The 140,525-nt window shown below is 34.1% G+C and overlaps 16 protein-coding genes, 2 long non-coding RNA genes and 1 pseudogene across 36 annotated transcripts in view; 9 read left to right on the forward strand and 10 right to left on the reverse strand.

Annotated features, from left to right (window-relative positions):
* The window catches only part of LOC110826287 (RING/FYVE/PHD zinc finger superfamily protein), a 3,622-nt gene extending 1,977 nt beyond the window's left edge, over window positions 1-1,645 (forward strand). The window contains exons 4-5 of the mRNA XM_022056899.2: window positions 1-501; window positions 600-1,645. The exon at window positions 1-501 is cut by the window's left edge and continues 105 nt beyond it. Coding sequence (XP_021912591.2) covers window positions 1-501; window positions 600-1,476 — 1,378 coding nt within the window. The 3' untranslated portion in view covers window positions 1,477-1,645. The remainder of the gene's footprint in view (window positions 502-599) is intronic.
* Window positions 1-7,702, reverse strand: part of LOC110826288 (vacuolar protein sorting-associated protein 9A-like) — an 8,183-nt gene extending 481 nt beyond the window's left edge. The window contains exons 1-8 of one of the 2 annotated variants that reach the window (XM_088221420.1): window positions 7,333-7,702; window positions 6,697-6,844; window positions 5,612-5,782; window positions 4,939-5,118; window positions 2,404-2,701; window positions 2,210-2,290; window positions 1,736-1,963; window positions 1,359-1,585 (exon numbers count right to left, since the gene is read on the reverse strand). In XM_088221420.1, the coding sequence (XP_088077546.1) occupies window positions 1,512-1,585; window positions 1,736-1,963; window positions 2,210-2,290; window positions 2,404-2,701; window positions 4,939-5,118; window positions 5,612-5,782; window positions 6,697-6,844; window positions 7,333-7,427 (1,275 nt within the window). In that variant the 5' untranslated portion in view covers window positions 7,428-7,702 and the 3' untranslated portion in view covers window positions 1,359-1,511. Of the gene's footprint in view, window positions 1-1,358; window positions 1,586-1,735; window positions 1,964-2,209; window positions 2,291-2,403; window positions 2,702-4,938; window positions 5,119-5,611; window positions 5,783-6,696; window positions 6,845-7,332 lie in introns of those variants that run through there. The other variant, XM_022056901.2, reaches the window with a different exon arrangement.
* Window positions 7,703-15,085: 7,383 nt separating this feature from the next.
* Window positions 15,086-17,869, forward strand: NAC070 (NAC domain containing protein 70). Its single transcript, XM_088221421.1, has 3 exons — window positions 15,086-15,252; window positions 16,570-16,847; window positions 16,982-17,869. Exons 1-3 carry the CDS (start codon window positions 15,090-15,092, stop codon window positions 17,672-17,674), a joined length of 1,134 nt encoding a protein of 377 aa, XP_088077547.1. The 5' UTR covers window positions 15,086-15,089; the 3' UTR covers window positions 17,675-17,869.
* A 14,522-nt stretch (window positions 17,870-32,391) lies between these two features.
* LOC110818845 (tetratricopeptide repeat (TPR)-containing protein) lies at window positions 32,392-67,000 on the forward strand. Of its 4 annotated transcripts, XR_015820068.1 has the most exons (20): window positions 32,392-32,889; window positions 33,850-34,184; window positions 34,619-34,724; window positions 35,991-36,098; window positions 41,778-41,959; window positions 43,862-44,057; window positions 44,601-44,858; window positions 47,413-47,559; window positions 53,254-53,332; window positions 53,705-53,818; window positions 53,902-54,068; window positions 54,447-54,565; window positions 60,583-60,706; window positions 60,811-60,882; window positions 61,105-61,231; window positions 61,441-61,555; window positions 65,231-65,421; window positions 65,519-65,631; window positions 65,977-66,317; window positions 66,905-67,000. XR_015820068.1 is itself a non-coding variant. In XM_088221422.1 (19 exons), the coding sequence occupies exons 2-19, from the start codon at window positions 33,871-33,873 to the stop codon at window positions 66,241-66,243; spliced, it is 2,799 nt and encodes a 932-aa protein (XP_088077548.1). In that variant the 5' UTR covers window positions 32,392-32,889; window positions 33,850-33,870; the 3' UTR covers window positions 66,244-66,625. The 4 variants fall into 4 exon arrangements, 3 of the variants coding, with proteins under 3 accessions (XP_088077548.1, XP_088077549.1, XP_088077550.1); XM_088221422.1 differs by lacking the exon at window positions 66,905-67,000 and having other exon boundaries at window positions 65,977-66,625; XM_088221423.1 differs by lacking the exon at window positions 66,905-67,000 and having other exon boundaries at window positions 34,622-34,724; window positions 65,977-66,625.
* A 17-nt stretch (window positions 67,001-67,017) lies between these two features.
* Window positions 67,018-69,566, reverse strand: LOC110818683 (monooxygenase 1-like). Its single transcript, XM_022047629.2, has 6 exons — window positions 69,388-69,566; window positions 69,111-69,257; window positions 68,960-69,022; window positions 68,690-68,861; window positions 68,168-68,396; window positions 67,018-67,665 (listed from the first exon to the last, which is right to left on the reverse strand). Exons 1-6 carry the CDS (start codon window positions 69,456-69,458, stop codon window positions 67,157-67,159), a joined length of 1,191 nt encoding a protein of 396 aa, XP_021903321.2. The 5' UTR covers window positions 69,459-69,566; the 3' UTR covers window positions 67,018-67,156.
* Window positions 69,567-70,157: 591 nt separating this feature from the next.
* LOC110818783 (monooxygenase 1-like) lies at window positions 70,158-72,223 on the reverse strand. The gene is made up of 6 exons (XM_022047773.2): window positions 72,052-72,223; window positions 71,793-71,939; window positions 71,525-71,584; window positions 71,244-71,412; window positions 70,902-71,130; window positions 70,158-70,810 (listed from the first exon to the last, which is right to left on the reverse strand). Exons 1-6 carry the CDS (start codon window positions 72,156-72,158, stop codon window positions 70,305-70,307), a joined length of 1,218 nt encoding a protein of 405 aa, XP_021903465.2. The 5' UTR covers window positions 72,159-72,223; the 3' UTR covers window positions 70,158-70,304.
* Window positions 72,224-77,702: 5,479 nt separating this feature from the next.
* On the reverse strand, window positions 77,703-92,026 carry LOC110818842 (monooxygenase 1-like). 13 transcript variants are annotated; one of them, XM_088221430.1, is made up of 9 exons: window positions 91,757-92,026; window positions 90,874-91,415; window positions 81,358-83,401; window positions 79,687-81,262; window positions 79,426-79,572; window positions 79,150-79,227; window positions 78,885-79,053; window positions 78,557-78,785; window positions 77,703-78,465 (listed from the first exon to the last, which is right to left on the reverse strand). In XM_088221430.1, the coding sequence occupies exons 4-9, from the start codon at window positions 79,926-79,928 to the stop codon at window positions 77,960-77,962; spliced, it is 1,371 nt and encodes a 456-aa protein (XP_088077556.1). In that variant the 5' UTR covers window positions 79,929-81,262; window positions 81,358-83,401; window positions 90,874-91,415; window positions 91,757-92,026; the 3' UTR covers window positions 77,703-77,959. The 13 variants fall into 13 exon arrangements, with proteins under 13 accessions (XP_088077556.1, XP_088077557.1, XP_088077554.1 ...); XM_088221431.1 differs by lacking the exon at window positions 90,874-91,415 and having other exon boundaries at window positions 81,358-83,107; window positions 83,292-83,393; window positions 91,673-91,856; XM_088221428.1 differs by lacking the exon at window positions 90,874-91,415 and having other exon boundaries at window positions 81,358-83,107; window positions 83,292-83,401; window positions 91,455-91,856.
* On the forward strand, window positions 91,735-93,537 carry LOC148270435 (uncharacterized). The gene is made up of 3 exons (XR_015820093.1): window positions 91,735-91,865; window positions 92,897-92,948; window positions 93,038-93,537. It is a non-coding gene; the product is annotated as an uncharacterized LOC148270435 (long non-coding RNA).
* Window positions 93,538-93,883: 346 nt separating this feature from the next.
* LOC110818792 (monooxygenase 1-like) lies at window positions 93,884-95,935 on the reverse strand. Its single transcript, XM_022047785.2, has 6 exons — window positions 95,772-95,935; window positions 95,519-95,665; window positions 95,251-95,310; window positions 94,970-95,138; window positions 94,628-94,856; window positions 93,884-94,536 (listed from the first exon to the last, which is right to left on the reverse strand). Exons 1-6 carry the CDS (start codon window positions 95,840-95,842, stop codon window positions 94,031-94,033), a joined length of 1,182 nt encoding a protein of 393 aa, XP_021903477.1. The 5' UTR covers window positions 95,843-95,935; the 3' UTR covers window positions 93,884-94,030.
* A 1,475-nt stretch (window positions 95,936-97,410) lies between these two features.
* LHCB5 (light harvesting complex of photosystem II 5) lies at window positions 97,411-99,307 on the reverse strand. The gene is made up of 6 exons (XM_022047697.2): window positions 98,960-99,307; window positions 98,798-98,882; window positions 98,643-98,693; window positions 98,367-98,487; window positions 97,882-98,016; window positions 97,411-97,764 (listed from the first exon to the last, which is right to left on the reverse strand). Exons 1-6 carry the CDS (start codon window positions 99,183-99,185, stop codon window positions 97,504-97,506), a joined length of 879 nt encoding a protein of 292 aa, XP_021903389.1. The 5' UTR covers window positions 99,186-99,307; the 3' UTR covers window positions 97,411-97,503.
* A 517-nt stretch (window positions 99,308-99,824) lies between these two features.
* Window positions 99,825-102,365, reverse strand: LOC110818734 (glycine-rich protein). The gene is made up of 3 exons (XM_088221439.1): window positions 102,108-102,365; window positions 100,281-100,455; window positions 99,825-100,125 (listed from the first exon to the last, which is right to left on the reverse strand). Exons 1-3 carry the CDS (start codon window positions 102,268-102,270, stop codon window positions 100,032-100,034), a joined length of 432 nt encoding a protein of 143 aa, XP_088077565.1. The 5' UTR covers window positions 102,271-102,365; the 3' UTR covers window positions 99,825-100,031.
* Window positions 102,366-106,122: 3,757 nt separating this feature from the next.
* Window positions 106,123-106,792, reverse strand: LOC148270436 (secreted RxLR effector protein 161 pseudogene; annotated as a pseudogene).
* Window positions 106,793-113,516: 6,724 nt separating this feature from the next.
* Window positions 113,517-116,487, reverse strand: HKT1 (high-affinity K+ transporter 1). 2 transcript variants are annotated; one of them, XM_022047693.2, is made up of 4 exons: window positions 116,389-116,487; window positions 115,035-116,110; window positions 113,946-114,176; window positions 113,517-113,831 (listed from the first exon to the last, which is right to left on the reverse strand). In XM_022047693.2, the coding sequence occupies exons 2-4, from the start codon at window positions 116,078-116,080 to the stop codon at window positions 113,633-113,635; spliced, it is 1,476 nt and encodes a 491-aa protein (XP_021903385.2). In that variant the 5' UTR covers window positions 116,081-116,110; window positions 116,389-116,487; the 3' UTR covers window positions 113,517-113,632. The 2 variants fall into 2 exon arrangements, with proteins under 2 accessions (XP_021903385.2, XP_021903384.2); XM_022047692.2 differs by lacking the exon at window positions 116,389-116,487 and having other exon boundaries at window positions 115,035-116,371.
* Window positions 116,488-119,580: 3,093 nt separating this feature from the next.
* LOC110818731 (large ribosomal subunit protein uL30y) lies at window positions 119,581-122,555 on the forward strand. The gene is made up of 7 exons (XM_022047698.2): window positions 119,581-119,722; window positions 121,000-121,175; window positions 121,271-121,368; window positions 121,455-121,512; window positions 121,752-121,831; window positions 121,956-122,058; window positions 122,144-122,555. Exons 2-7 carry the CDS (start codon window positions 121,002-121,004, stop codon window positions 122,357-122,359), a joined length of 729 nt encoding a protein of 242 aa, XP_021903390.1. The 5' UTR covers window positions 119,581-119,722; window positions 121,000-121,001; the 3' UTR covers window positions 122,360-122,555.
* A 2,074-nt stretch (window positions 122,556-124,629) lies between these two features.
* Window positions 124,630-126,810, forward strand: LOC110818844 (berberine bridge enzyme-like D-2). The gene has a single exon (XM_022047839.2). It carries the CDS (start codon window positions 124,992-124,994, stop codon window positions 126,711-126,713), a length of 1,722 nt encoding a protein of 573 aa, XP_021903531.1. The 5' UTR covers window positions 124,630-124,991; the 3' UTR covers window positions 126,714-126,810.
* A 629-nt stretch (window positions 126,811-127,439) lies between these two features.
* LOC110818733 (uncharacterized) lies at window positions 127,440-130,172 on the forward strand. Its single transcript, XM_022047701.2, has 2 exons — window positions 127,440-127,728; window positions 129,845-130,172. The coding sequence occupies exons 1-2, from the start codon at window positions 127,526-127,528 to the stop codon at window positions 130,047-130,049; spliced, it is 408 nt and encodes a 135-aa protein (XP_021903393.1). The 5' UTR covers window positions 127,440-127,525; the 3' UTR covers window positions 130,050-130,172.
* Window positions 130,173-131,329: 1,157 nt separating this feature from the next.
* Window positions 131,330-134,001, forward strand: LOC110818729 (putative fructokinase-5). The gene is made up of 5 exons (XM_022047696.2): window positions 131,330-131,643; window positions 132,163-132,573; window positions 132,731-132,865; window positions 133,427-133,543; window positions 133,726-134,001. Exons 1-5 carry the CDS (start codon window positions 131,467-131,469, stop codon window positions 133,858-133,860), a joined length of 975 nt encoding a protein of 324 aa, XP_021903388.1. The 5' UTR covers window positions 131,330-131,466; the 3' UTR covers window positions 133,861-134,001.
* A 228-nt stretch (window positions 134,002-134,229) lies between these two features.
* On the forward strand, window positions 134,230-136,613 carry LOC110818727 (putative fructokinase-5). Of its 2 annotated transcripts, none has more exons than XM_022047695.2 (4): window positions 134,230-134,495; window positions 135,269-135,679; window positions 136,057-136,173; window positions 136,308-136,613. In XM_022047695.2, exons 1-4 carry the CDS (start codon window positions 134,304-134,306, stop codon window positions 136,536-136,538), a joined length of 951 nt encoding a protein of 316 aa, XP_021903387.1. In that variant the 5' UTR covers window positions 134,230-134,303; the 3' UTR covers window positions 136,539-136,613. The 2 variants fall into 2 exon arrangements, with proteins under 2 accessions (XP_021903387.1, XP_021903386.1); XM_022047694.2 differs by having other exon boundaries at window positions 134,231-134,495; window positions 135,269-135,814.
* A 222-nt stretch (window positions 136,614-136,835) lies between these two features.
* LOC148270437 (uncharacterized) lies at window positions 136,836-139,157 on the reverse strand. Its single transcript, XR_015820124.1, has 2 exons — window positions 138,451-139,157; window positions 136,836-137,507 (listed from the first exon to the last, which is right to left on the reverse strand). It is a non-coding gene; the product is annotated as an uncharacterized LOC148270437 (long non-coding RNA).
* Window positions 139,158-140,525: the final 1,368 nt, after the last annotated feature.

Raw genomic sequence — 140,525 nt, forward strand, 5'->3', positions numbered from 1 at the left:
TAAATCAGGTAGCTATGCCCTCACTCATGATGCTTACCAGGATGCAGTAAATACCCTATCAAGCATGCCGATTTCACCTTTGCTGTTCCATGGAAGACAGCCTCGAACTAGGCTTCAGAACATTATATCATTTTACCAATCATTATCCAGTTCAGAGCTTCTGACAGTGAAGGATTTGTTCTCATTTTTATTAGAGCTTATCCATGAAACCAACAAATGTTCTTTGTCTAAAACAATTAAGAAGCTTCCATCTACTTCAAATGTACTATGCATGTGGACAAGGGATGATGTTGAGCATGTTCAACAAGCAATTATCAAGATATTAGCAGCAACAGTTGATGAGGCTAGATGGATAACTCGACGTTCTTTAAAGGGCGTCATGTGTAAGACAGCCTCTTCAGAGCTCATTGATTACTGCCTCAAACATCTACAAGGAATTGTAGTCAATGGGATGGTGGTACAAGCTCAATATAATCCAAAGTCTAGTGATTTTGAGTTCAGGTAAGGGAAGCAATGCTTGTACTGTTTTCTTACTCATTCCTTTTGCCATTTTCATGAGACTGACTATGGATAAATCTTTTCTCTATAACAAAATACAGGCTACAGACTTTTGTGAATTGTGGATCTGGCATGGGCTCAAGCTATCCATCGCAAGAGCAAATCAAACATGACCTAAAATATTTATTTGACTCCTTGCTCCATCCTGAAAGCAAGTTGAATCATCAACCTCAAGCAACAAGGGAAACAATGATTGACTCGGCTACTAGACTACTTGATTGCAAACAATTTGTGAAGGATTACAATTCAATCAAAGACAATCCCTTCGCCATCCACATCTGGTGTAAGCTGGAGCTTTCTGATCAACCAAAAGAGGACCCAGCCCCACCAGCAGAGCTAATAGTCCTCCCTCTGAATGCAACTGTGGCTGACCTCAAAACTGAAGTTACTAAAGCTTTTCAGGAAGTATATGCTATGTTCAAGAGGCTTGAAGTTGAGGGACTACCAGAATATGGATGCTTGGATGATTCCTTTACTCTGAAATTTCTGTTTGGTTTAAGTGGGTCAATCCAAATTAAAGGTAGATGTTCATCAAAACATGGGCTTCTTCGTTATAGGATGGAGAGAGGAACAGAGAACTGGACAGTTGATTGCATGTGTGGGGCTAAGGATGATGATGGTGAGAGAATGTTGGCATGTGATACATGTGGTGTTTGGCAGCACACCCGATGTGCCGGGATTGAGAAGTATGATGGCCTTCCTGAAACATTTGTTTGCAGTAGATGCATGAACACATATTGCAAGGAAAACATAATATACCGCAAGGTAAACAGATACCGCAAGAAATCTAAAGCTATTGATTTTGGGAATGGAGTTGACAGGGCTACTCTAACTGGCATTACTTGCAGAGATCAAACAGTGGCTACTGGTAGAGTGGGATCAGGAATTAGTTTGTCTGTAACATTTGATGTTAGCTGATTGTATATTTCCTAGCAAAATGTACATGCTTTTAATCAAGGTGCAGGAGAGGTATACCTTCCCCCTGCCTTTTTTGGGAGTAAATCCTTATTCCTCCAACAGTTATGGTCTGTATATAAAATTCAAGTAATTAAATGAAAAAGAAAAAGAAACATGACTTCCTTTCTTATTTTCTGTCTCATTTCCTGAGAATAGATAAGCATAAAGACACTGTTCTGATTCCAGAAACTCATGTAAAGATAAATGAACAATAGGTTACCTCTTTCTTTACTGACAGCACTACTGGAATATTTTTTGTCAGCAAGTATCGATGAATCCCTGGTCAATTCATGCAGTAGTGGACGTCTCCTTGAAATAGAAAAATATCCGACATTGTTGCACAGGCTACTGTACTTTGTGACAACTTCCTTGTACAGTGCGAGCAATCTTTCCACATCTCCAACTGTCAGTTCTCCAGCCTCGGCTTCCATGAATGGATAGTTTAACCCTGCTTATATTCAATGACATTTTCAGATATAGTTATGTTGGCTAATAATTCACTGAACTCAGTAACTTTATAAATTATCAGACAATAAACAGTGAGAAAAACAGATAGCCAACTGATTATGAAACTTAGGACCTAATAATTGTATGTCTTTAGTAATGGATTCAGGTGTTCTAATAATGTTAAGCAGCTTGAATCTAGGACAGAATACATGGCCACTATAATGAAAAAGAAATACATCTCAATTACCACTTCTATTGGTGTCTTCAGCATGTGTTGTTGTCGTGCAATGATCTGGCATTCCCTTGGTGTCTAAGACAGGAGAAGGCTCTGATTGAGTAAATTTGACGGTCAGTTTTGCTGCTCGTATGCTTTCCTCAAATTCAAGCTCCTCAATAATATTAAGAGATAATCATATTAAAAAAGAATCACATCTCACTTACCACTTCTATTGGTGTCTTCAAAGTGTGTTGTTGTTGTGCCATGATCTGGCATTCTCTTGGTGTCATCAAAGACAAGAGAGGGGTCTAAATGAGTGGATTTGTTGGTCAGTCTTGCTGCTTGCATCGTTTCCTCATATTCAACCTCCTCAATGGAAAGAGACTTTGCACTTAAGTCAACAACAAAAGTCTTGGCTGAGACAAGACTAGTGAGATAATAGGAAGCTTCAGAGACAAGTTTTGCATGCCTCCTGTATAACTGGATGAATTTGAGATTGGAATGCAACTGTGGAGGATTAGCCTGCCAATTACAAGGCAAATATATACTATTCACATACAGAGAACTAATTCAATCATCACATCATACAATCAACAAATAATAGATCCTTCCTCCTACAAGTTCTATCTAATGAAGATCTTTCCTCTTTAAATATCTAAGGTCAATCCAAAACTTCCTCAAGCAGAATTTTAATAAATGTAAACTAGCAACAATAATAATAAATATCAATAATGAGATTCTAGATTGTATAAATTAATAATGTCAAAGTCCAAAAACAAGTTTTGGAAGCTGAATGCAGTTCAAACTGGCCAGAGCACACAAAGATGTGGCCAATCTATAACAAAGAAAAACTTATGTCAATTCAAGGGAAAGCTGAATTAATAAATTATCATTTGTCATTGCTTCATGTAAATTCAAGATCACACGGTGAAGCGCAGAAGATCTTTCATTAAATGCGCTCAATCTCATATAGACCAGCCAGAAAAGGAAATTTATAATTTACAGTAATGTTTATCCAACTTTCATTCTTTAAAAGCTTCCATATATAACTCAGAGTGTAGTTTACTAATTATAACTTAATAGAGTTTCTCTCATTCTTTAAGAATTACTAAATATTATTTCTAATGCAAGTCAGTGCAGCAATTACAATTTTTTTACTATAAGAAACAATAAACACTAATCGTTTACAGATAACTAAGTTCATGAACATCATATGTTCATGTGTTACGAATTATGGAACAATTTGGTCTGGCAACTTCAAAGAATATGATCATTCTTGAAACCAAAGCTTGAATGAGTTCAGATGAAGTGCTAAAGTGGTTAAGAAAATATCTCCTTGCTGTTCACAAAAAATCTTGATCCTACAAAGCACATCTTGTTGTGTAAAAGTTTATAGACACAACTTGCTGATTGCCTCTCAAGAAACCAAGCAAAGAGATTTCCAATTACTACCGTCATCTACAGTCATCTAACAAGACAGATTATCAGCCGCTAATCTACGATAAAAGTGTAGATAATATGATTTATTACCCATTCATCAACGATTTGCTTAAACTAATTGAATTGCTAGGTTGACGTCATTGATGTCAATAAAGTACTTGCTGTTATAACTTTAAGATTCTTCACTATCTAACACTGGTCAGTGTTTAATTACCTATGATGGAAATAACCTATTTCATCATTAACTCTCAGCAGCAAACTTTGAGATAAACTTCAAAGTGAACATTAAGCTTAATCAATCTGTTTCATTTTATTACTCTTTAACAGTATATTTTCTAGGCTATCAGAGGACAGTTTTATCTTCCCTTACGAAACTAAGAACACCTTGACTCTTTTCTTCTATCTGCAAATATCTCTATTTCCTTATCAAACAACACCTTCAATCAATCAATGCTTTAGCTATTAACTTTATCTGACATCAAAACTAAGTTTTCCTTCCTCATCAAGCATCTGAATAAGCTCTTTTCAAGTCTTAAGTGCAATAAAGTGAACAGAAGAAAATTTTAAAGATTTCGTGAAAAAAATGGTACAGAAGGATCCTTCTATTGAAACACTCTGTAGGAGTTTAGTTACCAATTGAGGATTGATTGTCTATAAAAAGAAAATCTACAACAGCTGAAAATTTCAAAACGACCTTCAAAATAAACGATATAATTATTTTTTTCAAAACCAAAATGGGTTATCACAGTTAATAAAGAATTTAAAACTTGCTTAACAATTTACGACAGTAAACTAAATTAAGATTTTAAATTTGAAGGAGCCATTTCATAAGCAATTGAAAAACAAACTCCATAGTCCGTATCCTAATACTAATCTATATGTCAGAAAAATCCTCTATTTTATAAGTATTTAAAAAAAAAAATTGTTATCTCCCAGTTGGAGGAAATAAACCTGAAAGCAAACATAATTAACTCAAAAATAAAATGTAACTAATTTTATATGATAGTGAAGATTCATGTATATTAAGGTATCATTTATTTGGGCTCAATTTAGGCAATTTTTTACTAGTTCCAGCTGTAGTTATTTTTTAATGTTGAATGAATTATGGTAGCAAAACTTTTGGATAAGTTGAGCAAGGAAATTATAGCATTTGTTTGAGTTGGAGCATAAAGAGAAGTTAAGTAGATAGGTCCATTCAAATAGTGTTGTAAACAGTCGTAGGACAACTTACAGTCATAATCACACCGCAAACTACAGAAGACAAAATTAAAAAATTATGAAATGATAGGCAGAACGACTTATTACCAAGGAGAGCTTGCCTTGATCGTAACATATATAAGAACAGGAAGAAAATTGTCAGCCCCTGCCAGGACACAGTTTCCTGAGGCTGATGCATTTAGCAACAAATTGTTGATGACCTTGCAACAATTCATGATACAGAAGAGCTTCTCACGAGGAGCTTTGAATGCATTGATCTTCTTCAGTTCTTTCACTGCAAGCTGGGAAAAAAGGGGAGAGCCAAGTCTACTCCTTAAAACATTACCTTTGAACCAGAAAAATCGAACAATATATTTGAAATAGAACACAAGGGAAATGCTAGAAAGGAACTACACGAAGCAACATAACAATGAACACTAAATCATTTATAGAAAAATGAAAACTAGATAACAAAAAAATCCAGAACCTCACTTAAATCACTCAAGAACATAATGACATAGTTGTAGAAGTTTAGACCAAAATGAATTTTCGCTAAAGGATGCTTTATCCTCATTTAGTTAGCAACATAAGTTCTGTAACAACAATTTCTGAGATTTGTTTGAGCTTTACTGCATTACAACACAATACACTGTTAATTAGCAAACCAATTGGCATTTCTCACCTCAAACTCCTAAGCAAAATTCTGTTCATAACCAAGTTCAAAGTAAAAAGAATATCTCCTTGATGAAGATTAACAAGAGTCCCAACCACTCAACATAGGGTTAATGTGCATACCAGCCATGAAGCTTCATTCTGAAGCACGGTCGGTATATCCAGATGCTCTGGCCTTAAAAATGCTTGCAACATGCATATTTTGTCTGAGATCTCCTCATCAATCTTAACATCCTCAGGAGAGGATGCTAATGTCCGGGAAATTAATTTTGTCATGACATACTTCTCTAAACCCTGCAGTATATATCATCCATACTCTAATGTAAAAATACATGCCACATGAATTTCTCAAAGTAGACTCCATAACCTATACCTAGATACTCCATCATATACACATGGCATTAGATAACGCAATCATGAACTGTAAAGATATAAATTATTAAGTTCAAATCATCAAATGGCATGCTTCTACAAACTCTTAAGAACATAAACACCAAAGATCTCATAAGCTGGAATTCTTTCACATCCAGCAGCCTAGGAAGAATTGGGAATAAAGAGTTATTGTTGGAGCTGCAGTAACAAATTTTGTGAAGTAAGCTGCCATAACCAAATTTACCTTTCAATTCCTGTGTTATCCCTTAACAGCAAATAAAAAATATAACTTCATAATCTATTAGTCAAAGAACCCTCAGGAAAATAAAACTTTAATGCACTTTGGGCTAGATGGCTACTGAAGCATATTCCTCTCCCAACAAATACCATTCTTAAATTTTTTTTAAATAAAACAAATGCCATTCTTAATTAAACTCAGAAACAATGTAAATTTACTCTATGTATTTAATCCAGCAGTAAACAAACTTTTCGTAAGCAATATTTCATAGAAATCATTTGTTCCTTTCTCCAGACCCTGGGCTACCTAAGTGGAAAAAGTGATAGTTATGACGGATATACTTGTGTTTAAAATGAAATAATAAAAGGCTTACTTCACCATAAAAAAAATTTTTACTTTGAGCATCAGCAAAAGAAATCCGGAGACAAATTGGGATGTATTTTCAAAATAATAAAAGCCTCCATTAACAACAACACATAACTTTGGCAAAATTATGAAATTCTTAACACAGTTCACAAACCAAACTCCAAAACTTGATCAGCAAGACAGAAGTCAAAATGCAGAAACATAGGGCACTTGGGATATGAAAAAGAATCACCTCCAATGCACAGTCAATATCGTCTTCAGATGCGTTGGCCCATAATGGATGATCCCTAATAGCAGTCTCCATCCTCGAGAAGAATTCTTGTACCTTTTTGCTATCATTTTCAGCGTTGGAGGTGTAGAACGAAAATGATACCAGGAAGCTGAAATCCAACTTTATCTTTTAAGCTAGTGATACTTAAATATTTGTGATGCTTAAAAGTGCACAAAGAGTAAGTAATTCCAGAACAAAAACAATTCCATTGCTGAACAATTACAAGTGAACTCCTCGTGTTTCGCTATTAAAATTTCACAGCCACAATTTCGTAAAAACTTCAAAGTAAACATAAGCATAGAACTTCTTCCGTCGCATCTCAACAGTTTAGATATTTCTTTTTCTCTCAAGTTTTCCAAACTAATCAAGCTATAAATATAAATAGATTCCTAATATCTGATTTGACAGAAATTTGGAAATTAAGCAACCACGAATTTCGAGATCGAATAGTTTTTCTTCAATACTTTACCGGCAAACAAACAAATTCCAGAATCGAATGCACGAACTCACGAGTTAGGTTTTCATATGCCTAAATAAGAACACAGCCACACATATCGAAACATAAACATATAATCAACACGATAGAGGGAATTAAACCTCTTGATAGATCGAACGAGATCGAGCGAAGCAGGATGACGCATTCGGTCGAGAAAACTAAAGAATGTAACTGAATGATCCGAACGTGAGTCCATCTTTTGACAATTCAATCGAAATTACACCTCTGCCGCCACCATCCCCATATCTCTCTCTTACACAACAGTTCCGTTGGCAGACACTTCAAAAACCTCAAAGCACGGACAGCTTTTTCTTCTCCTACGATGAATTGGAAACTGGAAAGGGTGGAGAAGAGAAAAACAGTGAGTTAAAGCTTGGAGACGGAGAAGGGAATTGCAGACGAGAGAAGAAGCCATAGACAAGGAAAGCTAAAGGAAAAATTAGAGAGATATTTAAGACCGAAAAAAGAGAATTGAAGGATATGTAGTTGAATGTTAGGTTTTGCTGGTTTTGGCACGTGCCCGACGGAGTCGATCTCGTGTAGTAATTACTAGCCCAAGTGGGCCGGACACCAGATGTGTGTGATCCTCAGACGCGATCGGTTTGGAAATGGGAAACTGAGGCGTTTTAGGCCTTTTAAGCTGTGGGCTTTCTCGTTTTCATAACAAAATCAAAGACATAGCTCTTAATTTTAATTATTTTAATTAAAATTCTCATTTTTTATTTTTTAATTAATCAGTTAACTAATTTATCTCTTAATATAAATAAATTTAAATTTATCATTATCACTTAATAATTACGTCATTAAAAATTAAAGACATAGCTCTCACATGTATTAATATGTTTCATTTAAAATTATACTTGATTTTAAATGAACTGTATGATAATTTTTTTATTACTTAATATAGTTTCAATGCTTCATATTTGGAACTTTTTTAAACAAATTACAGTTTTAAATAAAACTTTAATATGAACATGGCAAATCTGCAATTAATTTTATTGAAAACAAAATTCATGTCATATAACTGAATTTAAATTATAGTTTATATATGAATCGAAATTCCTTTATGTGGCAATTTAGTTCTTTCCATCGAGGAAAAAGTCAAAGTTGAATTATATAGTTCTTTGCAAAAAACTAGATGCTTGAGGCACATATATACTAAAAATTGATATAACAACATCATTCATTGTTTACTATATTTCATTTAAATTATCACCTAAAATTTTAAATACCTTTTAATTTCAACTTTACATGTACATATATATATATATATTATTCAATTAACATTTATTATTACCTTGCTTGTACAATGCAGCTAAAAAAAATTGTTATCCTAAAAGTAAGAGTTTATAAATGACGAACTTTAATAATTTTAGTATAATATAGAGTACTTTAAACATAATTTATGACACATGAACTTAAAATTTTACAAATTATTAAAATTTAAACGTTCTTTTATTTATTATTCTGACTCATTTCAAGTATAATATATACTGTGATTATTGCGAATTCGAAATATACGTTGAAGTTTGTTAGAGACTTAATCAACTATGATCTAACAAATATATAAACATATATAAATTCAGGTAAATTAATTAACATGTGGCCTTCTATTTAAGTTTATAACTATATATAATATAAATAATATATATATCATAAGTTTATATATGTACATATAGACTTAAAATATCAGACTTTAATTATAATGAACAATTGAGTTATTGTACAAAGAACTTGATATGAATATTATGACATATAGATTTGAATTTTTATGGGTAGTTGAAATTTAAAAAAAGTTAATGCAAACACGTAATATGAGTTGGAGATTGTTTGTGTCTCAATCAAATGTAACCTAACAAACATGTAAACATATGTATATTTATGTAAATTGATTCTTATGTCGACTTCCATTTGAGATTATAGCTATATATATATATATATATAGCTAGCTTAAGCTCGTACTTAGCTTGATAACTTGGTTACTTTGACCAATTATTGCAGGACGTACAGTTGGCCAATTCCCATATGCACTAATTCCTCAAATGTATGTTAGATACTTTGACCTTAAGTTGGACAGTAATTTTCAACATTGTCATTGAAGAGTAATAATAGCTAGCAGTTTTATGTTAATAGTCATGTTTATAATTTTGATTAGCAGATGTATATATTAATTATTTAGATGATATAAATATATTAATAATAATAAAATAAATATATTCTTTAAAAATTATATATAGAAATAAAGTTCGACTCAAATTAACATTTTATAGATATTAATTTCAAATTATTTATAATATATATTTTTTACTTTTTTATTTTTATACTTAATAGATTTACTTAATTATTATCTTAATATTATACAAAATACTTATAACAAATTATTTTAATTATTTTTTGAATAATTGTTTATTTTTAAAATTTTAAAGTATTTTAAAGCACTAAACTAATTAAATTAAGCATATTTCTGTGGACTTCTAAAATTATGATGTTTCAGCTCCTCTTTTTTCACAACAAAGAAGTCATATGTACTTATATACATTATATATATACACACATTATATAATATGGATATAAAAAGTCAACCACTAATTAAAATGGCACTTGTTAACCAGCAACATACTGAGCTAGAAAACGTAGGGAAAACGGCTCAGTTGAGGTAACAATTACGAAACCCAGATGACAAAATGAAAACCTAGAAACGAGAAAGTAATTATTTTGGTATCATGAACTGGATGATATGTACATATACATATTGTTTATATGTATATGGACTTTCCTTGAAATAGCTAGCATAAGCGAATTCATACGAATAATAAATACATGCATGGGCATGCACATGCATGATACATGATACTGCTCCAAAGAATCGGCTAACTGACCACCTTGAGATCTTTTAAAATATTGCCTCAGTAGGGGGATAGAGTTTACCAAATGTCGGACATGATTAAGATGTAAATTAAAATTTACACTATTATAGTAAAATATTATAAAAGGCTTTTGGAAGGGGGTGACTTTTTTATTTTCTATTTTTTATAAATGAATTATTTTTTTAATTATGCGAATAAATTTTTCACTGTTTTAAATATATTTTATTAATTTTTTGTTGTTTTTTTAAAGATTATTAACTTTTTGTTTAGCAAGCATTTTGAGAGAAGTAATAATGTCTTCTTAATTATAAATTCACTTAGCCTACAGTGACATAGATATAGAAGTTTTTGTATACTAAAATTTTAAATAATTAATTAACTAATTATTTAAAAATTTAAGATGATCAAAGAATTGTAAATATATTCCATTAAATGTGCTATTGTTTATATCTAATTGATGAAGTCCCTCCTCAAATGAAATTTAATGAAACGTATAAATAATTGTTTCAATTTATATGATAAACTTTGTATCAATAAAAAAATAATTTATCATTATTTATTTATTTATTTTATAGTAAACGTTTAATTTGATGTAATATAAAATATATAAGAAATTAAATCCATTTTTTTAGAAAGAATATTTAAAAAAGAAAGCGTGCAACTTAGTCAAGCTCTGTATACCGGCCGCCCGCACCTGCATGTGCATGAAAAGCTCCAGCTATGGCTACTGCGTCTGCAACTGTGTGATAATTATATCTATATTACATACGACCCATGCATATCAACCCTAAATAATATATGTGCATTATTTATACGTCTTAATCAAAGAGATATCAGAAAATAATTAATAATATATAAACGAAATTAATATATTAATTTGTAATATAGTTATTAATTATATATAATTAAGTTTTCAACCGTCCAATTCATGATAATCCCAAGAAGGTTTAGTAGCTGTTTTTCCGATCCTTGCTTAGGTGACAATCAAATATCCAATAATTAAATTATTTTATCTTTTATCGGGATCATTTATTGTTTTAAATAATTCTATTAAATTGGCTAATAAGATAGTAATTCATGGGAGTCCTTGTGAACGTCTAGCGCGTGATCCTCATGCATTAGATGACATATATATATATATATATAAACGTAAATTAATTATATATTTTTTTAAAAAAAATTGTATTTTATATTTTATTTCAAAGTAGGACTTTTTATTTATAATTTTATCTTTTGAACCCTTGATGTACCAGAAAAGTTGTTCCCGAGCGCGAATACGTGGAGATTAAAAGATTTATTCTTCGGTTTTGTTTCTAAAATATAATTTTTGTCATTTTACATTAACTATATAAAAGTATTAAAAAAAAAAGACTTATACATATTAGAAACACCGTAGAACTTTAAAAATAATAGAAATTGTAACGGTCTCGGAAATTTAAATGAAATATATATATTAAAAATGTCAAATGCGGAAGCGTAATAAAAATTTTGATTAACATCCCTTACACAATAACCAAAACGTACTCAAAATATAAAATAACAAACTAACTAAAAGAAATACTCGAGATAAGAATTATAAATATAGCTATGGAGTCTTTAGGCGTCCCCTTCGCCGTCTTCTTGCTGAACGGGCTCGGGAACAATGTCTTCCTGATCTGAAATGGCTAAATAAGGAATGAGCTACACCAGCACAGTAAAGACATCACACTATCTCACCGCTACAGAAGTAAAGGTGGGTAGAAAACAAAAATGACCAATGAAACATAACTTATAACGAACTCGTTTATTAACATAAAAACTTTTACTGTCCACTTATCTCGGCGAGATCCATGAAAAAAATATATGAAAACAATAACTTTATAATATCATGAAATCATACACATTTTATAACATAACATATATCACACCTTTACATTTCAATCATCAGGAAACAGATTTCCTCTTTTACCAGCCTACTAGTATCCTTGGGGATCCATAGGGGGTTCTCTCTACACGTGAACCATTAACATTTACAACTTGATTCCAGGGCTACCCCGTCCGATATGGGCGCCAAAACCATGAATCTCAATACCCCGTCCGGTATGAGGGTGAAACGGGCCGTCCCCATACCCCGTCCGGTATAGGTGCCAAAACACATAAGATCTCCATACCCCGTCCGGTATGAGAGACTACGTTCCCGGTAGGGTTCCCTACAGACCCGGTCCGTCCACCATCTCCCAAGATATCTAGTCAGGCTGTCCACATTTTCTACTTATCAATTCACATAACCTTTTTGTCTTTTTCTTTAATCTCAATCATCCAATCATACAAAACATGTAAACTAGTAATTGACACCAAATAAGACAATATAGTACCGGGTTCACCATAATACAAATCATAATAAAAGAAACTATAGTTCATGCATACGAGACCATAACATAATTACATCAAACATCATGCTGCATTTAATACTGGAAATTAGATCAAACAATGACAGACCAACACTGTATCAGACTCGGGCTCCATTGGCAACCTAAATCAATTATACATCTATAAAGTCACACAATACAGTTTAATTATTTATTTAGCTTTAATACCGTGATAGGAAATAGGGTGACGGCCGAAAACGGCCAACCCGATGCGGATTGCCACCGCAGGCGGCGGCGCCATCGCCGGAGCACGGTGGAGCCGCCGTGTCGGAATTGCGATATTGGCCGAAAGGGGCCCTAGGTCTGATTTGGAATTTTTTGGGACACGTGCAGGTACCGGTAGTGCGTTTCAGTTTTCCGAAAAAAAATTTAAGGAAATTAGGGACAGCCTGTAGGCGCACTGTAGAGTCGAATTTAGACCCCGAAACAGGTAAGGACCCCTCACCCTATTTCCTATCACGGTATTAAAGCTTAATAAATAATTAAACGGTATTTTATGACTTTATAGATGTATAATTGATTAAGGTTGCCAATGGAGCCCGAGTCTGATACAATGTTGGTCTGTTATTGTTTGATCTAATTTTCAGTATTAAATGCAGCATGATGTTTGATGTAATTATGTTATAGTCTCGTATGCATGAACTATGTTTCTTTTATTATGGTTTGTATTATGGTGAACTCGGTACTGTGTTGTCTTATTTGGTGTCAATTACTGGTTTACATGTTTTGTATGATTTGATGATTGAGATTAAGGAAAAAGGCAAAAAGGTTATGTGAATTGATAAGTGGAAAATATGGACAGCCTGACTAGATATCCTGGGAGATGGTGGACGGACGGGGTCCGTAGGGAACCCTACTAGGAACGTGGTCTCTCATACCGGACGGGGTATGGAGACCTTATGTGTTTTGGCGCCCATACCGGACGGGTTATGGGGATGACCCGTTTTACCCTCATACCGGACGGGGTATTGAGGTTCATGGTTTTGGTACCCATACCGGACGGGGTATGGGGACAGCCCATTTCACCCTCATACCAGACGGGGTATTGAGGTTCATGGTTTTGGCGCCCATACCGGACGGGGTAGTCCTGGAATCAGGTTGTAAATGTTAATGGTTCACGTGTAGAGGGGATCCCTAATGGATCCCGAGGGATACTAGTAGGCTGGTAAAAGAGGAAATCTATTTCCTGATGATTGAAATGTAAATGTGTAATATATGTTATGTTATAAAGTGTGTATGATTTCATGATATTATAAGGTTATTATTTTCATATGTTGTTTTCATGGATCTCGCCGAGGTAAGTGGATAATAAATAATTTTATTACTGATAAATGAATTTGTTATAAATTATGCTTCATTGGTCATTTTTGTTTTCTACTCACCTTTACTTCCGTGGCGGTGAGATAGTGTGATGTTTTTACTGGGCTGGTGTAGCTCATTCCTTATTTAACCATTTCAGATCAGGAAGACATTGTTCCCGAGCCCGTTCCGCAGGAAGACGGCGAAGGGGACGCCTAAAGACTCCATAGCTATATTCATAGTTCTTATTTCGAGTATCTCTTTTAGTTAGTTTGTCCTTTCATGTTTTGAGTACGTTTTGGTTATTGTGTAAGGGATGTTAATCAAAATTTTTATTACGCTTCCGCATTTGATATTTTTAATACATATATTTCATTTAAATTGGGACCGTTACAGAAATATTCATAATTTTTTTTTAAATAAATATATTATTATATATATGTATAGGGACACTTTTCACTTCCTTGGTTAATTTCGTACATATATGTATAGCTAGATATTAATTTAAATTGTAAGTTTATACAATATTATGATGTGCACATTCTATTATCCAAAACTTCGTTTCTTATATTCCTTTTCTTTCCTTCTTTTATTTATTTCTTTTATACATTCGAAATTATGTTTTTTATATGATTTTGTACATGAAAATATAATAGATTCATAAAATTTAATATTATTATTTTTAATTAAATTTTAAAATTAAATATTTACAATGCCAGATGAATATTACAAAAAAAAAATTATGAAAAGTATATGAACGATTTTTATGTATATATATTAGTACAGTAATGATATTATTATTATTAGCCAATGGAATTAGTGTAGACATTAATGCACGCTCCAAAAAGCGTGTAGAGATGGCATATGAATGGCACCAAGTGCAAAAACTCTGTATCTCTTTTTTTTTTTAAAAAAAAAAACAAATCATAGAAATTAAATTCCATTCCTCAATTAAACTTGCTTTTTACGATACCTTTATCCATCCCCGCCGGCGTAGTCACCGGCCGTCAACTTTCTCACATCACAACATCACCCTTAACACCCCACCGTTGACACACAAATCCCTCATATTAGCTTCTTCATAAATATACATATATATATATATATTATACCCCTTTACCTATCCATACAATCTATATATATAGAACAAAGTAAACCCTATAATTTCTTCGTTCACAAATCTCTGCCTTCCTTTTGCTTCAACCACTTAAGATTCTGTTTCATTCATTACATACTGCATATACATACATAATTTCATATATATTTTTTTGATTATCAGTTGTTATGGCTTCTTCTGGTGGTGGTGTGCCTCCCGGATTCCGGTTTCATCCAACCGATGAGGAGCTGCTCCACTACTACTTGAAGAAGAAGGTTTCGTTTCAGAAGTTTGATATGGAGGTGATTAAAGAGGTGGATTTGAACAAGATGGAGCCATGGGAGTTGCAAGGTAACAAAAATTAAGTTTACTCGTAAATTATTTTGTCTCTCACATTCTTTTAGCTAACTTTTCAAGATGCTATTAATTAAGTTGAATAATAATTGTTGCTGAAATTAATAAGTTGCGTGATATATATATATATATATATATGTCTACAAATTAACACATACAATAATTGAATTGAATTTAATTTGGGGTTAATAAAATTTTCTAATAATCTATAAGCTTTTATAACTATCATTACGGGAGATGGCAAAACAAATATTTGGCTAACCTTCTGTATATATACACATATATATATGAAAGCTAATTAACTATGATGTTCAATGATGGTATAAGCTTTATATATATATATATATATAAGTTATTGAAGTGTTTTAGCAACATAAATTTATGAATTCTTTTAATTTTTTTTACATATTTAATTAACATCAAGCTAGCTTTATCCAATAAATTTTATGTATTCGACCACACTTACTTTGTTTAATATGGTCATTTTTAATTTTTTAAGTATATAGCTTTATAAGTTTAAATTATATTCAAATCATAAATAGAGAAATAGTGACACTCTTAAAAAGATGAATTGTGTATATGTTGCATATAAATAGGATAATTTTAAAATTGGTAAAATGTTATATTAGGCTTGTAGCGTTTTATTTGATGAATTCTTGCATTTTTTAATAACTTATTAAACCAAAAAAAACTACATGTCAACTGTTTTCAATAAATACTTTGGGTATTTTGTATTTCTTCAACTTATAATTTGTTTGTTATTTATTAAACACATAATAGAATTTAAAAATATTGTTAAAGATCTTATAGTTTCAGTGTCAATTCAAAAATAAATTGAAACAAATACAATCTAAAAGTAGTAAATAATACTATTATAATTAACATCGTGAAAGACTAATTGTGATTTTATTTTTATAGTTTAGTGTCGATTTAAAAATAAATTGAGACAAATGCAATTTAAAATATCGTAAATTTTTTTTCTAAATTTTTAAATTATTTACTTTCAACTCAATATTTAAACAAATGAAGGGATAATTGTGATTTTATTTTTATTCTTTTTACTAATCATGGTTGTATATAGAACCAAGTGAATAGAAAACAAATATATTATCTCTTATTTTCTTCTAATCCAATTTCTTCAATCTAAACATAGTATAACAATTTAAAAATTTATAGAGTTTTTGGATATTCATTACTTATATATTTATTCTAATTTAATATATATGAAATAAAATTATGTATTTTATTTTTTTAAATTAAATTAAATATTAACTGTATTATATATGTTTTGTTGGTCTACACTTGGATGGATAGAGAAATGTAGGATCGGATCTACACCACAAAATGAGTGGTATTTCTTCAGTCATAAAGACAGAAAATATCCAACAGGGTCAAGAACAAATAGAGCAACTAACGCTGGATTTTGGAAGGCAACTGGGAGGGATAAATGCATAAGAAACACTTACAAGAAAATTGGTATGAGAAAAACCTTAGTTTTCTACAGAGGTAGGGCTCCTCATGGCCAAAAAAGTGATTGGATCATGCATGAGTATCGACTTGAGGATAGTGATGATGCTCAGGGCACTATTAATGTAAGTGCTTGATTTTCTCATTTATTTGATCTCTTATATATGTTCTTAATAAAAAATTTACACATTAAGAATTTTGTTTTATTTGAAAACAACAAAATGTTGCTAAATATTATATGTTAACTTGAATTTTGTAGGAAGATGGATGGGTTGTTTGTAGAGTATTCAAGAAAAAAAATCTATTCAAGGTCAACGGAACAGAAGGAGGGACAAACACGAACTCTGGCTTAGACCATCATACTCAACAATTTACCAACTCATTAAACACAAACCAACAACGCACTAACTTTTTGCACAGATCAGATAATCACCACTATATGTTACGTCAACACCAAAATACTAATAATATAATCCAACCAAGTTTTGAACTTGATAAGCATGAATTAGCCCTTCATTATCCCCATAACATCTTAACACCTCATCAATACTCTATCTTTCAATCACAAACCCAAATACCAACTCACAATTACTTAGCTCCAAATATGCCTGCACCAGACTCTTCATCTATTATGCTCAAACAACTCATGACATCTAACCCCAGAGATTGTGAGAGTACCGGCAGTGAAAGCCTTAGGTATCCATCCACAACTTGCGAGCCTAGTCTAGAGGTTGGCACCTGTGGTGAACCAGTTACTCAAACTATACAAATGGTTAATACAGAAAGAGAACATGACCAAGGGCTGAGTGAATGGGCCATGCTTGATCGTCTAGTTACTTCTCATATTGGGACTCAAGACTCTGCTTCTAAAGATGGGAGGTTTGAGGAATCTACACCAATTAATCAACTTTCATTACGTGGAGAGATGGATTTATGGGGCTATGCCAAATAACATTGATTATGTGTTTATGCAATAATCAAATTATTTAATGGCTATCAGGACTATATTGAAAGAATTTCGATGGTTATAGATTAAGTTTAGACTAACTGAATCATTATTGTTTTAGATTTCAGTTAAAGTCAAATATTCAAAAATATATTGTATTTGAAATTCTCATTTTAATTTATAAGAAATTGTGATAATAAAAAATCAAGTCTTTATATAATTGAAATTGAAATAAGAATATATATATATATTTACTTCTTAATAAAATAAATATAATTACTAATAAATTTTAATTAATTATGAAATATATATCATCCTTTAAAAGTATTGCATTGAATTAATAAAAATATATAAACTAAACTTTAAAAAAAAATATTTTTTTGATATGATACAATTATATTCCTAATGTTATAATAATAACTTTTGATTCATTCTAAATAAAAGTATGATAAAGATATTTTATAGTAATAATGTTTGATAAAAAAAATTATGAAACATTAGTTACTTCTTATAACAAAAAAAAAAGAATGACAACAACTAATAAGGTCATAGCCAGTAGCCATAAAGTAGTTCTATTTAATAAAAAGCCACTTATACTATGTTTGGATGATTTTTGTGATAATTCATTAATGTAAGATAATGTATGGTAAGTGTGCAGGATGATAATTGATAGGTTATGACATGTTTAAGAAGATGATATATTAATGTATAGTAATGACAGCTATTTTATTTGGATTGATAGGTTGATATGTTAAATTATCAAATTGTTCATATCTTAATGTATGTAATATTGAAGGAAAAAAAAGAAAAAAATATTAATTTAAATTATAATTAAGTTATTTAACTTGAAAAATTATTTAAATTGTAATTCTTATTGATTTTTTTTTCTTAAAATATCAAAAAATAATTTTCTTATGAAGAATAAAAATTTATTTTTTATAGTTAGTATAAAAAATTAATTTAAAACTATAATTTTTAATTTATAATTATAAATTAAAAAAATCTAAAAAGAAATAGATTGAGAATAAGAGAATAAAAGAAAAAAAGAAGTAGGTTGGGCTGCTAAGAAGAGTTTTTTAAGCGTAAAATGGGAATTATAAAAATTTAATGAAGGTATAAATCGACTAAAAATGTTAACCCGTCAAAAACCATCAAATCGGTAGTTTAAAAAGTTCTCCAAAATTTACCTTTAGAATACCATAAAAAATTCTAAAGTAACCATACCATCAGCAAACAAACATGATTTTGTCATCCCACTCTTATACCTTACATTAATGAACTACATTTTACCATCATCTAAACAGAGAGTTAGGGAAAACTCATTTACTAATAAATGGGTAAAATAAAAAATATTTTTATTTGATAAAAGTCAAGCTAAAATATATGAATTTAAATACAAAAGTTACAATTTTTAGCTTTTTGAGAATAGTTTTTGTTCTTAATATAAATTTATATTTGAATTTAAAAATTATTTTCATAAAAAACATAACTTCTACTTTTTCTAATAATAACAATCTTTACAATTCTTTATATAAAACATTAAATAAATTATTAATTAAAAATATTTTATTATATAACTATGTTAACAATAATTTTAAAGTTCTTAAAAAGATTATGGTTGTCCCAAATGCTAACTTATTTATGAGACTATGAACATTAACCAAATGAAATTTTTTAAAAAAAAATTTTATGCCTCAATACATATTTTATTATCACGTCCCTTTCTCTTCTCTCTTAATCTTCTTCGACGGCCCTAATTTGTCATCTTTTTTCATGATAGTTATTCTCTGTACTAGTAAATTCTTATTGTTGTGTTATTGCTAACATAAAATTTAGTAGGTCGTATTATTTTTAAAAGTAAACATGAAAATTGACAAAAATCAAATAACCCAAAAATGGTAAAAATTTAAAATTGAAATGAAAATATCAAATGATTTTTGACAAAATAAACTATCAAAAATATTTACTTTGAGTTAGTTTTCAATTTATCTAATAAAATTTTGAACCTAATGTAACATCCCAAGATTAAAAAAAAAAAGAAAAATAGGAAACCCTAGGAGAGAAAGAGCTTACCGACGAGGAGAGAGGAAGACAGAGAGAGAAGGGCATGCGAAGGAAATAATAACCAGATCAACATCACAATTGTGAGCAAGAGAGAGATAAGAGAGTGCGTTAAGGAATAAGAGGGGGAGAAGGTCGATCGTGAGACAGTTGAAGAGGAAATTCAAAATTTAAGTGATACAGAGGGGAGGTTGGCATGTGTTTCCATAATAGTAGAGCTAATGAGGAAATCGTGCACAAAATGGGGAAGAAAAATGCCAACTGACTCAACGACGTCACCGTGAACAAAGGTAAGGAAGATTATGAACTTCAAACTCTATATGGCAATGCACTTTGGATTCTTACGTTTCTGGTTATAGAAGATTTAAAGAATTATAGAGTAAGGAGTGGAGAGGAGATTTTAGATAGATATATGTTTAGAGGGAGATAACATAAAGAGAAAAGAAGAAATACATGTTAAATCGTAGGGCTAAACAGTTAACCAAGTAGGCACGGGTGCAAAGTTATGTAGGAAAGAGTCTTAGCGGGAGGTAATGTTGCACTTATTAGATAAGAGTTAGAATATGTTAGGGAATGCATTTTATTTAGGAATGGTTAGAAGGATGGATGAACATAAGGAAATTTGGTTGTAACTGAGAGGTGAAGTCAAAATGGATAACTAATTATAAAACACGAAGAGTTGAGGGGAATAAACTAGATTATGAGGGAGAAGGGGAAACGATGATGGTGAAGAGAATATTGGTGTGTGTTCTGGTTTGTCAGTGTTGGTGAAATGGTGTGTGTGGCCATTCATTGGTCGGTACTTACATGCTTTGGTGTGTGTGTGTGTGGCCATTCATTGGCTGATGGTTACCTGTTATGGACTGATATTAGTGAAGTGGCGTGTGTGTGTGTGTGTGACCATTTAATAGCCGATATTTACATAGGTTATTGTATGTTCTGGTATATTGATATTGGTAATATGTGTTGAGGAAAAGTAATGTGAAAGAGACAAAACAAAGGGATAAGAAGAGAAACATAAAGTTATGATGCTTAGTTGTTATATAACTTAATGATTACAAATTAAATTAATAAAGACTACGTAGAGGTGCCTTTCATATAGGGTTACATCAGAACTTATCCAACATAAATCTCGGACTATTTATTATCTGCTTCTAGCTTGAATAGCGGAAACAAACTCTATTTTATCACTATACTTGGTCAAACAAATTTAAACAAAGACAATGTCAAATTTTGAATAATTCTTTAACACTCCCCTTGATTCAAAGCTGCGGATGCCAAACAATCTTCTAAAGTAGCATAATTTTTCTTTAGGTAATGCTCTTGTCAGCATATCAGCTAGTTGTTCTTCGGTATTGCAGTACTTTAATGATATCTCCTCTTTTTATACTAACTCACGAATAAAATGATAGCGAATATCAGTATGCTTCGTTATGCTGTAGAATGTTGGATTCTTTGTCATGGAGATAGTTTCCTTGTTATCATAACATATCTCTGTTGCCCCCTTCTACTTTTGTTGAAGATCTGTTAATACTTTCCTCAGCCAAATAGCTTGATAAGTTGCTGAAGTTGCTACAACATACTCAACTTATGAAGTTGACAATGCCATTGTAGTTTGTTTTTTTGAACTCCAAGTGATCACCCTTGATCCTAGAGTGAAAACATTAGTTGAAACACTCAGTCTATTATCCAATGAACTTGTCTAATCACTATCCGTATACCCACACAACCTAAAATTAGAAACTTTAGAATACCAAATGCCATATTCTAAGGTTCCAGTAATATATCGTAAGACCTTTTTTGCTACTCCATAATGAACCTTTGAAGGTTGTTACATATGGAAATAACACTAGTAGGAAATACAATATCGGGTTTAATGTGAGGTAGATAAATTAAACCATCAACCAAGCTTTTAAATCTCTTAGCATCTACTATCTCTTTCCCATCTTCTTGCTGCAATTTTTCATTGATATTCATAGGTGTAACTGCAGGCTTGCAATTAAGCACGCTAAATTTGTTAAGAAGACCCCTGACATATTTCCTTTGTGAAATAAAAATACCATCTTCAGCTTGATAAACTTTAAGACCAAGGAAATAATGTGATAAACCTATATTTAACATCTCAAACTCATTTATCATTTGAGATTTAAACTCATCCACAAGCAAGGTAGAAGAACTAGTATAAGAAAAAAATTGAGAGAAAATATTCTTCATTCTTTTGATGAATGATTTCCACACATATATATACAAGTCTACTACCCTAACAACCTAACAAATTCTGGAGAGAAACCTAACAAAATTATGTTTCTAAGGACAAATTTGTTGATGATTCCCTCCATTTATAGCACATAACAACTGTAAATGGTTCCTCCATTTACAGCACATAACAGTTGTAAATAACCATTTTTAATCCTAATTTATTCTTCTAATTATTATATTTTCTACACTCCCCCTCAATCTAGTTTACGTATATGTTGAGTAAACTTAGATTGGATATTATATCATCAAAGGTTCTCTTAGGAAGAGCTTTAGTTAGAATATCTGCGATCTGTTGATTGGTTGAAATATGCATCAGAGTTATAGTTCCATCTTCCAATTTTTCTCTAATGAAATGATGATGAATCTCCACATAGTTAGTTTTATCGTGATGTACTGAATTTTTGGCCATACTAATTGTTGATTGGTTGTCGCACCATACTTTCATAGGCATATTGTTGAGGACTTTTAATTCTTCAAGTATTCTCTTCAACAATACACCTTCACAAATACCATGAGCAAGCGCTCTAAATTCAGATTTTGCACTGCTGCGAGACACAACAGATTATTTCTTGCTTCTCCAGGTAACCAGGTTACCCCAAACATAGGTACAATATCCTAATGTAGATCTCTTGTCGTTTGTAGAACCTGTCCAATCCGCATCCGTGTAAATTTCAACACCCCTTATGTCTATTTTTTGAAAGAATAAACCTTGTCCTGGAGTTTTCTTGAGATACCTCAGAATCCGATACACAGCACTCATGTAATTTTCTGTTGGCTGATGCATGAACTAACTTACTGTATTTACTGCAAAACTGATGTCTGGTCTTTTGTGAGCCAAGTAAATAAGTTTCTCAATAAGTCTTTGGTATCTCCCTTTATCAACTATTTTATTACTAATTCTGAATTCAAGTTTGATGACTGGGTCCATAGGGGTGTTAGCAGGCTTGTTTCCTAGCATCCCAGTCTCTTTTAGGAGATCCATAATGTACTTTCGTTGAGAAACTGAGATCCTCTTTTTTGATCTAGCTACTTCCATATCGATGAAGTACTTTAGTGCTCCAAGATCTTTTATTTCAAATTCTTTGGACATGAATTCTTTAAGTTTCTGAATCTTCTCAAGGTAATCTTCTGTAAGAATGATATCATCAACATATACAATCAAAATAGCCTTTTTACCTAAAATGCAATGTTTGACGAACAATATATGGTCGGATTGACATTGTTCATATCCTTTATGTTTTACAGCTCTTGTGAATCTGTCAAACCATGCTCTTGGAGATTGTTTTAGGCCATAGAGTGATTTCTTCAATTTATACACTTTCTGAGAGTTGTCAATTAATTCAAACCCTGATGATATATTCATATACACTTCTTTTTCCAAATCGCCATTAAGGAATGCATTCTTTACATCTAATTGATACAGTGGCCAGTCAAGGTTAGATGCAAGTGAGAGGAGTACTCGAATAGTATTGTGCTTGGTAACTGGTGCAAACGTCTCCTGATAATCTATACCATATGATTGTGTATAGCCTTTGGCTACCAGGCGGGCCTTATGCCTGTTCACACTCCCATCTAGATTATATTTGGTTGTAAAAATCTATTTGCATCCCACTTGACGCTTTCCTGGAAGAAGATCAGTTAGTTCCCATGTCTTATTCTTTTCAAGTGCCCTGATCTCATCTAAGACAACTAACTTCCATTCTAGAATTTCCAAGGCCTCATGTATTGTTCTGGGTTAAGGTAAATTGCTGTCTATCCTGCTCACAAAAGCGTGATATTCCGAGGATAATTTGTCCAATGAAACATAGTCCTGTATAGGATGTTTGGTGCATGTTTGAGTGCCATTCCTCAAAGCAATAGGAATATCAGAATCAACGGAATCAAGAGTTAGTACAGAGATTACGTTACCTGGATCAGTGGGGAATTCATGGCAGTGCTTGGATGATTCAAGTGCTTTTCCTTTATTTCTTCTTGTATAGACACGTAACTCACTCATTGCAGGTAATGTGCTTTCTATAACAGGTTTTGGTTCTGATTTCTTTTATGAGGTTTCGGGTTCAATCTCCAAGGAAGGTTTGTTTGGTGATGGATTTTGTGGGTAGATAGGTGGTACACACACATCCCACAACTGATATTCTTGAGTGAATGTCTCCCCCTGAATATCAGTGGTAGGATAAAATGGTTGATTCTCAAAAAAGGTGACGTCCATGGTATTATAAAATCGGCGGGTTTCCAGAACTAAACATTTGTATCATTTTTGATTTGCTGAGTACCCAACAAAAATACACTTTATTTGCTATTGGGTCTAATTTTTCACGAAGATGTTTATGAATGTGGACATATGCTAAACATCCAAATACTTTAAGTGGCAAAGTGTTTAAGATGTGAGAATCAGGAAAGATTTTTGAGAGAATAGTGTATGATGATTGAAACTGTAGAATACGGGAGGGCATCCGATTAATCAAATAGGTAGCTGTAAGGACAGCCTCTCCCCAAAGATATTTTGGTACATGTGTGGTGAACATGAGAGATCTAGCAACCTCAAGAATATGTCTGTTTTTTCTTTCGACTATGCCGTTTTGCTGTGGAGTATGAACGCATGAGGTTTGATGAATAATACCATGTTCAATAAAGTATTTTTCAAGAGTATTTTCAAAATATTCACAAGCATTGTCGGATTTCAATACTTGGATGGTAGCATGAAATTGGGTTCGAATCATTGTATGAAAATTTTTAAATAGGGATCTCACTTCATATTTTTCCTTCATGAGAAATACCAAAGTAATTCTTGTATGGTCATCAATAAAAGATACAAACTACCTAGTTCTGGAAACGTTGGAAACCCTAGAAGGGCCCTAAACATCACTGTGAATTAATGCAAATGGTTTAGATGGTTTATATGGTAGACTATGGAATGAACTTCGAGTATGTTTAGAAAATTGGCAAACTTCACACTGTAATAAAACTGGATCTTTTCCTTTAAATAGTAGTGGAAACATCATTTTTAAGTACATGAAGTTTGGATGTCCTAGTCTATAGTGGCACAACATAATATCATGATCATTATTAAGAATAGAGTTTTCACATACTGCATTGTGAGCTTGTCTTTTAGAGGTGTTGACTTGAAGCAAATATAATTCCGAGCTCATCCTAGCACTCCAATCGTCTTCCCCGAGTCCAAATCCTGGAAATTACACATATTAGAAACAAATTTCGCAATACATTTCAAATTTTCACATAGCTTGCTGAAAGACAACAAATGACAATTCAAATTCGGAACATGGAGAACTGAACAGAGACTGAAATTTGGAGACAAATTTACAGAGCCCATTTCTGCCACTTTTGAGAGAGAACCATCTGTAATTCTGATTGAAATATTTTCTTTACATCTTCTGTAATTTTGGAACATTGAGAAATCGCCACTCATATGATCAGATGCTCTAGAGTCTACCACCCACACCTGTCTTTTTTCTAAAAGAGTAAATAAACCATGAATATTACCTTTGTGTGCTATAGAGGCACTGATCGGGTGAGATTTCTTGGACAAGATTTATTGGAGTGCTTCCAACTGTTTAGGGGTAAATGGGTCTTTTCCCATCTCATCAAAAATTACTTAGCTGTCACGTGATTTCATCGAAACTTGCTGGAAGTCTCTGCTTTCAACATTTTTCACTCACCCGAAGGTGGTTTCCAGTCACTTGGCTTGCCGTGAAGCTTCCAGCAACGTTATCGAGTGTGCCCTAGCTTCCGACAGTGGTCGCACCAGGGTCTTGTCTTCTTCGTTCGACTGTCAATCGCTCGGGTTGTGAGAGCTGAAGAATTTTCAGTCTAGTGAGGTTGGTCATTCTCTCCCATCATGATTTTCTGACGACTCTCCTCGTGTCGAACCTCAGAAAAAACTTCTCAAAGACTCGGCAAGGGTTTGGTGCTCAGAACACGTCCCCGAATTGCTTCGAGATTTTTGTTTAGCCCTAGTAAGAATTTGAAGACTCACTTTTCTTCCACAAAGACTTTGAAGTTTTTCGCGTCCTCGGGGCAGTTCCAGTGACATTCTTCAAAGGCGTCCATCTACTGCCAATTTCGACTAAGGATACTGTAATATTGGGTGACATTGAGTTCTCCTTGTCGAAGGTCATGAAGAGTTGACTCGATTTTGAATATTGCAGAGGTATTTTACTTGCTGGAATATAGTTCTTGTGCTGCCTTCCAGATTTCATGAGCAGTTTCATAGAGAAAGAAATTCTCTCCGATTTCAGGAGTCATTGAGGTAATGAGCCAGGACATGACCATACTGTCTTCGATCTCCCAGGTTTATGCATTTGTATCGGACACTAGAGGAGGTTTGAGCTCGCCAGTGAGGTGCCCAAAATGCCCCCTTCCGCGGATGAAGAGACGGACAGACGACGACCATTGAAGGAAGTTGCTGTCATCGAGTTTATATCCTGTAATACATGATGATGGTAGTTCACTCACAGCTCTGGCTGTTGCTGTGTGATGATAAGAACCAGAGGAAACTTCTGGTGAAGAGGATGGAAGCTAACCCGAGGCCATTTTTGATTACGGCTCAGTAGAGTTTGATATCAATTTCTTTTTGGATCAGGTATGGCTCTGATACCAAGAAGAAAATTGAGAGAAAATATTCTTCCTTCTTTTGATGAATGATTTCCACACATATATATACAAGTCTACTACCCTAACAACCTAACAAATTCTGGAGAGAAACCTAACAAAATTCTGTTTCTAAGGACAAATTTGTTGTAACAAATTTGTTGGTGATTCCCTCTATTACAGCACATAACAGCTGTAAATGGTTCCTCCATTTACAGTACATAACAGTTGTAAATAACCATTTTTAATTCTAATTTATTCTTCTAATTATCATATTTTCTACAAATAATGTCATCAACATAAAGACAAACAATGATGAAATCATTTTTTCCTTCCTTTTTCACATACAAAGTGGGTTCATTTTCACTTTTCATGTATCCCTTCTTCTGAAAATATCCATCAATGTTGCCATACCATGCTCAAGGGGCCTACTTCAATCCATACAATAGTCAAGGGGCCTGCTTCAATCCATACAATGCCTTTTTCAATTTGTACGCCTTTTGTCTCACTGCCCTCCTTTATGAAACCTTCTGGTTGTACTATATAGACCTCCTCTTACAAATCTTCATTTAAGAATGTTGACCTAACATCGAATTGATAAACGTGTCATTGCAATTGTGCAACTAATGTTAATACAAGTGTCATCATTTCAAATCATGCTATCAGAGAGAAAGTTTCTTCAAAATCTACACCATATTGTTGTGCATAACCTTTTGCCACAAGAGGAGCTTTGTGCTTTTGTATTCTTCCATCTGCAGTAAATTTTATCTTAAACACCCACTTGAAGCCAATTGCATTTTTGCCTTCTAGTAAGTCAACCATCTCCCATGTTCTATTTTTTTCTATTGTTGTTATTTCTTACACTATTCCTTTCTGCCATTCTTCATTTTCAGCTACTTCTCCATAATATGTAGGATCTGAAACAACAAGAGCAAACTGATAGGAAGTAACAAAGTCATCAGCATATTTAAGATTTGGCTTTCTAACTCTTGTTGATCTTCTTAATGGAATTGGTACTGTAAAAGATCTTTAAGAGTTACTGATGCTGTTGCATTGCTAGCTTATGGACTTGTAGGAGTTGACTCTTGTCTTTCATATGAAGGAACTTTAATGGGTATAAGAATCTCCTGTTGTATATGCTCTTCACTGTAATCCCAGCTCATATTTTCATCAAATATTACATCCCTTCTAATTAAAATCTTGTCACTAAGGGGGTTATACAATCTATATGCCTTGGATTGAGTACAATAACTAAAAAAAAATGCATTTTTATGATTTTTCATCAAACTTCTAACAAGCTTGAGAATTTATCAAAGCATAAGCAACACATCCAAACATTCGTACATGACTTACATTTGGTCTCCTTCCATACCAAGCTTTATATGGAGTTTGATTCAAGACAACCCTTGTTGGTGAGAGATTTAATACATAGATAAATGTTGCTACAACTTCTGCCCAAAACTGGTTTGAAAGTCTTATTGCTTGTAACATACTTCTAGCCATTTCTACAATAGTTTGATTCTTCCACTCAGTGACTTTATTTTACTCCGGAGTATAAGGAGTTGTAACTCCATACGGATGCCATTTTCTTCGCAAAACTGATTAAATTCCTTGGACATAAATTCTCCTCCCCTATTTCTGCAAAGAGCTTTGATACAACCACCACTTTGGTTTTCCATTATAGCTTTAAATTTCTGGAACTTCTCAAAAGTTTCTGACTTGTTTTCTAGAAAATATACCCAATTCATGCGGCTATAGTCATCAGTAAATAGCAAGAAGTAACGACTTCCACTTAGGGACTTAGTTTGTATTGGCCCACACAAATCAGCATGTACCAATTTTAGACATTTGGTAGCTCTCCAGGATTTTTCTACAGGAAACGACATCTTAATTTGCTGGCCATAGATACACCCTTCACATAAATCACTAGAGCCAATTTTTGGTAGTCCAAAAACCATACTTTTGTCATTTAGTAATTTCAGGCCTTTGATATTTAGATGCTCATACCTCAAATGCCATAACTTCAAGTCATCCTTTGCGCTTGCAGCGAGAGCAAAATTCTTTATGTTAGAAACATCCAATGGAAACATCTTATTCGGAGTCATGTTGACATGAGTCTTTTTGTATGATTTCTTATTTGCAATGACACATGTATCGTCATCAAACAAAATTGAATATCCACAAGCCATTAGTTGCTCAATGCTCAACAGATTGCATCCTAAATCAAGAACAAATTGAACATTTCCCAGCATTTTTACTTATCCATAACTAGTGTCAACTCCCACCATGCATTTTCCTTCAACTTGCATCTCCCTTTTGTTGTCAAGCTGCACTTTTATCTTTTGTATCTCGTCTAGCTCCTGAAATAGAGATTTAGTGCCTGTCATATGGTTCGAACAACCACTGTCCATAAACCAGAAATTACTTGATTTATGATCAATATCAATACAGGCCATAAAAAGCTTGTTCTTTTCTTCACTTTCTGCTACGAAGTTCTTCTTCTGATCTCTATACCAACAATTTGCTTTGATATGTCCATATCTTTTGCAATGATAACACTGAATGCCATTTTTCGTGTTACCTTGCCCATTGGACTACCTTTGCCCGTCATTCCTTCCTCTACCTCTGCCTCTGCCAAGGCTGTGACCTCGACCTCGACCTCCACCACCACGAGATCCTCATCTTCCTCAACTTTTACTTGATGAACTATCATTTTCTCCTTATTTGATGTTTGTCTCTTTCACTTGAAATGCCTTCTCTTCGTTTTTTTAATGATCTATTGATTCTTACCTCATGAGCTTGAAGAGATCCCATAAGTTCATCAACAGAAAGAACTGATAAATCCTTAACTTCTTCTATAGCTGCTACCACATGGTCAAATTTTTGCGTCAAGCTTTTTAAAACTTTCACAACAATCTTTTTGTCCGAAATCTGCTCGTCGTAGGATTGCATTTGACCGACTATTGCCATTGTTCGTGACAAAAAATCAGAAAACAATTCACCATTTTTCATCATCAAGGTTTCAAAGTCACGTCTTAATGACTGCGATCTTACCACAATGACCTTTGAATCGCCTTGAAATTCCTTCTACAAAATTGACCATGCTTCTTTTGACGTGGTTGCTGCTGTAATCGGTGAGAATATAGTCTCATGGACTGCTTGTTGTAGGATAAACAATGCCTTTGCATTTCTCTTTTTGGTTTTTTTCAGTCTCACCTCTTCTTCTTCATTGGGTTCAAATATTTCAATAAACTCATATTCCACCAGATCCCATAGCTCTTACGATCTGAGCAATGTCGTAATTTTGATACTCCACCACTCATATTTCTCACTATTGAAAATGGGTAGGAGTGGTTGAGAATAGAAAAACCCAGCTGCTGCCATTCTCATATAACTCTGGTACACTTGCTAACCCAAAGACCAATAAAGCTCTGATACCAAATTTGTTGAGAAAAAGTAACATGAAAGAGACAAAACAAAGGAAGAAGAAAAGAAAAATGAAGTTCTGATGCTTAGTTGTTATATAACTTACTAATTAAAAATTGAATTAATAAAGACTACGTAGAGGTGCCTTTTATATAGGCTTACATAAGAATTTATCTAACATATATCTCGGACTATTTATTATCTACTTCTAGCTTGAATAGTGGAAACAAAGTATATCTTACCATTATACTCGGTCAAACAAATCTAAACAAAAATAAGGTCAAATTTTGAATCGTTCTTCAACAATATGGCATGTGTGTATGTATGGCTAATGAAAGACCGGTATTTGCATGAGATTGCTGTTTTATATCCTGGAAAGCCATTATAGGTTATTGGGTGCAGGTGTGCGGCCGAGTGAGGGCCATTGTGGTGATGGTGTGTGTGTGGCCGAGTGAGGGCCGTTGTGACGATGGGGTGTGTGTGTGGCCGAGTGAGGGCCGATGTGGCGATGGTGTGAGTGCGTGGCCGAGTGAGGGCCGGTGTGGCGATGGTGTGTGTGCATGACAAAATGAGGGCCAATGTGGCGATGGTGTGGGTGGGCGGCCGAGTGAGGGCCAGTGTGGCAATGGTGTGCGTGCGTGGCCAAGTGAGGGCCGATGTGGCGATGGTGTGGGTGTGTGGTCAAGTGAGGGCCAGTGTGGCAATGGTATGTATGTGTAGCTGAGTGAGAATCGATGTGGCGATGGTAGGTGTGTGTGGCTGAATGAGGGCCGGTGTGGCGATGTTGTGTGTGTGGCCGAGTGAGGGCCAATGTGTTGATGGTGTGTGTATGGGTTTGGATGGGGGCCGATGTGGTGTTGGTGTATGTCTGGCCGAGTCATGGTCGATATATGCATGTATAATGTGTTCAAATTTTTTGGGGGTTGTGGTATCATGATCTTCTGTTGTTATGTTGCTGGTATATGTTGGTTAGAGTTTATGACTGCTAAAGATATGATTGTCCTGCTGTGTTTGTATGATTACTCACACATGTGAGAACAATACTAAAGAAGATCTAGTAATAATTCTGGATAGGAGGAGGATTAAATACACAGTAAAGTGTGCTGGTTATCAGGTGGTGTGCCTAAAGGAAGTGTTGGGGTGTGGGAAAGGAATGACTATATAGATATGGGAAGTTAGAAGGGTAATAATGGGAGGTTGAATATGAGTGCAGGCCTGGAAAATAAACTGGGGGTTGGGGACTTTTGTGGGAAACGTTTGAGAATGAGTTGTAGGCATACCTTCGTTTGTTAAATAGTGTGGTGTGGGGGTACTGGTTAGAAATGTAAATGTTTTTCCATACTTTATTTTAAGTTCTAAATTTGTTATACTAAGTTAGAGTAGGCTCATTACTTGTCATTCTCATATACAGTGGAATAAGAAACAGAGCTAGGATGATCGACGATATTGCAACACTTAAAGGAAACAGGTTAATCAAACTATGTATACACATCTCGATTTATACTTGTAAAGTTAATAGATGGTCTCACTTACCATCCTTGCATTGATGATTGTGAAGTACGATGTCTTAAATTTTGATTTTGACGAATTGGATGAACTGGATGTATAGTGAGCATATAAATGCATAAAATATTTGTTTGAAGTTCATGGTTTCGTTAAGAAAGGGTGACATGTTGATTTAACACCCTAAAAAGTTTAAGGGTGTTACACACCCAACTTGAACATTAAAATTAGTAAGTATTCTTGTTACACAAAATTAGTAACTATTCTTATTGCCCAATAAATAAATTATGGAAAACAAATACCATTTGAAAAGAAATTGGCTAGAACTTGAAGTAATATTAAAAATATGTACCGAATCATAAAATCTTACTTGAAAATAAAAAAAATAAATTTTATCTCCGTTATTCTCAAATAAGAAAAAAGACAAAATACGTTGTATTATATTAGAAATAATAAAATTTTGATATATTATTACTACTAAACTCAATATGTTAAATAAAATAAAATATTTATGTTAATAAAATAAAAAATTATGTAATCAATCTTAAGTTACAAAAAAATAATGAGTATTTTTTAAAGGAAATTAAATAGAACAAAAATTTATTATCTATTTTAATAAGGATAAAAAAATATGAAAATCATGACACAACGAACCCGAATCCGAACCGGCTAGTTATGTTCCATAGTAATTTTTTTTTTATTAACTCCAAATTATATTTAGATTAAAATCTAGATTAAAGATTTATTAAAATTTAATTCAACGGTGAGAATATATAATATATTTTTAAATCTTAATTAAAGTATAAATAAAAACTGAAACCTAACTTTATCAAATATATATCTTTAAATCTTAATTTAAATATAATAAAAACTTAGAAACCTAACTTTATTCGGCCCTCTTCCTTGGATGGCGCTCTTCGTTGTTCTTGTTGTTCGTTACGACTCTCTAGTGTAATCCCCTGTGACTGTTGTTAAAATCAATTGGAAATTACTGAGGTTTCTTATTTAATTGAACCGATTGAATGAATCTCGAGGAAGTTACATTGTGTCATATTAGGACATTGAATTAATTCCGGGGCGCTCTCGCCTCTCGACTCTCCACCGCCTCACTCACTCTTTCCTATAGTCTCTCGGCTCTCTCTCTGGCCTCTGTTCGCGGCTCCGCCTCTACCTCTCTGGCTCGGAGTCGCAGCCTCCTCGCGCCATGACTGCGTGACACGCTTTCTGGTTGCAGCCTCGCACCGTCGCAGTTACTCTACACTCTTTCTGCTTCTTCATCTGCCGTGGCGATTCGCCGCCACCGGCGACTGACCGACTGCGACTCGGCGACCGCTTCTCATCTGTACCCTCCCAAGCCTCCGCCGGTATTATTTATTTATATATTTTGTTTATAGCAATATTTATTTATTTATTTATTATTTGTTTATTTATTTGTATTTATTAATTTGATGGAAATGCAATGTGATTATGTGGGTATTAAAATATGTGATTATTAATTTTTTTGATGGTTTTGTGTGTTACTTCTGCATATAAATTTATGTATTAATTGTGTTAATGTTAAATTATATATTATTTATGTATTTATGAATTATTGTTAAGATTTTTATTATTGAATTAAAAAGGGAAAAATAATACAACCAGTATGTTCGCACCAGACCGAACCGGACTGGAAAATTTCTAGACAGGACCGAACATTATACGGTCCGATTTTTAGTATGGGTTTTATACTTTTCTTGGTCTCAGCCTAATGCAGTCCGGTCTGGTTTTGAACCGCTGCGCCTCCTAGTTGGGTAGTGGGAGGCAGAGGAAGGCAGGAATTTTGGGTTTGGAAAGGCATTCAAGGTGATAAGCAGTTTGCTTAGCTTATCTCTCTGGGTACCTTTTGAGCCACTTGAGAGACAGGAAATAGGAGGACTTTTGAGGTTACTGTTTCTGATTTTGACGGGTTTACTAAAGATTATTGTTTTCAAACCTTGAGGTTTTTTATCAAGGGTCAACTACTTTATCGAGCGAGAATTTATGAGATCTTACTGATGTTTTGCCAAACTTGAAATGTTTTTTACATAGGTTCCAACCTCTTGGTGCATTTCAATATTTATACTTTTTTCTTTTCACAAAAAAAAGTAAGTGGAAATACAAGGAGAGTGTCTTTTTTGTTTCCTTAATTGAATTGTATCATGTTATATATTATGCCTTAAGAAAAATGCTAATAGGTTATTTTTTCTACTAAAAAATGTTAACATGTTTTCAACATTTCGAACTTGTATTATGATATCATATCTGGGTAGATTTTGTTTATGTTTTCATGGTTTCTCTTTTTCAAGGTTCTTCTGTACTAGATTTCAATGGGACAAGAGTTAGATGAGATGAATGACACTCAACGGGCTTTGGAGGAGGCTTTTGATGTGGAGTCTGCAGGAGACTTGGAGATTGAACTCGAAGTAGAAGGAGGAGAGGAAGACATAGAAGGAGAAGAAGGGGAGGATGGCATTGAACACGAGGAGGAGGATGAGTATATTTTCAGATTTAAGAGTGGGGTGAACCCTTTGGATTTTGTAGGAGATGGTGTCTCTGGTATCCAAATGTACCAACGATTTGAGCGGCTTGAGTATGAAGTTCTAGCTGAGAAGAAACGTAAAGCACTTGCTGACAGTGATGGGTGAGTTCACCTTCTTTAGTGGAAAATTTTAGACACTTTTTAATTGCATATGCTGAAAGAATGGTAAGAAAAAGAGTCATTATTAGTGAAGAACAGTGTTACGGTGTTTTGGATAATTACATAAAGTTCCACTTGCAACCTTGGTCTAAGTGGCATCACTAGTAAAAACGACAATGCTTTTTAAAGAAATAGGCTATGGAATTTTTACCAAGAGCTTGTTACTTAAATGACAAAGTCCCTCTTTTTGGGCTTCAAGATTGGCTCAACCCCGTTATGCTCCCATTAGAGCCACCTTAAGAAAAAACCACAGAGTTTCTATTTTTGGATAAATAGTAGCTGTCCTGTAGGCTATTGGTTTTTTTGGTGGAACTTTAGAAGGGAACTATTCCTTCTTTAGTATTTATGATTTTGTAATTCATGTGTTTCTTAAACAGCAGTGAAGCACCAGCAAAGAAGGCTAGACAGGAGGATATTTCTGCAGCAAGCATGGAAGATATAATGGAGGCTATTAATTATACCTGTCGGAAAAGATCAAGGAAGGTAAAATGTTTTTCACGGTCACTGGTATGCCTTTTTCTAGTCATTTCAAGAATCCTATAGGATAAGTTTCATAAATGTATTACAGCCTTTACCGACCCTAGCTGTTTAGAGAATGATATTTTTTCAAGTTAGAAATAGTTATCAATACACCCTTGATCTGGTTATTTCTTTCTGTTTGGATTGTTTAGTTATTTGTAGAATTTTTCGCTTAGGAAAGTTTCTCTTGAAAAAAAATCTCTCTTTCTTAAAATGTAAACATGATAAGGTTTTCCAAGGGGAAGAAAAGAAAATAGAAGTATAACAAAATGCTCTCATGATTCAAATTTCACATTATTGTAGCTCTGAGTGGCACCAGTTTTCTTAGTTCATAAAAGAGTAGGTATTTTGCTTGGTTGCACCTTGCATTATACTTTCATGTGGTTGGCATAGTGAGTAGAGTTTTCTTCTTAAGACCCTTTTTGTCTTTCGAGCTTTATGCTGCTTCATGATTTTGGTTTGTAGTTGTAGATCAATCCTTATGTGTAGTATTAGCAAAATCAAGAGACTCTTGACTGAATTGTTATTCTTAGCATCATGTAAGAGGTGATTATTTTTTCCAGTAGTTGGCCAGTCTGAGAGGCCTTGCTCTGGATTCTAGAACTATTCCTTTATCATCTTTTTCATGTCTTTTCTTTCTTTTCTTCTTTGTTCCCAGGGATTTTATTTCTTTCTTTTTAGCCTTTTTTTTGTGGGTTTTTCAAATTGAAAAAGCACCAAATCTTCTTGTTGGATTTCCTTTGGGAGAATCTTGTTGAACCTAACCCTAAAATTCAATATGCGATGCTATTGTTGCTTTTATTTCTCATTTTGCCACTCTGGCTCAGATAAAATCTTGCAGAATTGATCTAGCTTGCTCCTCTGGTGTGATATCATATGCTTTTTTCTTATTGGATTTAGAAAGTGGTGGTTTCAAGTTCTTCGCTTCATTACAACACATGCCATTTTGATTCATGGTTGATGTAGTGTTGCTTGTTAAATTTGTTCAGTCATATTTTAGAGCTCTGTCTCTCTCTCTCTCTCTCTCACGCGCGCACACACACAAACACGCAATCTTTCACTCTTTTTTGTGTCTGTCTCTCCGCCTCTTGCATTCTTTGCAAGTGTCAATTATAAATTAGTTAATTTTTCCTCCCCTGTGCACTTTGTTTTATGCATATCCTTGTCTATGTAGCTATTGTTTCTGTAATTCTCTGACTGCAAATTATTCTTATTTAATGGCTTATGCAGCTTAAGAAAAGGGGTCGGCGGAAGGGATCAAAGAAGAAGCTAAGCCCCGAACTATCACGAATGCTTGGTAGTGCTACTCTTCATTATGTACATGGACGTTACAAAGAGGTAGACTATATAAATTAATCATACTGTTTCTGTTTGTGATCTGGTGGTCAAGTATGAATATTGATCCTTTGTTCTTTTTCCCTATCAGTTGTTGGGCGTAGGGGATACTTTTAAAGTCCAATCCAAAAATTGGACAGAGTGAACTTAGCACCAGGTTGATACCAATAATATTAATGAGTCTTCCATGCTATAATGTGTAGTTTAATTGAGCATTAGTGTCTTATTAGGAGCTGCCATTAGGGTTTGAAGGTGAAAACAATGTGGATACTGGTGCATCAAGTTTTCACAAAATATTCCCACATGACAACATCTTAAATTCCTTCTTCCTATCCACGCCTCGAAGGACAGTAACCCCTCAAGAAGATAATTTTATGGAAATAAGATTCCTTTCCAATTTTTTCGTTTGTGTATTGGTGGCTGACACTGTGATGGGAGAGGTTCAAATGAATGTTTTATTTTGCTGAACTTCATAAAGGCACTAAGAGATTGGGACACATTATGTAGGAAAAGGATAAGAGATACTCTCAAAAGCAGGAAAAGAGAAAACAAGAAGAACGGAACAAAATCTCAATACTAGAGCCAACATGCTTTTGTGAGGGGAAGAGAGATTCTGGATGCAATGATACTGGCAAATGAAGTGGATGATGACTTAATAGGTAATAAGAGGGAGAGGATCTTGTGTAAGGTGGATATGGAGAAAGCGGAAAATCATCTGAATTAGGAGTTCATGGATTACATATTGGGTAGATTAGGGTTGGGGAATAAGTGGAGAAGGTGGAAGAAGTCATGCACAACTACTTTTTTTTGTTGTGATGGTAAATGTTGGGCATTCTTCTTTCTTCAAGGCAACTAGAGGCCTGCGACAGCGAGATTCTTTCCCCTCTTTTATTTATCATTGTTATAGAGGCGTTGAGTAGGTTGTTGGAGAGAGCCAGGGAGGTGGAGCTGGTAAAGGGAGTGAAGGTGGGAAGAGGAGATCGGCAGATAGAGCTATCTCACTTGTGTTTTGCTGATGACACCCTAATTTTCTGTCAACCTGAGGAGAGGATAATCCTTCAACTTCGGTGCATTCTATTGTGTTTCCAGACAGTTTCTGGATGAATATTAACTTGAAAAAATCAAAATTGGTGAGAATAGGAGACAGGAGGGATGAAGATAGGTAAGTTGGAGTGTAGGAATGCAAATAGGTAAAACTTCCTATCAAGTATCTTGGGATATTGTTGGTGTTTAAATAAAAAGATGTGAGGACTTGGGAATCTGTGATTAAGTTTTTGAGAGAAGGCTTACGGGATGGAAGAGAAATTACTTATACAAGGGAGGAAGATTAGCATTTATTAGAAGTATGTTGACTAACCTTCCCATATATTATTTATTTGTGTTGGCAGTTCCTGTGAAGATTGCACAAAAGTTGGAAAATATTCAGTGTCGGTTTCTTTGGGGGGAGGGGGTGAAGAGAGGAGTAGAAGATATCATCTTGTGAAGTGGAATGGTGTCAAGTTGTCGTTAGAGCAGGGGTGTCTGGGTCTTAGATCTTTTGTTGAGATGAATACTACGTACAAGGAAAATGGCTTTAGAGGTGTATGAGGGAAGATTAGAGGTTGTTGAAGACTGTTGTTGAGGCTCAGTGGGATACTGCCGATATTGGTAGATCTCGTAGGGATGTGGCTAGACTGCATGGCATGGGGCTTTGGATAAAATCGGGATGGGGAAACAAAAATTTCAGGAATGCACCAATTAGAAGTTGGGGAAGGGGCACAAAATCATTTTTGGATGGATGAATGGATTGGAAAGGGAAGCCTCAAAGATCAGTTTCCGAGGATTTTCGCCATTGCACAATTTAAAAATATGGTGGTAGAGGAAGCCTATATTGAGGGGAATGGGAGTAGGAGTGGAATGTGAACATGATAAAAATCTTAATGTTTGAGAGATTGAATCTTATCCAATGTTCAGGTAATTGACAATAGAGACCAGATTGTTTGGAAAATGAAGAAGCAAAAGGAGTTCATTGTCAAGTGTAGAATTTGGATAAAAAATATAATTTTATTTCTCACATTTTAAGGTATTATATTTAGTGTATTTATATAATTTCTAAACTATTAATAAGAAAATTACTTATTTTGATAGATATTAAAATACTTATTTTAGTAAATAATAATAAAATATTATATTCAATACTCTCCTCAAGTTGGTGCAGTGATATCGCACATGCCCAACTTGTAGAACAAGTTACAAAGTGGAATTAGATCTTTTAGACAGCAGCTTGGTTCGATTCGGCTCAAAAAACGGCTCGAGTTTGGCTCAAACTCTTGGGTCAAAATGGCTTGGCTCGGCTCAAAAACAGTTCAGCACAACTCAAAACGGCTTGGCCAGCTCTAAACGGCTTGGGCTCCAACAGAGTACCTCATGAGCTCTCACGTGCCGCCATGGGTTGACAAATGCCCAGTCATCAGACAACCACGCGCCACTGGGCACTGTTGCCGGAACTCCATGCACTGTCGCTCTTGTAGCCGCCGGCTACCACGCGCTGCCGAAATATTGCCGGGAATCAGCATAGAAGGTTACGCCTACTTAGATCCGGCACGCATCTGATGAAATTGCACCGGAAAAATGCACAACTCCTCTTTCCCGGACAGACCCAACGCGCTGACGCTCTGATCTGGCCGTCATGGACCGATCTTCCTCTCCGGCGCGCAGAGCTCGTCGCGCACCACTCTGCCTTCTTCTCCGGTTGTGCACAGCTCCTTCGCTCTCCGAACAGACCAGATCTGACACTTGCGCACGCAGATCTTCCTCTCCGCCGCGTGCAGAGCTGTCTTCCTCTACCTGGTTGCGTGGGAGCAGCTGTCTTGGTACCCAACCAGATCTGGAACGGAGCCGCAGCGATCTGATGGACGGCAGAACCGAAGCAAGCTGATTGGCGACCAGGAAGTTGAAGCCGGAAAGCAGAAGCTGATTGGTAACCGGCGCTGGTCGGTCTTTTGGTCAGACGCGGCCACCAATTCTCTATCCGGATCTGTTTCGGGTGGTAATGAAAGTAGGTATAGATAAATGGGTGCCAACTCAACATATTGTGTTATTTTAGGGTTTTAAGGAAATTTTGAAATTAAAATCCTAAAATAACTTTATTTAGCTTTAATATTATATAGAATTTGAAAAAAAAATATAATTTTATTTATCATCTTTTAAGATATTACATTTAGTGTATTTACAAAATTCCTAAACTATTAACAAAAGAAATTACTTATTTTAATAAAATTACTATTACATAAAATTTCTATTATGCTAAAATAATTATTCTAATAAATAATAATAAAATATCGTATTCAACATCAAGTCATTCTACAATCATTTGACCAGAATAGGGGGGAGGAGGGGGACAGTACATGTCCTGGTCAACCAGATTTGGAAGGCGAAGGCTCCCACAAGGGGGGGGATGGTACTTTCCCGGTCAACCAGATTTGGAATGCGAAGGCTCCCACAAGAATAACTTTTTTTTTTGCTTGGGAAGCAGGAAGAGAATATATGTTGACTATTGATAAATTGATGAAAAAGATAAAATTATGGTTAGGGACTGCTATTTATGCAAGAAGACTGCTGAATCTTGCAACCATATTTTTCTTTGGTGCTTGATGGTGTATAGTATTTAGACTATTGTATATGGCCTCTTGGAGATTCACTGAGTGATCGCAAGGTTGGTAAGGGATGAGTTTTGGCCTTGGGAGGGGATATGTAAAAAGAAAATTCATCTCAAAACTTATTCCTTTATCTATTTTTTGGATGGTGTGGAAGGAGAGAAATATTAGAACTTTTTAGGGGATAGAGGGTGAGATATTAAAAGTTAGGGATAGATAGTTACGCATTTTTGGTTTTTTGATTTTGGATCATAATATTTATAGGGTGGAGGATTTTGGGAATGTTATTGATTTACGAACAGATTTGTAAATATCTTGTAAATGGGTGAGAACTCCTTAGTACCGTTGATTTTATTTTTACTAAATTCTTTGTTATCTCAAAAAGAAAATCTCATTACCGAAGATCCTTCGTGGAGGACAAGAGGTTATCCTAAAACAGAAAAAGAGAAAAGAAGAAAAAGAAAAGGGAACAGAATCTCAATAGAAGATAGTTGTCCAAACATCATAAAATAAGCTGATTTCTTTAGCCTAAAAGGAATGCTAGGAAACTGATCTATTCCAAAGTAATGGTAGGGGTTGTAAATGGTCCTTAGAGATCCTATCTTTTTTTATTCTACTCAACCTGCACATCAGCAAAAATAGTTTTATCTCTAAGGCATTTTCTGCTCCTTATTTGTATGAAAGCCATGAAAGTAAGAAGAAATGGAGGCTTCAAGAGAAGGAGAGCAAATCCAAGTGGCACTTAAGGTATAAAAGAGCCTTGTCCAAGGTTGTCTCTGGCCACATCACAATACAGAAACTAGTGACAATGAGATTCAGACCTATTGAAACACATAAATAGATCTAGAGATAACACAGAATTGGGCGAGTATGCCTGGAGTAAATTAGTAGCGCTAGTCCATTAAAAACAACAATCCAAATGAACACCTTGACCTTATAGGAAGCTTTCATTTCCCAAAGAATATCAGTGAAAGTCACATTGAAAGAAAAGATTTGCAAGTAGAGACACCAAGTGATTTTTTTTCTGAAATAGACATCAAGTGATTCTAATCTCTAGACTCCATGGTCTCGCCTGGGTCCAAAATTAAATGCTCTAAGGGACTTTAGACTTTTTGTTAAAGATGTAAATCCTTTTGTATACGAGTTGCACTCTTTTCATGCTCTTTGAATATATTAGTCTTTTTCTTCTAAATTTTTTTTTTATTTACTTAGAAGACTTATTTTACTCTTATTTTTCTATTTTTAAGAATTCCTTGTCATATTAGGTTATGTCAACATCCTATAAATATATTGATGAGGAAAAATTAGGATTGATTTGCCTTCTTAGAATTTGGGTATATGAACATAGATATCAAACTTAGTTTTTCTTAAATATCTTACATAAGAAGTTTAAATATCATACTTAAGAGTTTGGTTGCATCACATGACCATAAAATTGATGAATTGCCGAAGTAGTTTATTAAATAATTGAAATCTTCTTTAAAAAGTAAAAATACCAAGTTATTTACAATGTTTCTTAAGTAACCTTTTTTAAATAGAATTTGAATTAAAAAATAATATTATACTAATAGGATTATTATACTTTTTATCTCAAAAAAAAAAAAAAACTAATAGGATTATTATAGGGTGTTTGACTTTGCTTAAAAGACCTTATGGTAACATGCTGCTTAATTTTACTTGTTTTGTAACCCAATAACTTTCCTTATCAGTGCTTCTAAATAGTTTTAATCAGGAAATAGTAAACATCTCTCCCTTATTCTGTATAGTTGCTTGAAGTTTCTTAACATGTTATTATTTAATTATGGTTATATGTTTATTTAATATTAGTGATTTTGTATAGGGTTACACCCGTTTGGTGCTCTTTTAATCTATACTTTTTTCTTTTATTTAATTCTACCAAAATACACTAAGTAAATATTTTTATAGAAACAAGTGACTTCTATCTAGGTGCTTTAAGTTAAGCACCTAATGCTTTAAATTCATTTATATCAATGAGTCAAATATACTCTAAATACCTTTTTGGCTCTTGATAATATTTTGAATTCAGGCTATATCTGTTCTAAGTGAAGTTGTTCGGCTTGCACCAAATTTGCCAGATCCATACCATACGCTAGGACTTGTTCATGACGCACTTGGTAATAGAAACATAGCTTTTGAGTTTTACATGCTTGCAGCAAATTTTTCACCAAGAGATTCATCTCTATGGAAACTGCTTTTCACCTGGTCCATGTAAGTATTATCTCATGGTGACTTACATTGTATTATCACAGCATAATTCACCTCTATTTTATGCATTTAAGATGAACATTACAATTGTTTTATTGCTATTTTCTTTTTCTGCATGAAAGGAAGTGTTATCAATAGAGAGAGGAAATGAAAATGTAGAAGTGAAGAGGATGGTTACATCCTCAAAGATCTTCAAGAAAACAGGAGGAGAAAGCAAACAAACCTGAACAAACTGTTTTGTTACCCATTCTTGGTATACATAATTTACTGAATATGGTAAAATAAACTCCATGTAACTCGATTGCAGCCTTGTTCCTTATATTTGTTAAAAAAATAATTATTTTAGGCCTAGATGTTCTTATGTTGTTTTCTTTTATAGAAGAAATAGATTAACAAAGAAAGGAAATACAAATGGAAGAGGATAAGGCATCCTCCCTAAGAAAGAAAGTGAACAGATATGAAAGAGAAGAAAAGAGAAAAAGGGGGAAAAGATTAATCTAAGGTAACCGCTGAATTCCTTTGCATAATAGACAAAGGGAAACCCCCAAAGAAACCATGCAACTTAGCCAACAAAGTGGCCTTACATAATCATTCTATCTCAAATAGCAAGTGAAAGAATAAGATGTAGATAAAAAATTTCTGGCATTTGGTTAGAGTTTTTATATTATAACTTTTTACATTTCTCCAATATGTCTCATTTAATGTAATGAGACGTAATCCAAATGCTACTGTCGGTGGTGTTACCATTGGAGTACCTATCTTTTGTGCAATGTTCGATTCTATGCTATAACTACTGCTATTTGAGCAAGTCCATCATCATTGTCTTATTGAGATCCAAGTGGTCCAATCAATGTTCTGCTACCCTTCAATAGTTCATAGATCCTTATTCGTTACTTAGAAACTTATGAATTGAATAAGAATTAGAGGTGAATTTAGGATGGAGCCCATACTTTATCAGTCACAACTTAGACGTAGGACTCATTACACGATTTTCTTTTCCCTTTTCTTTTGGACCTCATGGCCTCTGTAATTCACCACCTATCTAACATATCATAAATATACTTATGTTATTGAATTTCTTTATCCTTTTCTATTTTAGTTGTCTTTAATTGGTGACTTTGTGGCCTTCCTGTCTTGAAGACAATTTTGATGATGGTATCACATTTTAAAAGAAGGGTGAGATTATCTTTTCAATTCAGTTAATAATGAGAGGTTCTAAAAAAGTCCATAAAACTTAGTGTAAATGACACTTTAATCCTCTTTTTTATGGGAAAACAAAAATGTAACTTTCTCTTAAAAATTTAGCTTGACTAAATGAAAAACACAGGCCCAAGATAATATAATATTGACTCATCTTTTTCCTAAACTATATCTCTATTACATTTAATATTAATTGTATATTTAACATTACCTACAAATTTTGCTCCTAAAGAATTCAAAATCTTTAATTTGAAACTATGAGGCTGTTAGATGCCACACTAAATGAGAAATAACGTTATGTATTGCTAAAATATCTTGGCACAAAATTGACAGAGTTAAGATACTATAAGCAGTTTGTACAGAATATTTTCATATTCTGTCAGAACATAGATCTTTTTTCTTTTTCTAATAAAAAAGGATCCGAGTGTTACTTTTGTTAAGTCTGAAGGTTTTCTAGTTAATCTCCCATTAATGATGAGATTAAGAAGTTCATAAGTCCGATTTAGTTCAGTGGTCTAGCATATGTTTCATAACTTTTATTTTTTTATAGAAAAACTGGATAATTTAATTAAGGGAAGCATTTAAATAATATGATAGTTCCTGTCTGTATATATTTATTTCCCAACAGACATTTACTTGTTTAATTTCTTTATATGTTATTGATTAAATTTTTTTACCAATATTTTGTGTATTTATCAAACTCAGGGAGCAGGGAAATGCACACCAAACGTGGTATTGCCTTTCTAAGGCAATAACTGCAGATCCACAAGATATCAGTCTTAGATATCATCAAGCATCACTCTACATAGAGCTTGAAAATTATCAAAAAGCTGCTGAGTCATATGAGCAAATTCAGCGATTGTCACCCAGTGATTTTGAGGCAGTCAAGATGGGAGCAATGGTATACTTGGATTCTACCTTGTTTGGGTTGAAATACTGGAATTCTACTTGCTGAAAGCCATCTTTGCTTCAAGTCAATTGAATTGTTTCTTTTGTTAAGTTAGCAATCTTGGTTCTCTTAGTTAATATTCTCTTTCATTGTGGTCTGTTATTGAAGAGATAAATATCTGAGATATTTACTCCAATGTGAATATATAATAATACTATGATTAATATCTATATTTAATTTACGATTAGGAATTATACATCTAATTTGACTTATGTTCTATTGACTTTATTGTACTATAAATAGCGCGGTTTTGTTCACTGATAAATTGTCCATAAATTGTCAATTGTATTATTGTTTCCCAATCTTTCACTTCTTTACATTACTGCCCCTGTTTTTCTTTGAGTTCTGATCTCATCTAGTACCAATTTCTTTGTTAATTCTTTTGTTTAGTTTTGTGGCAAAGTTTCTTAAGGATTTACACTTTATTTTGATAGGTTTTTGTTTCCATGTTTCACTGCTTCCAGAAATTCAATAATTGCTTTCATTCTTTTTCAGCTATACCAAAAATGTGGTCGGACTGAGCAATCTATTAGTGTTCTGGAGGAATATTTTAGGAGTAATCCTTGTGAAGCTGATTTTGGTGTGATTGATCTTCTTGCTGCTATTTTGATGGAAACTAGGGCGCATGACAGAGCTCTTGAGCATATTGATCATGTCCAGATGGTTTACTATTCAGGAAAAGAACTGCCTTTGAACTTACAAATTAAGGCAGGAATCTGTCACCTTTTTCTTAAAGATTTGGAGAAGGCAGAGGTCTGTAATTTCCGCTTGAGCAAATCTCTTAGTTCATGTGGCATTTCAGTAACTTTCTGCTAATAGAATCTTTTACGTAGTTTCAACTTACATGGATTTGCATTTCTAGTTTATTTATTTATTCTTTTCACTGTGTTGAGATGGTCCACCCATTTTCACTTTATTACATATTAAAAGACTTTGATGGATTTGCATTTCTATTTGTTTGTGTTTTCACACTATTTTGGGATGGTCCACCAATTTGTTGCTTCATTATGCCTGGTTGACCACAAAGTTTTTCCTAAACAGGTGCTAATTTGCTTGCTTGTTGAAATAAAGGTTTGAAAAGTTTTCTGGGTCTGCTCCATTGTTGCAGGACAAATGGCCTTTTTTAATATTTAGAAAAAAAGATGAGGTAGAAATTCTATACTGGTATAGTTCATACATCAGAGCAAAATATTTTCGTAACTCCAATGACTGCAATTTTTGCAAATAATATTCAGATGTTAACTATGTGGAACCATATACCATGTATGATGATAATGGTTGGGTGGTAGAGTTGATCTTCCATCCTCCTAAGTACGAGGATAAGGATTAAAGCTGTAGAGTTGATCTCTTCTATCCCTAATTATGACAACAGGATAGAGTTGGTAGAGTTGATCTCTTCTTCCTCAACCTTTATAATCATACTTAGGGATATGAGAGATCAACTCTACCACTTCCACCCTTATCATCCTGTTGAGGAGGAGCGATCATCGAACCCTATCATCATACTTGGGGCTTATAATGAATATGTTTTTTTGAAAAGAAAAGGATAATATATTAACAAGCAGTAAGGGGCTAATACCTGTACGCAGAAGTATTTACAATTCTAACAGAATATAAATCAAATCCTTCAAATCCTTGCTAGAATGAGGTGGGTGACTTCTTGACAAAAAACTCACTGGTCTATAACCAAAAATTCTAAATCTATCAAAAGTAGATTCTGCTCCATCAAAAGTCCTATTCCACAATTTCCAAATAGCCTAAAAGGTAGCCTATGGTCTAGGCCCATAGTTCCTCCCTCGTTGAACCCTGTCATCATCCAACTCACACCTAAGAAACCACAGGCCAAATTGCAAATCTGAGAAGCATATCAACACCAAAGAATATGGTTGCATGATTCTGTGGCATTCTTGCACAAGTAGCACCCATTCACTAAAATCTTTCCCCTCTTAATCAATTTGTCTAGAGTAAGAATACTCTCTCTTGCAGCTTCCCAGGTAAAGAAAGCCACCTTAAAAGTTGTCCTAACCTTCCAAATCAAATTGGCCTTAAAGTCATCATGAGGCATCGTCCCCCTATTTAGATGCCAATAAAATGACTTCACACTGAGAAGATACCTAAAAAGGTAAGTTTCTAAATAGGCTCATCTCTATGAGGTTGTATCACATTTGTCTTTGAGAGACTCCCCAACAGCCTTAGGTACTCATGGATCTCCCAGTTATTTAAATTCTGGACCAACTCAACTGAGTACCTCTCACTCTCACAAGAGCCTAAAATGGACTCTTTGACGTTGAGATGCTTGAAAACAAGGTAAGAAAAGATAATAGAAAAATTGATGAATCAAAGCTACCTCCGTCCTTGCAACCACTCAACCCTCCAGAAGCTCAATCTAACACTCGACCCCGCTCTCTGCTTAACACACTCCTAACAATCCCCCTTCTCCATGAGAATTTTCTTCCAAAACTCTAACCCCGTATGGACCCCTTGGAAGATTTATAAACCAACCTCCACCATCTACACAATTCTTGGCAATTAACACTCTCCTCCAAAGACTTTCCTCCTCCCTCACAAACCTCCTTAACCACTTCCTCCGAAGCAGTTTATTGAATCCACCAACGAGTATTTGTTTAAGGGACTAGCATTTACTTATTGTTTTCTCCATAAAATATGTTAATTCACTGGGTACAAAAGGTTGCTACCAATGTACAAAAAAGTTAATGTGTTCTTTCTTGAAAATATATCTATATATATATATGTACGTATGTATAAGGTTTCCATTCTAAGTTCTCATCATAGAGATAAAATGATTAAACAAGCATTTGACTGTTATTTTGTTGAGTTTAGATTAAATTCCAATTATATAAAAGAAGAATGAGAACACAACATAAATAGGATAGAAAGTTAAATAAAAATAATATTGCAATCCAAGTCAGTTTCATGTCTAATTTAAGTTACGTGGCTTTTTTATTCTTCTCTTGAGAGGTGGAAGTAATAATAAGCATCCATTTATTTTTCGTCCTTTTTGAATCTTGTACATTACTAACATTACTAAGTTATCTTCAATTATTTGTAATCATATGTAGTTCTATGTTACTTGTAAATCATCCTTCTGTAGCCAAATTACTTGTTTGTCATGTATATGCTATCACTTTTCTCATGTTTATAATTGTACAATGTCAACACTATGGTTACCATTACGAGCATCTTGTTATATGTGTAGAGAATCCCAAAATGCATTGTCTTTGTATATGGCTCTGTTTTGAATTTCGTTCTGTCAGACTCAGTCTCGATGTTTCATTGTGATCTGCAGGTTTTGTTCAGTGCCCTGCAACCAGATAGTGCACATGATCATGTTGACTTGATTACTGAAGTTGCAGACTCTTTTATGAGTCTTGAACATTTTAACCATGCACTGAAGTATTATCAAATGTTGGAAACAAATGCTGGAGACATTGATGTAAGGAAACTGCTGCTTTTTTCTTTATTCCGTGATACTGATTAATTTGTTTATTTATTCATTTATGCAACTGTTTTCTTTCCCTTTCATCTATCCACTGATTCTGTAACAGCCCCGGAAAATATTAAAATGAAATGAGTATTTAAACATATCGAATGCGGAAGCGAGATCAAAATTTCATTTAACATCCCTTACACGAAAAACCAAACAAACGTACTTAAAATATAAAAGGTTAAACTAACTAAGAAAGAAAACTCGAAAATAAACTATGCGTATGACTACAGAGTCTCTAGGCATCCCCTTCGTCGTCCTCCTGCGGAACGGGCTCGGGAACCATGTCTTCCTGATCTGAAATGGTTAATTAAGGAGTGAGCTACACTAGCCCAGTAAGAACATCACGATATCTCACCGTCACGGAGATAAAGGTGGGTAGAAAACCACAAAAAGACCAATGGAGCATAATTTACAACAAAACCTTTTATCAATAATAAAACTTTTACCATCCACTTACCTTGGTGGAATTTATGAAAACAATATGAGAAAACAATAACATTATCATAATCATTGAATAATCTAAGCTGTAAAACATAACACTTATCACGCCTCTTGTAATCCAATCATTGTACAACATATCTTTTTTTTCTCATTTACCAGCCTACTAGTATCCGTGGGGGTCCATAGGGGTTCCGCTACCCGTTAACCTTTAACATTCATAATCAGTTTCCAGGGCCGTCCCCATACCCCGTCCGGTATGGGCGCCAAACCATGAACCTCAATACCCCGTCCGGTGTGAGGGTGAAACGGGCCGTCCCCACACCCCGTCCGGTATGGGCGCCAAAACCATAAACCTCAATACCCCGTCCGGTATGAGGGTGAAACGGGCCGTCCCCATACCCCGTCCGGTATGGGCGCCAAAACCATAAGATCTCCATACCCCGTCCGGCATGTGAGACCACAATCCCGGTAGGGTTCCCTACGGACCCGGTCCGTCCACCATCTCCCAAGATATCTAGTCAGGCTGACCCCCATAATACAATTATCAGTCTACACAACCTTTCATTTTCCTTTTCCTCAATCAGCATCATCAATTCACACACAAACAAGCAAACAGTAATTCATGCCGAACATACAATATACAGTATCAGTTTTTTAGTCATTCAACCCATGATTAATAAAAACGTAGTAAATGCGCACAAATCTGTAAAATAAACACATCAAACCTCATTTTGCATTTAAAGCTGTAAACAGGCCAAATAACAGTAAATCACCAATCACACTAGACTCGGGCTCCATTAGCCACCTTAAGCAATTTCACACATTCGTTAATTCAAGAAATACCGTTTTATCATTTTGAACTTTAATACCGTGATAGGAAATAGGGTGAGGGGTCCTTACTTGTTTTCGAGATCCGAATACGATTCACAGTGCGCCTGCAGGCTGTCCCTAATTTTCCCTGAATGTTTCTCGGGGAACTGAAACACACTAACAGTACCTGCACGTGTTCCAAAAAAAATCCAAATTAGGCCCAGGGCCTCTTTCGGCCCAAATCGCAACTCCGGCAAGGCGGCTCCGCCGTGCTCCGGCGACGGTGCCGCCGCTGGCGGCGGCGAGTCGCCTCGGGTTGGCTGTTTTCGGCCGTTTTCGGCCGAATTCGGCCACACTCGCATTGGTCCTTGTCAGAAAAGAACCTTAGGGCCCTCGGGGGGCCAAAAAATCACGGAAAAACGGAGCTTACCGGCGGCGGCGCTCTCGGGTGCGGCGACTCTCCGGCGAGGTTCGTGTTTTGGTGATTCGGCTCCGGTCAACCTGTAGAGAAAAGAATGGTGATCACGGTGATATAAAAATTGCATCGAACGGAGGCCGGGAAGGGCCTCGTCGGAGGCAAAAAACCGAGAGGGGGCGCGGCGGCGCCGCTGGGCTTCGGCCGCGTATTCCGGCCGTTTGGCCGGGATTTCGGCTTCGATTTGGCCATAGGAGGAATCAGTGGGGAAAAACGAGTCGGGGGTATGAAACTTACCTCGATCGGCGGTCGGAAATTTCCCCGGTGCGGCGGCGAGTGGCGACGGGTGGCGGCGGTCGGCCTCTGGTTCGTCTTCTCCGGCGAGCGGCTGGCGGCTAGGGTTTGTGGTCTGGTGTGGGGGTTCTATTTATAACCCCTTGCCTTTTGATCACAGCCGTTCATTTTGTTTTAATCTGGGCCGTTCGTTTTTGATTGAATCTGGGCCGTCCGTGCGATTGAATCTGGGCCGTCCGATCGCGTGATTGATCTGGGCCGTCGGATCGCACCCACGCGGATCGCCAACGTGGCTCCTTTTGGAGTGACGCGGTCTTGCCACGTGGCAGGCCCTGGTTGGCCGGGACTGCTGACGTGGCTGCTGACGTGGCCCCCCCTTTTTTTTTTTTTTTTTTTTTTTTTTTTTTTTTTCCTTTCCGGGTGCTACAGATTCATCTTTCTTCTTTTGACACCAAAGTTTAGCATATGGGATGAACTATTCAAATTTCATGTTGTTACATTCTTAGTCTTTGCTGCTGTTGTTGAAAACTGGAATTGTCAGTGTCTTAATACAATTAGGGTATCTTTGGAGGATTTAGAAATGAAAGAGATGGTTGTTAGCATCCGAATTCCTGTGACTATACAACCTTTCCGCCAGACACAATGCCATATATCCACTTTCACTTTCAATACCAATGGAACTTTCTCTTGGATTCCACTTTACCTGGCACCCATCTGATAGGGAGACTCATGATATCCTTTCATGATAGGGAGCCAATTCATCTCTCACATCAACCTGATAACATAGCTTGGATCCTTGGGTCATTGGAGCTGTGTACATGTAAGTCTTTCTTGGATCATATCACAAGCAACCCCCTCTTTAGCCAATTTCACATTGCTAAGATACTTTAGAAAGTTGTGGTCCCATCAAAGGTAAAGGTGTTCTCTTGGATTGCCTTCCATCAGAAGCTTAACAAAAATCACTTTTAACTTCGTCAACCACATTGAACCTTATCTCCAAATATATGGTTCATGTGCTCTAAAGGGAGGAGACTCACTCTCACCTATTTCTACATTGTGGACTGCTTGGAGGTTTTGGACTAATTTGGTTAGAGCTCTTGGATTGAATTGGGTTACCCCCTCAAATGTGGCAACTCTCCTGTGCTCTTTTACCCATGAAGAGTACCAAGCCTCTTTGGCATGGGGATATATTTGCTGGGTTGTGGTGCTTCTGGCTCTCTCAAAACAGTCAGATCTTTGAGGATCATAACACATCTTTTCATGAGTTATGGGATTTATAAGCAGCTAGGGAGGATTTATAAGCAGATTCCTGGAACTCAAGGAATTCAGTGCTGGAGGTTGGAGGAGAGTGATTGTCCTAGAATGCTCTGAGGCAAAAGGATGGTGGAGGAATATCTTCTCAGCAGTAAGTGCCATGCGTGGGTTGAGTTTAGAAGGTATAAAGGAGGTGATCAATGAGACTGTAGACTTGTTTTATGAGTTTTCTAACTCGAACTAGTTTGTTTCCAATTTGATGGTGGTAGACAGATTCTTGACACTTCTTTAATAGCAACAAGATAGTGGTTTTAATGATGGGGTGGTCAAGGTATGTTTTGTAAACTTGACTTTGGAAAAGCTTTTGACCTGTTTCTTGGTCCTTTCTCATTTACTTTCTTAAAGGAATGGGCTTTGGTAAGAAATTTAACTCCCTCTTTTGCAGTCATTATCAATGATGGATCATTCAGTTTCTTTCAATCATCTAGGGGCTTAAGTTAAGGAAATCCCCTCTTATCTATAAAGGTGAGTTTGGTCTTACTGAAGGGATGTTTGTTGGTGATTAGGATCACAGAGTGGTTTTAATCCATCTTTTGTTTAGGATGACATACTATTTTTTTGAAGCCAAAAAGAAACACATATCAACTTAAAATGTGCTTTTCTGTGTTTTCACGCTATGTCAGGTTTATTGGGGTAAATAAGAGATTGTCCCTGTCATTACTAGGACTAATGCTGCTAACATGCTTCAAGTTCTAGGTTGCAAAGCTAGTGAATTGCCCATTAAGTACCTATGGCTCCGCCTCAGTGCCAATATCAAGGATGTTTCTTTATGTGAACATATTATGGTTAAAATGGAAAGAGGCTGGCTGGGTGAAAAAACTATTTGCCGAAAGGGGGAAGGCTCACGATCATAAAAAATTTCCTGTCTAACCTCTCTAATTTGTTTCCATTACTGTCTCCCATCTCTACAGCATATGCAAAAAGGGATTGAAGCAATTCAACGCTAATTCTTATGGCTGATTCTTGTAAACATAAAAATTTCCATTTAGTCACCAGGATAAGGTTGAAAAACCTGTGGGTTTTGATAATATAGGGATTAAGTCGTTGTTGTCTTTCACCAGGGTTGTTCAGTCAAATGGCAATGAAGATTCTTTTTTTTGGGCAATAAGGGCACCTTTTGGTGGAGGCTTCTGAGGGCCAAATTTGGTTTGCACACTGACAGATGGTGGTCTAAGTAGGCAGAGGTGCTCTAGGTCAGAATCTTTGGAGACAGATTTGCAATAATTGGCATTTGGTTCTTTGGGGCACTTGGTTTAGATTTGGCAAGGTTATTAGTGTTACATTTTGACATTTATCCATGGTGCTCTCTTACTCCTCTGAAAGACTTCCTTTTTTGTATTCTCTCAGTTATAAGGTTCAAGGAGGCTAAAGTGAGTGGTACAATGGTAGAATCCAATGGAATGTTCTCCTTCGTAATCTAAATGACCGGGAGATTGATGATTGGACAGATTCTCATTTATTTTGGAGTCTTATTCTATTCCTTTTAATGGGGCTGACAGGCCGGTTTGGAAGCACACTATAGACAGCAAATTTGTGGTGAAGGCCTGCTACAACCTTATAAATCTGCCTTATGCTATGCTGGATAATTTCATTGGAAGCACATATGAAAAACAAGCTACCCATATGATTGCTTTTTCTTACTCGGAAGCCGGCTTGAGCAGAATTTAAACATTGGCAATCTCAAGAATCATGGTCAACCAGTACTTCCTAGGTCTCGATGACTGAGTCCCTGTCAATATCCTTCTGTGGCAACTGGAAGTTAGAAAGTTTTGGGATTCTGCTTTTAGCTTCTTGTTGTGTCTTAGGTTTTTAGTGTCTGAGTTAGTCATGGACTCTAGGCTTGGAGCAGCATACCCTCTTCCAAGAAGAGAGATACCTTATCTCTCACTCCTCCTATTTTGGGTCTGGGTCATTTCAAAAGAGAGGAACCAAAGAGCTTTTAATCACTCTTTGAGAATATCTACCCCTTTTATGTCTGTCGTTATCATTCTTTGAGAATTCTCAATCTCTCGTATAGGAACCTATGGTTTTCAGATAACATAGATATTGTTTACCTTTGAAGACCTTCTATTTGCCGTTTGTATCAGGGTTGCACCTACTTGGTGCCTTAATATTACTTATCCTTTTCTCTTTCTAAGATATTTGTGATTCTTATGATTCAAGGCACCTTATTTCTGTGCTTGTGCATTGAAAGATTCTGAAGGGCTGCACCTATGTGGTGACTTAATATTACTTGTCGTTTTCTCGTTCTAAAATATTTATGATTCTTATGATTCAAGGTGCTTTGTTTCTGTGCTTGTGCATTGAAAGATTCCGAAAGGTCGGATCTTGATATTTAATAGTTTTATTAGTTTTATGTCTAGCAGGTCTCCTTACTACTAAAAATAGCTGAGTGTTACTTATTCTTGAAGGAGAGAATGCAAGCAATTATGTTCTTCTACAAAGGTAATATAATTTCTTAATATTTTTGTTAGAAAATTAACTTTGTTCAGGAGGGCATGGATGGTGTCCATATACAAAATGTTCTGTATCCTTACAGTTAAAACTTGTAAGAAGCCTAACAAATTTTCTTCATTGTATATAAAAGTTTCAAATAATGCACTCTCTTTATGGTCATTCAACATTTTACCCCAATTAAAAATGTAATTTCTCTAAATTATGAAAAAGCAAAATTTCAATTGGGGCTACTTCTTGTCAATATGGATGTTGGAATTTGAGATGATTGTTGCTTGTGTTTGCATTTGCATGCTCCTTTTATCGCTCTTCTGTTCTGAAATGTTATGTGGATTTCTATCACTGACTGAGAATAGAATTCAGCTCTGGATAAATCTGCGGAGAATGTTGATGCCCGAGTAACATTGGCTTCCCTCCTTGTTGAAGATGCTAAGGAACATGAAGCAATTTCTTTACTCTCTCCTCCAGAAAATTCAGGTATATCTCTAACATGACTTTTATACAATAGTACATCCCAAAATGCTTAATGACTTCTTTCTTTGATGCCTACTGGGTCACAGATCCAGACAATATGGTTCCAATTGATAAATCTACACCATGGTGGCTTAATGAGAAAATAAAACTGAAGCTTTACTGCATTTATAGAGATAAAGACATGCTTGAAGATTTTGTTACAATCTTCCCTTTGGTTCGTGAGGCGCTTTATATTGAAACTCTTCGGCAAAAGGTAATATGAGAACTATTGAATATTAAGAAACTTCTGACAGGTTTGATTTTGTTTTCAGTGTTCTATTCTCAAAAAATTTTTCAAAAAAATCATAGCAAATTTTTTTTAAAAATGTTTCCAGAGCAATCTGAGCCCAGGAAGAGACTGGGTGGACTTTAAGTTTCCCTGGCTTTATGTTTATCTAGTCAGTGTTATGCTGGACCTTTTAAATTATAAAAATTAAGGGTATTTTAGCAATTATTGGATTTTTTTAAGCTGCTTTTCTGCAAGCTACTTGTTACCTGCACATTTGTATCAAGTTGTATTTGTTGATGTAGTATATAAAAATTTTATTCAAAAATATCTTATATAAACTTTTAATGATGATTCTGGATAAAGGTTAAGGCAAGGAAAAAGCTCACAAAAAGTGTTCTCAAGCAAAGATCCGAAAGATTTGATGATCAGCAAACTGATAATGTATTTCCTGGGTGTAGACCGATTCTTCATCCATTGGAGCGGTGAGTAGCAAAATTTTTATCCATTTACCTTAGCTGTCAAATTTAATTTCCAATTCTGTTATGATTCATTGACAAATTAATCTGTAACTGTAGGGCTCTGTGTTAGTTGATTATATTTCTATCATTTTCCCAGTGATTATTTTTTGTATTAAGGTTTTTCTGTAGGTTAATATCCTTGTAACTTTTGATGCCTGGTTTTAACACCATGGTATTGGGGGTCAGGCCGATACCATTTCATGTGCTTGAGCATCCATATTAAAGTTTGCAATTCTCTAAACTGGATTGTTAAGTTTAATTGGAATTACAATTTTATGGAATGGAAATATAATATAAATGAGATAGAAGTTTAAAAGAAAATAACATTACAATTTCAAGTTAATTCTATGTCTAATTCAAGTTAGGCGTTGTTTTACTTCTGCATTGACAAGTAGGAAAACAAATGTATGATTGTAGGATGTATAGGTAGTTGATTCAATTGTGTTTCAAATAATTAAATAATAACTAACTTTTGTATATCAAATAATTAAAGTCTAAGTATTAAATGAGAACGGAATTTTTGCAAAGCAAATGTAAATGGAAATGATAGCTTATTCTGCATCTGTTAGGCTATGTTCCAAACAGATTTAGAACTTTTGTAGCATTTATTTGCAAATTTATCCTTAGTTTAATTACAAATGGTGAAAATCTTTTATACTAGCAGAATTTCATATGAGATTATTTTTTATGATCTTCTAATAGAATTTACATTTTTTTCTAGTTGAACTAAGTGTATAATTATAAATTTTACTAAAATTTGGAATTGTTGCAAGCTTTAAACTTTATTTGTTATGATGAATTGATCTAAATAAGAAGCAAGTGACATTTAAATTTTAAACTAATCATCCTATATATTGTAACTATATTTCATAAAATGCACATGTCTAGACATGTAGTGTTTATTTGCTACAGCTTATAGAAAGAGTAGACATACGGTGCTACTCATTATTTTCTTTAAGGAAAAAAGGGGGCAAAATGTTGTAATCATACACAGCCTTATCATGCAAAATGTGGCATTCTCCAATGTTATTTTGGAAGGTGAATGCCCTCGTAAGAGTAAGGTTTTTGTTTGGGCAACTGTTCCTAATAGAAGTCAAGCATGGATGCCCGACTGTGCTCTTTTCCCATATATTTTTGTCATGTACTATCAAGAGGCTGAATCCCTTAGTCGTCCTCTTTTGCATTAGATGGGGCCAGGAGATTTTGGAGTAGGCTGTTTGATTCTTTTGGTGTTAGCTTTCTCGTCCTCTTGAGTGATTTATTTCTTCTTCTCTACCAGGTGAGGAAGAAGAAGGTAAGGTTTATCTGGAGGGTATCTTATTTGATGGTTTTTGGGTGCTATGTTTTGAAGAGAAGCACGAGGAACTTTAGAGGATTGTGTTTTATTTCTCTCGGATCATGACCTTGGCATCTCTTGGGCCATGACCCTGCTATTTTGCAAAAAGATCAGAATGCAATTTTGTTTTGATTTCTTGTCTTTAATGTTATTTTTTCTCCTTTTCTTTTTCTTCTCTTTTGAAAGATCTCTCTTATCCACCATTTATTATGTTTCTGTTTCTTCTCCGTAGTAATATATCTTTTTTCACTAAGAAAATCTTGTATGGTGTTTGGAAACTGCTATATTTTGTATTAATGGTTACCATTCTCTATTGTGGTTGAGGTCCTGGATTCAAAATCCAATTCCCCCTTGTAGCTTAGTTATTGGTATCCTTATTAAAGAAAAGCTATTTAAAAAATGAACAACATTGTAGAATTTTTGAAGAGCTGATCTGCTTTGTTTTATTGTCACAATCCAAGTTTTTGATAAGAGTTTTTTCAGTTTTTTTGTTCATTAAACTACATTTATTTACTTTTTAAAGTAAAATTATGATATATGTCACTGAATACAAACATCAAGAGGGTGTCAATCTGTATACAAAAGTATTTACATGTCAGTTAAAAGGTTAATAAGGTCCTCGAAATCTTCTAAAGAAAATATAAGATGACCCATTACTAAAACACCTGAGGTCTAGAACCATCTGTTTCTAATCTTATCCATATCCTCCTCCATCCCTTCAAAAATTCTCCTATTTCTCTCTTCCCTTACAATTCAAAAAATAGTAATGGGAATGAGGACCACATGTTTTTTTACCCTACAAATGCCTCTTCTTGGCCTAGGTTTCATCCCTAATTGTACTAGGCATAACCCAACTAATCCTCTGGAACCCATAAGCTATGGTTCAAAGATTGTATGCTATTAAACACCTAAACAAAATATGATCACAAGCCTCCTTTGCTCTCTTACATAGAAAATAGTCGTTGACCATAATCGTACCTCTTCTCATTAACTTATCAATAGTTGGAATACAACTTCACCCAACCTTCCAAGCGAAGAAGGTGTATTTACTTTCTAGATTTGCTGATAAGGAAACTTGGTCTTAATATAGTAATTCTCAGTTAGAAAATTATAGAAAGACCTAATTGTGAATGTCTCTGCAGAAGTAAGGCTCCAAACTCAACTTCGTAGTCGTTGAGATGTCTTATTACTTCCACGTACCATTCTTATACTCCTTAAGTGTCTTTGAAGGAACCATGGACTGAAATATCCTTGTGCCAATTGCAAAAATTTGGGAAATCTATTTATGAGTGCTCATTCCCACAAGCCAGGAGTCCTTCCAAAAGCTTGTTCTCATCCCATTGTCAACATTCCATTTGATGCATCCCTAAAATTATGCCTTTCCATGCTTATTTTTTTCCACACCCCTTTTCTATGTAGTTTTACACCTCTCTCGAGTGCCAACCTCCATCCAAGGTATCAAATTTGCCCTCTATCACTCTATTCCATAAAGCACCATTTTCTATCATGAACTGCAAAATCCACTTTCCTTGGAGGGCTTGGTTCATCTTTACAACATTTCTCAAGCCTAGACCATCTCGATGTAATAGTCTTTTCACCTCTTTCTAAGCCACCAAATGGTACCTTCATCGCTCTTTAGAGTCGCTCAAAGAAATCTACACTGGATAGCTTCCAATCTCTTGACAATACTCATAGAGATAGTCATAAGGGACATGTAGTAAAAAGAAAGATCAGTTGGATATATATAGGAGAAAATTATAGAGAGTTTTAGTAGAAAACTAAATATAAATAAGCCCCATAAAAAGAAAAAATTCAGTCACAGAAGTTGACTATAATTCTGTTTTATATAGAAATGTTTTTGAAGATACCAATATATATAGGAAATTTGGACTTCTACAAGAAGTCGGATTCCTACATTATCATACTTTGGCTATTTATTTTAAAAAATTATATTGCACTTGTGGATATTAAAACCAAAATTAAAGAGTGACCGAAGGAGAAAGAGCGATTGAAGGAGAAATAGCTTGGGAGGGGCAAGGGGAAGGGTGTCAGAGAGAAGGGGGTAAAGGGAAGTGGTGTAAGAAGCATATTATCGGCCGGCCAGGTAGGGCTGAACTAATGACGGAGAAGAGATGACAATTCCTCATTATAGACAATAAGTCATTGGACTTGGTAATGGAGGACATGAGCATCAGCGAGAACGATAGAGGATGCTTGGTGACTATTTCATTGGCGGAGGAAGAGGTGGAGTGGTTGATGGATGCATGCGCTGATTTCTATTGGATGAAGGGCGAAAGATATGGGGAATGCCTATGGTTGGGAAGATGTGAGAACTTAAAACTCTTTTATTGAGATGTTTGGGAAGAGACTTACGAGGTGAAAGAGGAATTTCTTGTCCAAAGATAAGAGGTTAACTCTAACCAAAAGTATCCCTCACCAATCTTCCTATATATTTTTTATTTGCACTGACTAATTCTGTAAAGATTGTAAAGAAGTTGGAGAATATTCAATGTATTTTTCTTTAGGGGATGATGAGAGGAGTAGGAAATATCATTTGGTAAAGTGGAAAGATGTGAAGAAACCTGTGAACATGGGGAGCCTGGGGATTAAATCATTTGTTGACGTGAATAAGGCCTTGCAAGGGAAGTGGTTATGGAGGTACCTTACAGAGCAGAGGAGGTTATGGAGCTATGTCATTGAGACTCGATGGGGGGGGGGGGGGGGGGGTGGAGGTAGAGCTGGGCTAAGGTGGTGAGGCCTCGCGGGATAGGTTTATGAAGGAAGATGGAGTTGGGGAGACACTAATTCTTAGATTGTATTCAGTCGGAGCTTGGGAAGTGCAATAGCATACACTTGTGGTATGATGAGTGAATTGGAGGGAGAATCTTAAGAACCAATTTCCAAAAATTTATATCATTGCTCAAATGAAGAATATGGAAGTGGAGGAGCTTCTCATAGGGGAGGCTGGTAGGTGTAGGTGGAGCCTGATCTTGACTGAGAGATGGATGAGTTTGAGGCGTTACTTCAGGTATTGTCTAATGTGCATTTGGATGATAATAAGGATAGAGTGGTGTGGAAACTGAAGAACAATGGTATGTTCACAATCAACTCCTTCTACAATCACTTAGTTAATGGCAGCGGGGAGGGTGTAAGATTTCTACTCCAACAGATTTGGAAAGTGAATGCACCTCCAAGAATCGTTTTCTATGCTTGGGAAGCTGGTCGAGAATGCATTTTAACCATCAACAAGCTGATGAGAAGGGGTAAAATCATGGCTAATGCTTGCTACATGCGTAAAAGAGTTGCAAAATCTTGTAATCATATCCTTATTTGGTGTCCAGTGGCTTATAATATTTGGACTATAGTTTACGGACTTCTGGGTATCAATTGGGTGCTTGTGAGAACGGTTATGGATGAACTTTGGACTTGGGATGAGATTTGTAAGAAGTCAAAAATTGTAAAGTTTATACCTTTAACTATTTTTTGGGTGGCATGAAAAGAGAAAACAATAAAGCGTTTGATGAGGGTGTGGGGGATTTGTCCAGAAGTAGAGGTACGTAGATTCATACTCTTGGGACTCTAATGCTAGGACATGATCTTTATGGGTGGGTTGATTTTGGAAGGTCATTGATGTATTAACTGAGTTGTAAATACTTTGTACATGGGTGGCACTCCTTGTCTCATACATAATACACATTATTTTTTTATCTCAAAAAATACTTTGGCTATTTAACTGAATGTATGCTTTGTGACATCCAAACAAATAAAACAGGAACTAGGCAGTCGAGAGTATACATTCACATTAATTGCAAACTTATATAATATGCAATAATGTGCATTAGTACTAGTGAAAGAATAGTAAATATGGTGTGTATGACAAAACAGAATAGTTATTTTTCTAGAAACTGAATGGAAAATATTTTTCATTTTCTCATGAAATGGGTTTTTTGCTCTTAATACTATCCACCTTAGCTTCTTAAATTTTTGCAAAATTGTGGAACATCATAAATTTTTTATTCATTTATCTGCTAATAACTTGAAAAGTTACTCTCCTTGTAGGATTTACGTCATCTCCAATCACTTTATGAACTTTAATTTATATCCCTTTTTCTGGAAATATGGAAATATATATTTTAATGTAACTAAATATGCAAAAGCTCTGCTGAGTCATGCAAAAATATTCTTCTTTGATGTCCGATAGCATATTATCTTTGGATTATAATCTTATGATTTATTAGGGATTAATTGGGTTATTGCAGGGTCGGTGAGAGATGAGATTTGTGCATGATAGGGGATTTATAAAAAGAAAAAAATTGTAAAACCTATTCCAATGACTATTTTTTGAGTGATTTGAAAAGAGAGAAACAATAAAACTTTTGAGGGGATTGAAGGGGAGATATATAAAATTAAAAATAGGTAATTTCATTATTTTAGATTTTTGATTTTGGGCCATGATTTATATAAGATGAAATATTTTAGGAATATTGTCGATATGCTAACAGGTTTGCAAATATTCTGTAAATGGGTGACACCTCCTTGGTGTTGTTGATTTAATATATGTCTTATACTTTTTAATTTAATATATATATAAATATATGTATATACTTTAATCTAGCTAAATGTCTTGTCACGTTGTTTTGGAAAGGTTGAAAGCTGCTAGAGCTAGAAAAATGCTCCAAAAGAGAGCAGCTCAGAAGGAAGAAAAGAAAGCAGCAGCAATAGCCGCTGGACTTGATTGGCACACTGATGATTCAGATGATGAACCTCCGGTAATTGGCAATGTTTATGTCATGACTTCTGATTTTTTGGTATTTAATCTTTTGCTTATTAAGTTCTTATATTGGGAGCTGATCAACTGGCTTATTGTCTGCAGCAAGAACCTCTTAAAGAATCTCCCATGCCAAGCCTTTTAAAAGATGACGAGCATCATTCTTTTATCATTGATGTCAGTGCTTCATTTTCTTTTACATTCGGCTCCTATTTTTCTGAATCTTCTTGGTCATCTTTCAAATATTTTTGCTCTTGGTTGGGCATTGTTCTTAATGACTGTTGACTGAAATTTATCTGCTTATTTCTGTTTTCTACTAGTTCTGGGCTTTCCAATTTACATTTTTAATATTTTACAGTACTTAATGATCATTGTATTTCTCTAATTGTATCACCACAGTTATGCAAGGCCTTAGCATCTTTGAGAAGGTACGGTGAAGCGCTAGAGATTATTAAACTTGCTCTGAAATTGTCGCACAAGGCTTTTCCTGCTGAGAAGAAGGAGGAGCTTCGGTCCCTTGGAGCTCGTAATTCCTTGAGATTAATTCCACTTACTGTTTCTTCATGGGTTTTTTTAGTAAATCTGTTTAGTTATTCTATTTAATGGAAAGCATAATATCAAATGTTCTTTAGCAGTTTTTGAATTATTATCTACTTTCCTCTTTATATTTCAAAAGAAGAATTATTATCTACTTTCCTGGCCTTGCTAAAGCTGACTTTCCCTCCAATTTTACAGAAATGGCATACAACACCGTGGATCCTAAGCATGGGTTTGACTGTATAAAATACATTGTTCAGCAGCATCCTTATAGCTTTACTGCCTGGAACTGCTACTATAAAGTAACCTCCAGGTATGTGATGTTTATTTGTTTGTATCATGTTAGCTATAGTTGCCATGAAAGAGATTTCTACTGTCAATCTATTGTAGTACTAAGAAGGTTGCATCTAAGTCCTTAAGTGTTATATTTTATCTTTGTGATTTTATCTAGGTAATTTTGCATGAAAATTTTCGATTTTCAATTTTGAGATTTCTTTAGTTTTATCCTTTTTCCGCCTTGTCTTAAGGGTGGATGTGTTGAGTAAGATGCTATCCAGTACAAATGAGCAACAAAGGGTGAAGGACTACTGGCGGGGAAGGATAGGATTGAGGTTTCGCACCTTTAGTGTGCTGATGGTGCTATACTTTTGGAACATGATAATAGATCAATTAGGGACACTCTCACTCATATCCAAGTTTATGAACATATATCAGGAGTAAAAAATCAATTTGGGAAAAGTGATCTGGCAGGAATTAATATGGAGGAACAAACTATACTGAGACTAGCAGGGTTAATATAGTGTGTGAGGAATGATTGGCCTTTGACATACCTAGGGGTCCCCTTAGGTGGTAACTCAGAGAATAACCATTTTTGGGAAGGGTTGAAGAGTAAAAGTAGCAAATCAGCTGAAGAGTTGGAAAGGGGCCTTTTTTTCTAGAAATTAGGATGACTTGATGCAAGCATGTCCATCCAATATACTGCTCTATTCTTTATCCTTGTTCCATCATGGGGGTAGCAGATAGAATTGAGCAAAAGAATGAGAAAACTTTTGTGGGCAGGAGCAGATGATGGAGATTTTGGAACCATCTAGTGAAATGGAGATGTGTTGTAAGTCCAAAAATTCGAGAGAATCAAGTCTTGGGAATCTTTAAGAAACGAACTCATCTTATTGGCAAAATAGCTTTGACACTTCCCACGAGAACCAAACTCTTTGTGGCATAGAGTTATAAACAGTATCCATGGGAGCAGCAGGGATGAATGGATATTATAGCAGGACGATCCATTTCCCACTGGAACCCTTGAAAATCCATCAGCCAATCCATTCCTTTATCTCTGCCCCTAACCAGATTACATTTGTGAAATGGATCTAGGATTATGTTTTGAGAAGACTCCTAGGTGGGAGAACCTTCAGCCTCTCAATTCCTTTGCTTGTTTAACCATCTGGACACTGTGTCCCAGTCTCACACTTCATTTCCGTCAGTGAGGGAATTGTGGCCTGGAGCTTCCATTCTATATGGAGCCTTTCAGATAAGGAGACCCTTCAATTGTAAAATCTTTTGAAATTACTGGACACCAGAACCTGGTCTTTAGAACCATCAGGGTATACAACACATGTAAGTCTTTCTTTGCGTACCTCATCATTAACCATTCATTAAGTTGGTTTCACATTACTAATATATTCTGGAAAGCGCCGGTATCGTCAAAGGTAAAGTTACTTACTTGAACAGCTATGTATCAAAGACTCAATATCAATGAGATGTTTCAAATCCATCGTCTTCATTGCATTCTATCTCTGGATATTTGTGTCACATGCTTTAAAGAAGGTGAATCTCATTTCCATTATTCCTCCATTGTGGGATAGCTTGGAAGATATGGACTAGATTGTCCAACTAGTTGAGATCTTTCAATGCACACAAATTAAGGGCAAAGGGGTAGGGAAGGAAGCAAAACCAATGTGGATAGGGGCCATTTGCTAGTTTCTGGACATTATGGCTTGTGAGGAACTGAAGAATATTTGAAAAATAAATATATAGCTATGGAAGAGAATGAATATCTTGGTGACCTTATGGGCCAAAACAAATACCCCTCTTAGATAGCAATTTCCGATCTCCATTGGAATTGGGAGACCATCATCTTTCCTTATTAATTGCTTTTACATTTTGTCCTTTAATGTCTGTTAATGCTTTCTCTTTTCTATTAGGAGGATGTTGTATTCTCCTGTTTGTACTGTTTCCCCTTTCTTTTAATGACTTTGTTTTTTCTATCAAACAGAATGAGTTCTTACTTTACTCAACTAGCATTGTCCTATGGAGATCTTGTCTATTTTTGAGGTGTTTGGTTCTTTCTTTTGTCAGTACATGAAGCAGGAAAATCAGTAGTTATGAGACTGGTGTCACAGTTGATAGGAGGTGAATTTGCTTGTGGCCAATGCACTTCAAGTTACTAATATAAGTACTAATTTTCTGGTCAGGCGGCATTAGTACGTTAAAACGTGGATTTCGACTATGTTTATAAAAGCTTCAACTCTTTTGACCATTGATAAGCTCTGATGAGAAGGTGCAGAACAATGGTCACTGGCTGTTATCTGTGCAAGAAAACTGCAGTCTTATAATCATATTCTCATTTGGTTGCCGGTGGTGTATAATCTTTAGACAATGATATATGGTTTAGTAGGGGTAAATTGGGTTATTGTAATGTTGGCGAGGGATGAGATATGACAAAAGAAAAAATCTGTAAATTTAATTCGTTTGACTACTTTTTGGGTGGTTTGGAAAGAGATGAATATTAGAACTTATGAGGGGATTGAGGAAGAGATGTAGAACATTAGGGATAGATGCATACACTATTTTCGTTCTTTGATTCTAGGTTATGACATTTATAGGTTGAAGGATTTTGATAATGTCATAAATATGCTAAGAGAGTTGTAAGTATCTGGTAAATGGGTGACACTTCCTTGGTGCTGTTGATTTAATATACATCATATACTTTTAATTTAAAAAAAAAAGTTTATAAAAGCTTCAACTCTTGATCGTCAATGCGTGTGGAAAGTAGATTTTAACTTCTCGGATTTCTGTATGCTTGAATTTCACCTTTTATGCCAATATTTGCTGATCTTATTGACGAAGAAAGATCAAAATTTGGTGGAATTCAACATCTAGATAAAATTCTTGTTGGATCTTGACAGTTGATATGAGAAGTGGGAGTAAGCAAATATCTATAATTAACCCTTGTTTCTGTATGTTACACGGTTTTTGTTGGGTCAGCTACAGTTTAATATTGTGATGGTTTAATTGTTTTCGCTTCTATTACCTGTGTCCTTTTACCTATGTGAATTCAGTACCTACCTATTGTTTGTCTTTTTGGTATGTTACATAAAATTGGTAGTTTTCTTGGAGGGTTGTTGTACATTTTTGTGCATAATTCAACTCGAAACAAATAGAATTAAGAAAAAAGATCCAAAATATTGGAAGAAAATAACCTAAAAAAATAGGATTATGTAAAATGACAAAAAGATGAACTATAAGCACTGAATCCGCACAAAAAACGAGACCACAGGTACCGAAACTAAAAACAGCAAAATCACAATGGATTAAATGGTTAGTTGGCCATTTTCATTTTATAAACGCTTCATTTGACACTTTGTACCTTCTGCTGGTAATGACCTTTGACACGTATTTGTTTTGGTAGTTTGTTATTAATCCTTTTTGGAGTGTGTACACTTTTATGTTTAGGTGGTAGCATAATGTCATTTAAACATATATTAAGCAAGATATTGGAAGTTTATGAATGTGGGAACTCAGCCCACTGTATCAGGAGATAATTTATCTGGCAAATCTTTCCTATTTCTTTTTGGACGTTACAGGTCATGTTTTTCTTGTATGTCTCTGCAATCTGTTTGATTGCAATTATCCATCTTTAGGTTTAACATGTATTATATTGTTTCTCTTTAGCTCTTAACTCCTATGCATTTTCTTTATGATATTGTAGATTGGGAAAAAGCCATTCTCAGCATTCTAAGTTTCTTCGTTCCATGAGAGTTAAACACAAAGGTTGTGTCCCCTCCATTGTCATTTCTGGCCATCAGTTTACTATGATCAGCCATCATCAAGATGCTGCAAGAGAATACCTTGAAGCATATAAACTGTTGCCTAATGATCCCTTAATTAATCTATGTGTTGGTATGCTCTTGTTTATTCCCCCTGCCCCTCTACTTAGTAGGCGATTTAAAGCTTATATATGTTACCCAGTGTCTGAACTGGTTCTCCCTCTCTCCAGGAACTTCATTAATCAACTTGGCCCTTGGTTTTAGGCTTCAAAACAAGCACCAGTGTCTTGTACAAGGTTTAGCATTCCTCTACAACAATTTGCAGCTTTGTGAAAATAACCAGGTCTCTTTTTCTTGCTATGCTCTCCCATATATATTATTACTGTTGTTTTTGTTATTGTTAATATTGGTTATTGTCATGCTCATCAAAATAAATTACAGTTTTACCCTATCAAGTTACAGTACAATCCTTGTGTTTTTTAACAATTTGCTACCTCGCAGTTTGATTTTTTTTTTAATTTTTGCTGATATAAAATTGTTAAGGTTAAGGAAATTAAATTATAAAAAAGTCCAGAAAAATACAAGATAATAGCATTAAAAACTAATAATTTGCCTTTATTTTTATCGTTATTTTCTAATATCAAAATAACAAGCTTTGTGAAAGAAATGAGCAATGGTTTATTTGCAGGAGGCACTATATAACATAGCTCGAGCTTTTCAGCATGTTGGACTCGTATCTCTGGCTGCATCATACTATGAAAAGGTTCTTGCAACAAGGGTGAGGGATTATCCTATCCCAAAACTCCCTAATGAAAATCTGGACACGCTGGAGAATAAGAAGCCTGGGTATTGTGATCTGCGCAGAGAAGCAGCTTTCAATTTGCACTTAATCTATAAACAAAGCGGAGCAATACATCTTGCTAGGCAGGTGTTGATAGATCATTGCAATATATAATTCTGGCAAGCAATCCTAGAAAGCAAACCCAGACCTTGGCTCAGCACTAGTGCAATTTCAATGGCAAGTTAAAGGTAAAAAGGAGGTGGTTTCTAATGGTGAATAATATTGCATGATGAGTTCTCTTTCATGTTTATGAAAATTATTCATGAATGTTTTGCCAATACATATAGTTACAGTCCCAATCACATAAATAAAAACTGAGAAATTTCAGAAGATATTAAGAGATGTCATGTTTCTACTCAGAATTTAATATAAATTAGAATTTATTAATAAAATCTATGAGATAAGATTTTTATCATGTTATCAATAAAAATGTAGCACGGCATATGTATCAACTTCTTATACGAAATATGTTAACAGTGGTGCATATTCCGATTTATTTTTCTTTTTGGAAATTGAGAACATTATAAATGTTTTTTTTTTTTTTTTTTCACGAATACTTTGGTATACATTAGTTATCCTGTAGTAACTGAGTAATGATTGGTGTTGATAAAGAGTTGAACAAATATTTGTGTTATAAAGTTAACAAGGCAGATTAGCTAGATATTTTTCAAGTCAAGTGTCATTCCTGTTATATTTTTCTCTTCTGTTATTGTTTTATGTCATGACTGAAGGTTTATTTTTGTTTTTCTTTTCTAACTTTTTTCCTTTGCTTTAGATGAAGGACCCAACAAGACCATTTCCTTGAAAACTTTTAATGCTGTACTTGTTTTGTTTTATCATATGAAAATCTTTACGATTTTGAGTGTGACAATAGTACATTCTGATTCATGACATAAAATATATATATATTACTGAAGATCGAAGAACAACAAGTTGCATCAGTTCAACTACAACACAACTTATAAATAATTTAAATATGGATATACTCGTTATCAAAATAATTAAAAAATAACATTGGTAGAATTTGTTAAAAAAGACTACCACAATCATATCGAGAATGAGCAGTTGGGTTGGGGAAGAGTAAAGTCATGAAAAGAACGACGAAGAGTTTCTTAATCAATGATGTTGTATCGAGCAATGAGCCAATAAGGTAAGTTTGTGTAGACAGTCGTACCAACCTCATTCTTCTTTCTTTTACATATTTGTCAAGTGCTTCCTCAATTCCCTCTTTTGAATTAAGCTTCTTTGATAAGCACCGAGCTAGTACTATTGAGTCTTCCATGGCTGCTGCGCCGCCCTGACCCAAGAACGGACACATTGCATGCATTGCATCTCCAGCCACTGTCACTGTTCCTCTTCGAAAATTGGCCAGCAACACTTCCCATGGCTCTCGATAACTCAAGTGAGTGAATGATAATGAGCTTCGATCGCACCTTTCCACTAACTCTAGGCTTTCTGTTGACAACTCATATTCAAGTAAAGTGTCTTTAGCCAGTTGTTGTATCAATTCTGGATCTTGGGCCACTTTAGAAATATCTGAAATTAAGACCAGAAGTCAACATACAACAAAGTTTAGATCTTTCAAATGTTATTTTCTATTGGTTAATGTTGTGTTAAGCTAGCTAATTTTAAAATTAACAAAAGAGTTGCAACATATATCCTTAGTGTAATAAGAAATATCTGTAATTAAAGCTGTAAGTCAACATACAACAAGATTTAAATCTTTGGAATGTTGTTTTTAGTGGCAAATGTTGTTTTAAGCTATCAACTTTTAAATTTAAAAAAAAAAAGTTACAACATATATCCTTGGCTACACTTCGGAAGATGCAAATTTACTAGCTGCTAGTGATGGTGGCACTCCAATCCCTTAGTATCCTATCAGATGCAGAAATCATGATCCTATAGGATCGAGCTCTTGCCCTCATAAAATCAGACACATCTAATCCACAACAAGGACACTCCCGAAGACATTAATTAAAGTTTTATATGAATAAGCAAAAAACAAAGATTAGTATAAAAGAATAAGAAGATATATAACCTGTGGGATTCCACCTGTGAAGTAAGAACCAATAAACGAGTTTATCGGTAATAGGAACTCTTCCAAAAAGTGTGTTGCCCTTTCTTATCCTAATAAATTCAATTGGCAATCCATGGCTATTAGGATACTCTGTAAAACCTCTCACTGTACATGAACTGAACACCTTCTTGGGTTTTAGCCCAATAAAATTTCCAACTATTGAATTGGCTCCATCACATCCGACCAAAACCTACAAATAATTGCATTAATTATGTAGCTGTGGAAAGTAAAGTATTTTTGTATAACAAATAATTATAAGACATTCTGATTTATAACGTCAGATTCATCAGAACTAAAAAATTATGATTAGTGCGTGTGGATGATATTGTTGTGATTGAATCAAATTAAGTTCTAGCAAACTCATTACATACAGACAACTCAACGATATAATTTATAGCTCGTATTATATTGACTCTAATAGGGAATTTCATGACTTGGATTTATCCCTATTTTACATACATATTATATGCATATATTATCTACCTTGGCTCTAATGGCGGTTCCATCTTGCAAGTGAATAATTGGATAAGAAGTCAAAGAGTCCAACTCCACTGACACGATTTGGCATTCAAAGCGAATGGTGCCAGTTGGAAGTTGACCAGCTAGCACGTTGACTAGATCACTACGCTTCAAGCAACGTACTTCTCCAACACTTCTGAAAACGCATACACAAAACCCACATACATATACCCAATTTTTTTTTTTATAATGGTGATCATCAGTAAATTGAAAAGGGTATGGTTTTCAACTTACGGAACTGGTAGAAGAGGCGATTCACGTCGCTTCCCGTTGTTTTGGATCGATATATCTCGCCCTCTGTTTGTATAATGCAGTCAATATATATGTGTATGCACACACAGTATATATGCAATCCAAATATGTATATGCAAAAATTAACTATTACCCGAGAATTGGGAGAGCAGTAGATTGTAGAATGGAGGCAACGCCAAGCTGGTGAAGGACGCGCCACCCGTTTGGTTGGATTCCGATGCCGGCGCCGGTCGCACGAACCGACTCTGCTTTTTCCAGAACAACACTCTTTATCCCCTTCCTGCGTTAACATTATAAGCCAAGTATATAAATATTTATATATTCACTACTGCTATATACTACATATATATACATACCCATTACATATATGAGAACAGTAATTATATTAAACATGGATAAATATTACGAACCTGTGAAGAGCTAAGGCAACGGCGAGACCGCATATGCCGGCACCTGCTATTACTATCTCTATCTCTTCCATTTCTTTCTTCTTCCTTTTTCGCTATATTAATTTATCTTCTCTCTTTGATTGATATTCAGCAATTAACAAATGAGTTTTTTCTTTTGGAGGGGAGCGTTTGGGTGTATGTATATATAATAGTCAGATATATATAATAAAGTCGGTTTGACTAGTTGTCCTCGGTCTTTAATAGGGTAGACTTCTATAATTTCCATGGTCAACAAATTGGAGCTTAGTTACGTTGCCCCTCCTTGGTCCCCAGCCTATCTAAAATATCTTTTATTTGGACCAATTATCAATTATCATTTTGAGATTTGAGATTTATCGAATATTGCTCTTTGTTTTTTTCTTTCCATGCAACATTTTTAACCAGAGAGCTTCTTTTTCTTGTAAATCATAATTCCATAAGACAATGCAACTGATACTAAGTCATGCAGTAATTATTCTCCACAACTTCTCTTTTACATGTCTAGCAGATTCCCTGTCGTATTGTTGTGCGTTTCCAATAAACCAGTCGTGGACTTTCCTTCAAATTTATGTATAATTATATATTGCGAATAGTTAGTTACTAAAAGAAAAGTTGGACTCGAATTGACAAACTCAAACTTCACAATCAATGAAGGCCAAAAAATCCATTCACACCCAACTTTGATATTCCCCTTTAATTTCTATTGTTTGTAATGCATCAAATCTTTGTATTATAATTTACTTACATAAATATTACTCGAAAAGTATTTATTGGGGAAGAATTCACCACTGAAATAATAAGATACAACATATAATTTGTTGACATTTAACGGATAACTTATACATTTTATTATAATTTTCATACAAAAAATTTGAAGTTAAATCCGGAATTTATTAGAATTAGAGGCGTCCGCAATCATATTTGGCATGAGCAGTTGGGTTGCGGAAGAGCAGAGCCATGAAAATCATAATAAAGATTTTCTTAATTAACGAGGAAGTATCAAGCAACGAGCCAACAAGATAGGTTTGTGTTGACAGCCAAACCAGTCTCATCCTTCTTTCTTTTATATACTCGTCCAAAGCTTCTTCAATCTTTTGTTTTGAACCAAGCTTTCCTGCCAAACACCTCGCTAACACCACTGCGTCTTCCATGGCTGCGGAGCCACCTTGACCTAAAAATGGACCCATCACGTGCATTGCATCTCCCGCCACTGTTACCGTCCCTTTCCGAAAGTTTCCCAACAGCACCTCCCATGGTGACCTATATCTCAAGCGAGTGAGCGATAATGAATTTAGATCACACCTTTTGACTATCTCTATTCTTTCTGCTGGAAATTTGTGCTCGATTAATGTTTCTATAGCCATTTTTTGTATCAGCTCCGGATCATGTGCCACTTTTGCAAGATCTATAGTCGAAACTCATAAACAAAAACATGATTCAGAGATTTTGATCGATTGTTTTTAAACATGTAGAGATTGAAATTTAACAATAATTACCGGTAGGATTCCATTTGTGAAGTAAGAACCAATAGAGTAGGTGATCGTTGAGAGGAACTCCTCCCGACATGGTGTTGCCCCTTCTAATTCTTACGCCCTCAATGGGCAATCCGTGGCGGTTTGCAAACTCTGTAAGACCTCTCACAGCCAATGAACTGAATACCTTTTTTGGCTTTAGTCCCAGAAAGTCACCTATTACTGAATTGGCCCCATCACATCCGATCAAAACCTATTTATATATACCCAGGTGTGGAATTAATTAATGTTAAATATACACATTTAAGAAAATATGTTTTCTGTTGTATGTGTATTACAGTATATGTGTGTATAATATATATATACCTTGGCTCTAATGGTTGTTCCATCTTTGAGGTGAAGAATAGGGTAGGAAGACAAAGGGTCCAACTCCACTGAAACGATTTGTGAATTAAAGCGAATGGTGCCAGATGGAAGATGATTGGCGAGTGCTTTGACTAGATCACTCCGTTTCAGGCACCGACCTTCCCCAACTCTGACAATATATGTAGTTTATGTCAAATAATATCCTCTTAAAAACATAATCTTCAACGAAAAATGAAAAGCTTATATATATATATGTACTGTATATGGGCTTGTCAACGTACGAGGTAAGCGAAAAAGTTGATTCACGCCGCTTGCCGTTGTGAAGCGATACATCCCTTACCCTGTTTTCGTATATACAATTGTGGGTGTTAAATATTGTATACCCATCTTTTCGAGAAAAAAAAAATTGTGTATTCATAATTCATATGTTTTACAGAAAGATAAGAAAAGAGACCAAAGGTGGAGCATGATATATATATATATATATATGCGTATCTGTATGTATATGTATATGTATATGTTTAGAGAGAGAGAGCGAGAGAGATATACCCGAGAAGTGGGACGGCAGTTGGGCGGAGATCAGAGCCAACACCAAGTTGGTCAAGAGCTCGCCACCCATTTGGGAAGACACCGATGGCAGATCCCGTCGCACGAACACATTCTGCTCTTTCCAGAATCACACTCTTTATCCCTTTCCTGCATCCCAGTTAAGTAATTATACATATTATATATATATATATATATATAGAGTTTCAATTTTTATAAAACGTTAAATATTTTTTATATATTAAAAATAATTATAAGAAACCTGTGAAGAGCCAAAGCAGTTGCCAGACCGCATATGCCACCACCTGCTATTACTATCTCAATCTCTTCCATTTCTTCCTCCTCTTTCCTTTTGCCAATTATACTCATCGATCTTTCTTTCTTTTCTTCTTCAGTAATTATCAACAAAACTATGTGTACTTTGTGGAGGCGTATGTGGGTATGTATATGTATATATATATATATATATTATATGTGCGTGCGTATAAAGTCAGGTTGACTTTGTCGTCACCTGTCTGTTGGTCATGGAGACTTTTCTCATTTCCTTGTCAAACAAACAAAGCTTTGTTGGCGAAGGGAAAAAGCTTAGTCCCTTAACTTAGACTATAATATATAAATAAAAAAAAAGGGGACAAAAATTTATTTTGTCATAAATTTTGAATGAGTTGATATTAAAATTATATATATTACTGTAACTTTCAAATTGATAAAAATAACATAATAAACTTTTGTGATACGGTAATATTTTATTTTATTTTCTTTAAAGTATAATATATTAAATCTCTAACCTTAAATTTGTTGAAAGTAAAAAAAGAATATTATTTTATTTAAATTAAATTAAATTTTAATCAGACATGTGTCAGAATTCGTCTTATTATTTTAGGTTGACTTGTTTTCTTTCTTGTTGACTGATCCTTCTCCATTTCTCTTTCTTGGAAACTTCTAATTCCTTGTCAACCAAAACATCATCTAATTTGTTTTAGATACCAATTTTAATTAAATTTGTCTACTTAAATTCAGAATTTTTATAATGTTTTCTGCTGCATGCTTCTTTTTTTTTTTTATATATATCATCAGTTATATAATTTTATCAAAACATTTGTTGACATTTTAATTAATAAATTGATCAATCAAAATTCTTATATTTAAATTAAGATATATTAAACAAGCCAAGTCAGTAGTCACTTTGAACACAATTTACTTGAATTTTAATTTTACGTATTGAAATTGCATATGAATTCTTACTATCTCTGTTTTTCTCTATTTTTTAGTGTCAGTCTCAGTGTATGTACTTATGTATGTATATTCAGGTTGACTTGAGATAAACTATAAAAATACACTTAACCACAAACCGCCGGTAAAATATATATCTTCACTCTTGCAATAGTTGAGATCAATTACTCTTTGTTTTATAAGATCTCTTAGGAAGTGAAATTTCACATCTATATGTTTACTTTTTCTATGTAGAACAGGATTTTTAGATAATTTAATTGCTGATTCATTATCACAGTAGATAAAAGTAGGTCATTCTTGCTTGAAGTGAAGCTCATCAAGAATCTTTCTTAACCAGACTGTTTGACAAGCACATGCTAGAACAGCTATATATTCGACTTCAATTGTTGATAATGTTACTATTGATTGCTTTTTATAAAACCATGAAATTGTTGTTGTTCCCATTAAGAAAACATAACCAGTTATATTTTTTCTATCATCTAAATCTCTAGCATGATCACTATCCGTGAAACCAAATAGATTTGATTTTTCATCATTCCTGTAGAACAGTTCATATTTAGAAGTACCTTGCAAGTTTCAGAGAATTCTTTTTGCAGCAATAAGATGTACTTCCTTAGGACTTTCCATGTATATGCTGATTTTGCTCATATCACACATAATATATGGCCTTGTGGTGGTTTAATACATCAAGCTTCCCTCAATTTGCTTGTAAATAGTGTTGTCTACCGTCTTTCCTTCAGGATTTTTAACAAGCTTCATTCTTGTATCCATTAGAGTACTAGTAGGATTGCAATTCTTCATTTGAAACTTGCTCAAGACTTCCTGCATATACTTTTCTTGAGAAATGAATATGCCACCAGCAGATTGAGTCACGTCTATGCCAAGAAAGTATCGCATCAATTCAAGATCGCTCATGTCAAACTCGATCATCATAGACTTCTTAAACTTTTCAAACATGGTTATATCATTATCGGTATAAATTAAATCATCTATATAAAGACAAACCATAAGCACCCTCCCATCATCTTCTAATTTTATAAAAAGTGTGTGTTCATACGGACATTTTTAAAAACCTTCCTTCAAAAAATAAGTTTCATTTCGACCATACCAACCCCAGGTGCTTGTTTTAAACCATACAAGAAATTCTTTAGTCTATACACTTCATGTTTATTTCCAACTTTAATATAACCTGGAGGTTGTTCAATAAATATCTGATCATTTAGATCTCCATGTAAGAAAGCCGATTTCACGTCTAGTTGGAAAACAGGCCATGAATTTTGAGTTGCTAATGCAATAATCATTCTAACTGTGTCATGCTTTGTTACCAGTGTAAAAACTTTGATATAATCCATCCCAAACTCTTGTTTGTAGCCTTTAGCAATCAAACGTGCTTTGAATTTATCAACTTCTCATTTTTCATTTAACTTTGTTTTGTAGACTCACTTTACTCCAATGGATTTTTGGCATTTTGGAAGTTTAACCAACTCCCAAGTACTATTTTTTTCAATGGCAGCTATCTCATCATCCATTGTCTTCCTCTATTTTGACTATTTTATAATTTTTTTCAAAAGACATAAGATCATAATTTGAGAAAAAAGCAAAATGGGTTAGTGGTTCTTCAATTCCAGTTACCTCATAATCAGTCATCTATGTTGGCTTTCTCCTAACTCTTTGAGGTCGTTGTTCATCGTCGTTGGGAGGGGTTTGAGTAACCAATGGTTGTTCCTCATTGGTCATGTGATGATCATTCACCAAAGGTTGTTGTCTTTCTTCATTTTCAGCAATAAAATCAACTAGAATTTATTGTTGAATAATTTTTTTATCCCATTTCCAAAGGTTTGCTTCATCAAAAATCACGTCATGGCTAATAAATTTTTTTTAATGATAGGATTATACAACTTGTAGACTTTAGAATGATCACTAACACTAAAAAAAAATGCATTTTTCTCATTTGTCATCTAACTTCTTCCTTTTTTCATATGGAACATGAGCATAAGCAATGCATCCAAAAACTTTAAAGTATTATACTAATGGTTTATATCCATTCCAAGCTTCTTCCGGACTCATGTTTTGAACAGCAAATGTGGAAGATCTGTTCAAAACATAGATACTCCAATTAATTGCTTCAGGCCAAATTTTTTTTGGAATGTCACTCCTTTTTAACAGACTTCGAACCATATTCAAAATGGTACGATTTTTTCTCTCGCAAACACCATTTTGCTCAGGTGTGTATGTTGTTGTAAGTTGCCTTTTAATGCCATCAGACTTACAAAATTTTATAAATTCCTATGAGTTATATTCTCCACCACGGTCTGTTTGAAGAATTTTTATTAGACTTCCAATCTTTTTCTTAACAAGTGCTTTAAAGCTTTTTAAAAGGACAAAAGCTTCGATTTTTCCTGCAAAAAATAAACCCAAATTTTTCGACTATAATAATCAATAAAGATGATTATATATTTTTTACCTCCATTTAAAGATCGATTAATTGGGCCGCAAATATCAGAGTGCACCAGTTCTAAAACTTTCTTTGCTCTCCAAGAATTTCTTTTGGGAAAAGTGTTACAGTGTTGTTTACTAACAACACAATCTTTACAAACATCTGATGGACAATCAAATTATGGAAGTTCTGCCATCATCTACTTTTGCTGTAGAGTTTTCAAACCACCAAAATTTAGGTGAGCATATCAGAAATGCCAAAGCCAAGCCACCTCTTTCAATCTTGAAAAGAAACATGAAGAAGTGGTATTTTGAAGATAAAGTGGAAACATTCGATTTGTTGTCATTCTGACTTTAGCAATCAAGCCCAAATTTTCATCTTCAACATTGCAAACTCAAGCCTTAATTAGAATCTTATATTCCTTCTCTTAGAGTTAATCAATACTTAGTAGATTAGTCTTTAGATCTGGAATAAAGAAAACATTTGAAATTGTTTTATTAGTATTTTTTTTGGTACAGATTTTCACATTGCCCTTACCCATCATAGAAACTTTGGAATTACCACCAAATGTTACAGTATTACGAAATGATTCATCTAAATTTGAAAATGCCAACTTGTCTCCTCGCATGTGATTACTGCAACTATTATTTAAATACCACAAGTATTGATGTCTTTCATCTTTTGCATGACATGCCAACAAAAGAGAGACTTTTTCTTCTTCTTTCTCTGTGTTGTTTATTCAAATTAGTTCAGCATTCAGATCTATAGTGATCGTATTTATGACACCGATAACACTGATTCTTGAGTTGTCTGTTGGCTTGTGATTTGATGAGTTATAGACATCACAATTTCTTCCTTTCCATTGTGATTGGTTGATTCAAGATTTCTAGTGAAAGTGTTTGTTGAATTTATTTGTTGTCCCTGGATCTCCATTGTTTGATGAAAGGTTGTTCACTATTGCCTGCAGTGCTTGCTCCTTTGTTTTAGCTTTGATCAGTTTCCTTTCATGGATTTTAAAGAATTCTGTAATTCATCAATTGTAAATACATCGAGATCTTTAGATTCTTCAATTGAACAAATAATATAATTAAAATTTATTGTTAAAGATCGCATAATCTTTTCAACAATCATCACGTCCTTCATCTTATCTCCATTTATACGTCGTTGGTTCACGATTGTCATTGTTCTAGAGAAGAAATCATCTACTAATTCTCCAGTCTTCATATGTAGCGCTTCAAATTCTGCACGAAGTGCTTGGAGTTGCATTCTCTTTGCCTTTGCATCCCCTTGATATTTTTTCTTCATTGAGTCTCAGATGTTTTTTGGACGTATCTTTACAAAGAATTGTTTCCAAGGTAGATTGATCAATTGCTTGAAAGAGATTGTTCTTTGCTTTGAGATCCTTCAACTTTAATGCCTTATATTCTTTTTTTTACTGCTGTGTCAACATAGTTCCAGCCACTGGTTCTGCTACACCAGATTCAACAACGTTCCAGTACTCCTTGGACCTCAAAAAATTTTCCATCAGCATGCACTAGTGATCATAATGGCCATCAAAGTGTGGAATGACTAGTTGCACAAATGTTGCTTCAGTTGCCATCAACTCTGCTTGTCTCCTTCACTAGCTTACTGTAATTTTCTCTTCCTCACCTGTTGCAAAAATGTTTCAAAGAAGTTATGATACCAATTGTTGATTTTAGGATTGAAAAATAAAAAAATATATTTAAGAGGAATTTTAGCAAACACTTGCTGAGATAGAAAAATAAAAAACTTTTCATATTTTATTTCAACGAGTTGTACACTTTTTTAAACAAAACTTATAGTATAAATACTCAAGATTGATACAAAATAGGAACAGCCAACAAGATAAGAGGTAATTGACTTATTCCTAAATATTAGGATTATACAATAGCTAAATTAGAGAATCCTACTCAAAGATAAATTTTAACTAGTCAACGGTGAATCCATAACCTGCAAGTCTCAGGATCAATAAAAAAACCTTATTATTTTTTATTTTAAATTTGTAATTAATTATGATGCCTCTTATATTTGTGAACAAATTATTTTGTGAGAAGATAAGTGTATCAATGTATAGTTATGTTGTATATATAATATTTATTGATTTCGGTAATTGAAAATAGTGTGTAAGCGTTTGTATCCATCAATATTGAGGGTCGGGCTATTATATACACACACATTATATATCTTTCAATAAATTAATCTCAAAATTCATACTTAACATCACAACCAAAGAGAAAAATAAATAATATTTAAAGAGAGAATGCCACACTTACAAATTTACACACTACAAATAAAGATTATTGATTTAAATCTAAGAATTTATTGAACTTGAAAAATATTTAATGGGTAAGCATCCACCACTGAAATAATAATAAATAACAGCGTACAACATACAATTTACTAGTGTTTAACAGATACTTATACCTTTTATTGTAATTTTGATCAAAAAATTTGAAGTTTAATCCGGAATATATTAGAATTAGAGGCGTCCACAATCATACTTGGTATGAGCATTTGGGTCGCGGAAGAGCACAGCCATGAAAATCATAATAAATATTTTCTTAATTAACGAGGAAGTATCAAGCAACGAACCAACAAGATAGGTTTGTGTAGACAGCCAAACCAGTCTCATCCTTCTTTCTTTTATATACTCGTCCAAAGCTTCTTCAATCTTTTGTTTTGAATCAAGCTTTTTCGCCAAACACTTCGCTAACACCACTGCGTCTTCCATGGCTGCCGACCCACCTTGAGCTAAAAATGGACCCATTACATGCATCGCATCTCCCGCCACTGTTACCGTCTCTCTCCGAAAGCTTCCCAACAGCACCTCCCACGGTGGCCTATAACTCAAATGAGTGAGCGATAATGAATTTAGATCACACCTCTTGACTACCTCAATTCTTTCAGCTGGAAATTTGTGCTCGATTAATGTCTCTATAGCTTCTTTTTGTATCTGCTTCGGATCATGTCCCGCTTTCGCAATATCTATAGTCAAAACCCAGAAACAAAAACATGATTCAGAGATTTTGATTGATTGTTTTTAAACATTTACAGTTTGAAATTTAACAATGATTACCGGTAGGATTCCATTTGTGAAGTAAGAACCAATATAATAGGTGATCGTTGACAGGAGCTCCTCCCGACATGGTGTTGCCGCTTCTCATTCTTACACCCTCCATGGGCAACCCATGGCGCTCTGGATACTCTGTAAATCCTCTCACGGCCAATAAACCGAATAACCTTTTTGGCTTTAGTCCCAGAAAGTCACCTATTACTGAATTGGCCCCATCACATCCGATCAAAACCTATTTGTATATATGCCCAGGTAACTTTCTATATATACATAGAAGACAATATATATGTGTGTTGTATATGTATCTGAATATATTTGTGTGTATATATACCTTGGCTCTAATGGTTTTTCCATCTTGAAGGTGAAGAATAGGGTAGGAAGACGAAGGGTCCAACTCCACTGAAATGATTTGGGAATTAAACCGAATGGTTCCAGATGGAAGATGATTGGCGAGTGCGTTGACTAAATCGTTCCGTTTCAGGCACTGACATTCCCCAACTCTGACAATATATGTAGCTTATGTCAAATAATATCATCTAAAAAAGACAATCCTGAACGAAAAATGAAATGCTTATCTATATATATATATATTATACATGGGTTTGTCAACGTGCGAGATGAGTGAATTTGTCGATCTACGCCGGTTGCCGTTGTGAATTGATACACTCCTTCCACTGTTTCCATATATACATATATATAAAATTATGGGTGTTAAATATTGTATATTCATCTTTTCGCAAGAGATATTGTGTATTCATAATTCATATATTTTACAGAAAGAGAAGAAAAGAGACAAAGGTGTAGCATTATATATATATATATATATGCATATGTGTATGCATATGTATAGAAAGAGAGAGAGAGAGAGATACCCGAGAAGTTGGAGGGCAGTTGAGCGGAGGTCCGAGGCAACGCCAAGCTGATCAAGAACTCGCCAGCCATTTGGGAAGACACCGATGGCAGCTCCCGTCTCACGAATACATTCTGCTCTTTCCAGAATCACACTCTTTATTCCTTTCCTGCATCCAGTTAAGTAATTATACATATATATATATTTTAGGTTTCAATTTTTAAGAAATATTAAATATTTATAAGATAATATTATTGATACATTAACAATAATTATAAGAAACCTGTGAAGAGCCAAAGCAGTTGCCAGACCGCATATGCCACCACCTCCTATTACTATCTCAATCTCTTCCATTTCTTCCACCCCTTTCCTTTTGCCAGTTATATTTATCGATCTTTCTTTCTTTTCTTCTCCAGTAATTATGAATAAAACTATGTGTATTTTGTGGGGCGTGTTTGGGTGTGTGTGTGTGTGTATATATATATATATACATGTGTGTATAAAGTCTGGTCGACCTGTCGTCATCTGTCTCTTTAATCATGGTGTCGGGATGAACAACTCAACAGCTCATCATTAGTCACTTACCAGCCACGGTTTTCGTTACACAAATGATGAGCACGCGCAATACAAAAAATTTGTTTTAACAAATATTGTAATTATTTGTTTTCTCTCTCGTAACGCCCTTTCCTCTTTCCTATGTATATATATGTAATCTTATCCATAGCATAACGTTGTAAATTTCTTCTACAAATAGAATTGATTTCTCTTTTCAAATTACAGTTAAGAGTTGCTTAACCATATTCATCTAATATTTTCCCTTGGAAACGAGAAAAAGAACAAGAAACAAACACCTCAAATAGTAACATAAGGATAAAAGCATTAAACTTGTCATAAAACCTTATTGTCTCTTATTGCACGGTTAAGTTGAACCATAACAATTTTTCTTGGTGGAAGAATATGATTCTTCCAATCATCAAAGGCAACAAGCTTGAAGGCTATATCGTAGGTGTGAAATCTTGTTCACCTGAGTTTTCTCAAGTTCATGTTGGTGTGAAGAATGTTGTTCTATTCTATAATTGCCACCATCAGCAATATAAAGCAACCAAGTATGCAAACTTGTCCAGATCAACAGACAATTCTATTCAGCCATCCAACGCAGCACTAACCTTCAAGATAAAAAATGCATGGTCAACAATTGGAAAAGAAGAACCGTAATCGTCCCTTCCTGCCAGGCACTCTGATGTCCTTTTTATTTTTTGCATTTTCGATTTTAATCCTCTGTAATGATGTTTGCTTATTTGTTTCCTCTCCTGTGCTGATTGGCTCTTTTTTAAATTACAGCTCATGCTTTATAAATTTATAACTTCTTGTTATCAAAACATCTATCAAAAACAAAGCTGTGAAGTGTCAAGCTTGATTGACTTAAAGAATAGTTTGCTAATTTTCTTAACTTGGTATCAGAGCCACTGATATGGTCGGAGAAAACAGCAACTCCTCTACCTTCAATCCAACACCTCAAAGAATTCAAGCATTGCCCAACAACGCAATGGCCTGTGTGTGTACATTGAAGCTCAGCCATGACAACTTTCTTTTTTTGGAAAAACATGGTTCTCTCAATTATTCGATGGAAGAAACTTGAAGGCTTCATTACAGGAGCCAAACCAAGTCCACCTGAATACACAAAAAAAGTGGTGAAAGGGAGCTCCGAAGTAGAAATAGCAGTAAACCCCGACTTCGAAGATTAGTTTGCCTAAGATCAAATGCTACTCGGGTGGCTCTACAGCTCAATCGAAACTAATGTAGCTTCAGAACTAATGTGGTATCCAACATTAAAACTTCTTTGGGATGCCATCCGAGACCTATTCACAATAAAAAAAAAAAAAGAGCAAATGTAATCTACTACAACAGAGAATTTATTAAAATGCAAAAAGCAAACCTGAAAATGGAAGAATACCTGAAGGCCACAAAGAACATATCAAATAACCTTGCTTTAGCATGTCATCCCGTAACAATGGAAGATCTCATCTCCCAAGTACTTGCTGGTCTGGATTCTCCCGAATACAACACGTTAGTATGTTAAATGACAGAGAAAGAAAGCATAAGTTGGGTAGATCTCCAGTCCAAGCTGCTAAATTATGAAAAGAGACTTGAACAACTCAACTCTACAACAGCAAATCTCAACCGCGGTCGACCATCAGTAAATTTCTCCAACATCAAAAGCAACAAAAATTATCAAAACCTCCTGTCTCAATCGACCAACAGAGGAGGACGAAACAATAATCTTAACAGAGGAGGCCGCTACAACCCAAAAAGAAGAGGAAGAAACGACGACAACCCAATTTGTCAAGTATGCGGCAAAATTGGGCATACTGTTGCTCACTGCTACTATCGTTACGATAATAGCTATATGGGATCCGTTCTTGAAAACTCCACAAAGACTCATCAAAGCTGAGCCTTCTTTGTCTCCATCGAAACCAGTTTTGAAGACCCATTGTGGTATATCGATAGCGGTGCTAATAATCATATTGCAGGTGACCCAAACATTCTGTAATCCAAACAAGCCTATGGAGGAAATGAGAGTCTAATGATTAAAAACAGTGAGAAATTGCCTATCAAACACATCGGTAAGGCAAACATTTACACATCCGAAAATAAAAAATTGGCACTGAAAAAAGTGTTGCATGTACCTCAAATCAACAAAAATCTTTTGAGTGTCTCTCAGCTCACATCTTCTAACAATATTGAAGTAATTTTTAACTCATCTTATTGTTTTGTGAAGGACAAAGCCATCGGGAAGGTGCTGCTGGTGGGGAAGCTTAAAGATGGTCTGTACTGCTTGGGCTATTCGAAACCGACTGCCTTTTATCATCCTCTTTCTCCAGCCTTGATCACCAATAAAAACAAAAATGATAGTATCTGATCTCCTGAGTCAAAAAAGCTACAAATATGGCACAGGAGGCTAGGACACACATCACTAAAAATTCTAACTACTATCTTAAGATCATGTAATGAACCCTCTAAATTCAATGAAAGCTTCTTTTGTGATGCTTGTCATCTGGGCAAGTCTCATTCTCTTCCTTACTCTCTATCGTTGTCACATGCGAAATTTTTTTCGAAATAGTCCACACCGATGTCTGGGGATCTTCTCCTTTCACTGCACCTTCGGGCCATAGATATTATGTGATCTTCGTAGATGATTACAGCCGCTTTACCTAGCTCTATCCACTTAAACAAAAATTGAACGTCCATCAAGCCTTTACCCTCTTCAAACAACAAACAGATACCCAGTTTGGAAAGAAAATAAAATGTCCTCAGTCAGATTTGGGGGGAGAGCTCACTACTTTAACTCAAACACTCCAAAATAATGGAATAAAAATTAGATATTTCCTGCCCTTTCTCTTCAGCTCAAAAATGGACCAGCTGAAAAAAAACATCGACACATAGCTGAAACAAGCCTCACACTCCTTGCTAAATCAAGTGTACCCTTGAAATATTGGTTTGATGTCTTTGAAATAACTGTGTTTCTCATAAACAGAATGCCTACACCCACCTTAAATCATATCTCACCTCTTGAAAAATTGTATCACAAAAACCCACACTACAAACTACTGAAAACCTTTGGTTGTGCCTATTTTTCTTGCTTGAGATCATACAGAATCACAAGCCTTCGCTCAACAAAATGTGTCTTTCTTGGGTATAGTCCTCTGCACAAAGGATATAAATGCCTCAGTTCCATGAAAAAAATTTATGTGTCAAAAAACGTTGTCTTTAATGAATTAAAGTTTCCTTTTCACCATGGCTTCATAAACACTCATCACCCTGAAGTACCCTCTAGAATTACACTACCATTATGGTTTAATGTGTCCTCTTACTTCCCACGAGCCTCACCTTCTTCTAGGAGCTCAAACAACAGAGATATCTCTTAAGCCACAATACCAGCATCTTCTTAATGGCCGAGTCATCACCTCCACACTACTTGAGCAACTCAAACTTTGCTCCTGCAAACAACACAATGGAAAGTGACATGTCTCAACTTGAACCTGAGTCTCCTATCAATCAAAGCATGATGTTGCACGATCAAATAGAATAAGAAGAACTGCAAATAGATGACACTTTAACTGAACCTCCTAGGCACCAAATGATGACAAGAGCTCAAGCCGGAATTTTTAGACCGAGAAACTTATCACAGGACTTCTAGATGTTTAATGTAACAAAAAAAGATAACCTCAGCATACCCACTTTAGTCGCAAAAGCAATCAACAATCATTTTTGGAAATCGACAATGGAAGAAGAAATGACCGCTCTCAGCAATAACAAAATCTGGAAATTGGTACCTTATCATCCTGAAATGAATCTCGTAGGTAATAAATGGGTCTACAAGATCAAAACAAATGCAGATGGCAGCTTTCAACGGTGTAAAGCCAGGTTAGTTGCCAAAGGATTTCATCAAACACCCGAAATTAATTTTCATCAAACCTTCAACCCAGTGATTAAGGTGTCAACTCTCAGAGTTATACTAATTTTGGCAGTCTCTAATGGTTGGCGCATTAAACAATTAGATGTGAATAATACCTTCCTAAATGAGGAATTGAAAGAAACGGTGTGTATGAAGCAATCTAAAGGATTTGAAGACTCTATACATCCTAATCATGTTTGTCAACTCAACAAAGCACTCTATGGACTCAAGCAAACACCAAGAGCTTGGTTTAATAAGCTCAAATCCACTTTACTCAAATGGGGCTTTAAAAATTCTCAAGCAGATACTTCATTCTTCTTCCTTGTTATTGAAGCCATTAAAATCTTCATAATAATTTACGTTGACGATATAATTATGACAGGAAACAAGCCCGAAAGAATGCGGAGATTTATCATTCAACTCTCTATCTTATTTGCACTGAATGACCTAGGTGAGCTTCATCTTTTCCTTATAATTGAAGCAAAACATGATGAAATTGGACTTTTCCTTGCGCAAATAAAATACACTGAAGAACTCCTCAAACGAAACAATATGCACTCTTCAAAACCTTGTTCGACCCCAGCAGTCGTTGGAAGCAATTTGTCTGCAGAGGAAGGACATGAGTTGTCTGATCTAATTCCTTAGAGGAAAATTATCAGTTCCCTTCAATACTCGACTCATACAAGACCGAATATCTCATTCATCGTCAACAAATTCAGTCAATTTATGCAAAAACTTATCAATCTTCACATGAAAGCACTGAAAAAAGTGCTTAGATATATGAAAGGAACGACTAAAATCTAACTTCACATCAAACCCAGTAATAGATTGACCATTTTTGGATACTCTAATGTCAACTGGGTTTGCTCAAAAGATGATCGATGCTCAACCTCAGGTTACTGTGTCTATTTTGGAGACAATCTAGTATCTTGGAGCTCAAAAAAACAGAATGTTGTCTCAAGATCAAGTGCAGAATCCGAATACAGGGCTCTAGCTCACATATCTTATGAAATTGTTCAGTTAGAGTCCTTACTCAAATAAATAAATCTTGTCATTCCACAAACCTCCATCTCTTAGTGTGATAACATGAGCGCCACAGCTCTTACAAGCAATCTGATTTTCATTCACGAACCAAGCATATTGAAGTAGATATCCACTTCATTCGTGACAAAGTGTTAAGAGGAGTTCTCGACATCAAATATGTGCCTTCCTGCGATCAGACTGCAGATTGCTTCACCAAAGCACTGTCACAATCACAAGTCAAGTATTTTATAGAGAAATTTGGTCTCACTCGGCAACTACTTGTGAAGAACAACTGGAAACAGTCGACTCAAGAAAACAAGTGTGCCAACTTATCCAGATCAACGAAAAGTCTCAGTCAGCATGCCAACTCATCCCACAACTCCCAGACAAACACACATGGCCGATAACTGGAACACAATCGTCCTCATGATATAACAGAATCGTCCCTCACTGAAAACTGTTAAAGTTGCATAGATTTTCTGGTTTCTTCTGCGTTAATTGACAGTGAAAGTTTGTTGTTTTTCTTCTGTTGTTCTTGTGTTCATCCTTATTTGCCTGTAAAGAGCTGTAAAACTCTATAAATGTATCATCACCACTAAGAAAATTACTATGAATGAAAATCAAGCTGCTGTGAATTGTCCAGCTTTCATATCAATCGAGACAACCTATTTTCTTAACTTGGTATCAGAGCCAGAAAATGACAAAAGAGAACAGCAACTCCTTAACCTTAAACCCAATACCTCAAAAAATTTAAACTTTGTCTAGCAGCTCAATGAGCTTTGTGTGTACTCTAAAACTCAATCACGACAACTACCTCCTCTGAAAAAATTTGGTACTTTCAATTATAAGAGGAAACAAACTCGAAGGTTTCCTCACTGGTGCCAAATCAACCCCACCAGAATACACAGAAAGAATTGTAGAAGCAAGCACTGAAGTTGAAATCATAATGAATCTAGAATTTGAAGACTGGTTTGCACAAGATTAAATGCTACTGGGTTAGCTTTACAGCTCGATTGAAACAAACATAACCTTACAATTGATGGGGCACTCAATATCAAAACTCCTATGGAATGGAATCTGGGATCTCTTTGCAGTAAAAACACGAGCAAATATAATTTATTACAAAAGGAAATTCGTTAAAATACAAAAGACCAACTTGAAGATGGAAGAATACCTCAAATCCATCAAAAGAATTGTTGATAACCTTGCCCTAGCAGGACACCCTATTACAATGGAAGATCTCACCTCTTAAGTTCTTGTTGGCTTAGATTCCTCTGAATACAACCCACTTGTGTGCCAAATCATGAAAAAAAAAAGTATAAGTTGGGTCGAACTTCAATCTCAACTGCTCAACTATGAAAGACGATTGGAACAACTCAACATAACAACGGTCGCTCTAAACCTTTGAAGTCTCTCAGCATATTTCTCTAGCATCAGAAATAATAGAACTCATCAGAATTCACCTTCTCAATCGATTAACAGAGGAGGAGGATGCAACAGCCCCTTTAACAGAGGAGGTCATCACAACTCCAGAAGAGGAGTAAGACTCAGTGGTAACTCAAGACCAATCTGCCAAGTGTGTGGAAAATTTGGACACACTGCCGCTCATTGCTATTACCGCTATGACAACAGCTACATGGGAACCATCTCAGAAAACTTCCTAAATGTCTATCAAAGCTCAACTTTTTCGACCACTTCTGAAGACAACCTTGAAGATCCACTTTGTTATGTTGACAGTGGTACTAACAATCATGTAACTGGAACAGAAAATTAAACCTAAACAAAGTGCTACATGTACCAAAAATTAATAAGAATTTACTAAGTGTTTCTCAACTTACCTCTTCTAATAATGTTGAAGTTATCTTTAACTCATCCTCTTGTTTTATGAAGGACAAAGCCACAGGCAAGGTGCTGCTGCTAGGGAAGCTTAAAAACGGCTTATACTGTTTGGGCTCATCAAGACCAACTTCTCTTTATCATCCTTCCTGTCAAGCCTTCATCACTAGCAAAAACAACCAAACCCCTTAATCAAGAACACTGATGTGGCATAGAAGACTCGGACATCCATCTTTAAAAACCTTATATGTCATCTTAAAAATATGTAATGAATCATTTAAGTTCAATGAAAATATCTTTTGTGATGCATGTCAACTGGGCAAGTCCCATTTTCTTCCTTACTCTTTGTCTTTATCACATATAAAAAGACCCTTCGAAATTATTCATACCGATGTTTGGGGATCATCTACTCTCCATTCACCCTCAGACCATAGGTATTATGTAATTTCATTGACGATTACAGTCGGTTCACTTGGCTTTATCCACTGAAACAAAAATCAGAAGTTTTTCAGGCCTTTACTTTGTTCAAGCACCAAACAGAAACCCAGTTTGGAAAGAAAATAAAGTGTCTTTAATCAGACATGGGAGGAGAATTCATTGGCCTGGCCTAGACTCTTCAAAATAATGGAATTAATATTAGATACTCATGTCCCTACTCATCAGCTCAAAACGGACGAGCTGAAAGAAAACATTGGCATATAACTGAAATCAGTCTCACTCTCCTTACCAAGTCGGTGTGCCATTGAAATATTGGCTTAATGCTTTTGAAATAGTCATATTCCTGATTAATAGAATGCCTACACCAATCTTGAATCAGTCCTTACCACTTGAAAAGCTTTACCACAAAAAACCTAACTACAAACAACTAAAGACCTTTGGGTGTGCCTATTTTCCTTGCCTACGACCATATCAAAGTCATAAGCTTACATTCCACTAAAAAAAAATGTGTTTTTTTTTGTTACAGTTCTCTACACAAAGGATACAAATGTCTCAGCTCTACCGGCAAGATATATGTATCCATAAATGTTGTCTTCAATGAACTTGAATTCCCTTATCACCATGGTTTCACGAAAACACATCAACGCGAAACTGTCTCTAGAGTCACATTACCTTCCTAGCTGAATATATATTCTAACCCTACATCTCCTTTCCCAGGAAGGTTAAGCAGACAAGTCGTTGAAGAAACTCTAGCATCAGCTTCCTCCCCTATGGTAGAGTCCTCACTGCAACACTCACCAAGAGATCCTCCGACTAGTGATAATTTGTTACAAGAAGAACTGGTGTCTTCTCCTAGTCAGAGCATAACACTATCAGATCAAGAAGAAGAGAGAGTACAAGCTGAAAATACATTGACAAAAGCACCAAGATACCAGATGATGACCAGAACTCAAGCAGAGATATTTATACCGAGGAACCTGCCACAAGACTTCTAACTATTCAAAGCAGTCATGGTAAGAGATCTTACAACACCTACTTCGATCATTGAAGCAACCAAAATTCCCCACTGGAATTGGCCATGGAAGAAGAAATGTCTGCCCTCAGGAACAATCAAACATGTAAGCTGGTTCCTCATCATCCTAAAATAAACCTGGTTGGCAACAAATGGGTTTATAAAATCAAGACCAACACCGATGAAAGTTTTCAACAGTGTAAAGCTAGATTAGTGGCAAAAGGTTTTTATCAAACACCTGGAATAAACTTCCATCAAACCTTCAGCCCAATAATTAAGGCATCAATGCTTCGAGTGATTTTGGTTTTAGCAGTAACAACTTGGTGAAATATCAAACAGTTGGATGTGAATAATGCATTCCTAAATCGAGAATTAAAAGAGACGATTTTCATGAAGCAACCTGAAGGCTTCGAATATCGCAAATACCCTAACTATGTTTGTCAACTCAATAAAGCTCTCTATGGACTCAAGCAAGTTCCAAGAGCATGGTTTGACAAGCTCAAATCCTCACTGCTCAAAATGAGGCTTCAAAAACTCACAAGCAGATACATCTCTCTTTTTCTTCCTTTTAGAGACAACTAAAATCTTCATCCTAATCTATGTTGATGATATAATTGTTACAAGGAACAGACCAGAGATGATGCTAAGTGTCATCAACCAACTTCATAATTTATTTGCACTCAAAGATCTTGGAGACATTCATCTCTTCCTCGGCATCGAAGCAATACGGGATGACACTGGTCTCTTCCTTACTCAAACAAAATACATTGAAGAACTTCTTAAAAGAAGCAACATGCTATCTGCTAAATTGTGTCCGACACCGACAGTAATCGGCAATAACTTATCCACTGGAGAAGGGAAAAAACTGAAAGATCCAACTTCTAATCAGAAAATGATAGGATCTCTTCAATATTTAACTCACACAAGGCCATATATATCGTCCATTGTCAACAAACTTAGCCAACTCATGCAAAAACTAACTGATCTTTACATGAAAGCCTTGAAAAGAGTTCTTCGATTTATAAAAGGAATGACTGATGTCAGACTCCATATGAAACCCAGTGACAGACTAAACATTGTTGGGTATTCGGATGCCGACTGGGCCTGCTCAAAGGACGATCGCCGCTCAACCTCAGGTTATTACATCTATCTTGGAGAGAATTTGATCTCTTGGAGTTCAAAGAAGTAGAATGTTGTATCAAGGTCAAGTTTCGAATATGAGTACAGGGCCTTGGTGCATCTTGCTTGTGAAATCACCTGGCTGGAGTCCTTACTAAAAGAGATAAACATCACTACTCTACAAACTCCGATAGCCTGGTGCGATAATATGAGTACCACGATTCTCGCTAGCAATCCTGTTTTTCATTCACAAACCAAACATATTGAAGTTGATGTTCACTTCGTTCACGACAAAGTGACAAAAGGAGCTCCCGATATTAGATACGTGCCCTAATGCGATCAGATCATCGATTGCTTCACCAAGGCTCTGTTATAAATACGGGTTAAGTATTTCAGGAAAAAACTTGGACTGGTTCATTTACCGCTTCCCTTAACAAGTTTGAGGGGGAATGTGAAGAACAACTGGCAATAGTCGACTCAAGAAGACAAGTGTGCCAACTTGTCCAGATCAGCGAAAAGTCCCAGTCAGCATGCCAACTCATCCCACAACTCCCAGACAAACATGCATGGCCGACAATTGGAATGCAATCATCCTCCTGATAGAATAAAATCGTCCCTCACTGAAAACCGTTAAAGCTGCATATATTTTCTGGTTTCTTCCGCGTTAATTGATAATGAAAGTCTGTTATTTTTCTTTTATTGTTCTTGTGTTCATCCTTGTTTACCTGTAAAGAGCTGTTTAGCTCTATAAATGTATCACCACCACTAACAAAATTACTATGAATGAAAACTAAGCTGTTGTGATTTGTCCAACTTTCATATCAACCGAGAAAACTTGTTTTCTTAACTCTGCTTCACTTGACAAGTTTAATGGGGAATGTGAAGAATGTTGCTCTGTTCTCTAATTGCCACCATCAGCAATCCAATGCAACTAAGTGTGCAAACTTGTCCAGATCAGCAAAAAATCCTAGTCAGTCATCCAATTCAACACTGACCTTCAAGACAAAAAACGCATGACCGACAACTGAAAAAGAAGAACCGTAATCGTCCCTTCCTACCAAGCACTCTGATGTCCTTTTCTTTTCTGCATTTTTAGTTTTGATCCTCTATAAGGATGTTTGCTTATTTGTTTCCTCTCCTATGTTGATTGGCTCCTTTGTAAAGAGCAGCTCATGCTCTATAAATTTATAACTTCTTGTTATCAGAACATCTATCAAAAACAAAGTTGTGAAGTGTCCAGTTTGATTAACTCAAAAAATAATTTGTTAATTTTCTTAACTATTGGAGGAATAGAAGACGTTCAAGTTGTTGTGAATCCAGAATATAGAGAATGGTTTGCTCATGATCAAAATCTTCTTAGTTGAATTTATAACTTGATAGAACCTCTTGTAGCCTCAGAATTAATATGCTATGAAACCTTTAGACAACTTTGGGATACAATCAATGATTTGTTTGAAGTAAAAACTAGATCTTGTATGGTTTTCTGCAAGAGAAAATTTGTGAAAATGCAAAATGACAACATGAAGATGGAAAAGTATTTGAAAACAATGAATAACTTAGTTAAAAATTATGGACTAGCAAGTCACCTAGTATCACTTAAATAGCTGACCATTTAGATCTTGGCTGGACTAGACTCACAAGCCTTCAGTGTGTCAAATCAATGAGAAAAAGAGCATAAGTTGGGTTGAGCTCCAATCAAAGCTACTTAGTTTTGAGAGAAGATTGGAACAACTCAATGTTGGAATTATAACGATTAAATCTTAGACAACCAATAGCAAATTATGCAAACTCAATAAGCTATAATCATGAGAACAAAAACTTGAGCAAATTGGGAAATCGTTTTCAATGTGGAAAAAATGCTAACAACAACAATAGATGAGGAAAATGTTATCGAGACAGCGGTACCAAAGGTGCAAATGGTAACAAACCAATACGCCAAGTCTGTGGTAGAATTGGATATATAGTAATTTGTGACAAAAAGTATCTGATGTGTCTTATTTTTATCTTAATTTTAATATCCCTATAACTTAAATTTAAAATAAATTGTAAATGAATTTTGAGTTAAAAATTAATTTATCAGTTAAATTTTTATTTAGATTAAATTGTCGAAGAAAAGAGGAAAAATTAGCTGAAAAGAGAAGAAGAAGAAGAAGCAGAAAGCTCGTACCATAGAAGTCCGAACCCAAATATTCAACAATTCATCCCAACAGCCACATGAAACCAAAAAAGAAAAAAAAAAATTCGAAATCAGAATAGGAAAAAAATTTAAAAAGAAGAAGAAAAAAGGGGGAACGAAAAAGAAAATAGAGAGGCGTGTCAAAGGGAGATCTTTTCTTTGGCAGCCACCTATTGAAGAGAAGCAACTAACGAGAAAAAAATATATACATAGAGACAGGGAGAGAGAGAGAGAGCTTGGCAGAAGAGGGAACTGGTAGAGTAAGTGGAAGCGACGCAGAAGCGGAGCGCGACCTGAAACGATCTGGTGGAAGGCAGAACTAGTCGAACCGATTGAGGACGGGGAAACTAAAGCAGAAGTAATTGCAGAGAGCCAGGGGGAGAATCTGAGGAAAATATTCAAGTAATTTAATTTTTTTTTTTCAATTTGCATTGTTTTGGGATAAAAGTAAATTATTTTTTTATAAATTTGAATGCTAGTTTTTGAAATTTTTTATAAATTTATTTTTTATTATTACATGATTAAATTTCTTGAAAAATATAATTATCGTTGCTCAATCTAATATGTCTTGCTATTTTTCTTTACTTTAATAATTTACGTGGTCTGAATCAAAAAATAAATTTGTAATTTAATTTTTAGTTTTTTTATTATTATAATTTAATAGTATTGAACTTAATTAGGTAATGAGAATTAAACAACTCATAACTTTATTTGTTATTGATGGTTTTAGAGTAATGAGAATAAAATTTCATCAATTACACATAATTGTTAAGTATTAATTGCGATTTAAACATGATTAATATAATCGAGTTAACGTGGATTAATCGAATTATTACAAATTTAATTGAATCAAATTAATTATTTTTTATGAAATGTTAGTAGTTTTTAATTGATAGATATAGAAAATATTAGAAAGGAAACCAAAAATATATTAAGATAATTCGACCATTACAAACTAGATTAAATCGTCTGTAAAATAAAAATGCGAATATACCAAAATTTAGGTGAAATCAATACTCTGATGTGTTTTTATTGATAATTTTTTGTAAATTTAATTATTGATTAAATTATTTAAAAAAATTTCTCATCATAAATTAAATTTTAATTTCTACAGTTTTAATACTTGATATGTAATTTATGTGAGATAATATTCTACTTATCACTCTATTATTTAATATCTTATATAATATAACTTTCTAAGTTCTAATTATAATGTTTTCTGCTGCATGCTTCTTTTTTTCTTTTCTTTTTTTTTTTTTTCTAAGCATATAATTAACTCCTTTGTAAATCTTGAATCAATAAATTGATGGATCAAAATTCCTATGCTTGAGTTAGAGATAGTAAACAGGCTGGATTGGAAGTAGGATGGGTTTTATTCAAATTTGAATATTCATTTTATGTATTTAAATTGCATCTGAATATAACCTGTGAAGAACCAGGGAGGGAGGTAGCCAGGCCGCATATGCTTCCTTCAAGGATTAACATGTATATCTCTCTCTTTTTTTTTTTTTTATTCAAACTCTGTCCTTTTCTCTCATCTTACGTTGTTTCTTTTTACTCTCTTTGTTTTCCAGTGTTAGTGTGACCGTGCCTCAGCCTGTTCGTGTGTGTGTATGTATGTATCTGTTATATATATGCATATGAGTTCAGGTTGACTGGTCGTAGTTGGCAATCAAGTTTGTGGTTCCTCGTGGATAAACTACGAAAATCCACTTACAAAAGAAAAATTACTTTTAATGCCCGCCGCAGCCACCTTTTCCACACTATTCTGCTGGCTAAACCACTCGCAGAATATCCTATTAGAATCACGAATCAGCTTGGACGATTTGACTTTTTCAACACCAGACTTTGCAGTGGTTTTTCAGCATAAGCAAACTGCCGTTAAAGATCAAAAGGCTCTTTTTTCCTTAGACAGAGAGATTATATTCAACTACATGGTTGATACAAAATATTAACTTTATTGAACACATAAAATTTGTTGTTTTGTGTGTATATTATGAGTTAGTAATAACTTAATTATAATGTTTTATATACAACCAAAAAATTATAATTAAATTGAATTAAATTTCAAAGATTTTATTATGTTTACAAGAGAATAAATATTTTATAACGATTAAATTTTTTTAATTAATAACTATAAAAAAAATTAAAAACCAAACTGAACTATTTAAAAAAAAAAAACATGACAATTATATTATAAATGATTATCATAAAAGAAAATTAACTAAATATTATACAATGATCGATTGTATGTATTTAAAAAAAAAATGATTTGTCATTATATTTTGTTCTAACCGATGCTGCAGATAATCATTAGATCTGGATATACAGTAAGTAATACGTGTTTGTAAGTGATTGACCTTTGAATTTCTTGTTTGTACTCTGTCCTCCATCCTATGTATAATTTACTTACATAAATATTACTCGAAAAGTATTTATTGGGGAAGAATTCACCACTGAAATAATAAGATACAACATATAATTTGTTGACATTTAACGGATAACTTATACATTTTATTATAATTTTCATACAAAAAATTTGAAGTTAAATCCGGAATTTATTAGAATTAGAGGCGTCCGCAATCATATTTGGCATGAGCAGTTGGGTTGCGGAAGAGCAGAGCCATGAAAATCATAATAAAGATTTTCTTAATTAACGAGGAAGTATCAAGCAACGAGCCAACAAGATAGGTTTGTGTAGACAGCCAAACCAGTCTCATCCTTCTTTCTTTTATATACTCGTCCAAAGCTTCTTCAATCTTTTGTTTTGCACCAAGCTTTCCTGCCAAACACCTCGCTAACACCACTGCGTCTTCCATGGCTGCGGAGCCACCTTGACCTAAAAATGGACCCATCACGTGCATTGCATCTCCCGCCACTGTTACCGTCCCTTTCCGAAAGTTTCCCAACAGCACCTCCCATGGTGACCTATATCTCAAGCGAGTGAGCGATAATGAATTTAGATCACACCTTTTGACTATCTCTATTCTTTCTGCTGGAAATTTGTGCTCGATTAATGTTTCTATAGCCATTTTTTGTATCAGCTCCGGATCATGTGCCACTTTTGCAAGATCTATAGTCGAAACTCATAAACAAAAACATGATTCAGAGATTTTGATCGATTGTTTTTAAACATGTAGAGATTGAAATTTAACAATAATTACCGGTAGGATTCCATTTGTGAAGTAAGAACCAATAGAGTAGGTGATCGTTGAGAGGAACTCCTCCCGACATGGTGTTGCCCCTTCTAATTCTTACGCCCTCAATGGGCAATCCGTGGCGGTTTGCAAACTCTGTAAGACCTCTCACAGCCAATGAACTGAATACCTTTTTTGGCTTTAGTCCCAGAAAGTCACCTATTACTGAATTGGCCCCATCACATCCGATCAAAACCTATTTATATATATCCAGGTGTGGAATTAATTAATGTTAAATATACACATTTAAGAAAATATGTTTTCTGTTGTATGTGTATTACAGTATATGTGTATATAATATATATATACCTTGGCTCTAATGGTTGTTCCATCTTTGAGGTGAAGAATAGGGTAGGAAGACAAAGGGTCCAACTCCACTGAAACGATTTGTGAATTAAAGCGAATGGTGCCAGATGGAAGATGATTGGCGAGTGCTTTGACTAGATCACTCCGTTTCAGGCACCGACCTTCCCCAACTCTGACAATATATGTAGTTTATGTCAAATAATATCCTCTTAAAAACATAATCTTCAACGAAAAATGAAAAGCTTATATATATATATGTACTGTATATGGGCTTGTCAACGTACGAGGTAAGCGAAAAAGTTGATTCACGCCGCTTGCCGTTGTGAAGCGATACATCCCTTACCCTGTTTTCGTATATACAATTGTGGGTGTTAAATATTGTATACCCATCTTTTCGAGAAAAAAAAAAAATTGTGTATTCATAATTCATATGTTTTACAGAAAGATAAGAAAAGAGACCAAAGGTGGAGCATGATATATATATATATATATGCGTATCTGTATGTATATGTATATGTATATGTTTAGAGAGAGAGAGCGAGAGAGATATACCCGAGAAGTGGGACGGCAGTTGGGCGGAGATCAGAGCCAACACCAAGTTGGTCAAGAGCTCGCCACCCATTTGGGAAGACACCGATGGCAGATCCCGTCGCACGAACACATTCTGCTCTTTCCAGAATCACACTCTTTATCCCTTTCCTGCATCCCAGTTAAGTAATTATACATATTATATATATATATATTGAGTTTCAATTTTTATAAAACGTTAAATATTTTTTATATATTAAAAATAATTATAAGAAACCTGTGAAGAGCCAAAGCAGTTGCCAGACCGCATATGCCACCACCTGCTATTACTATCTCAATCTCTTCCATTTCTTCCTCCTCTTTCCTTTTGCCAATTATACTTACCGATCTTTCTTTTCTTCTTCAGTAATTATCAACAAAACTGTGTACTTTGCGGAGGCGTCCTTGGGTGCATATATACATATATATATATATATATATATACGTGTGTGTGTATAAAACCAGGTTGACTTGTCGTCACCTGTCTTTGATTGTGGAGACTTTTCCCATTTCCTTGTCAAGCAAACAAAGCTTTGTTGGCCAAAGGAAAAAGCTTGAGTCCCTTCACGTAGACTATAATAAAAAAAAAAAGAAATTGTAATAAATCCGGATCTGATGACAAAAATTAATTGTGATAAATTGATTACTCAAAATTCTTATATTTAAATCAGAGATAATAAACAGGCTGGATTGGATCCAGGGTGGGTTATATTCACTTTGAACACAATTTACTTGAATTTTAATTTTACGTATTGAAATTGCATATGAATATAACACGTGGTAAGCCAAGGCAGTAGTAGTAAGGCCGCACATGCCGCCTCCGACAATTACTATCTCTATCTCTTCCATTTTTCTTTCTCCTCTTTCTTTATTCTTATTTTTTTTACTCTCTGTTTTTCAGTGCCGGTGGCGAACATGTCTCAGTCTCTATGACAGGTTGACCGGTGTCGTTTTTCTTGGCAGTCAAGTTTGTGGGTCCCCGGAGATAAACTACAAAAATATACAAAACCGCCGATAAAATATATATAAGAAGGTATAGTTACAGAGTACTTTTAACGGCGATCATTGGAAAATGCTGCAATTAAACCGCCACTAAGTAACATAGACCCGTAATGCTTTATTTTCAATTGAAGATTTTACTTTAATAAAACAGTAATAAAATTAAATTAAATTTTAATAAATTTATTATGTTTATGATGGTCAAATTAAAATAATATTTTATGATAATTAAATAATCACAAATTAAAAACTGAAACCAATCTATGTTTCTTGAAAATAAAAACATAAAGATTGTATTACAAATGATTTTCATAAAAGAAAACTAAGTAAATAATTTGTGAGGGTATTATAAAATGATCGATTGTACGTAATTTTAAAAAAAAAATGATTATGTCATTATATTTTGTTCTACCTGATGTTGCAGATAATTGTTAGATCTGGATATACAGTAAGTAATACGTGTTTGTAAGCAATTGACTTCTTTCTCCTCTGTCCTCCGTTCTATACGTGTTTGTAAGCAATTGACTTCTTTCTCCTCTGTCCTCCATTCTATATATATAATATTATATGTGCGTGATGAGAAAACCGATGCATTTAATATTTATTTATGACTATGTTTTTATTTTCCCATTTTTACGCTTACTAATTTTCTCTTTTCTTCCTGGGTAATACTTCCAGAAGCTACTTCCTCCTAACTTTTATGATTCAATCTCAAACATTCCGATATAACCCAGATGATTAATTCAGAAAGGAGCAAAAATGAATTTGAAGAAGATGCATTTTAATATTAAGGCTTTTAAAAAATGGCTCTATAGAATGGAACACAGGTGAAATTCCAAGCACAGCAAGCGCAAAAGGAATAACTAGTAGAAATGAGATTGATGTACAATTTTAATGCATTAGAGGATTGAGTATCTTGGATCCAGGATACAGGCGCTAGTAAAGTGAATTAGATCATTCATGTTTTTTAATCAGAGGGTTGGAGCTCTTTCGGCGGATCCGGCGAGGACAGTGAGCAAGTTGTTGCCGAAGGGATCGCTGAGATGTTTGGCAAGGTTCTCCACTGGACCCTCTCCGGTAACGTAGGCTTGGAAGTAGAAACCAAGCATGGCGAACATTGCCAGTCTGCCATTTTTTATTTCCTTCACCTTGAGCAGTGCAGCCTGGTCTGGGTCCTTGGCTAATCCCAGTGGGTCAAATGGACCACCTGGGTGCAGCTTGTCCTCCAAGTCCTGGAATTTCAAACACAAAACAATCAATTAATTGATCTATCTGGGTTCAGTTGCTAATCATGAAATTAGAACACAGAAAATTATATATATATATATATGTAATGAGATTATACATACCAAGCCATTGATGATTCTGTAGTATTCAGCACCGCCAACAAGAACGATTTCAGCAATGACCGCAACGATCAGGTTGATGGGAATGTTCTTTCCGAAGTAGTTCAATGTGTTGCCGTCAAGCAGCAAAGCTCCAGTCTGCATTATTTATTCATTTATTTATTCATATCCATATGTATATAATGAATGCATGTGAACAGAGAAGAAACAAACAGCCAGTTTGATTAAATTCCCATTTCATTTCTAGTTAAGTAGCTGATATCAATCGACGTGTAAGAATTTATTAAACAATTGATTACAGCCAATTATTTTAGAACTTAAACAAAAAAAGTCTCGTGCAATTTCATATAAATTCAAATTTTAACATATAATTTCAAAAGTATTATTCTACATATATTCAACAAAAATTCTAAATTTGTTTGAAATATATAGCTCTAGTGTGGGAATTTAACCAAATTGAAAGTATTTATGTAAAGCAAAAGACTAACCTTGAACCAAACGGCTTCAGGCCCACAGTTGGCACCAAATTTGTTGAAGGCTTCCGGGATGATGAAGCCGGCTGCACCTAACATTGCCCATCTCGCGTGGATCAACTCGTATGCTTGGTATCTGCGTTCAAACCACCATTGTTTCACCAGGATGACACAGACAAAAACTAATATACATATGTATAGTGGTCTATATGTCTGCGTCTATATATGCATATGTGTGTGTGTGTGTAATATATATATATATATATATATCAGTTATAAATATTAACGTACTTGCTGAAATCTTCTGGCTTCTTGCTGAGCCCAAAAGGATCATACCCGTAACTGCATAGCCATGAAAGATTGAAAATTAGAAACAAAACCAGGATTTCATGGTTGAAACAATGAATTAGAAAGCTGTTTTGTGAGTGAACGAAAGCGTATCTTACTCTCCAGGAACTTCACCGGTCAAGTACTCGGGAATCTCCGATCTGTCCAACAGACCCTCCGGCAAGAAAATCCTTCTGTCAGGCCCTGCAACCCGACCACGAAAGATTAAATTTTGACACTCCATGAAATAGTAAAAGGAGTCGTGAGAAATGTGTACGTACCGTACCACTTGGCGAGCTCATCATTAGCCGGGGAGACGGCGGCAGGTTTGGACTTGGGCGGCGGAGCAGCCTTCTTCTTGGAGAACAGAGCAACAGTCTTGAAGGTTGCAGGGGTTGATGGAGACGGAGCAGAAGACCTTGAAGCGCCACTGAAGTTAAGAGGGTTTCCGAGCATCTCAGAGACGCCGAGGGAAGCAGCGGCTGTGGATGCCGCCAGTGACGCCATTTTGGTTCGCTGTTGAGATTGAAATGAAGAAGAAGATGGAGATGAAGATGATAATGAAGAAGAATAGAGAAGCAAAGAGAGGGAGAAGATAGTAGTATAAAAGAGCTAAGAGGTGGTGAATGCGGACATGGCAATTTGGATTGTGGCCGATGGGGTTTGGGATTGTTTGGCTGTGAAGGATCTGTAATCTGATGCTGCAATGTGATAGGCTGCGGTTGGTTACGTGGCAGATTGTGATGCTGATGTGGGATTTGTTTGGATTTCTTCTCAATCCTCATTTCGCTTGAGGGTTTGGGATTGGATAAAACAATACTACTTTTTTTTTTTTTTTTAATTGGGTTTTGTGGTTGTTATTGGCTTCAGCTTTCAGACAGAAGGAAACAGGAGAGAGATGAAATAATTAGGAAGAATTAGAGGAGTTAGGCCATGGGTGAATCCTTCCAACCTATCAAATTATGTCTTAGAGTGAAATTAAATACAAGATTATGAATGAAACGTTGCTATTATTTCCAACATTTTATATCAATTTACCTGTAAAAAATCACTGTGGAGGCATAATATTTATCAAGGCATCAGAGAATTTCCCCTATCAGCTTTAGTTTAATGTAGAAGTAACAAAAGGAAGGAAAAAGCAAAACATGTATAACTTGGAGAAATGCCATGTATCAACAGCAAATTCCCCTTCCCATAAAGGAATGTGGCAAATTGTCCTCAAGACGGGAGGTCAGATATTCTAATATAACATCCAAGGTTACATTCCACATTTAGATCAAATTCTTCCCAGGTACACGACTATAAGTAGTTCCTATGAAGGCAACTGTACAGAGGAGCTGTACCCAAATCAATTCATCTTCTCCACTTGTCAATTTCCCTTGAAGTTGCCCTCACTAGCTCCTTTGTATTAGTGACAAGGACATCAATAATAGCATTGATATCATCCCTAGAAACACCAAGCAAAGCATTTTAGTTGAGAGCGGGAGAGAACTAAGCATAGCTAAAACTTTGATCCACTTCAAAGAAGTGAGCTTTCTTATATGAAGAATGTGATTTCTCCGGTGCAAAGATAAGGAAAAGTAATCAAAAAAATCCACCTACTGTGTAGGAAGTCTTTGTGAACGATGAAATAGCTGCCCCACATTAGAATATGTGTAATTCTCGTCACGAGCAATGCCCTTCCCGACACCATAACCAATTCCTATACCAACCCCACATCCAGCTCCAAATCCAAAGCCAACTTGTATGCCAGGAATCCCGGGACCAAATCCTGCACCTGATGAAAAAAATTATTTTGACATTCACCCATTACAAAGAGCACAGTTACAAAAATATGAAGTCATCAAACCTTATGATAAAACAAAACTGTCTAAAAGAAATACAACAGCCGTGCCAATTGTAAGGAGGAGATTACAAGGGCACTGAAATTACTAATTTGTAGTTCAAGGGTTGGTGTTAAAGACCGACATAGGCATTTACATTACCAAAAAAAATAATCAGGACATCACAACAAGCAGAGGAAAAGAACTTTAAAGGCATGGTAACTGGTGAGTGTACCAATGTGCCACATATATCCCTGTAGCCCCAAGACAATCACTAGCTATCTGCTCCAGGCCTCACCCCTTATTAAAGAGGCAAAGGCAGTTCAGGTTCACCCACTCAAGCCTATCATAACAGGACAATCCAAAGTCTGCAAAAGCGGAATTCCCTGATTTTGATGTAACAGCCTGCCACGGCGTCAAAGCTTCTCCTTCACAACAATCAACCTCACTGACTGGAGGTCGTTAGCTGCTCGTCCACTAGGGTGCAGTATCACCAACTTGATCAGCACCCCCTCCTATAAAAAGGAAGGCTCATGACAGGTATAGCATTCAATTCTTTATTTTTACATTCCTTATCATATACATCAGCCACTTAGTGACTCATCAAAAAGAAGCTAGAAATACCTTGCCTTATCATGTGCCTTGTTTCTATAGGACTACGGGTCGTTGAGAAGCTCTGCTCCAAAAATACCCCCAACAGTGATCAACGAAGCAAAAACAACAGTCTGATTAGTGCTTATTCTTGTGGGTTTGCTGATAACAATATAATGAAAAATTCCATCAGAACTGCACTCATGACAAAAACTAGTTAAACCTTTGCCTTTTCAAGCGACTTGTTCTTTGCAGGTCTACAGGTCTATGAGAAGTTCTTGTCCAAATATACCCTCAACAGTAACAAATGAATGAAAATAAGTCTGCTTATTGCTTATTCTTATGGATCTGGTGATAATAATTGTAAAAGGAATCCCAGTTGAACTTCCCGTAATGACTAAACTTATTTCATCTATGGCTTAGGCAAATACTACAGTAACTAATTTCTACAACCTCAGCCAGTTGGAATAAAGCACGATCTTCAATGAACAACAAAGACAGCTCGCTTGCACAAACGCGGCGGGGAAGGGGGGAGTCTAATAGGAACTCTGATAAATTGAGAACAAGGTCCTCCTTCCTCCTCGCGGTGACCTCGCCAGAATACTCACAAGCATCGTGTGGGATACAGAATAAAGTACATCAAAGAAAGTGGCATGGCAGTAGAGCGCTTAAACCCTTGGTAACCTGACTAAATTCACCTCAAATTGATCTAGGAAGGCAAAGGACATACTTAAATATTTAACTCAATTCAATATTTTAGGGTTCAAGAAGTGCAAGAACGCCACAATCGCATTCAAACTGACAACGGAAATTTCTCGATACGAAGGCATTTCGGAGAAACTCAATGAGACAGCCAAACACGTTTTTTAAAAAAATAAAAATGAGACCGCCATATAGACGCACAATTCATGTTCAAACGTACATGCAGAAGGAAATAAGGAACTAAATTAGCGAGAATCGGAAGAAATGAATAGAAACGAGTAAAGAAATGAGATGAAAGAATGGAAAGAAATACCCCCAAGGAGGCCGAGACCAAAGCCAAAACCACAGCCGGCGCCAAGGCCGAAGGCAGGACCTAGCTTCCCGATGTCTTTAGATTTCAGCTGTGGGAGCTTCCATAGCAATCCTTTATCGTCGTCCTTCTCATCATTTATCCCTCTCCACCAATTATTGCTCATCGCTCTCTGCTCCCACTCTTCTCTTCAGTCAGCGCTTCCCTCGCCCTTCGGCCTTCGCTAGTTCGCTTGACTTCCTGCTTTGCTCCTATGTGCCGGCTGTTGATAAGCCCTTAGATTGCTTTGAATTTAAAAGCCCAGCCCAGTGCTGTTATGTTAATAAATTTTTATTTTTGGTGTGGATGATTGTTTTCAATTAAATGAAGGAGATATCAGTGGATGTCTGATCTCTTGTAAGATTTAAAAATATTGTTAATGTAGTTAATTTTTAATTAAAAATTATTTATTATTTAATAAAAATAATTATAAAAATGTTATTATTTTAAAAAATAAAAATTATGTGTTTAATGAAATTAATTTTTAAAATTTAAAAATAAATTTTTAATAAAAATAAACTTACTTTAAAATTTTTAAAACCCAAATTATATAAAACCAAATTTTGTATTATGTTTTAAATTCATATGCACTCAACTTGAATTATTTTTTTTATTGAGTTCAAAATATTATTATGCTTATAATATAACATACTTTAGAACATGACATATTATTAAAATTACCACCAACCTCATATTAGAATTTTCTTTTTTTTTGTAGCCCATATTATAATTTTTTATATATAAAATAATGTTAGGCCTCATTTTAATTTATTGTAACTATTCTAATTAATTAAAAAAAATTTAATCGCAAGGAACATTTTTCTAATGTAATAATACGTTAAATTCAATTAAATTTAATCAATTTGTCATAATAACACATTGCGTTAGTTATTTAGTTTAACTATACTTAAAAAATGTGAATTATACATTATCAATAAAATTTAAATACGTAACTTTCAAATAAAACACATAAATCATAATCATTAAGTCACTGCATGATGGGTAAATGCGTAGTATAATTGAAAAGCTTATAAAATGGACTGTGCATGTTGTAATTTAAAAGTTTATTAAACCATATTCTGTCCAATATGTCACAAACCAACACAATCCTAATCCACAAATGTAACGCCCAACAATTTTATTCCGAGGCATTAATATTTCTCATCACTAAACATCAATGTTTCATCCCATTCAATACAAAACAACCAATTTATATTCTAATTACTCATCAGACATGTCCTTATATCTATAAGAATTTTTAGAGGATCAATCCTCTCTCACTAGCAATCTCCCTTACAGTTATTGATATTTAAATACAATATATATTGATATGGTGTGTGTAAACGTTTATATGTATAAAAAAATTAGCCTCCTACGTGCATCCATGCCAACACCTATGCATTATACTCCCTCGACAATACTGCAGCCTCTAGGTTCTCCTTATCTTCATCTAGAAATAACAGGTGATGAGCAACTACAAGTCCAGTAAAATAATTCTTAAACTAAAATTTCAACATCGCAATTAGTTAAAGTTCTCTATTAACTCAGTTACTTTTGCCCATTCCTAACCCTTTGAAGACTCTCTATTGTCCAACCTCGTCCTACTTCATCAAGGTATCAATTCGCTCTTAATTAGTATGCGAGAAACACTATGTCAGCTAAAAATAAAATATAGCAACCTTCTCCTTCACCAAACACAAAATAGACCCAACCTTTCTAAGCACTGCTAAACCCCCACCCAAGAGACAAATCACTCTATCAACAACCCGACTTGACCTTCTACCACTAAGTTGGCTGACTGTACTACTAACCAGTATGTAAGATAATCCCGTCCCTGTACTGACAACACATCCACTCAATCCTCCATCTTGACTTTCATAAAAATGCAACCTATACATTACTGACCACCCCATGGCCACACACGCACACCTACTCGCCTATTTCGGCTCTGCAGAAACAAATAAAAACAGTCACTACAGATTAGGCACTTCACTGGCCACTCACCTCGTCACTCACCTATCCGGCTTATCGGCATACCATGCCACCATCTCGAACCCACTTGGCCAAGCTACTGGCCCCTCACAATCACAGAATCCAATACCAGCTTTCTAGTTTATGGAAGTGCCTTTGTTACACCTCATAACCAACTACCAGGTGACCACACATATGGTGGATTGTAATATATGCATAACACACAGCGGAAGATAAAAATAATTTAATCTGATCTATTTGTACTTAAAAATTATATTGCATGTCAAAAATTAAATCTAAAACATACCTGAAAACGAGTTCTTAAATTAAAATTGTTTGAAAACACGAACAGTCTATGCGTATCCACACTGAAAGTAACATTTGTTATTCAAATCTTTGATTAACGGAACGTACGAAGAAATTAGTGTGTTTAAAATTTTCTCACAAAACTTTTAACAGAAAAATTCTCTATTTTTTTTCTGGTGTGCGCACATCCAAATTTATTTGGATTCATCCACCCTTTTTTTTCTTTTTAACACATAAATATTTACATATATATCTCATATATATATATATATATGTTTATCTTTTTTAATTATTATTATTTAATAAAATAATTTTATAAACCAATTTAATTTCAAGTTAAATTCTATAACAATCTCAATTATTATAATAGTCACATATATTATATTATTACACTAATAATATAATAACCAAAATATAAATATTAATTTTTAATTTCAAAAATAGAAAATTTAAGTTTATGTCAAATATTAATTATATTTTTGATGCTAGCAAAAAATATAATAATATTATATTTAAACCAAAAAAAAATTATTTATTTGATTAAATTAAAGAATTTAATTTAATTTTCAAATAATTAAAATAATTAATTTATTCAGCAAAAGTCAGAATACTCATTAACGTGCGACCCCATAGGTTCAATACTAAACCGGTAGCAAATTAATCAAACTAATTTACTAATTAAGGTTGGCATCTAGCAACACTCCTCAATGACCGAATAATATGAAATGCACAATTATTTTCAAGAACCTACTAAAGAAATATGTAATGCTTTCTTCCGTCATATTATTTCGAGTTAACCCTAAGATATAGTTTAACCGTCAAATCCTAATAGGTAATCAACTAGGTTTCATGTCAATTATAATTGACTAATGAATGACATAAGAAACTCTTTTCTTCCTTCATTCAACTGCCCTAACCAAAGTCTTAATTTAATTATTATAATAAAGACAACATACAGCTTAAACTTATTACCTAAGTTGACAGATTCCGTCTTGACCAATCACTAATTCTACAAGTATTTAATCACACTCAAAATCCTTTCAACTATAGTTCTATAACTATAGGTGTTCAGAATCAAAGTATAATAAATGACTTATTAATTACTATGATAATCTCAGGTCTAAAGAATTTCTTACATCTCATTAAAATAAGATAATATTCTATTGACAGTTTAACGTAATATTAACCATTAGAAATTTTTAATTGGGTCAATTCAATAATCATATCTCTATATGCATCATCTATATATGTAATTTAGTTAATGAAATCAACTAATCTTTATCTTATAGACACTATCACATATATATTAGTCTTACCAAATCATTAATATCACATTTTGATGATCCAACGACTAAGAACATTTTAAATTAAATTATAAAAGATTTTATTCTCATTATCAAGATCCTCATCTTGATATAAAATGTATAAATTTAATTAAGGACTTTATTACATAAATTAAACAATATGATAATAAAATACTATTGTCATATATTAAAATAAATTGTCAAATAATAATGTATTCAATATATTACACGAAAAATTGGATCGTTGACATAACACTCATATCCCCAACAATCTCTTACTTGCACTAGATCCAATTTGTCATGTACTATATTCCTAACTTCCACTTATACTTGTCAAACTCCTTTGCACCAAGAGGCTTAGTGAACAGGTCAGCTGCATTATTTTTTCCATTAACCTTTTAAATTTTAACGTCTCCACGTTCAATGATTTCTCTAATCAAGTAGTACCTACGCAGAACGTGTTTGGACTTTTGATGTGATTTCGGCTCTTTTTCTTGAGCGATCGCTTCAGTATTGTCACACAATAATAGAACTGGACCTTGTATTGAAGGAACTACACCAAGTTCAGTTAAGAACTTCTTCATCCAAACAACTTCCTTAACAGCCTCACTTGCCGCTATATATTCTGCTTCGGTCACTGAATCAGCTACCGTAGCTTGTTTAGAACTTTTCTAATTCACTGCACCACCATTTAAGGTGAACACATAACCAGATATAGATTTCTATCATTTTTATCTGAAACAAAACTTGCATCGGTATAACCTTTCAGTTTTAACTCAAATTCTCCATAAATGAGGAATTGGTCTTTAGTTCTTCTCAAGTACTTAAGAATGGTCTTTACTACTTTTCAATATTCGTCACCAGGATTTGTTTGATATCAGCTAGTCACTCCTAGTGCATAACCACATCAGGACATGTACATGTCGTGGTATACATGATAGCTCCCACTACATTAGCATACAAGATTTTATCCATTCTTTCTCTCTCTTCAGAGGTCTTAGGGCAATTATCTCTACTTAGAGTAATTCTAGTGCATATCGATAGATAGCCCCTTTTAGAATTTTCCATATTAAACATCTTTAAAATGGTGTCAATGTACATAGACTGGAAAAATTCAAGTAACTTCTTATATCTATCTCTATAGATCTTTATTCCCAATATGTAAGCTATTTCTTCCAAGTCTTTCATGGAGAACTGTTCAGATAGCCAAATCTTTGTATTTTTTAATACTGATATGTCATTCTTAATGAGTAATATATCATCTACATACAACACTAAGAAAATAATCATACTCCCACTAGCCTTTTTGTATACACAAGGTTCCTCTTCGCATCTAACAAAATTGAACTTTTCAATTATTTTGTTAAAATGAATATTCCAACTCTGAGATGCTTGCTTTAATCCATAAATGGATCTTTATAGCTTACAGACATTATCATGATCAGATAGGGATATGAAACCTTCAGGTTGTGTCATATACACATCCTCTTCCAACTCACCATTTAGAAAAGTTGTTTTCACATCCATTTGTCATATTTCATAATCATAGTATGCAGGTACAACAAGTAGAATCTGAATTGATTTGAGCATTACTATAGGGAAAAATATTTCGTCATAATCAATTCTCTCCTTTTGACGATATCCCTTAGCAACAAGACAGACTTTATAAGTCTCCACCTTTCCGTCTGCTCCAATTTTTTTCTTAAAAATTTATCTACAACTAATAGACTTTATATTCTTTGAAGTTTCAACCAAAGTGCAAATTTTATTGACCTTCATGGATTCTATTTCAGATTCCATGGCCTTTATCCATTTCTCAGAATCAGAACCTTGCATAGCCTATTCATAGATCTTAAGGTCATCATCATCATGATTAACCCATTTGTTATATCATCTTGCAGTAAAAGATTTAACATGTCTAGTGCACGACGTTGTCTACCTGACCTTCTAAGAGGTTCGTGTATAATTTGCTCACTTTGTACTGGATTAGGTTACTGTTAAATCTGATTTTGAATAGGTTCATTAACTAGTCCTTGAACAACACTTATTTCTTGAACCTCAACTATTGGAGATGACAACTTCCTTGTCATCTTCAAAATATTTAGTAAAGGTTAGTCAACTTGTTTCTCATTATCATCTTCTTGTATTGATTCACTAGTTTCTTGAACTTCATCAAGTTCAATTCTTTCACTATAATTTTCTTCAAAAAGAAATTCTCTTTCCCCAAAGGTTGATCCCCTGGCCACAAACACTTTATGGTCAGATGGGTGATAGAAATAATATCTCATTTTTTTCTTTAGGATACTCAATGAAACTGCACTTATCAGATCTTGAGTCAAGGTTATTAGTTTGTAATCTCTTAACATAAGCTGGATAACCCCAAACTTTAATGTGCTTAAGGCTCGATTTACGTCCTTTCCATATCTCATATAGTGTTGTAGAGAGTGACTTAATGTGTACTTTATTTAACAAATATGCTGCAGTTTCTAAAGTATATCTCCATAAATTAATTGGAAGATTTGTAAACCCCATCATTGATTTCACCATATCTAATAAGGTTCGATTTCCTCTTTCGGACACACCATTATGTTGTGGTGTTCCAGGAGGGGTCCATTGTGGGATAATCTCATTCTCTTTGAGATATCTAGTAAAATCATTACAGAGATATTCTCCTCCTCTGTCTGACCTTAGCACTTTAATGCATTTGTCAGTCTGTTTCTCAACTTCATTATGGAATCTTTTAAAAATTTCGAAAGACTCAGATTTATGTTTCATAAGATACACAAATTCATATCTAAACATATCATCAGTGAATATGATAAAATAAAAATTTTCTCTTCTGGCTTGAGTTTTCATTGGGCCACAAACATCAGTATAAGTATAATTCAGAAGCTCTTTCTCCATTTTCAACAAATGGAGATTTGGTCAATTTTTTTTCTAGACAAGATTCACAAGTTAGATATGATTCATAATCATATTTGTTAAGGTAACATTCCTTGTACAACTTGCTTATTCTTTTCTCCCCAATATGACCAAGCCTACAATGCCAAATATATGTATAATTTACTTGATCATCTCTTTTTCTCTTAAGACTAGAAATATGCAAAACTGAGTTTTCATTCATATCAAGTAAGACATGAATACCATGTTGGAGATAACTATTTGCATATAAATCATCACCATGATAAATAGAACAAACTCCATTATTCAAAATAATATGAAAACTATATTAGTCCAAAAAAGATATTTAAATTATATTCGAAACAAATTTAGGAACGTAATAACAATCCTCCAACAAAAGTACCTTGCCCGTAGACATCCTAAGAGAAATTGATCATACAGCTAAAGCTGCAACTTTTGCACCGTTACTAACTTGAAGATTAACTTCTCCTTTCTTCAATCTTCTATTAATCTATAGTCCCTGCAATGTATTGCAAATGTTAAAATGACTACCGGTATCTAATACCCATATAGACGGATTAATAGAAGTTAAAGAAATCATGAAAATACTTTTCATTAAGGCCTTACCTTGTTTCTTATCTTTCATAGATGCAAGATACTCCTTGCAGTTTCTCTTCCAATGCCTTTTTTTCTTGCAAAAGAAACATTCAGCATCAGATTGGTCAGATTTTGTCTTACCTTTGGGTTTAGTCACACCACCCTTAGGTATAGCGGACTTCTTGGGCTCTTTTTTACCCTTACCCTTTCTTTTAGAAGAGTTGCCAACCAACATGACAGTTCATTTCTTCTTCTCAGATATAATTTGATTCCCATAATCAATCAACATATTGAGCATCTCATAAATATCACAATCTATTTTATTCATGTTAAAATTAATAATAAATTGTGAAAAGAACTCATGTAGTGACTGCAAGATCAAATCTTGAGAAAGTTCATTACCAGTGTGCACCCTAATTTTTGAAGTTCTTCAATATGACCAATCATGTTCAAAACATCGGTCCCAACTAGAGAGTTAGCAGTCAACTTGGATCCAAACAAAGACTTAGATAACTGGTATCTAGCTGTCTTGCTTTGTGCACCATACATCTTCTTAAGATGATCGATGATTGCACGATGATCCATATCCTCATGTTTCCTCTGGAGTTCAGAACTCATAGAAGCAAGAATAATGCATTTGGCAGTAAGATAATCTGTCAAGTATTTCTGAAAATACTAAATTATGATTTGATTCTCATAATCAATCAACATATTGAGTATCTCATGAATATCACAATCTATTTTATTTATGTTAAAATTAATAATAAATTGTGAAAAGAACTCAAGTAGTGACTGCAAGATCAAATCTTGAGAAAGTTCTTTACCAGTGTGCACCTTAATTTTTGAAGTTCTTCAATAAGACCAATCATGTTCAAAACATTAGGCCCAACTGGAGAGTTAACAGTCAACTTGGATCCAAATAAAGATTTAGATAACTGGTATCTAACTGTCCTGCTTTGTGCACCATACATCTTTTTAAGATGATCGATGATTACACGAGAACAATTCTTAGATTTCGGTACTAGTTATCAAAATTTGGTCTAACTAATTTGTTGGTATCAATTATGTCATACAGTGATAGAACTGACATATTGAGAAATGTAGAATTAAGAAAAGAAAATGCAATAATATAAGAATATATTTACATATATCATAAAGAAATTGAATTTTATTTAAATGACATTCACCAAATAAATCAAATAATTTTAAGAAATTTATATTTAGTGAAATAAAAAAATCTTCTAACAATATGAATGAGCATATTGGTAGTCAAGTCGGTTCTCACACAAATTTTAAAGTTAGGTATTGTTACCAAATGTATCCCTATATAACTTACATAAATTGCTTTATACCAAATAGTCTCCTAGTTATCAGACCGTTCCTATTAGTATAGTTGAGTTCAATCATCATAACGACAAATAATTAATAAAATTTCATATTTCTCGAATAGTTCAGGCAATTGATATAAAATTGAAATAATTATTGTCATATATGCATTTTATTCAACAAATAATTTTATTTTATTCTCCAACTATAAATCTTCTAATTGTCATACTATTCTTTATAAATAAAAATAAATAAATTTATTTATTTTGATGGTAAGCTATATAATAAAATATCATAAACTCAATTTTAAATTAGATAACATAATTATTAAAATAATTATAAAAAACATAATGATCAAATCACTGATATAAAATTAATCTTGTTTAAATTATTTACATATAATTAGTCTTAATAAATTTATATCATATATAATACTTAATTCAAAATTACACAAAAGACAAACATACATGTAATAATTAAAAATTAAATATGATATATATTTACAATTAAAAATCTCAAAAATTATTGCAAATATATAGACAAAATGTTCAAAAGAAATAATTTTTCTGACTCACACATTACATACGCATATACATATATATATATATTGGTGCAGTGGGTACAGCCCCTACCCAATTTTTCTTCATTATATGTATACATAACATATACATCTATTTGGATTCATCCACCCTTTTTTTATTTTTTATTTTTAACAAATAAATATTTAATATATATCTCATATATATATTTATCGTTTTTAATTATTACTATTTAATAAAATAATTTTATAAACTAATTTAATTTTAAATTAAATTTTATAACAATTTTAATTATTATAATAGCTACACATTATATTATTATACTAATAATATAATAATCAAAATATAAATATTAATGTTTAATTTCAAAAATAAAAAAATTTAATTTATCTCAAATATTAATTATATTATCGGTGCTAGCAAAAAATATAATAATATTTTATTTAGACCAAAAATTTTATTTATTTGATTAAATTAAATTCTTTAATTTAATTCTTAAATAAGTAAAATAATTAATCTATTCAGCAAAAGTCAGAACACTCGTTAGTGTGCGACCTCATAGGTTCAACACTAAACCAGTAGCAAATTAGTCAAACTAATTTACTAATTAAGATTGGCATCTAATAACACTTTTCAATGAGTAGATAGTATAAAATGCATAATTACTTTCAAAAACCTGTTAAAGAAATATGTAATACTTCATTCTGTCATTATTGTTCCGGGTTAACCTTAGCATATAATTTAACCGTCAAATTCCAATAGATAACCAATTATATTTCATATCAATTATAATTGATTAATGAATGATATAAGAAACTCTTTTCTTCATTCATTCAACTGTTCTGTCTAATGTCTTAATTTAATCATTATAATAAATGACAACATAGAGTTTAAACTTATTACTCAAATTGACAGATTCTGTTTTGACCAATCATTAATTTTATAAGAATTTAATCATATTTAATATCCTTTCAACTACAGTTCTATGATCATAGGTGTTCAGAATCAAAGTATAATAAATGTCTTATCAATTATTATGATGATATCAGGTTTAAGAAAATTTTTACATCTTATCAAAATAAGAGAATACTCTATTGACAGTTTAAGATAATATTAACCATTAAAAATTCTTAATTGGGTTGGTTTAATGATCATATCTCCATATGCATCATCTATATATGTGATTTAGTTAATGAAGTCAACTAATATTTATCTTATAGAAACTTCACATATATATAAGTCTTACCAGATCATTAATGTCTCATTTTGATGATCCAACGACTAAAAATATTTTAAATTAAATTATTAAAAATTTTACTCTCATTATCAAGATCTCCATCTTGATGTAAAACATATAAATTTAATTAAGAACTTTATCACATAAATTAAACGATATGATAATAAAATACTATTGTCATATATTAAAATAAATTATCAAATAATAATGTATCAAATATATTATACGAATAATTGAATCGTGAGCATAACACTTATATCCTCAACAACATACAACCCCACCAACTGCGGCTACACATCGCCATCAGCCACCAGGTGGCCACACACACATACAACTTCGTCAATTTCGATTACACGTCGCCATCAGCCACCAGATTGCCACACACACATAACCTCGCCAATTTTGACTACACATCATCATCAGCCACCAGGTGGCCACACACTCAACCTCGCCAATTTTGGTTACACGTCGCCACCAGCCACCAAATGGCCACACACACACCCATACACCCTCACCGACTCCAATTCCACTCCACCCTCCATTCCCTTTAACCAATTTTTATACCTACACGGTCCCAGTACATCACACCTCCCGCACCTAACTCTACTACCATCACTGAGTTTCACTCGAATCCTTCCCCAAAATTGTCCCTATTAATCGTTTTAAGGTTGAACGATCTCAAGCAGTCAACTCCCCCTCTGCTCTCTTTACTTTTCCACTCAGAACATCACGATCAAACTTCAATGGAGCCCTAACCAATACACCTGTCGCTAACACAGAAATTTAAGTTCATAATCTGTTTACCTCTGGTTTCCATCTCTCTTAGGTTCAGTAGAATTTCTCTCCAATCTCGTTGTTTCTAGCCGGTTTCCATCACAATTTCCTGCACTCTCCTCGGCCTGTCTCCCTCTCTTCGTCTCTCCCTCTTTTTTCTTCTTCTTTCTTTTTTTTTCGTATATGAGATTTTTTTATATACTAAAAGTGATTAGATCTCAACTGTCCAAAAAGATATGAGATTTGAACCGCTCAACCCATTATTTCTAGGTCGTTACAACAAATTTATTATAATTAAATTCTGCGATATAATCATTACAACTAATAAGAATCTCTTATATTATAGAATTGTCTTATATATAACATTAATATACATATACTTATACATATATAATTTTTTTTTTTTAAAAAAAAGGAAGGAAGAAATTAGAAAAAAGTATATAAATTATTTTTTTATATTTGTTACTTTAGTTGAGACAAAATACTAACTAACTACCTAACTAACTAAAAACTAATTTATTAATTTTTCATATATCAAGATAATTTCCAGGCTTGACCGCCATTGAAATGGAATTTCTTAAGTCTTCCAAAGAACATAACAAGGATAAGGACGAATTTTCCACCATCACTCCACCTTCCCACGAGTCCGTACCATCTATCTTTGCATGTCTCGTCGTGTTTCAGTTGCCTTCCACAGCTATATCCCGTTGAGAATCCAACATTTCCATATGCGCTTCATTTAAATATTTTTTTTAAAAAAAAATTAAATTTATTTACGAATTTTTCAATTTACTTGATTGGCTAATCAACTATTAAGGAAATTAATTAATTTAATTAATTAAATTACCTTATGATTTCTAAAGTGATATTAAGAACACTGAAATTAATTGGGTCTTCCTTCATGCTTTCCCTCTCTGTAATGCAGACAAGGATGATGAAAATGGTCAAGTAAGAGAGTTCTGAAAGCATCAAACTCTTTAATATACTTCTCCCCTTTCCATTTTGACTGCTTGTTGCTTCTTTTTTCTTCTTCTTATAATCACATGTTGGCAAATATATAGTAGATGGTGGAAGATACCTGGCAACACATTTTTAGTTAGTTCGGATATACAAAAAATATGTTGTAAAATAATAGATTTCGAATACTCTTGTTGGTCTCATCATATTAGATTTTGTTATTTAATGTCAAAAACTGTCCGGAGTGATCTAAAAATTTCATTTGTATGTTAAGAACAATTTTCTATTAAAAATATCGTACTTTTTTTAGGATAAAAAAAATGAATAAATTGACTGAATTTAATCTTTTTTTAAAAAAAAATAATGTAGTATATATATAATTTTGATATAGAATAATTCTTACTATAAAGTTTAATTATTTTGATGGAATTGGCTATAATAAATAATAGCTTTAATTTGGGTTGTTGAAAATAAAAGAAAATTCTGATACCACAATAATTTTGATTCTATACTTGGCAAAATATTCTTACTAAATCTTTCAAAAGAATAAATTCTAATGGCAAAAATATATCATTAATTGACTTGAATAAGTTTCATAAATAGATTAATATATCTTTTGAAGTAACATATCAACAAATTTTGGTAATTAAGGTAGATTTTTGTTACCTGATCATCTGAGAGTCTGAAATGGTATAGAATTTCATGTGGGTAAAAACAAAATTATGATTTACAAACCAAATATTTTTTAACCAACAAAAATTTTGAAAAAAATAATCTCTCATCAAAAAATTAAGCTGATACAAATATTAAATTGCTTGGAGAGTTTGTGCTTGAAGACTCATTTTGAACAAATTAAGCCATTTATATAAATATATATGTTTGAAACATTTTATCCTTTTAGAATATGTAAGAAATATCCCATATATATTTTTAGATATATTGTGTGCGGACAAAAGTATGTTAATGGAGATATACTCACATCATGACAATGAAGATCACCAAGATAGCTGGAGCAATGGTGGAGAGGTCAACAATGGACTCACCAGCATGTCTCGAGTTCATTACCTGAAACAACGACGCCACAACTTTCTGATACGGACTCAGTCCCTCCAGCCCCAGCGAATTCCACTCCATGGCTAAGAAAACTATCAGCTGCACCAACACGAACCCGCCAATCGTCAACCCTAGAAGACAACACCGCCACCCAGATAACAAATATTCGTAATCCATCTCCCTCAAAATATAACTTAGCTCAACTCGTTTCATCGTCTTCTCCAAAACCCAGATCACAACGCGCAGACTAACCGGATACAGCGTGTTCCCGAGAAGAACCTGTGGCATCAGAAGCCATAGCAGGCCCGAGTTGCTCCTGAAAACAATCATGTTATCGTTGGTTGGAACGAATCCGCAGTTGGCGAAGGTGGAGACGATGACGAAAACGGAGAATGTGAGTAATGAAATGTTTTTGGTTTTGAGCACGCGTCTCGCACTCGGGACAAGACTCATGTACATGAACACTGAGTTGAAACCGAGTATATGAACAGCTAGAAGATAACCCAGTACGATATAAGCTAGAAACTTTGTAGAATTATACTTTAAACCATCGTTTTCTGCAGCTTGATGATCGAACTGGTTTTGAATGGGGTGAGAACAAGAGACCAGATCCACCTCAACGCAGTAGTTGTCATACTGATCAGTGTTTTTTTCGGCAGCCGGCGGGAAGTTGCCGGAGGTGTAAGCAAGTTTAAATAAAATTTGAAGAACGGACACGAAGACTTCCCCGCCCAAAAACATCAAAACAGTGATGATAACGAGTTGGAAGTTGGAGAAAACTTCCATTTCCACGGTGGACATGCTCGAAACGGTTGTAGCAGAGACGGAGGTGAAGAAGACATCTAGATCAGACGGCGGCCAGCTGGGAGATGAAGATCTGGGATTTGAGAGCTTGAGAACAAAGTAGCCTATCAAGGAGATGGCCATGAAATAAACAAGCTGAACCCAGAATGGATTCAGCTGGAAGACCATGTAACGGACTGCGACACCCAAACGCCATTTCTGGATTAAAAAACAAAATTTAGTGCGCGAGCAGCTCGAAAAGATATTTACTTTGTTACCTATAACCATTCTAATTAATTTAGAGAAGGAAAAGGAAAAGCCGGGTAGCATATCACTCTGGTTGCCGACAAGTATATCACCGCACCTATCTATTTATAAAGTATTCAGCACCATGTCAATTGTGAGTACTGTGTCTGTGCGCGGGAGAGAGAGAGAGAGAGATGGAGGGAGAAGGGAGAAGTTTTCTCTCTAACTTTTTGGAAGCAGTGGGATTTTACGTGTAGTGGACTACGAGCTATCTAATCACCGTCCATGGATATGCGATAGGAGTTGAGTTGGGGCGGAAGTGATCCATTATTCAGATAGGTATGTATGTTAGATTACATACACTACGTATTTCGCTAAATTATTCGTACACGTGGGGCTATTTTCATCTTTTCTATGGAGGAAATGCGTGGGCACGTCATAATTATTTTTTAATAAATTATTATTGATATTTTATAACACAAATTTCATATATTATAATAAGTAATTAAATGTCACTTCTAACGAATAAATAATATTACAATATAAAAAAAAAAGTTAAAAAAATAAAACCATTGAATCAAAATTATATCTTTTTTAGTACAACAATTTGAAATAATTTCATCAAATGTATAATAATTACATGGCAAGAGATAGAGCATTGTAAGGGTTTCCAAAAAAAGAGAATAAATGAAAGATTTGAGATGATCTGCTTATATGCACAGAAAAAATAAAAAAAAAAACAGACATATATATCATATACACACATTAATTTTCATAACCCTAAAAAAAATGTATACACGCACATAAACAAGCATATATAGTCCACACGAATTTCGATAATATATATATATATATATATATTTGAGAAAAAGCCAATCAAATGATACGATCCAAGCACACACATAAATTTAAGGAGGGCATTTCTCTATTATTGACCGGACAGTATCAAAAATCTTCCGGACCGAAATTACCAAATTACCCATCACATATTCATTATAACTCCTTTTAACATCTGAAGTAGTTGAGGGTAAAAAAGAGATTCCAGTAATCGATGTCCTCCCCAGAAACATGTTGGGTCAGGCTTGGCAGACTTTCCTCCTACTTCGGGTCGTGTACCAATTCCGTCCGGTGTTCACCACTCTTGTCCTCCTACGGTCACACGTTCAAGCACATCACGTCAACTCTTACCCACCCAGCCTGTTACATGCGGAAAGTGTTATTGGACTTATAGTTTTGCCCTTTTTTTTTTTATATACAAACTTAATATATTTTTATTTGAGTTTTTATATAGTAAAAATTGTTGTATTATTAAGATTATATTTATGTAAATATAATTTAATAATTTGCACTAAGTTTATTAAGAAAAAAAAAAGAAGAGTGCTTTGATAAAAATTAGAGAATTGTAATTTTATCATATTTGAAAATTAAATGTTCAAAAACTATCATAAATAGCTTTTAATATAATTTTAAAAAATCACAAACACATTAACGTTTTAGTGGTTAAGTAATGAGCTATTAGTGTCTATTGAGTTAATTTTTAAAAAAAATATAAGAACTTTAACTTTATTTGATTTTTCGTAATGCTTGAATTTGATCTATACAACATTATTTAATATATAATTGTTCATAACAAGTAAAATATATAAAAATGGATAAAAATAGTAACAGTGATAATATTTTCTATTTTTTTTTAATTTTTATAGATATTATAAAAAAATTATCGTGATATAAGTTTATGTATATAATTGAGTTATCGCTTTTATTCTTTCTGTCAATTCTGTTTATGATTTTTTCTCCAAATTAGACTTTATAAACTTATATTAATTCATAATTTACGTTCTCGTTTATTTTAAAATTCAATTAAAATAAAATATTTTACAATTAGATACCTAATATAAAAATTATAAGATTATAAATATGTCTAAATATATTTTAATATGTGAATAGAATTAATTGATATAATTCTCATATGTATCCTCTAACATTTTTAATCACAGCATGCTTTATACGCGCATATTATCATAAACTAACCCATTAATTGCTATCAATCACTATATTTGTACTTGATCAAATTATCTTTAATTATTATTCAAATAGAATACATAATTCGAGGTTTAAATGCGCCACTTTCATCAAATTACAGCAACTGAAAGTGGGAAAACTTTGTTTTCCTCTAAATTTTTTATTAGGTGATTAATTTACTATGTCTTTGAGACAAAATGTGACTGATTGCAAAAAGACAAACCATGGCTGTGCCAGGTAGCTTCACTGCAATATATTTATTTCATATTATTTTTCGATGAAATGAAATGTAATGTATTCACTAATTTAGTCTTGAAGCAGTTATAGTGTGCAGATAGTCCATATTTGGATGTGTATATTAAGTTTAATTATGATATTTCAACTTTTTTAATCACGATATCAAAACATTTTAAATCATAAAGGCCGTAGGAATTGACTCCCACGCCATCCAATTATGATTAATAATAACAATAAAGCGAGAAAGGAAAGAGAAATTAGACCATGCACGCACTCTCAATAGCAAAATCATTGACACCCAATAATTAATTCATTCCTAATCCTAATACTTCATTATTTGTGTTTCAAATTTTCATTTGGTATAATAAATTAATTTTAATCAAATTAAATATTAAAATTTTAATATGTTAATAAAATTACAGTGTATTACATTTATTGAATAAAACATTCTATAATACCCAGTCAACCTTAATTGATCAAAAAATTAATATAATATTTTTAAAAATAAAATAAATAATATATTTATATTTAATTTAAATGCTAATTAGATCCTTATAAAACTAGATGTAAATAATGGACCAAAACCACTAACGAAGCCTCACCTTATGTGTCACCGTAGGAGTCGTTGGAGAGTACAAGAAAGTTGGGCCCAACCTGTCAAGTGGACCAGAAAGAGGAATGAGCCTAGCCCATTTAAATTTTTAAAAAGGTAAAATTTTAACTATTCTCCTATATTTTAATATAATTCTGACAAATTAACAAGTTTATTGAGATTTTTAGTGTAATTTTAACGAATAATATATGTTAATTTTATTGAGCTACCCAAAATTTCATATTAAATTTGTTCAATCACTATTCACGTTGAATTTATAATTAAAATTAAATATAGTAAATCAAATATATATACTTAATTTAAAAAAAAAATTCTTATAAAAAATCACAAATTTAATAAATCATACCAAACAGCAAGCAATATGTTGCTTTTCTAGTCAAACTTATATTTTTTCTGATTTTCTTTTTCACTTGTATTGTTTATAAATTGCACAAAAAGGAAAAGAAATCGGTGATTGGGCCTTGTAAACAATTAAATGACAGTCGTTTCACGGTATCATGCCCTTTTATGTACTTCTACTTCAACGGCCGAGATCTTTCTTACGACCACAAGACACATCTCAACTGTTGAACTTCGTACTATATATCGTAGGAAAGCTGGAAAACCCTAACTTCACTATCGACCCTCGTATATATAGCTGAGCGAAGGAAATTCAGGCGGACTCTATTCCCTCGCCCCCATCAGATCTCATCTCAGCCAGGGAATCGAACTTGGTGAGTTGTCTCTATTTGCTTGTTGTTCTTGTTCTCGTCTCATCTCATAGTCTTTACAAATAGATGTGGTAGATTTGAGTCATCTCATCTTTCTAAGCTTAGTTAACAATGGTTTTGTTTATGCCTAGAAACCTTGATGGAACGTCTGTACCTATGCCTAGTTTCACATATAAAATGCATATAAATATTTTACTTGTGAGAATGAGCGAAGAAAATGAGGTGGAAAATGTCCTGTGTTTCCTGTATGTTTTACTTGTGTGTTGTTTTTCTTTTCTTTTTTTGGTTGTATAATTGAGGGTTTGAATTAGGTATAATATTTCTTATAGTATCTTCTATTCTGTTTGTTCACTGAGATACAGATATCTTGTTAACTTTTTTTTTCCTTAAAAACATGATATCGGTGTTTTCTTTCAATGTTTAAACGTTTTATAACACCCCGGCACACGGATGATATTGAGATTAGATAAAGGGATTTTTTATTAATTTGGAATTTGCACTTGCGGGTCTGTATGCTTCTGTTTGTCTCTGCGCTTGCATGTATTTGTGTGTGTACAATTGTATCTATTTTTGCGTCCGGATTGCCTGAAGTAATTGGTTCAGTTCTTAAGAAATTTTTGGTTTTGCAAAAATGTAGGCTGAGGAGCGGATGTCTGTCCGTATATGTTATTATGTTTATTTTTACTCAAGTGTTGTTACTTAAAAGGTGCATGTTTATATTATGATGTTATATTATGGAGATTTCTCTTTGTGATGTAACCGGAACTATAAGATGTTGGTTCTTTTATGATGCAACTGGCCTGTGCTAAGAGAGTTTTTAGAATCAAATTCTTGCCCAGGTATTTTTTCTGGTATGTGAAATGTTATGACTATGGAACTGGACGTATTTAGTGTTTCCCCAACTTCTGAAGATTCATGATAAAGTTATATGGTTAACATAAACACTGTCTGATTATTCATAATTTTCCTCCATCCATTTGGAAGAGAAGTGACAGTGTTATTCGTGTCATGTTACTCTCTCTTGCTACCATTTTCGTAGGTTTCATTGAAAGAGAATTGGTTTCTTCATTGTGGTTTTACATTATTAGATTGGTTATTTCTTAAGATTGGCTTTTTATTGCTTCTAATCTTCAACCTTTTTTTTTAAGTTTGTTCTTCTTAGGTGTGTCTTACTTTATTGTTTTCTGATGGCAATGCTTTGTTTACTATTGGACTCTGAAATTTGACCATTTCTTTGTGAAACTAGAATTATTTTAAGTATTTGTTTTTTCATTTTTCAGAGATGGCTGAAGCCAAGGCTGTGGTTCCTGAGTCAGTTTTGAAGAAGAGGAAGAGACATGAGCAATGGGCATTGGAGAAAAAGCAGGAAGTTGAAGCTTTGAAGAAGAAAAATGCCGAGAACAGGAAGCTCATCTACAAGAGAGCTAAGCAGTATGCTGAGGAATACCAGGAACAGGTACATGTTATGCCTTTCAGCTTTGAGATTTCATAAAAAATGTTCAGTAAGTGGCTTCTTAGTTTATATTAGTGATTTACTTCTATTATATTCAGGAAAAAGAGCTGATCAGATTGAAGCGTGAAGCAAAACTCAAAGGAGGATTCTATGTTGATCCAGAGGCTAAACTTTTGTTTATCATTCGCATTCGAGGGTATGTTTGTCAATTACATTAATATTTACTGTAGTTGGTGCAACAAATTTTTGCTGAATCATTCTATTTTATTTTGGGATTATCAGTATTAATGCCATGCACCCAAAGACAAGGAAGATTTTGCAGCTATTGCGTTTGAGACAGGTAGCTAATCTTTCATTTTGACATTATGTTGGAGAATGTATAGATTAACACATTTAATAGTACTACTTTCTTTTGATTAATGTATTTGCATTCCATTCGTCAAATACCAACATCCTGTTGAAGGTCAAGGGTAAATACACCTTTTTTATGGTTGTGATAGCTTATATTCAATGTAAATCACTTAGTTGGTAATTATATTTCTTTGAGTACAAGTTTTGAAGCTCAGTTGTCCATTGCAGATCTTCAATGGTGTATTTCTGAAAGTTAACAAGGCAACTATGAACATGCTTCACAGGGTTGAACCTTATGTGACTTACGGGTCTCTCTCTCTCTCTCTCTCTCTCTCTCCCTCCCCACCCCTTCCCCTCTGAATTGTTGTATTCGTCTATTATGTCTGCTTATAGTCTCACCATGACCACCCTGACTTAGGAGCTTTTTTTTAGATACCCCAATTTGAAGAGCATTAGGGAATTGATTTACAAGAGGGGCTTTGGGAAATTAAACAACCAGAGGATTGCTCTCACTGACAATTCCATCATCGAACAGGTTTATGCTGTTTATGTTCTCTTTGTCATTAAATGACAACTCTGTTTCTCATTTTGTCACTCACTTTGAACAATGTAATTAACAGGGTTTGGGCAAATACGGCATCATCTGCGTGGAGGATCTGATCCACGAGATCATGACAGTTGGTCCTCATTTTAAGGAAGCAAATAACTTCCTGTGGCCCTTCCAGCTCAAGGCTCCCTTGGGTGGTCTGGAAAAGAAGAGGAACCACTATGTTGAAGGAGGAGATGCTGGAAACCGTGAAAATTACATCAATGAACTTATAAGGAGAATGAATTAGGTGTGCGGTCATTGTTTAGATTGAAGTCTGAGATTCTACAAAGCCAGATGAATTTTGATCTTAGTTTGAGAATTGAACAAGTTTTACTTTTCCATAGTAGTTGGAGATTGGAACGAGTTTACTTTTGGATAATTATGTTATGGAGTTTGTTTTACTTTTTTGTTGCAAAATTTCAAATATATGTTTGTTGTTTTTTTGTGGCTGCTGGCAAAATATTTTCCACCGAGTGCCTAACAAGATTATAACATACAAGGCCGAGAAGATTAACGATCAGGGACTCCACTAGACTGACTTTTTGTGGAAATGTTGTTGTGTGTGTCCCTTTGGGAAGTCTGCTCTCTTCAGAATATATATATATATATATATATGTATATATTTGTTGCACTGGAGAGTTGGGGGTGTGTTTGAAAACCTTGTTAGGTTAATATATTTAGAGTTGGTTTACCGTCATTACCTCAAGCGTGTTTTTATTATTTAAAAAATAAAGGATATACATATATATATATATATAGAAATTGGCCGACCTTAGATTCTTCTAGTTAAATGATTATAGCACCCTGTGTCATTTCTGCGTCCTGGTAGATTATGGTCCCTGCTTGGCGCTCGTGATAGTGCCGCCTCTCCCTGAATCTCTGCAAATCGTGACATGATGGAAGTGAATCAGCACAAGCACAAAGGGCATCGATGTTAAAATTCTACCATTTATTATCTGAACTTTAGATGTGGTTTGGTAAAAGAAAATTATTAGAATCTTATCGGTTAGGTTGATTTTCTACAGAAATGATTAGAATCTCTTTGGTAAATTGCAATGTATTGCATAAAATGGACAATAAATTTTATAATTTAACTTAATTTGAATTAAAATTTAATTTAATTTTTTTTTATGATTTACTTAAATAAATTCAAAATTAAATTAAGTTAAATATTTGAGTAACTTATTTTCATTTGGTTATGGAGGAGAATACTTACATAAATCATTTTAAGAACAAGTATATATATATATATATATATATATTTTTTTTGTAGTTGTTTTAAATTCTAATATATTTTTGAAAAGATTTTATTCTTAATTTCTTTAAGGACGTTGAGATTTAAATATTGTGATATATATATATATATGTTTTGTTAATCGATAATAATTTAAAAAAAAAAAAAACACTAAACATTTTCTTGTAATATGAATTCATGAAAAGTTGAACGGACTCATCCCTAACAAAATTCGATAATTTTTAACTTTACTCTTATGAAAAGGGATTAATGTAAATTTTCATTTCAACAAGTAGGTAGAGAACAAAGAAAAAGGTCTGCATAACGTGTCAACAATTTGGCGCATCCAACGTCAGTTACTTATTCCACGTGGCTACCTACAAACAATTCGGACAGACTTCAGATTTTTTTCTATTTGATTTTATTTATAAAACGAGACTTCAATTCTTCCTACTACGTTAATTTATAACTCGGATAATAGAGAGAGTGATGTAGTTTATAATTTAGCTGGGCATGGGTTTGACTCGGGAAATGGTGAAGTTGGCACTCAATCTCTGCCCTACTTACACTGCAAAATTGACATTTACTTAAATTGTCTTTGATTTTTGGGATTGATTCCTGTTGGACATAAAAATATTGACTTAAAAAAATAAACAATTAATTTTTACTAATAAAAAATATTACGATTATTTTATAATTAATAATACTATTTTATGTATTTTTAAGTTTAAAAAAAAAAAAAGATAGTAATAAAATAAACTTGTCATATAAAAAATTACTTTTTAATTATCTAAGCACTCTGATTTTTATATTGTACAAATAAAAAAATTAAATCTAAATGTTTAAAAGTACTCATAAAATGTAAGACGAGCAGTCCGGAAACATTTTTATGGTAAATTATTAGCATTGAGCCATGGCCAGTGGAGAAGAAAGAACACGAGTTACTACAAACCAAGACAAGTTCTGTACGCAAACATTGCATATATAAAAAATACACGGTGGAACATATACATATATATATATATATTTATTATAGGCACGAGCAGGCCTTGGATTTTGCTGTTGGCCTGCATATAGAGCTATCCATTTCTTGTCAACAATTTTCTTTCTTTCTTTGTGACTTATCACCTTTCTCTTTTTCTTTTTTTTTTTTTTTTTTTTAAATATTAGTTATTAATTATTACATATTTACTTTAGTTTACCAAAAATGTGATTAAAAGTTACTATATTAAAATAATATTTACAAGAAAATTAATAAATTTACGAAAATTTTAACTATTTCACTCTGAATAAAAAATGGAACTAAAAACGACACCCACTAATAATCTCATGCAGAAGACTTTTGTTGTCACCTTTCTGTCACCTTTGCGGTTCGTTAGGAGCTACTAATTAAACTCTCTAGTGCCAAAACTTGGAATTAATTAAAAACAGTGGCCGGCCACACACATATATATATATATATATATGTATATTTACATATTTCTATACACACGCACACACACTCTTTTATTCTTCATATTGCTTTTGTCTTCAACCTACATTTTGATTCTCCCTATCCCAAAATTATGTATGCAGACATTTTAATGATCATATAACAGACGACTTAATTAGCAAATAATACATATATAGCTGAACATATTTGACCATGGTGGATCAGTACTCTCTGGTTACCACTAGACACCCATTTCCTGCAGTCATCATCCTTGTGATCACCTTTTCCATGGCGCCTTCTCTTTGTACGCCCGCAGATCAAATCACTTATTGTTTAAATCTTCACAACATAAAAAATTTTACCACTTTGCCAAACACCCAAAACGATTCCAATTCAGCTTATTACAAACTTCTCAACTTCTCAATCCAAAACCTCCGCTTCGCCGGACCCAAGATCTCGAAACCTCTCGCAATAATCCTCCCGGAAAGCGTGGAGGAGGTCGCAAACAGTGTTCTATGTTGCAGAGAAGCTTCGTGGCAGATCAGAGTAAGGTGCGGAGGACACAGCTACGAGGGAACTTCGTCAGTCGGTGGAGACACGAACAAACCATTCGTGATACTCGATATGATGAATTTGAACCAAGTGGTTGTAGATATGGAAGATGAAATGGCGTGGGTCGAAGGCGGTGCAACGCTGGGGGAGATATATTACGAAATTGCCATGGCGAGTCAGGAGCTTGGATTCTCAGCCGGGTCTTGCCCAACTGTCGGCGTTGGTGGGCACGTCACCGGCGGTGGGTTCGGGTTCTTGTCGAGAAAATACGGCGTCGCAGCCGACAATGTGGTCGATGCACTTCTGGTTGACTCAGAAGGCGAGTTGTTAGACAGGAAAGCTATGGGGGAAGACGTGTTTTGGGCCATTAGAGGCGGCGGTGGAGGTGTCTGGGGGGTTATCTACGCCTGGAAGATCAAACTGCTGAAAGTCCCGCCGACCGTGACGAGTTTCATCGTGTCCAGGCCAGAATCAGAAGGGTTTAACGTTGCAGAGTTGGTGGAAAAATGGCAACATGTTGCTCATGATTTGACCGACGATTTCTACTTATCGTGTTTCATGGGAGCTCATTTGCCGGAGACGATGACCATTGGGATGTCGGCGACGTTCAGAGGGTTCTTTCTGGGTCGAAGAACCCAAGCCATATCAATTCTCAACAAGGAATTCCCTGAACTACGCGTGGAGGAAAATGATTGTACAGACATGAGTTGGATCGAGTCAGTCCTCTTCTTCTCCGGCCTCCCCACCGGAGCCACCATATCGGAGTTGAGAAACAGGTATTTACAAGGCAAGGGATATTTCAAGGCGAAGTCCGATTACGTCAGAACTCCGGTGACTTTCGCCGGGATAAGGACGATGATGGATATTCTCGAGAAAGAGCCAAAAGGATACGTGATAATGGATCCATACGGCGGAATAATGAAGAGAATAACGAGTGACGCCATAGCTTTTCCTCACAGAAAAGGTAACCTATTTGCTATTCAGTACCTGGTGGAGTGGAAGGAAGAAGACGATGAGAAAAGAGAGGATTACATGGATTGGATGAGAGGGTTTTATGAATCGATGAAGCCGTATGTATCGGGAGGTCCAAGAGCTGCTTATGTTAATTATATGGACTTAGACCTTGGCCAGCTTCAGCCGCCTGTCTCTGCCGCCATTGATGATCTGAATTACTCTTACGAGGATACTGTTGAGATTGCGAGAGTTTGGGGTGAAAAATACTTCTTGAAAAATTACGATAGACTGGTTAGAGCTAAGACACTTGTCGATCCAACTAACTTTTTCACCAATCAACAGCCAATTCCGCCATTAAATATGGGTTCTTCTCTTCGGAAAATTGGAAGTGATCATGGTGATGATCACGAAAGAGATAAAAGTTCATGATGTCATTTTCACCTACTACCAAAAATATATTCTATCATATATATTGTCAATCAACCAAAATAATATATACCATCTGAAAATACCATTTTATTTTTAACTCTTAAAAATTTTCTTTTCTGTAATTTTTTCTTGTCTTGGTTCCTCTAAAAATACCAATCATATATCCCTTAATTGATATTATATGGTTGACATTTTTTTTTATTTTTCTTTATGAATTATGGGCCTAATTTGACCATGGGTTTCATTTTAAAATTCAATTGCGTTACTTTTTTAAAAAATTAATTGTATTATTATTAATATATAAATTACATTTAATTAATTATTTTAAATATATAAATTTTTATTTAAAAAATTATACTTTTTCTCATATTTAGATCCTCAAACAACTGGGTATATTTCTAACCTCAAAGAATAAATCTTTTATTTATTCATAGAGTCAAAATTTTGCTGATATATATATATATATATATATACACACACACACACACACACACTTTAAAATACTGTTTTAAAAATATACTCCAAATAAAATTTAGTACATATATTTTCTCTCTGGAACATCTATCTAGTTTGGCTGATCTATAATAATTCTAAATTCGGATTTTCTAACCCAAAAAGAAAAAAAAGTTCAATATTTCTGGAAACGACGCCGTCGGCTAGAATGGTAGAGAACACTGAAAATATTAGAGATTGGGATCGAGTGGTTCATATAACTAATGAAAAAATATTGTTCATATAAAAAAAGAATCATGAAAAAGAAAATCAATTAAAAGAAAAACAAAGCCGCTGGTAAAAAGCTTTATTTAGGAAGCATGGCGTGCCTGACTAGTACTTCAAATCTATTCAGTAAAACCCCCCTTTCATATTCTCTCTTCACAGCAAGATCCGGACTTGTACGTTCAACACCGGCGGCGATAAGAGCAGAGTCGATGGCCACCGAGAAATTGGGAATCACGGTCCACACCAACCCTCCCGAGTCCATACTCACCGAACTCGGCGTCCGAAAGTGGCCTAAGTAAGCCAGCATTTTCTGTTCATTTTTTGCTATAGTCTCTAATTCGTAGACCAAGGTTCTTTTTCCGTCTTTATTCCGTTTGTTTCTGAGGAAACCCTTTTCGGTTCCCTGGAATTTCTGTTTAAGAAGATACTATGCTTTCAATTGAAAATTCAATTTGCGTTTTCGCTAGTTTTAGCTTGTATTGCTGTAGATTTCTGATATCTAGGGATGGATTTATTCACAATCAGCTAGTCATCAGAGAGCTTGTTAACTCTGTTTAAGTTCCTCCTTTGTCTATCTGATGAGAAATGAACAAAAAAGATACTGTTTACATTCAGAGAACCACTATGTTTGGTGACTTAGGTCACTTGAAATCTTTACATAATGTATGGAAGTTTTCGGTCTAATCCTTCAGCAAATTTGCCATCTTCCTTATCTGCTTTTTTTGTTTTCTCTATTTCTGTGTCTTCAATGCTTATTAGGTTGGGTTCGCTTCATTATCAGTTCACTTTCTTGGTAATGTCTACTTTTAATTTTCGCATTAATCTTAATATGCATTATTAGAACATAATTTATTGTAGAATGAGTTACCACTATCTTAGTTGAAAAGAAATTAAATTCCCACGATCAAGTTCAAAGTGGTGATTAATTCTCATCATCAAAGAATATAACGCTGAGATGATGTTAATTCAAACACAATATGTAAATGATAACCTAATCATGTATATTGGGACTAATATGAGAAATTAAATGTAAGAATTTACTAGGAATTGAATGGTAACTAAACCAACCGCAACCTTTGGACTTCTCGTTGATCAAAGCTATGGTACACTGTTTTGGGTTACTCCTCAGTAGCATGTATAGACAGAAACCAGACTTGAGTCATGTATTCTAAGATTTAAGCTATGGTTGACCTATTGTAAAGAGCTGCTATGATCCTCATTGAGGGGGGATGTAGGCATATTGTAGATAGCTAATCAGATGGATTATGACACTCAAAATATGCAAGAAAGTCAGGTGAGTGTAAGAACGTTCCCGAAATTTATTTAAAAAAAAAGAATGTTCTCGAAATAGAAAAAAAATACAGTTGGTTGCTTCGAATTTTTGAGTTAACTGGATGATATGCTACGTCTACCTAAATGTGTATTTTCAGGATTGAAAAACAGAATAGCTCTGTTAATTGCAGTGAAGCATGTTAGCGATTCCAAGTGCATATAAAAATAGAGATGAGGAAGGTGCAGGTACCAGCCTGTTTGATTCATGTTTTACTCAATTCCTTCACCTTAATTATTTGATCTTCAGGACTGAATAATAGTTTTTTTCTTTTTTTTTTTTACATTTGATTCATAATAAAATCAATATGTCGGTGTGTTGAATTTTAAAGTGATAGACTCCTGTTTCTGGTAGATGTACAAAATCATCTCGCGTGAATTACATGAAATTAAAGCACTACTTTAGTTCCTAAGGCAGTGTTCGGTGTTTTTTTGACCTCTCATTTAATGAGTGTAAATATAAATTTATTTGTGTGAAATTGAGAATATGACAGAGTTGGTTTAATTATGATCAACTATATAAATTATAACTAAATTTTATATATAAATAATTAAATTTAAAAACAGAATGAGAACAGAATAGACTTGAACCAAATGAAGAGTAATTCTTACATTATTCCTGTTTGGTAAATTAGTATTCATATTTTATTTCTGTCACTTTGCTTTGTGCTGTTTTGTGGATGTTAGATCTGATTTTAGTACTCTATCGTGTGCTATGTTTACTTTAATCTTGGGTCTGGTCTGCCCTTCCTGTGTTGGGTCTTTTTACGCTTTTTGATGGCGTTGAAGATCTGTTGTGTTGTTTATCTAAAGCTCCTATTCTATGTGTTATTGAGGCGTTTTTTCCTTACATTATAATGCAGCATTTTTACTGTAAAACGCAAGAATATGTTCAACCAAAAGTGGCTTTAATATAAACCCCTTCCACTTTGTCATGCATTTCTCGTCCTTTTATGAGAAGATTAGCTGTTTCTGGTAATAGTCCAAGGTTGAGCCTTTTGTTTATACCACAATCTTGGTGCGAACTCCTTATCGTTTTAGGGAATTGGAAAGATTTATGTGATCATGGTGTGATCAAACAGGTGGGGTTGCCCTCCAAGCAAATTCCCATGGACATACACATCCAAAGAGACTTGCTATCTGCTAGAGGGGAAAGTAAAGGTTTATCCAGATGGTTCAGATGGATTTGTGGAGATTGGTGCTGGTGACTTAGTTGTGTTCCCGAAAGGAATGAGTTGCAGTTGGGATGTTTCAGTTGCTGTGGACAAGCACTACAACTTCGAGTAATGAGTTTTGGTTAAGTCTTTTTGTCTTAATTCCATGTATGAATAAGTGTAAGAACTCTCAAACTATATATGAACCATGTAAAGTTTGGTTAATGTCATGAGGGTCTGAAGCTGCCATTTCTAATTTTCACTTGGTAATGGAAGATAGTCATGTCTGTTCAAATGCAAACCATTTGCCCAAATGACTGAAGCAATCCGGTAAGCCTGAAGGAGATTGATAGGAGCTTTAAGTCTAGGATATATCTGTTAAACCTCCAAAGGCTAGGATTACACTGTGGCTGTGTGCAGGTTCTATTGATATAAAAATTATGTTCGGACAATTGTGTGAATACTAGTCGAGTAGTATACGGCAAAATAATGGAATGGAAATAGTAGTTTTTAAAGGAGATAAAGAAGATTTTTTTTTATAAAAAAATTAAAATTGAAAAAAAGAAAAAAAATAAAAAGATTTTTCGAAGAGACAGTACTCTGACTATTAATTTGACCAGTGAGTGGTGAAAAGTTTTATAATTTATTTATTAAAAGATAATGAATATGAAAAAAAAAAACCTAAAATTTAGAATTATTGATATAATAATAAACTATGGGAGTTAATACCCAAAAAAAAAAAAGAAGACTTAATTAATGCTAAAATTATTCTAAATAGAGGGTGGTGATCAATTTAATAATTTGAAAAAGTAAAAAAAAATAATATATGAAATCAATTTGATTCTATAAATTTGATAATTTTAGAATTATTGGTCACCGTCTTCTATCATTCTGTATATATATATATATATAGATATATATTTGGACAATTGTCCGAATAGATCGTGTTTCTCTTAATGTGGCAGAGAGAGAGAGAGAGTGATTTAGATCAAATCAGATCCTTACAATATAATTTGCAGTTGTTGACCAATTAGTAAGGTTAAGCAATAATTACTGATGAGACAGTTAACTTAATTAAGCATAATCTACATATTAACTAAAACTTAAAAACCCAAATTTCATCTCTCTCTCTCTCTCTCTCTCTGTCTATATATATATATATATATCCATTGTAATTATTAAATATTTTTATTAACTTTGGCCGTCCAACCTTAGTAGTCCAAAATATAATATACCATGACCTGAAAAACTAATTTAAGAGTTAATCATACATCAAGCAGAAATTCGAGGGATGAGAGAGAAATTTACGGAATAATTAAAGAAAAAAAAAATTACTCAGTCAACGTTAAAAGAAATTACCCTTGCTAGAGAAGTAAAAATAGATTTAAAAATAAATAATAATTTTTTTTTTTTGACGTGACAAATCCAGAGTTGTTCTTACACTGGACATTAGATCATTTTCATTCCTGGTTTTTGTACTCGCAGAACTAGAGAAGAGAAAAGTATACTAGTTGTGAATACGGAGAAACGAGAAGAAGACGAAGACGACAATGGCGTGCGGGCCGTTGATAGTGTGCTTTGGGGAAATGCTTATAGATTTTGTGCCGGACACAGCTGGTATTTCGTTGGCCGAATCAACTGGTTTCCTCAAAGCACCGGGCGGGGCACCGGCTAATGTCGCCTGTGCCATCACTAGACTTACCGGAAACTCTGCCTTCATCGGCAAGGTACATCAACTTTTACTCCTATATACATATACATATACATATATATATATTTATGTGTTTGTACATTATATATAACATTACCTAGTGCTTTAATAATTCAACTTGTTGCCTTATGATTAAAAATCATGGAGTTTCCAAGATATTAAATATTTATATTATACATCAATAGTGATTGATATGTAATCTTTAATTAATTTATTAGGTTAATTTGATAGACTTCAGTAGTTAAATTAGACTTTATACATTTAAAACATGAGATTTTTAAGCAGCTAGACACTAATAATTATTTTATGTAAAAAAAAATCACAAAATTTGTCAAGTACTTATATTATAATTGATAGTAATTAATTTATAGTATTTTATTAACTTGTTAATTTTATTTGACAGATTACAATTATTATTGGATTTCACACCGAGAATTAAATTTGGTTAATTGAGATATTGGGATCTAGTATTTTTTATGGTCAAGTGTATATATTATATATATGACTGTATATATATATACATATATATCTGTAGTTTGGAGACGATGAGTTTGGGCACATGCTGGTGGATATCTTGAAGAAGAATGGGGTAAAAACCGAAGGAGTCTGTTTCGATCCCGAAGCGCGGACAGCACTAGCATTCGTGACGCTGAAGAAGGATGGAGAGAGGGAGTTTATGTTTTACAGAAACCCTAGTGCTGATATGTTGTTGAAGGAATCTGAGCTGAATATGAATATGATAAAGCAGGCGAAGATCTTCCACTACGGATCCATCAGTCTGATTTCAGAGCCGTGCCGATCCGCTCACTTGGCCGCCATGAAAGCTGCTAAGAGTGCTGGTGTGATGCTTTCTTATGATCCTAATGTACGCTTGCCTCTCTGGCCATCTCCTCAGGCTGCCAAAGATGGGATCATGAGCATCTGGAAAGAAGCTGATTTTATCAAGGTAGATTAACCCTTTCTTCTTCTTTTTTTTTTTTTGTTTTATTTATTTGAAAAGAAATTAACAGGATGCAATTATTAATGTCAATTTAGAAAGTAAACCTTTTTTTTTTTTTTAATTTATGCATATATATGTTATGTATATATGTATGCATGTATAGGTAAGCGACGACGAGGTACAGTTCCTGACTGATAAAGATTCTGACAAGGAAGATGTTGTTTTATCCCTGTGGCATGATAAGCTCAAGCTGCTGGTTGTAACTGATGGAAGCAAGGGTTGCAGATATTTCACCAAGGTATAACTTATACATATATATAATTTTCATATTCATTCAATATATACATGTTAATTTATGCTCTGAAAAATTTTAAGAGATAGATTAGATTTAGATAATATGTTGTTGGAAATTAGAGAAAGAAAAAAGAGAGAGATTAATAGAGGGACTCAATTTTTTAATTTGTTATTGTTCATATAAATATTCAAATACACGAAGTGTTCTTGAATATATTAACTATAATTAAATTTAATTTACGAATCATAAATAAGTATAATATATAAATTATTTAGAAATTTTTTTTAAAAATATATTAATTATCATATTCACAATTTATATTTAACTTAATTCTCCTGATAATATCAGACAAAGATTTCGACCTGAGTGTGTGTATCTATATATATCTATATATATATATACATATACATATATATATATGTGTGTAGACAGAAGAATAGAGGATGGTGATTAATTATTTGTAAAATTATGGAACTTATAGAATTAAATAATCTTATATATATCATTATATTTTGTATAATATTAGATATCAAAATCTAACAAAGGATATTGTGGTATGATCAGAATTTCAAAGGAAGAGTGGCGGGGTTTTCTGTAAAACCAGTTGACACAACTGGAGCTGGTGATGCTTTTGTTGGTGCTCTCCTGGTGTCTGTGGCCAACGATCCTTCCATGTTTGATGTAAATCTCTTACTTAAACTTTTCGTTTGCATAAATCTTGAAATTAACAGAGGCCGAGATATATAAGTAGGAAAATAATATTTTTTGAATAAAAGTTAATATATTTCAATAATTAATAAAATGTATGTATATATATATATATATATATATATATAGAAAGTAATTTATTCGTTACGATATAGGACGAAGTGAAATTGAGGGAAGCTCTATCATTCGCAAATGCATGTGGAGCATTATGCACAATCCAGAGGGGAGCAATCCCGGCACTTCCTTCGATCTCCGACGCACTTCAACTCATCAACTCAGCCCCTCGCTAGCGTCAAATTAACTCATTCATATTCTTTTTTTTATATCCATTTCAATAATTTGCTTTGTATTTATTTTTCTTGTCTTTTGGTCACGGAACAATTAGTTCGTATTACGTCATCAATAATAGTTAAAATATGATTTGATCTTTATAAAAATATATTTTCATGAGCAATCCAAAATTATATATCAATGTTCGATAACGTACCAAAAAATTTCCATATATATATATATATATATATATATATGTATTATGGGTAGGCACATTCTTTGAGTGGGAGAGTTTGGCAAGAAAGCACATCTTGCTTTTTCCTTACAAAGATTCTTCAACGTTTCGCAGGAGAGAGTACTCAAGTGATTGATTATAAGTAGCATCATCATTGATGAGAATTCTAACCCAGTGATATATATACATACATACATACATATATATATATATATATAAGAAAAGAAAATGGAGGAGAAGATGGGAAGAAAATCACCTCTGATAGTATCATTTGGAGAAATGCTGATAGATTTTGTGCCTGACAAAGCAGGTCTTTCCTTGGCCGACTCCACCGGATTTCTCAAAGCACCTGGCGGTGCACCTGCTAATGTCGCTTGTGCCATTAGTAAGCTACAGGGCAACTCCGCCTTCATCGGCAAGGTCACATATACATAGATACATATATATATATATTCTTCCTTATTATCACACGCATATATTTTCACGTGTGTAACACAAATTGTTTAGCTGATATAAAGGAAAAAGGTAAGATCTCGGTTAATGCTTGTTATTTGTGTAAGAGGGTATCCAGTGGTGTACAAGCTTTAAACTATGGTTTATGGGCTTTTAAGCGCAGGTTCGGTGATGACAGGACGAAATTTGGGCATGGAAGAGTGTTAGAGGAAGGAAGAAGCTATTGGATTTAATTCCACTTACCATATTTTGGGTTTTATGGAAGAAGAGGAATAAAAAAGTTTTTTTATGGGGATGATTTTGACATATTTAAGAATAGATGATTCTAAATTTTTAATTTTTTATTAATGAATTATTCTCTCATAAGAAAAAAATTATGAGATTTTATTAATACATTAATAGATATATAAATATGTTATATCTAAGTTTAGTATTCTCGTAATATTGATGTTAATATTTTACTTTATATTTTATATATTTTTTTAAAATTATTTAATTAAATAGTTCATATATATTTTTTTTTATAAAAAATTATAAATTCGAAAGAATTGTTTTCCTATATTTTTATTTAAAAATTATTTTCGATTGTCATGATTAATATCCCTATTATATATTTCTATCAGTCTCTATCACTCAATTATATTAAAAAATTTAACATATGCGGGTTTATGCATACATATATGATTATTACTACATTATATACGGATGCTGATTACAGCAGTGTCCATGTGTATATATAGCTTGGAGACGACGAGTTTGGACAGATGCTGGTAGATATACTGAAGAAGAATGGTGTAAACACTGATGGAGTTTGCTTTGATGGTGAGGCGAGGACTGCATTAGCATTTGTGACGCTGAAGAAGAATGGCGAGAGAGAATTCGCGTTTTACAGAAACCCTAGTGCAGATATGTTGATGAAAGAATCAGAACTGAACATGGGTCTGATCAGAGCCGCCAAGATCTTCCATTACGGATCCATAAGCTTGATATCCGAGCCTTGTAGATCAGCTCACTTGTCAGCAATGGATGCCGCCAAGGCTGCCGGCGCTTGGCTCTCATATGACCCCAATGTGCGCCTGCCTCTCTGGCCTTCTCCTCAGTATGCAAGAGACGCCATCTTCAGCATCTGGACTTACGCAGATATCATCAAGGTTAGTGATGATGAAGTTGCATTCCTCACTGAAGGAGATCCCGAAAATGATGATGTTGTCAGGTCCCTGTGGTATGATACACTCAAATTACTTGTAGTAACAGATGGAGAGAAGGGTTGCAGGTACATCACTAAGGTATATATACACACACACACACACACACACATCAACACAACCCATATTCTAAATTTGTAATGCATGCCCTGGATTCCAGATTTACCGTGCCAATAAAGTTTGATACCCATGTAATTGATGCTCAAAGGTTCATCTCAAGTTACAGTGCTGATCAAGTGTTTTGAATTCTTATAATTATGAATATGTATGTATATATACATATTTGGGAAAGGATTAAGTGTGTGTTTTTAATTAAACTGCAGGATTTCAAGGGAAGGGTGAAAGGATTCTCCGTGAAAACAATAGATACAACCGGAGCCGGGGATGCTTTTGTTGGCGCACTTCTGGTCTATTTGGCCCAAGATCCTACCATCGTGGAGGTGCCCAATTTTAATTGAAAATTTTTGAAGTAATTCAGGAATATATATAAATGAATTTACAGATTAATATATATTTGTTCTTAATAATTAATATTAATTAAACAAATTTATATGGGTATTTGTGTTGTGGACAGAATGAGGAGAAACTGATGGAGGCTTTAACATTTGCAAATGCATGTGGAGCAATTTCTACAACTCAAAAGGGAGCAATTCCAGCTCTTCCAACCATTTCCGATGCTCTTCAGCTTATTAATTCCAAGCCCAGAGCCTCAAATTATTTCACCAGAACATTCATGCTTTTTCTTGTTTCCTCTGTTTTAATTTCAATTTTATTTTCTTTTATCTTTGGCCATAACAAAACATAGTTTTGTGCTTTAATGGCTGATCTTCTTCGCATTTGATTCTCCATTTGGTAATATTTAATAAATTTTAAGGATACAGGGAAGTTATATATAAAAATGTAACTATATATAAAAACAATGTAATGATTTATAGAAAATAATTTATCTCGATTACATTAAAAAAAATGCAATATGTATTAGAAAAAATAATATATATTAGCTTCTATTTGGTTTGTGCTTCTAGCATCTTGAACCCCAACGTTGGTGGATACGAACGTTAGCACAACATTTTTAACTAGTAAAACAGATAAATATTAAATATGCAACGAAATTACACTTTAATATATATTCCTTGTGACTGAATAATTATTTGTTCACACATAATTGAATCATCTAAATTGATTTACAATGTTAAAATAAAACTAATAAAATTTTCTTCATCAGCTTCACGAGCTCAGTAAGAAAAAGAATTTTATAATGGAGATTTACATACATAAATTCACGCAATATATAAAATATAATAATATTTGTAATAAAAAAATATCAAACAAAACATTTCAATTAAATTACACAATAAAACAAATCATCACAAAAAACACATTCTGATCCGTACTCTTTTAGCCTAATTTCTATTCTCCTTTCAAATCACACTCACACTCAAAATATCATAATACATTCGAAATATCACATCTATAGTTTCATCGCGCGATGTCATTTATATCGTCATCGAAGGGAGGCGAAATGGATCTCTCCATCGCATAGATAGCACATACATATAAGTTTCATAATGGCCACGACAGATACGTTTGTTAGGTGACTTACACTCACAAATACCTATCCACGTCTGGACTAGGCTTCAAATTCTATCCATGTGCAAATTCACCATGCCCGCTGAACTTTAACCACACATGCACCATTCCCTTCTTAATTCAGACTAAAACGAGTAGGTATCTAGAGTCTTTACACTCTACTCTTTTCAAATGTCTCTTATTCCTAATTCATTCATTTCATATTAAAATATCAATTCAACGCATAATAAAACACAAACACACAGATAATACACGATACCATCACGCACATCAGAACCATATATTTTTCAAACCACTTTCTGAGTCATCATGTACCAGGTCATACAACAAGTACAGGATACTCAGATTCATCGCGTAACTGTATTAGATCACACAGCATGTACAGTGCGTCGTATATGTGCACCAGATCACACAGCAAGTGCAGTGTATCCAAATTTTACACGTACACATATTGGTTATGTATTTCACATGCAGAACATATGTATACATATTTCAATACACACACACATATTATAATACAGACATGTTCTATCACTACATGTCTCACACAAAATATATATTTATATTAACACACACAATCTCTACCGATATATACATACACGTTCATACTTAAATACATATACACAATCATACACAACATACCACATATATATACATATTTATGTATTTATTCTTATCAGCTCTGTTCTTATCAATTCTATTCTTATCAATTCATATCTCATTTATCATGTATTTTTATATATACACACACACATGCATAAAAATGTATATATATATACATTACATAAACACAAACAAATATAAAGTAGACATACTAATTACATATATTACATTACACATATATTTAAACATTCACACATAATGCACTATATATATACACATTTACATAAACATATAATTTATGTCTCCATACGGAATACACATAATTCTTACCCATACGGAATATACATAATTCTTACCTATAATGTGATCAAGAAAGCTTTGAAAATTCTTTTTAACTTGATCTATGGTCATCTCGAAAATTTGAATACCGTTTGGATAATTTTTCTCGTTTATAATAAAAACATATATATTAAATTATGAATAATTTTAAAATTATATTACGCGAAATTAGGAATGAATTTTACCTTAGAATACGCAGTCCCGGTCACCAACATCACCACGCGCCATCATACGCGTGTTACCGAAAATGTCAGGCACTGATGATCGAATCAGTGCGCGTCGTCATATGTGGTGCACCAACATCATATTTGGTCGCCACCCTTTTATTTTTCTTCATTAATTAATTTATTTTTCTTCTCTTTCTTTTCTCTTTTTTTTCTTTTTCTTTTTTATCTCTTTTCTTCTTCCTTTTTCCTTCTTCCTTTTTCTTCATCTTTTCCCGTAGCTTCCTTTTTTTTTCTTCTTCTTCCTCCTTTCCTGCAACTCCTCTTTTTTTTTTTTTTCTTTCTTCTTTCTTTTTCCTTTCTTCTTCTTCTTTTTTTTTTCTCTCTCTCCTCTTTCTCTCTCTACCCAACCATGAGTATTCTCTGTCTTCTTCTCCTTCTTCTCTTCCCCTTTTTTTTCCTTTCCTCTTCTCTTTTTTTTTTTCTTCTTCTTTCTTTTCCTTTTCTTCTTCTTTTTCTTCCCGCGACGTCTCCCTTTTCGCCGCATCCCACCTTCACGATTGCCGCTCACTCCTCCTCCTCACGCGGCCAAGGCTCCTCCCCTCACTCCGCTCTCTCGACCTCGATCTTCACTCAGCTCGGCCTCCTCTCTCACTTGCTTGAACTAATCTCTCTTCCTCTCTTTCTCTTTTTTTTCTCTTCTGCTATTTCATTATATATATATATATACATATATTTTTTTTGTCGCTTGGTTTGTTCTCCTTCTCTCTATATTCTTCTTTTTTTAATTAATTAATATTATATATATATTTTTTTGTACTCAGTTGGTGCACCAGCTGGGTATTACAAATCTCTCCACCCTTAAAATAATTTGGTCCTCCAAATTACACGTCAAGAGATTGGAATCACTCATCTCTTTACTTGGAAAAATGTTCTATTAGGGGAGATTTTTCTCTTACTAGAGAATGTCTATTTCTGTTGGGAATTTCTGTCACTTGGAGAAATTTCTCGTGTGGGAATCTCCTCTCCTCCTAAGAAATTTGATCTTTCAAATTTTTATTTGCGAGAACTCGAAATAACCATCCATGTATTTTATTGATATTCTCGTCAATAGATTAGAGTGATTATGACATATTCTTTAACAAAATCGTTTTATCTTCTGATGTTTTTTTTTTCAATTTCTTACTAGTGAAAGTCTGTAGGTTTAAGGATGTTTTTGTACCCAATTATCTTTATATTGTTCCTCATTGTAAGGGAGCTTATTTTTTTTTAAAAATTTATCGTTGTAATGATTCTGTAATCAAAACACTTCTTTAGAAATTTTATTTATTTTTTCTTCGGAATTTAATTTTATAAGCACGGTTATTTAGGAACTTAGGTTCCAATCAAGTGGTGATGGTGGTTCATCATGCTTCTGTTGCACTACTTTGATGAGAAACATATAAATTTTTTTTTTAATAGCTTGATGTGAGGACAACTCCTACAACCATACCCCTCACCTATGAAATTTTCCTACGAGTACTAGAACTCTTAGAAACGAGAATTCTAATTAGATGTTGTTTGATTTCAATTCTTAGAATGACAATTTATTTTTTAAGGATCCAGTTATTTGTTTTTCTAAGATTCAGAACCACTACTGGAGTCTCTAAATGAAGTTGGAAAAGAATTTTAGAACAATGAAGGTATTTGTTTTCATAGAGAAATGCAAAGAGAATTCTAAGAAAAATTAAATCATCATTTGGCTCCTATCAAGTTTAGAATTTGTTAGGTGAAATATATTTATTTGGAGGTTCTCTCATTTGAGAATTTCTTCATATTGAAAATTTTTCCTCTCGAATGATTTTTTTTCTACTTAAAGAATTTTTCTTATTTAGGAAATGTTGCTCTTATTTAGGAAACCTCCCCGCTATAATTTTTTTTTTACTGAATCCTAGATTTGCTTGGAGGTATCTTTACATAAGATGGTCTCCAAGATCGAACGATCAATATACTAGAATAAGTAATTCTTTACCTTGAGCTTCTTCAACTTCAATCCCTCAATTTCTGCTTTCTGCATATTAGATACAGCTGTTCCAGTTGCTGGTTCTGGAACCTCT

Source organism: Carica papaya, chromosome 1 (genome assembly GCF_054855325.1).
Source record: "Carica papaya isolate Zhongbai chromosome 1, ASM5485532v1, whole genome shotgun sequence".
Taxonomy (NCBI): domain Eukaryota; kingdom Viridiplantae; phylum Streptophyta; class Magnoliopsida; order Brassicales; family Caricaceae; genus Carica; species Carica papaya.

What these genes read in the sequence shown, in the direction of transcription:
- LOC110818844 (XM_022047839.2), top strand. Translation starts at nt 124,992, where the DNA reads ATGGTGGATCAGTACTCTCTGGTTACCACTAGACACCCATTTCCTGCA.
- LOC110818733 (XM_022047701.2), top strand. Translation starts at nt 127,526, where the DNA reads ATGGCGTGCCTGACTAGTACTTCAAATCTATTCAGTAAAACCCCCCTT. An exon ending in GGCGTCCGAAAGTGGCCTAA is followed by an intron (nt 127,729 to 129,844) that starts GTAAGCCAGCAT and finishes GTGATCAAACAG; the next exon opens with GTGGGGTTGCCCTCCAAGCA.
- LOC110818783 (XM_022047773.2), bottom strand. Translation starts at nt 72,158, where the DNA reads ATGAGTATAATTGGCAAAAGGAAAGAGGAGGAAGAAATGGAAGAGATT. An exon ending in TCAACTTTTTCGCTTACCTC is followed by an intron (nt 71,413 to 71,524) that starts GTACGTTGACAA and finishes ATATATTGTCAG; the next exon opens with AGTTGGGGAAGGTCGGTGCC. An exon ending in TCACAAATGGAATCCTACCG is followed by an intron (nt 70,811 to 70,901) that starts GTAATTATTGTT and finishes TTTCGACTATAG; the next exon opens with ATCTTGCAAAAGTGGCACAT.
- LOC110818792 (XM_022047785.2), bottom strand. Translation starts at nt 95,842, where the DNA reads ATGGAAGAGATTGAGATAGTAATAGCAGGTGGTGGCATATGCGGTCTG. An exon ending in ACTGCTTTGGCTCTTCACAG is followed by an intron (nt 95,666 to 95,771) that starts GTTTCTTATAAT and finishes ACTGGGATGCAG; the next exon opens with GAAAGGGATAAAGAGTGTGA. An exon ending in TCACAAATGGAATCCTACCG is followed by an intron (nt 94,537 to 94,627) that starts GTAATTATTGTT and finishes TTTCGACTATAG; the next exon opens with ATCTTGCAAAAGTGGCACAT.
- LOC110818729 (XM_022047696.2), top strand. Translation starts at nt 131,467, where the DNA reads ATGGCGTGCGGGCCGTTGATAGTGTGCTTTGGGGAAATGCTTATAGAT. An exon ending in ACTCTGCCTTCATCGGCAAG is followed by an intron (nt 131,644 to 132,162) that starts GTACATCAACTT and finishes ATATATCTGTAG; the next exon opens with TTTGGAGACGATGAGTTTGG. An exon ending in GTTGCAGATATTTCACCAAG is followed by an intron (nt 132,866 to 133,426) that starts GTATAACTTATA and finishes TGGTATGATCAG; the next exon opens with AATTTCAAAGGAAGAGTGGC.
- HKT1 (XM_022047692.2), bottom strand. Translation starts at nt 116,221, where the DNA reads ATGCTACCCGGCTTTTCCTTTTCCTTCTCTAAATTAATTAGAATGGTT. An exon ending in GTGATCTTCATTGTCATGAT is followed by an intron (nt 114,177 to 115,034) that starts GTGAGTATATCT and finishes ATGTGTTGCCAG; the next exon opens with GTATCTTCCACCATCTACTA. An exon ending in ATCACTTTAGAAATCATAAG is followed by an intron (nt 113,832 to 113,945) that starts GTAATTTAATTA and finishes ATTTAAATGAAG; the next exon opens with CGCATATGGAAATGTTGGAT.
- LOC110818842 (XM_088221430.1), bottom strand. Translation starts at nt 79,928, where the DNA reads ATGACGACAGGTCGACCAGACTTTATACACACATGTATATATATATAT. An exon ending in ACTGCTTTGGCTCTTCACAG is followed by an intron (nt 79,573 to 79,686) that starts GTTTCTTATAAT and finishes AACTGGATGCAG; the next exon opens with GAAAGGAATAAAGAGTGTGA. An exon ending in GAAAAACCATTAGAGCCAAG is followed by an intron (nt 78,786 to 78,884) that starts GTATATATACAC and finishes ATATACAAATAG; the next exon opens with GTTTTGATCGGATGTGATGG.
- LOC110818734 (XM_088221439.1), bottom strand. Translation starts at nt 102,270, where the DNA reads ATGAGCAATAATTGGTGGAGAGGGATAAATGATGAGAAGGACGACGAT. An exon ending in TGGTCTCGGCCTCCTTGGGG is followed by an intron (nt 100,456 to 102,107) that starts GTATTTCTTTCC and finishes TTTTTTCATCAG; the next exon opens with GTGCAGGATTTGGTCCCGGG. An exon ending in TCACAAAGACTTCCTACACA is followed by an intron (nt 100,126 to 100,280) that starts GTAGGTGGATTT and finishes TGGTGTTTCTAG; the next exon opens with GGATGATATCAATGCTATTA.
- LOC110818727 (XM_022047694.2), top strand. Translation starts at nt 134,304, where the DNA reads ATGGAGGAGAAGATGGGAAGAAAATCACCTCTGATAGTATCATTTGGA. An exon ending in GTTGCAGGTACATCACTAAG is followed by an intron (nt 135,815 to 136,056) that starts GTATATATACAC and finishes ATTAAACTGCAG; the next exon opens with GATTTCAAGGGAAGGGTGAA. An exon ending in AAGATCCTACCATCGTGGAG is followed by an intron (nt 136,174 to 136,307) that starts GTGCCCAATTTT and finishes TGTTGTGGACAG; the next exon opens with AATGAGGAGAAACTGATGGA.
- LHCB5 (XM_022047697.2), bottom strand. Translation starts at nt 99,185, where the DNA reads ATGGCGTCACTGGCGGCATCCACAGCCGCTGCTTCCCTCGGCGTCTCT. An exon ending in AAGCCAGAAGATTTCAGCAA is followed by an intron (nt 98,488 to 98,642) that starts GTACGTTAATAT and finishes GTTTGAACGCAG; the next exon opens with ATACCAAGCATACGAGTTGA. An exon ending in CTGAAGCCGTTTGGTTCAAG is followed by an intron (nt 98,017 to 98,366) that starts GTTAGTCTTTTG and finishes TAAATAATGCAG; the next exon opens with ACTGGAGCTTTGCTGCTTGA.
- LOC110818683 (XM_022047629.2), bottom strand. Translation starts at nt 69,458, where the DNA reads ATGGAAGAGATAGAGATAGTAATAGCAGGTGCCGGCATATGCGGTCTC. An exon ending in GTTGCCTTAGCTCTTCACAG is followed by an intron (nt 69,258 to 69,387) that starts GTTCGTAATATT and finishes ATGTTAACGCAG; the next exon opens with GAAGGGGATAAAGAGTGTTG. An exon ending in TCGCCTCTTCTACCAGTTCC is followed by an intron (nt 68,862 to 68,959) that starts GTAAGTTGAAAA and finishes ATGCGTTTTCAG; the next exon opens with AAGTGTTGGAGAAGTACGTT.
- NAC070 (XM_088221421.1), top strand. Translation starts at nt 15,090, where the DNA reads ATGGCTTCTTCTGGTGGTGGTGTGCCTCCCGGATTCCGGTTTCATCCA. An exon ending in GGAGCCATGGGAGTTGCAAG is followed by an intron (nt 15,253 to 16,569) that starts GTAACAAAAATT and finishes TTGGATGGATAG; the next exon opens with AGAAATGTAGGATCGGATCT. An exon ending in ATGCTCAGGGCACTATTAAT is followed by an intron (nt 16,848 to 16,981) that starts GTAAGTGCTTGA and finishes TGAATTTTGTAG; the next exon opens with GAAGATGGATGGGTTGTTTG.
- LOC110818845 (XM_088221422.1), top strand. Translation starts at nt 33,871, where the DNA reads ATGGGACAAGAGTTAGATGAGATGAATGACACTCAACGGGCTTTGGAG. An exon ending in CAGTCAAGATGGGAGCAATG is followed by an intron (nt 44,058 to 44,600) that starts GTATACTTGGAT and finishes ATTCTTTTTCAG; the next exon opens with CTATACCAAAAATGTGGTCG. An exon ending in AGCTTTGTGAAAATAACCAG is followed by an intron (nt 65,632 to 65,976) that starts GTCTCTTTTTCT and finishes GTTTATTTGCAG; the next exon opens with GAGGCACTATATAACATAGC.
- LOC110818731 (XM_022047698.2), top strand. Translation starts at nt 121,002, where the DNA reads ATGGCTGAAGCCAAGGCTGTGGTTCCTGAGTCAGTTTTGAAGAAGAGG. An exon ending in AGCTATTGCGTTTGAGACAG is followed by an intron (nt 121,513 to 121,751) that starts GTAGCTAATCTT and finishes TGTCCATTGCAG; the next exon opens with ATCTTCAATGGTGTATTTCT. An exon ending in GAACCTTATGTGACTTACGG is followed by an intron (nt 121,832 to 121,955) that starts GTCTCTCTCTCT and finishes GCTTTTTTTTAG; the next exon opens with ATACCCCAATTTGAAGAGCA.